Consider the following 101,922-nt stretch of genomic DNA (forward strand, 5'->3'; position numbering starts at 1 on the left):
TTTGAATGAACTAATTGTTGATTATTTACCCGTTGTATGATCTTGTGGTAAATGTCACTTGTTTTGTTTACATTATTCAGTTAAATGATTCTAATGTGTTCATATCCAACAGACCTAAACCACGAAATATAATGTTCAAACACTATTTCCCATTTCAATTCACAACAAGTAACAAAGATATCTAATTTATGTCTAATATCTGAATAATAGAGATTTTGATTGAGCACATTTCTCTATCAAATTATTATATTGCATTTTTATTCCGTTGCATCAATTGTTATACTATGTGTGTTGCTAAATGCTTATTCTTGTTGTTTGTTCAATCTTCATAAATTGTGGACTAGGATTGAACCACGCACCAATGAGCAATTTTCGAATTAGTAATGTTCTCGGATATTAAGAAAAGGGAAAAAAATAAAACAAATATCGCTATGAACGTTGATCATTTAACGAATACTAGGATTTAAATTGAACGAGAAGTTTCTTTCAATGTTTCATAGCTTATGTAGAGAAATGAAACGATGATGCTTGAAGCGATGCTAATTCAATTATCAGTAAATCCTTCGTTAATTACAACACATAATGTCTATCCTTTATTTGTACATATGTAATTCTGTGAACTGTCTTTGATTTCGAATTATAAGAGAACAAATTTCAACTAGAGGAAATCATTTTCGTGTTCGTTTACAAAAGTGAAACAACACAGAAAACAAACGGAAACAACTCTAGCATGCTAGCACACCAGTCGCGTACGCGTGCGCCGGCTGATATATGTACAAATTGCTTTATTACAAAAATGGCTCCTCCTAACGGTCGGCTGGTGTGAGGCATACTACGTCGAAAACGAAATGTACGCAGTCTGCACGTGCAGGAATGATTGTAACAGAATCAGACAGACCAGAACGAAACTACCCGTTTGGAAACCATGGTAGATCGCACCCCGAGCGCCTCCATTGTACGTCGCGTTACAGCACTGGGCGGCAAAGTTGATGACACTTGGGTAATAGTGGTTCCAGAACTTGACAGCGTCGAAGCTCATCGTCGTATGATCGCTCATGTTGAACGACCGATCGATGATCAGCACGCCCGGTTCGGTGACGGTGAACTTCTCCCACCGGATGTACACCCCAACTTGGGTCGGGTTGGTGAACTTGGCGAAGTTGGCCCACAACGTCATCACGATATCGGCCACCCGCTTGTCCGCGCTATCCCACTGCATCTGGTCGGCCAGGGCCAGCCAATACGGGAGGCCCCACAGGAAGATCAGCTCGAAGTTGTGTGGCACTCCGACCCATTCCGGCACATCTCTGAGAGCAGCAGTTGTCCGCGGCCGGATGTCAAACCGGTACACGAACGTGTCCGCTTGCTGGCTCATGTGCATGGCCAGTTCGATCGTAGGTGCGACGTATTTGCGCTCCGTCGCGAACTCGATGTACTTGCGACGCAGCACAATCGGATCGGTCGTCGGTGGATACGGCTTGTACTGGTACTGGATCGCCTCCATCACGATGTCCATGTTGCCACCGCATAGCGTCTCGTTGAAGTCCATCTCGGCTAAGTCACCCATCACGACGTCCCCGAGCAGTGTCTCGAACATCTCCGCTCCCAATCCGTGCTCCAGCATGTCACCCATCGTCAGCTCCAACACCTCCTCCATGTCCGTGTGGCCGATCAGCAGTGGCACTCTCCGTAGCTTGCCCTGGTGAACCAGCATATTCGGATGGTCCGGGATGAAGGGCGTAGTGATGTTGCTTAGCCCTTGGTCGATGACGGGACCCCAGTCGATCGGGGGTGAGTTTTCGGCCAGGATCTGCGCGTCAACCCGTCGTAAGCAATCCATCAGCTTTGTGGTCGGCCGGCGGAAACACCCGAAGGCGGTCGCTAGTTCGTCCAAAGAAGATGCATATTGCTTGGCGGAGCGGACGCTCGAGTCAAGCAGCAAGCTGCCGGACATCAGGATGGCCTTGTGGAACATGTCCTGCGTCCATTCGCCGGACGTGAGGTGAAGCCCCACGCAGATTGCGCCCGTACCGTGGCCCATGATCGTGACCGAATCCTCGTTCCCGTTAAATAGCCGGATGTTGCGCTTGACCCAGAGCAGAGCCGCAGACTGGTCCATCAGTCCAAAATTGCCTGGTGCCTCGCCGTCCATGCTAGTGAAGAAACCGAAGATGCCCAACCGGTACGCCACTGTTACGACGATGATCTTCTGCTTGAACACCATCTGGAATGGGTTTAGCGTGAATGGTGTGTCGCCATCGAAGTCTCCGGTGGGGAACGTGACCAGCACCGAGTAACCGTCCGATGGCATCGTTGCTACAACGGAAAGACAACCAAAGAGATAAGGGTGGCATGGAATGTTAGTTTGAAAGTTTGTGTGTTTGTGTACAGGCAAATTAGACTAGAGTCCTTAGGCTCGATCTATCCCCGATGACCGAGGTTACGTTCAAAATTGTACGAGTTAATGAAGTCCTCAATAGTCAAAACCATCCAGTGGTTCAAACGTTACCCTTAATGCTAGTCCCATTATAGTGCCTTTTCGCAAGGATAATGTTAAGCAATTCGATACGTTCACTTATCAATTCTCTGCCGTGTCATTGCGCAGTTGGATCGTTTGATTAATCGTCCATGCCTACTTCGATCGGAGAAAACATCCACGCGCCCTGTCCATTCACCGATATCGAGTTGAAACCCAAACAAACCAGAACCGAAGCCACCCTTAATTTTGTTCCACTTTTCCTTCCACAAAGGCCGCTGCAAATAAATTATGTGAACTAGCTCGACCTCGCTTTTCGCCCCACCGAAAGCGAAAAAGAACGCCCCGTTGACGGTCGTGAGTTTGCGAAATCATGCTAGCGCGTGCCGAGGGTCCTTCTTGGACGAGCGCTAACCCAGTGCCCGAATGGTGCCGGCGTCGGTTCGTTGAACTTCGCTCCGGCGGAAACGGCAGGTCCTGCAGGTCGGTAATTTGTGCCCGTGTGAAGGCTAAACCGTCGACAGAGGGTTCGTCTTGGACCAAGCGGTGGGGTTTCGCTGTTCGTGGTGTAACCGACACCGTCACGCTTTCTTGGAGAAACCCTTGGCTATTCTAGCGGCGCCATAGGCGTAGGGTCTTATCAGCGCGAGCCGATCTTGAAATATTGATGTAGGGTTTGCTTTTGACACTTCGAAGTAGCTGAGGTTCTACGCAACGAGGGCAGCTTGTTGAAGACGACCATCTCCTCCAAGGCGAGTACTCGACACATCGCATTCCCACGGCTGCATGCAAAAGTTTGGTCGCAAATGTCTACCAGCTGGAATTCTGCCTGTCTCGGCTGTTGATGCTGATGAAATTGCAGCGGGTGGAAACCTAATAGCCGGGGGATTTTTAGTAGTAAATTAAAAACCCATTAACCCATTGCGGGTGTACTGCGAAACCGTGCTCATATCCACTGCAGTGTTCATAGGGGACGTTCGAGTGTTCGCTACCTAGCATGTGGTGACACGAAGCATGGAACACCGCAGCCGAAGGAATTTGTCGTCTTGGTATAAATATTTGACAGCCAAAGCCGTACAGCCCACGCTCCAAGTTGAAGGGTCGCTGCCGTGGGTGTCCACAATTTTGGGACAATTTCCGTAACAGGGCGTAATTATACGCCACCGAGCGAGGGTCCTTATGAGGGTCCTTGCGAGCGTACGCTAATGGGTGGAATTTAAAATCCCAACCAGCACTGTCCGGTTGGGGCACGCGGCTCCCGTTGGGGAATTTGGAATTCGGTGTTCGCGTGTCGCCTGTGCGCCGAGGTTCCTCAGGAGGCAGGTCTGACATCGAGATATGTGAAGCATGTGGCAGTCTGGTGCGATATGGTGCGAGACGGTGAGGTGGCATCACATTTTATGGACTCGATAGCGGTGCTGCATGCAACAGCAAAGCTACGACAGGCTATTGGTTTATTTTGTCTAGCTTGTAACGAATATGTTAGACATTTTATTGTTATGGAAAAAATTATGTACTTTACTGTTAAACGCATGCAGTAATGATCATACTATATGTCTATAGTATATGTATAGTATTCTGAGCATTATACATGCTTCAAATGTAAGGTTTGTTAAGATTCCTTAGAACACCACCTATGTTGAAATAGAAAATGCTTTTTCAAAATACAGCCTCAAACCTCGTTACCCTTCAAGAGTGTGACTGATTTGATACAAACTCAAAATTTGACGAGTCGCGACACGAAATGTCTGGAACTGTTGCACGAATCGCTAGGTAACTAATGATGTTGCTAATAAAACTCCCAAAATAGCTAGCGAATTAGTGTTTGTTTTTGTTTAAGTAAAGTTCAAGGGTATTCCAAACCTCGATGGACATCCTGTCATGTACTGGATAAACGAAACATGCAAAACAAGCTCGAATAAAGATAAGGACCCGCGGGCTGATCTTAGACGCGACTGACCGCAAATTCTGCCCCCAGCGGACCCATAGCGAAAGCGAGTTCACGGGGTCATCAGGACACGCTGTCTTGCGAACTCCGTTGTTTCAGCTTCAGCCTTCTATCGAAGGCGTGCTCGAAGCGAGCTACTGGAGGCACAATTAACTTCGTCACGCAATCTAACGCTGGTAGAGCTCAGAATACGCCCGTCGACGACAACAGCCAAGGAAAGGTTCACATATTCGCACAACACCCGACTGCCGGGTGCAAGGTGCAGCAAACAAAAGAATAACGAACTGAGACGACGCTTATCAGAGATTGCAATTAGCTGTCATTTCTTAGTCAATTAGAAGGATCGTCCTCAAACCAGGTAAGCCTGGAAGTAATTGATCACACTTCATACGTCGGGTGGACGAGCCACAAGGTCGGTTAATGGATGAATTCCTATCCGTGCGCGATTTATCGGCTTTTACCTGTTCGAACTTGCCATTTGAATGCTGTTTGGTGCTGATAAATGGGCGAAGATAAAGCTATTAAAGCACGATAGTCATGCAAGCATAAATCCCAGGGAAGGTTTTAACATTGGACTTATATGTTTTTATTGTTATAGCAGAAACCTAGTGTAAGAACTTTACTTTGACTCTCTTGCTAACTGCTATTTGATGCAGCTTTTAGAGTAAATGTAACATGTGACATGTTAATTTATGTTTTTGCTATGAATAAGATTGAATACCAGATCCTTAAATTCCATTACATAATTGTTACGAGTCCACACGATAAGCTGATACGTTCACATTATTTCATTCCACTCTTCTTTGCTTGCTGCGGCCTTGTACACCACTTCTGAGAACCGTTAAACGTTGTAATCCTGCCGATTTGCATATCGATTTCGGGGTAAATTGTTCGTAGACTGGCGCCTCGCAGCGTAGTTCCGTTTCCCGTTTTTTAAGAGCTCGGACGACCTCAACGCGGGCGACGTCTTGCTCCTTCGGGGTAATCTTATTTTTATAGCCACAACTCTAGGTTACCCAGGCACGAAAACCGATGTGATTCATACACCGGGGAACTATAGAAACCCCTGCAGCTGAGGGGAGAAATGTCGTGGTGACCGGGATGGTATGATTTTAACTCCGGCACACACAGAACTATGCCTGAAGGTCCTACGTGATCGCACAACTGTCAGAACAAGCCCGTCATAAAGGCGTCCTCGAATAAGGTTGTGGGCATGAAATACTGCCCCGATTCGCAGGGTGGCCTCAGTTTGAGGCGGAACATTCCGGAAGCCAGAGTAACTTCGCGGTTTAGATATATGCAGTCTCTGTTCCGGCACGTCATATTTGAATTCTTTACCGAACGGCCTTGAAATTGCGCTGAAGTTTCAAGGCTCTGAGCCGCCGGCTATCTGTTTGTGAGTACACGAAACTGAAGCAATGGATTTTGAGGTGTGGTAAAATAAAGAAACTAACTCTCCCAGTCAAGATGTAAGAGTTCCGTTAATGTGGCTAACTTTTCACTTTACACTGATACCTGATCGAGCTGATGCGACGTTCATTTTTCCGGCAAAAACGAATGGAGAACAGCCCGCTCGCGAAAAGTTGCTCGTTCACGCACAAACAATTAGCTCCGCTAAACATCCGGGAGGAGAAGGGTCGGTTTTGATCGGAACTCAAATGAAATTAAAACTTTCTCACCAAACCGCAACCGATTACAATCAATTACAAGCACCCGGAAGAAGCCTCACGCATGAGGATATCCGTTACACGTGGCAGCTCAGTCGGGTGGATTCGAGGGGTGAAATCAACGATTTCGACGGCTGCTTGAGGGTCCACGATAAAGATTCAATTACAGGTGAACAGGGATGAAGGTGCGTGTTGGCGTTAAATGAACGATGTTCGATTGCAGCCCATCGAAGGGCACGCTGGAAAGTCGTTTCGATTTTGCACCTTGTTTAGGGGCCGATCGGGAAGTCAAAGTTTTCACCCCACTGTGACCTTCAAAACGGAAACCCAAAGGTTCGATCGATGGGGTTTTCCACTGCACGCCGGAGCGTATGGTACTGCGAGAATGGTTTTGTCGCCTTTTACACACCTATTAGGGGGCTTGCTGAGCGTTTTAAGCTCGAAATGGCTCCCAGTAATTGCAACCGTTCGTGTCGTAAATTCGGCGATCTTATTACCATTTTTATGATCCCTCCATCGCCATTCTGAAGCGATACAGCAATGGAGGGCTCGTTCGATTTTTCTTCATCCGTTTGTTGTTTGGACGGAGCAGAGAAAAATAGGCTGCAACGAGGGAAATGGTATGAGTGATTTTCACCACGTGCCGAATGAGTCAGCTCTCGGCATCTGCAGTCTCCAGGTGAGCGCCATCAGTAAGAACATAAGGCTGGTAGCGAAACCCGAGAAGCGAGCTGACCTGACGACCAGTTCATGGTCATGTCGTTGGTTATATAAGAGGCTCATAATTAAGGCGAGAAACGTTGATGAATGCTTCGATCAAGTGATACCGATTTCTATAAGCCGCCGTCCGTGATCTTCCATTCCGGCCACAACGGGGTTCAATGTCAACCTTTCTATACCTTTTTACTGCTGATTTTTTCTCGCAGCTCATGGTTACGATGTGTTGCATAATTTTCTAATTCCAACAAGCTTTATTAGTGACAAAAATATATGCGGATTTCATGAATACTATAGGTGAACTATTTTGAAGGTTGAAGGTATGTTAAAGGTAATTTTTAGGTAATTATATATGTATCAAAGGATTGTAATTCATTATATTCAAACTCAAATTTTTTAATTTTATTATTTTACTAAGGCTTGCCACTTGAAACCACGTGTGAGTTTTCCACAATCGCGAGCTGGTTTTTCGGTGCTGCAAAAAGAAAAATCCGCCTGCCACAGCGATGAAGAAAAACAATCCACGGAGCCACACGGAAATCGATTACCGCGCACAGCTCCCGTAGCAACGGCGTAGGGTTGCGAGCAAGGAGCAGGCCGTGGCTTTTCCAACACCCCACACGTGCGGACGAGTGTTTGCCCTTTCGCGCGGGGAAAAGCCTACTTTTATTGCCAAATGGCTCGTTTGCCACTGGCGCGAACAAGCGGGAAAGGACTCAGGGTAGGAAGCGCAACGAAGCGACATTTTTGACAGTTAAACAGAATAGAAGCCGCTCAAAACACTGCTCCTGGTTGGGTTTGTATTTATTCTAGCGCCGGTTAGACGATTCATTCGAAATGTAGGTTAGAAAGGAATTTGTCGTGCTGCTACCACTGCCGACGGGGTTCGAGTAAAATGGCGTTTTTGTTTTGTTTTCAATACGATATTACGTTTTCAGCGCGTTTTTGAGCTCTTGCTCACATATCTTTCTGTTTTCAATGGGCTTGCTCTTGTCACATGCTGTGGTAAATTATATTAAGATCCGCTTTTCAAACCCCCGAATTACCAGCACGCATAGAGCTCTGCTGAGAATAGGAAGCGCATGAGCGTAATTATTGCCTCCAAGTACCGTTTTCGAACAAGCTAAGGCGAAAGATAAAGATTAGAAAGACCTCTTATTTCTCGCTTAGGGGTAACCTATTTGTGGTTTACGTGTGACCCAAATGTAAGCGTTAGTTTTGCCGTAATATTTTACTAACGCTTCAATAAAGCGACTTGAAAGCAAAGCTAAGCTTAGCAAGGTTAGTAATTAAAATGAACCTACCAGATTTTGCTAAAAGACATCAACTATTCGCCCTAAGGAATTAAATTATGCCGGCTGATAAATGGTCCTCCATTTAGATAATACTGCTCGAGTAGAAAAAAATAATTGATACGTACATTGATGCAAGTGTGACTTAAGTAAAGGAAAAGAAAACCCTCCGACACAGGTAGGGATTCGAAATGGTACAACAAAAAGGGGAGCTGGTTCATGGACAGTGTTCCCCTTAGAAAATGGTTCGGTATATCTGCGTGATGATTAGCATTATGTTGATGTATTCCAACGATGAGGAAGGTAAGATAAACATTGGTGATCGCGATCAACTAGAATTAGTGCTAATTTACGTGGAAGAAAACGTGATGTAGCATTACTTCAAACAGCATACCTTTAGGCGTAGTGCCTTTAGCATGCAACTAACAAGAGTTAGGAAAATGCGATTAAAAGAACTCAAAGTAATAGACTCAAGCTAAGTATAGTATGAATATACAAAATGAACCACATGTTGGTAAATTGAACCCAACACACTACGAAGTAGAGTGACAACGTGAAAATAAATCGAATAACTTGTGAGGTTCACTTAAATGGAGGCGCCTGGTAGTTTGAAGCCTTCCGAAACATAGTTTCCAACAATCCATATTTTTAACCCGTTCCCTATTTACAAAAAAGTAATAGACTCAAGCAGAGGATAGTGTATATACACATAATAAACAACCTTGTTGTAAATTGAACCCAACACATTATGGAGTAGCATACCAACGTGAAAATAAATCAAATAACTTTTGAAGTTCACTCAAATGGAGACGCCTGGTAGTTTGAAGCCTTGCAAAACATAGTTTTCAACAATCTCTAATAACAAAAAAACCTGATAAACATTATCGATGACGCTCAGCTCCAACAAATGGCGCGTTTGATAAATCATATGCAACACTCATAACATATATTTGATGCAATTCGATTTATGATCCGCTATACAAGCAGCTTCAGCCTAGTAGTGGTTATTTAATGGCTAGTAAAAATGTATGCATTTTTCCATTATAGTTAACCTAAGCACGGTAACGGTGCACAGGAAACGTCAGCAGAGAAATGGATCAAAATATGTTTTCCCGACTCAGCAGCTAACCGAAACCGGCCTAAGGAAGCATTTGCAACTCTACATGCTGCCTTGTTTCTTCTATTTCACGTTCGCGGTAAAATATTCGAGTTTTTTCCCTCACAAAAAACCTCACGCATACACACACACATACAGATACATCCGCACACATGGTGTTTCTCGGGCCAGGACCCACAGGAAGTCAACGGCCATAAAATGAAAATTTGACTCCGTTCAAGGAAAAATGTCGCCCTCGCACTCGGTAGCGTGGCTGGTGCCTTGGCTACTTCCCCTCGGGAGCGTACGGACCAGCTTGGGGTGTTCGGTACGGTTCCTTTTGGCCCTGGTACGAGTCGGTTATGTCGTCGATGGTCGCACGTTGCGTCGCCCACGATGCCGACCGGATTTATGAGTTTTCCTTCGCACCGGTGGCATGTGGCATTTTTCCCGCTCGATTCATTTCCTTGCGAAGGAAGCCCCGGAGTTCAATGGAACGTAAGCCCCCGTGAGATCAACCCACTATGAAGCAAAAGAAAATCTTGTCAAATTGAATGCTTTTTGTGGTCTTTTTTGAGGTCACTAAGTTATTGTTAAACGTGACGATGAGCAACGTAAACAAAATGACAAAAGCACTACCGATGTCCTCAGTTTAACACACTTCTTACAACTGTTTGCTGAACACTTCTTACAACTGTTTTGTAGCCCACTTCGATTCTTGCATTCCTTTTTTTCACCATGGTCCGAGAACACTCATTTTCCTTCCACGTAACACCCACACCCGCGATTCGAGTTGACCACGCCGCAAAGTTCAAGGAACTCCCACCCGAAGCCGAAATTTGCTCCCTCCACCCTTTGACGTCGCAACCTACCGTCCGGTATGTAGATGTTCAAGAACAGGCAGTCCTCGTCGTACTGCCTCTCCCCGGCACCACCGCCACCGCCGCCGTCATCGCCCGATCGGATCAGCTCCATAAACAGCTGGTTGTGCCTCCGGTGAGTGTCCCGAGGCATGTGCCAGCAGTGCGGGGCCAGACTGGTAGCGTTTTTCACACCCTCCCAGCCCGGCAGATTGTCGACGACGGGTGGCGTGAAGCGCTTCTCGTTGACCGGTGCCTGCGCGTACGGGATGCCGAGGTACGCGATGACGCGCTGCGTCCGGAACATCTTCATGTACATGCCCATCACCGTGCCCTGATCCGGGATGGCGACGGTGGGCGGGTCGCGGCCATGGCCCCCGCGCCACACCAGGCTCAGCAGAAGCGCGAGCCGTGCGAGGGTGCGACCAGGATGCGGGGAGTCCACCAATACCGCCACCATGGCTCACAAGGGAGTTTCACTTTCTCGCGCCTTTGGATCGGTTTTGGACTCTGCGGTGGCCCAGAAACGCACGTTCTCGCAAAACTGAAGCTAGAATCTATGCCCAAATGCGGGCTGACACACAACCGGCACCACTACCAAACAAACTGGACCACCCTGGGGGTTGGGGCAACAACAAAACAGCGAACTGGTCGCTCCCGAGTTGCGATGCACCCGAAGATGAGGTCTGCTCTTGCGTTTGGCGAATTCTCGAACTACTGCTTTCGACTGCTGCGTGGATCACTGGCACTTCTGCCGGCCGCACACGTCGCTGGACACGAACTCCACACACGGCATGACCCGTCGACCCGGTCGAGGGTCCTGATCACCTTCACTCGCGCGATGTTCGCTCCTCGACGAGGTTCGCTTGAATGAGGCCCATGCGCTCGGTGGCGTCCGTCTTTAGGTCGCGGGGCTTTGGGTCGTTTTTTATAAGTTTTTCAGTTTTTGGATTTGCTTTCCGCGTTCGCACGCGACGGAACGCCACCCGTAGGGGTGAAAGTAAACGGGGACACGGCAAAACGTGCACAAATACAATCACAGTCTCGCCGGGGGGATTGAGTGTGCGCCCGCGAGCGTGAGGTCCTTGTGCGTGGCGTGGCGGACCGGAACTAGGTGAGTCGTGCGTGAGCTCGAAGATTGTGGTTTGGCTTGCCCCTTGCTGGGAGTGGCTTGACCGTTAGGTGGCCGGGAAATGGAGAATTTTCCAGGGACCCATTCATTTACGATTTTGGGTGCAGATTTGCGTGATGGGGCGAGCGGCGAAATTGAATCGAATTAATTTAATGCATCGATGCAGTGAAGGGTAGAAATCTTTTAGAATAATTGGATGTTCGTCACGGGTTTACCTGCTTACTTGTGATTTTTTTCTCTTGAAATAACATGCTACCGATGTATATATTAAAATTGAATTACTTACATCATTGTACTATTTCTCAAGCAAAGTAGAAAAGGATAAATTAAATTAGCGAAGCACAAGGACTCGCACATCTTGCTGTACAAACCTTGGTAGTCATGTTTTCAAACCAACGCTCACGGGGTTTTCCAAAGCACTCTTGCATCCGCGTTCAAATATTAGCCTGTGTTTGTGCGAACAGCGGCTACTGTGATGCAAATTGTTCGTTTCTGGAAAGGGTCCCTGAACGAGGGTACCACATTGCCCAAACTGAGAAAAGCGGGTGTCGTGGGAGACGCCAAGAGCATTTGTGTTTGTGATGGCAATATGCAAATCAAACGCTTCCTCCGAACACCGTTTCCTTCCCCGTGACTACGGTCGGATCGAAACAAAGAAAACCCGAACGGTCACATTTTAGCGCGTTCCTTCGCTCCGTCGACGATTACTCAAGGCACCCCAAAGGGTCCGTAGAGTTTTCCCCGAGAAATAGGCCACCCGAAGAGGGCCACGAAGGACTCGTAGTTAGAGCGCCCACGATCTAGAGGGTTTTCGTTTAGCTTGGTATCGTAAGCCGTGCTTCGTTCGTGCTTTGTTCGTGTGGTTTTCGTACCTCGGGTGGCTCGGGCGGGAAAATGCACCGGCGTTTTCCACAGCAAACGATTGTGCTGGATGCCCTAGATGACCGGGGCTAATTATTGCAAGCGGTTAAGAGAAATATAAACTCCAACTCCTTCGCACGTATGGAGCACTCAAATCTTAGCTCGAGTAGAGCGAGCAAACGAGAAATTAACACGACGTTTGTTTAGGAAACACCTTGGCGAATAGAGCCATATATGTAATGCTGTTGTTTGAGCCGTTCCTTTTTGCGTGTTATCGTTTGTTGCTATTAACGAGCGCAAAAGCTAAACAAACGACAACCCACATCCCGAAAAGGGACAGCCCAGAAGGGCGCGCTTGGACTTTCCTTGAGTTTTCCGTTCTCGTGACACCACGCCTGGACCTTAGGCAGTGGCCGAATAGACTGATTCCTCCCTTTACCACGCCCTGTTCCACCACAAAAAGCAGCCAAGGGAGAGAAAGTGTATGAGGTCATTGTGCTAATTGTAACCGACGGACGATGACGATGAGAGCTTCGCAAGAAAGAGCAGGAAAACTCACAAAAAAAACTACGTGTTACCGTACGAATGCAGAGGTAAAGGCACGAAAGGACAACATAATCGCGATGCGTGATAAAGCGTGTTTTTTGATGGTTTAATTAATTCGGCTTTCCCGAAGGGCTGAACCATAGTTTTCATTTTTGGTGGTAATTTTTTTAAAACTGTTTTTGCAATGTAAATTTACCAAAGCTGCTGTATAATGTCGTGATACGTCATGCAATACGGAAGACTCGTTGTTGGTCAACTAGAATTGTGTACCGAATTCACAGTGAGGTGTAATTTTTCGTGATGCAATTATTTTAATGAAATTAAGCCGTTTTTTCAACATGATCTAATCCAACTATCGCTGGTTGTTGTGAATAATAAAAAAAATGCATGCTTCGATGCGTGTTTTTATAAAATTAAACATTTAATGGGTGTGCCTTTCTGGTGTAATGTTTTTGCATCAGTTTCCTGTTACTGCCACTCCTAAAAGCTGGAAGTTAGTAATTAGATTATCAATACGAACCGACATCGTTACTGTAATTACTTTGAAAAAAAATTGACTCTATTAGACATGCTTCCACATAATAGCAATTAGAAATTATTGAGCTCAACACGATTTAGTTTACTATTTAGTTTATGATTAAGAAAAGATACAGCTGTTACCTAACATTAAATAAAATTTGTTCAAATCAAAGAACTAATAAAATGATTCCAAAGCAAGCTTGTTATCTTATGCCACGCTTTTAACAAGCGGGTTTTTCATCTTTTTCTAATTATTTCTTCTCTTTGATACACGAGTAGGCCGATTTTAAATTTTCCCTCAGCACGTGGCGGTGGCATCAGTTTTAAAATATGTTTCATTGTCATATTTACTCCTGATCAACGCGATAAGCGGTCATTCATATCAAAATGGGACGTCATTTTCGTTAGGAAATCAGCCCCAACAGTTAACCGTCTTTTTGAATTAGCCCCATGAAGCGCATGTCCCAGCTATGTCCTTGTGACAGCGTCAGCTCGATCCAAGGATGAACGTCTCCTGTGTTCACGCGTCCGTCAATGGCTGCCCCATGCACCTCATCAGCGATACCCATTCCCTGCTTCCAGGACTCGCCCATCCCGTCGCTACATGCGGGAAAACGTAAATCTCGCAACACTTCGCTCGATCCGCACGGGTTTTTGTTCGGTCCTCGCGCTTGGTCCGTGAACAACGTCGTTTGGTTCGTGTCCAATTTTCAAGATAGGATGTGAGCAAAATAGGAACATGTAGGCACACGCAAACGGGTCACAACACAAGGGATCAAGGAAACAAAACGCTAGCACAGCAGGGAGTGATGAAACAACGCTTCACGGGTGGTCGGTCGTGTTGATTTTGTTTAGTGCAGTGCATGTGTGGCTGTGTGTTGGTGCATGTGTAGGGTTTTACTGCTTCTCCTCTCAGAAGACTGTCGTTGCAGGAAAAATCGAACGAATTTTGTTATGTTTGAAAGAAGAATTGTGTTTGGTTCCACTCAATTAAGTGCTGCTTCTTCTTCGTGAACACGGAATCGAAAAAGACGTCGAGCCTAGCTGCCTTGATGTAGCGTGTAACAAAGAACTCCACGCCCCCCGAAACCCCCACAAACCAGACGCTGCATTAAGTTTAGGGGCAGCGTGCAACAAGCATACATTTAGGCGCATTCCGGCGGGACGCGGTCACGGTCGGTCGCAGGACGACCGTAGTCGCAAGGAGCAAAAAAGTGGAGTGCCAGTTGCCAGTCGCCATCATCGCCACCGCAACCGTCGGGCGTATGTGGGCAGTACTTCGCGACACGGCGGTCGGTCTGCTCGCCGAGATACACTCATTGCAGAATGAGGCAAAAATGTCAATTATAATAGCAATCGTCTTCATGGGCTTGCTAGAGTTAGGTAAGCTATCCTGAGGATAAACTGTAGTGAATAGTAGTTCCCTTACACAACTGTCAGTCCTCACGGATTGACCCATCTCGCTCTCCATCTCGCTCAATCTCGCTTGGAAACCCATTGAAAGCTTTCTCGCTTTAACATTAATCGCTTTCCTTTTCTCGTCCCTGGAACGCGCCACGACAGGACGGTCGCAGTACCTAACGAACACGGTACATAAGACACCAGCTGCAACGGAGAAGATTAACGATCTCTGGTGCTACTCGTGCAACGCCACCGACGATGGTGACGCGTGTATCGAGCTGTCGTCCGGAAATAATGCGTCCTACGTTAAAAAGTGTAACCCGGAAGAATTTATCTGCATGGTAAGTGCGGGATAACCACTGCATCCTCCTGGCCCTTCTTGGTATCCATCTGTGATGGATAGAGTGACAGCCATCATTCTCTTTCTCTTTCTGTCGCACTCTCCGAACGTGAGGATGCTTACTAGCGTGTCCTAAACCCAGAATATAGGGCAATGAGCAGCCGCGTGTAGTATGACACAGATCGAAACGCGAGAAACGGAAGGCGAAGGGCAGGATAATGGAAAAAGGAAGAGGCAAGGGTACACAATTTGACAAAACGGTATCATATAACCCGTGCGATAGTAAACAGTGCAGCATTGACTCAGGCAAACCGCTAGTGGTCGTTACTTTCGCGCTTCAAGCCGTCAAGCCTCCTGCTAGGATTTGGAGGAAAACTCGCCTACCAGGCGGAATGATGGTGGTTTTGAAGCGGGTTTACGGTTTCATTTTCGGGTATCCATGATGGGGGTGCCAAAAGGTCATATATTGGTATGTAGGTGTGTGCATTAATTTTTGCTTTATTTAATTTACAGTGAAGTAAACACTTATTTACTGTCCACTTCGTACATACGACACTTGGGTAGGCCTAGCGGGTTTGCCGTATTAGGCCCAACTCGAGCGATAAATTAATACGCATGTGATGATAGGCCTGACGAATCGATAACAGTCGTTGACTACGCGAACGCGGTGGCGGTGTTGCGTTACGCCGGAAGTGTCATATTTCGGTTAGCATTTAATTGACAAATGCGTTGCCTAAGGTTCTTCGTGACCTGCCTGGGGTCGCTTTGGCCGATGACGTCAGTGAAAATGGTTTAATGCGATTCGCAGATAATTGATTTAGGATTAGATATGGTATATACTAGCGTCATATTGCGACATCCCTTCAAGGTTTGTAGGTAACATGAAAGTTGTGAATTTCCGAGGAAAATTGTCTTGCAGGGAATATACTGCTCAGTTGAAACTCAGATCAAACATGTAGGCCATCATGTGATAGAGATTTATTTATTTCACAGAACAAGCACACTATTTCGTTTATTGACGGTTATCACTTTCGTATACGTTTACATTTCAGGTCAAACAATTTTCCTACACGACTAGCACGGAAAACTCCACCTCGACGCCGAAGCTGTGGTCGCTCGAGCGACGCTGCATCAGCAGCTGCGAAGCGGGTTGCATAATTATAGGTGAACGCACGAAGCTATACGCGTGCACTAGCTGCTGCGAGAAGTCGCTCTGTAACACCGGCAAGGCACACTCGACCAATCTGATCGCACACTTCCGGCGCCCTTCAACCACTCTCGCGATGGGCCTGTTGATATTTCTTAGCGTAGCGAAACCCATTCTACAAGTGATGCATTAGTTTAGGTATTTTGTAGAACCGTAATCGTAAGGCAGTCTTGGATCTTACTAAAGCACTACGTTTTCACCCGTCGGCAACACATCCTTGTTCCCATTCCCGCTTTATTTCCACCTAGTCATACCCTCCTCCGGGTGCATCCCTGGATGGAGGGTGGCAAGGACGCAAGGGTATGATCATATACCGACACCGAGACCAACGCTTCCAGGGACCCGTAAGCACTATCATAGTTGATGTTTAGCGCACATAACCAAACAAAAATTGGCTTGGTGAGCAACGGAAGCGAAGTGTGCGCCTTCACATTATCCCACAATCTATGATGATTCACACAAGTCTATGTCGTTCGTTCCATTTAGATAGAATTTGAAAGCAAAGAACAAAACAACAATACAAAAATGAACAAACGTTTACTCTATCGACTCAATTCGAGTTGATATCTCAGCGCACGATCACGAGACACGGTTGTTTCGGATATTAGAGTTTAAGGATCTTAACTTTTCAGTACCGCGAGTCGCAACATTGCCATACAGATCGAGCAGTAAGAGGCACATTCCACAGACCGGGAGCACAAAACAAACACACGCAATAACCCGAGCCTCCGAGTATCCGCAAGATGGTAGCGACATAGTACAAGTACGAAGTTATTTGAATAGTTTATAAGCCGAAAGCCATCGAAGCGAAAGCGGACAAAACCCTTAGCATAGGTAAACTACTAGACAGGGCAAGCATTTCTCGATCTAAGAATACAGTTTTAAACTAACCATCTGGAGCACACGTACATCCACTCGCTGGGAAAACTTTTGATGTCACAAATTTTCACACGCTGATTTGGAGGAAGGATTTTAAGTGTCGGCTTATTTTACTTACTAGCAGCGCGATGTGCATCAATTGTACGTTAGAAGTTTTTAGTTGTTTCCCTTTAGTGCAACATAATTTGCCAAAAAAAAATAGGATTCTAGGACACGCGAAAAGGCGTAACCAACATAGGAGTATCACTGCATAACCACATGAACAAACTTTGACAAATCGTCACGATGATGAAAACCGGAACCAGATGCCAATATAAAACGTCCCGAAATGGACGGCCAAATGAAAGTAATAGTAAGATGTAAGTAGCACAAATACCCGATTCCGACGCACGAATTACACTGCGAAATAGAACGCGACACGTGCGCTTGCAAAGCAAATCAAGTGACAAGGAATTTTATTTGCACTCTTTTCGTCTAGCCTAATGGAAGGGGTTTTATAGGCTTTCAATAAACCTACATACATTTGATGCAATAAAAATTTTAACGATACTAGTAATCAATAGGCTTTAGCATTATTTCGCGTTTTCTCTAGCAACATTTTGGAAATCTAATATATAAGAATAAATAAGAACCAAATGGCTCAAAGAAAGATTAGTTTAATATCGTTTCGATAGCTTTCGTTTACCAGTACCTGCGTAATGATTCGAAATAGTTGTTAGATTCCATCGTTCATTTGTTTTTGTAATTTTTACCTCATATTTTTGTTGATAGTACGCTTGTTACGCTTTTGTGGCGACCTTGAGAAGGTAGTGAGTAATCAATCGTCCCAAATACACGTCTTAATCATTGTTTAAGAGACACCTTTTCGTGGTGACGTCGAAAATTAGACCCTATCCGTCGTGGGATGCATGCGCAAAATATTAAATACATACGCCTCTATATTTTCACCCTCGGCGCGTTCAACAAACGCAGTGCAAGCGCAAACGCCATTACATCAACGCATCGAGCCGCCGAAGGCCACGACGTGCGACAAGACGCACAATGGTGCTGATGAGCTACGCCGTGTTGTGACCATCGACCGCAAAAACGTGCCCAACAGCAGGGAGAGATACGATTCCTAGGTATGCCGGAGGAAGAGGGTGATCACAATTGAGGCCACCATCGCACGCGTGCGAATCGTAATCGACGGGAATTCCGTCGACACAGAATTTCTTAACGCCGCATCCGAAGAATCAGTGCTCGAGAGGTCGCCATCCTTGGGGGAACGGCCCCAAGGAGATGGCGAAAACGGATCCAACAGCCAGGACCAAGGCCCTCGTGACTCAGAGACACCTTTTGGGTATTTCGTGGAACTCCTCCGAAAGCGGGCCGCTCTTATGGATTAGGCGATGGAGGGGGTTTAACAGACACGAGCCCACCTCGAGCCACTTCACCGGCCGTGGCTGAATTTATGAATGAACCGAGCAGATCCGTGTTATGCAATTGGCGTGCAACCCGTCGGTCGATGCCGCTCACGAAACAGTTTCTAGCGGGGAAATCCCAAAAAATCGAAACGTAAGTTACGCCGTACGAAGGCTTCTCGTGAACCAAAACAATCTGAACCGAGGCAGTGAGGTCGAACCGCACAGGGCGTGTAATCGAAAAGTGGAGGAAAAACCCAGGTTCATTGCGCGGTGTTACACCGTTGGTGCAATTGCCAAGCCGGTACAGGCAGCTCTGGCAACCTACGAGTGCACGTGAACAGTGGGTCGTCGAAAGAGGGAGTACGATTCTGGCCTCGAATCGATTTGTGTCCGGTTGTAGCTAAATTGTGGGATGGAGCGTATACATTTCGCTATAAGTCTTTATAAAAGAATATTGGAATAGTGGTTACTTAATTAAAAATAATTGTTTTGGCTACCAATACCTCAAGATCGTGAAAACACATAAAAATAATTACCAATTCATGTAGGAACTCTTTGTCTTGCTACAAGATTTATGGTTCGTTTTACGAGTTAAAAAACTCGTTTGCTTTTTCCTAGCTATGACCACATAATGTAGGCTGCCATGACGTCGTTGATGTACAGGAAACAAAAAAAAACTCAAAGCGCCTGTGGCGATCATGACGTCGTAGGTGAAAGAAACACGATCACAGAAAGGGCCTGCCTATACCGAGTACCTTCACAAGTCACGGCCAGACGGGCCGCATTCATCCAGACGCGCGAATAAACCTTTCCATGGCCGGCATCGGGTGGCCTTATTACCGGATTACATAACCCTGTGCCTGTGTCGCGACTGAATCCTTGTGCCATTCGTTGATCGGGCGTTCATTCGGCCGAGAAAGCTATGCTGCTCATGTGCGAAGCGCATGTGGGGTTGCGGACGCGACTCGAAAGAAATTGTGCAAAATTGGACCCACTGGCCCGTAGTCCCTTCGGTGGGTATGTGTTTTACAGCCGTATTTAAATTGCCCAACCGTAGCAGAAGGCGTGCATCAAACCCCAGCAACATCCGGGAGTCAAGATAATCGTTTGCCGAATGCGACGATGTTTGCGCTTGCTCGGATGTTTGCCAAGAGAACGTTTAGTTCATGTAATGTATCGTTTTCAATGTTTTACTAAATGATGAAATGAAATAAAAAAACTGAATAAACTGATGAACAAAAGCTGAATAAGCTGATGCAAAAAAATATATGAAGCATTTTCTCATCATACGTTTTTAGTTTGTACCATCTTTGAGCCCAATATTATCCCTTTTGTGATTATCTTTCCGGAGCAAATGACCAGAAGTACCGTTAGCTGAAAGGTAAGATTAATTTGATTGATCATAAAAAAACAATTCCCAAAACACGGCTATCAAGTAGCGACAACATTTTATCTATTACAGAGGCCGCGCGATTGTAATTAATAAAGCGACGTAAATGAGAAAGAACCGATTAGCTAGTAGAATTCGTTTATCTGAGATTATCCCTTTTGGAAAAAGAAGCATTAAATGGCATTTCCAACCGGCCGGAAAAGCTCGGAACCGGTCTGTAGGTCAGTTTCAACCGGTCATTTCGATCACGTACCAAAGACATCAACGCCGCCCAAAGCGACGAACCTTCCCCCACCGTTCAATCGCAGTTGAAGTCACCGGTTTCGTTCGTAGGTCCGAATTTCGGAAACGGTTTACTTTCCCTCTCCTCTCTCTAGATGCACGATTGATGATTCATCTTTTCCTCGGCACGGATCATGTAATCCTCGCGTGGTTCACCCGGTTAGCGGTTTCGATGCAGGCAGGGGCAGGCAGTGCGATCCGAAAGACAAAACAACAAATGTAGCGTAATACCGGCCTCGAACGCTTGTGTGGTGGTGGAGCATGATGTCAATAAACCCTGCACCCCTCCCAAGGACCTACCAGCCCGGCCCGGAAGGACAATTCCCGTGCCCGTGAGATGCGAAGAAGCCGGCCCGGCGTCACGGTGGCGTCATGGTAGTGAAAGAGAAAGTACTCTACCCAAACGGGTCGCCGGTACGGTTAACAAGATGCAGGCAGATTCGAAGCACGCTCTAGCTGGCGCGGATTGCCGAAAGACAAGACAAACACACACCATCGCAGCATGCCGTGCTAGTGGCGCTTCCAGCGCTTGTTGGGTCCTCTCCCCAAGACGATACCTTTGACGGTGCAACCAGCAGAAGTTTTTCTTTCAACCCTCTGCTATCCCCACTCCCTTGCGGGGACTAAGGGACCTCACATCTCCCACCACCAACCGACAGCGTCCCGCTTTCTTCGGTTACGGTAATTTTTTTCGTCGCGGTGCTCTTTTTTTCCCTTGCTGTGCCTTCTTTTCCACGCGTTTCGGCTTCAGATGCGGATCTTGTAACCGGGTCCCACCACGGCCTGTCTTGCCACAGAGCGCTGGAGCGAGACGTACGCCCCACACACCACGGTGGGAGTGGACGAAAGGTAAACAAACGAACCACCCCGAGGGCCGGGGATCCGGGGCCACCGGGCTCACGGAACGACCGCGGTGGGGTTCTATAAAACAATCCGGTTGCCGACCGGCGCAGTCAGTTCGAGTTGTGCAGTTTGGCCGGAATGGTAGCTCCCATTCGGCGGTGAAAGCATACAATCACACACAGAGTGCCAACGCTGGAAAAGGTGGTACCAAAAATTGCCAGCTTTCGATCGAGTGAAGGTGATTCGAATTAACCACGGCGTGAACGCGAGCCAAAAAGCGCGAGTGAGTGAGAGTTTTGTTTCTGCGTAAATCGACAGATACCGCGCAGCGCAACCGCAGTGCCAATTATTTCCGGAACAGAGTACTGCACCGGAACGCAGCGAGGGAAACTCCAGTGCAGAACCGAATCCAAAAGGTTAGTGACAATCGTTGTGCCACGAGTGTGATTCGTTTGAGTGGTGCTGCAGATGGTTCAAGACTCGCACGATCATCTTCGATGATCGCTCTTGTGGGCAGTCAAATTCCATCTCGTGAGGGATTATTTTTCGAAGAAATAACGGAAAACTGGGAAAGCGGATTATGAGTTAATGACACCGAGCTGAAAGGGAACTTAATGATCGTATGCTGAAGAATGCATTTAGGAACGGTGGATGAAAGGGAAAAAGATGTTTTTTTTTTATGTTGCCCTTTTATAGCAGGTCTAAACGTGGATCAAACAAAATTGGTCTTTAGGGATGAAAGTTCTTGATTCACTCTTCTCTAAGGTGGAGTCTTCTGATGAGGGTGCTTTGAACTAAGAAGAATTCCAATGAAAAGAAGCTGAACATAGTTAGGGAGGCAGTAGAATAAGCTTAAGTTGGATGAGCTTTTTTGCTGTAAAAAAAAACAAAAAAAAAATGTTATCTATGAATCTTATTTTTGCTTTGAACTCAAAGGAACAAATTGGTAAAGTAAACGAGAAAATTAAATTGTATGTTAATAACATGTTCCGTTACAATTACACTGCAGCTCGCCTCTATTCTCTTGCTAAGCATAACATTACATAACTCAATTGCCATATCGTGCTCTAACGAAAGAGCCCCCAAAAAAGCGGCCAAGATGGCTTCGTTAATCGCGTCGTGCCACTCCGAGAAAGTTTTATGACCCGCGGCACCACTCGCGAAAGATTCCGTCGGTGAGCTCATTGTATGCAAATCGGTGTTCCGACGACTCCACCAAGTCGTTTTAGCTGTTCTCTCGGAACGAGAAAAAAAAGCAGGGAAATAACAAACAAATCAACGATAAACGGAGTCACTTCATCTTGCACGTAACGTGTGCAACCCCACCATCGAAAGGGAGAGTTCATAAATTGCGGACAGCAACAAAACAAAAAAAAACTCTCACCTCACCGTAGATAGAAGACGTCGGCGGTGCTAAGTCTCGTTTGCGATCGCGTATTAAGCCGCGTTTCGTAATTATCCTGAGCGCTGGGTAAAAGTGCACCCACGCTTCCCCGTTGGCAAGTTGTCATGACCAAATCATCCCGAAACCGGGCGTGCGTAAGCAGATTGTTCAATTTCACTTTTCTTCTATGCGAAATCGATGCCGAACCCTTCCGCTGGTCGCTGGAGGTGATCAGGATGTGGGCGTAGGTGTTGGGATAAACACACGGCCCCCAGAGAGGTGCTAAAGTTGTTGAATTCGCACAACACCCATCTGAAGGCGTCGATGGTGCGTTGGCCGCGGATTATGCAACCATTTTTGCCTTCGCCCGAATGTGACACACGGACCCGCCGTGACCTCATTTTTCACCGATCACTCGCCATACCCCAATGCAATAGGCCCGTTGGGGCTACCTTCCGTGAGGTACCTTTCTTAAAAGAGCGAAGAAGACACACGCACGATTGCAAGATGAGTTTGGGGGACGTCGTTAAATTTGGCGAAATTCACAGTTTGATCATCGGTTGCTTAGTTTAAATTGACATATCCGGATTCCGGATGTGATCGCTCTGTTTCTTTGTTCACTTTTTTTATTTAACTTTTGAGTATTTAATTCAAGTAATCCCATTTACTGATCGTTTCTTCAATAGATTCTCACGTTCGTTCCCTCGTACTGCTTTATGACTAATAGTACTAAATTTTACAAACGCTTTCAACACCACGACAAAATTCATCTCCGTAGAAACACCTTCCTCTTTGTGTCATTTATCGTCAGCAAAAACAAGATGATCTTTCTGCAAACGGCGGTTCAACAACGGCGCTCTACTCGTACCAGTCCACAGCAAAGAAGCGAAAGTAAAAGTTGTACGTTGCGAGCGATTCTTCCCGCTTCCAACGATACATATCTCGCGTGGTTATGTTGCCCGTTTAACCACCCTCCGGGCCAGCTGATGGCAAGCCTCTCAGATGGTACGGAAGTGGGTTTCTTTCGAGGCCACCCTCCCTGTTCACTGGGGTGAATTTCGTAAGCCAAGCGCATCGAAACATGGGGTTAAGGGTGGCATGAAAAAGGTTATTGTCTCGCACTGAGCCACGAACAACGGAAACGGAACCCATCCCCAGTTTGGCGGGCGTTTCTTTGTGTTTCTTATGCAAAATCAGACCATTTCCTTTCGCTACAGCTACGAGTGCAGCAGGCAAGAGAAGAAAGCAATTTACGGCATCGTTTGGAGTGTGGCAGGGTCAAACAATCGTTTCATGCCCGCTAACATGCATTAACGGTGAATTAAACATTTCGCCCGCACGAAACGACGGATTCAGGCATAAATATGAGCCACTATTTGGAAAGCGCTTTTCTTTTTTCTCGAGTACGATCTGGGATTTTGGGAGTACAATAGGGAAATGGGGTTTTCACAGAGCCAGAGGCATTTCCCAGCTCACAGATCTCGAAAGAATCGCAATGTCAAGTTCATCAAACTTGGTGCTCGGGATAAACGATCTTCTATCGCTCTAGGTGGATAGATCGTAGTGCTTCCACCGTCTGATGACTATCTCTCGCCTTTCGAACGCTTGTTCAAACACCGATGGAAGCCGCTAATTTCCCGTGCACGTCGAAATTCGTGCCACTTCCGAGCCGCGGTCACTTTCGCCTTCTCATTTATCACGTTACCACAAGTCGCTTCCATCGGGCAGTCGGGCTGAACGAAAGCATCGCAGGAAGAGAAGGCTGCGTTATGAGATGTGAATATTACCGCACAACGCAGTAGCCGAGGGTTTTGGATGGGGGCCATTGGTTAGGTAATCGCGGTTGAGATCGGAAACCGCAATAACAGAGTCGCCATTGAAGTGCACCTTTACGAGCGACCTATGCCAACGTGTGTGGGGAGATTTCGATGGCGGTCAAGCTGGGTGTAGTGATTTCTTCCGCGATGATGTCCGCGAGCTTGTGTGCCACCGGAAGCAGTGGTGTTGTTTAATGGGTTTATTCATTTCATCTTTTGTTTCTCCTCTATTGCGGCTCGCTTTCCAGGTTGCATATATAGAGGCACATTCGCAGGAACCGTACCGGCAAGATGCGATTGCTTAGATCAGCAGCACTGCTGTTAGTGCTGTCAACCGTTGCCGTCATCGGAGCAGATGAATGGAGTTGGTTGCCATTGGAGGATGGCTTGCAGGGTGAGAACAAGGTGCGTGAGAAGCGTCAGGACGTCGGAGTGCTCCCAGGTTCCCAGCAGAACGTCACCGAGGTGGGCGATGAGGACATCCTGAACTTCATCCTTGACAGCGGTCGTCAGGGTCGTAGTCTCGAAGGATTCGACGAGGTGTACAGCGATCCGACGGTACAGGACGCTTTGCAGAACGGAGACGACGCACAAGCACGTAACATCATCAAGGAGAAGTTGTGTACACTTGGTTTGATGCAGTGTGACGGTTCTGACTCAATCGAGGGCAAACGACCGTACTATCCGATCTACGCCCAACAGCAACCTCCCCGACCGAGACCTCCCGTTCGAGGACCTCCACTACCTCCACAGCAGTATGCTCCACGACCACCACTACCTCCACCACCGCAGAACGCTCCACCAAGACCACAACATCAGGGCCCATATGGACCTCCGAAACCGATGCCATTACCGAACCAGGCGCAACATAAGGTCGGTTTCGCAGGATATCAGCAGAGACCGCCATTCGGTGGACCTCCGAATTCGTTCGCCGGACCGAGCTATGCGTCAGCCTACCCGGGAAAACCCCTCGGACCGATCTACGAAGGTGATGCTCCACCATTCGAGTTCGAACCGATCGGAGCAGGTGAGAAGATCTATGAGAGTCCTCTGGCCAAACCGGGCATCGTGCTGAACGACGGACCACTGGTTAAGCCAGTCGAACAACATATCCATCATCACTACCACCACATTGACGGTGCAGCTGACTCGAAGACGGTGGTCGTCAACAACCCGGTTCCGGTGGGCGCATCCGTGCTAAGTGGGTCCGTTGTCGGGGGTTCGTCCAGCTCGTCCGGAAGCTACAACACCGCTGGTTCAGGTCTTTACTCTGCTGGAGGTGTGTATGGATCTACGACGGGTCTATCGGCGGGTAATGGCTTTTCGCCTCTATCCGGAGCATCTGATTTCGACTACAAAGAGCTGAAGGGCGTGAACAGCAACAACGGCTTTGGACAGTCGGGAATATACGCCTCCCAGTCGAAGCCCGTCTTTGAGGGATCCTCGGTGACCTCGTTTGGTCAGGGAAGCGGTCAAGGATCAAGCGGTTTGTACAACCAAGGACCTGCGCAGTTCGGTGGCAATTCGCTGTACAGTGGTGAATCGTCCGGATCGTCTTACTTGGGTGGTAACGGAGGTGCTGGCTTTCACTCATCCAATCCGGGATTGTACAAAAAGGAGCTGAACGTAAAAGGACCGTCCGCTTCGAACGGATTAGGCACGTACGCGGGCAACAACTACAGCAAGTACAGCCAGTACAGCAACACAGGCGGTCAGTTCGGATCGAATGGAGGGCAATTTGGATCGAATGGAGGTCAGTTTGGATCGAACTCGGCCCAGTACAGCCAGTTCGGTAACGGTGGACTCAACAATGGCATCGAGGACTGCGTTTGTGTACCGTACGATCAGTGTCCGGCGCAGGACGTGATCGGACGCAAGGATGACCTGATTCTGCCGCTCGATCCTCGCAACCTGAAGACGGACATTGAAGCCGCAGCCGATGAAGTCGTGATTACGGACGGAAACGGCACGATGACGGTGGTACGTGTGCCAAAGAACGCGACCACTGAGCTGGATACGAAAACGAAGAAGATCAGCAAACGAGAGGCCGCCACGGATAAATCGAATGACGCCAAGGAGAAGGCCAACATCGAACCGGTAAGTTTGAAATGTGAAGCAAGTCTGCGCTGGTACTGCTAACCCGTGCTACTACTATGTGCCCAGAAATTCTGACCCCTTTAATCCCGTTCCGTTCGGCTTGCGATCATCCAAATTCAAACCTCGCCCCACATACACCACTAAAACTCCTAACTGGTTAACTTCCTAACAACCCGGTCGGATTCCGGAAATAGCAGCAGCGAACGAGTGTTTGTGGAGTAAAAAAACGAAGTCATCTACACTCTGACTTGAGAGGGTCCTATTTGTTGGAAGGAGGCACCTTAAAGCGAAGAAGTCCTGTGACTTGGCGCCTAAATTTAAAATACTACCCCACCAAAACGCTGATGCCATTTTGTGTGACTTGAGATCACCGTGTCTGGTGGATGGGCGGACAAGGACGCTCTCGGGCGATTCATAAAGTCCTCGGTTCAGGCCCACACACACATACGCACAGACACACCAAAAGGATCACATCTAAACGCCCATTTCTCTCCCACACACTCACAGACGCCGTGCGGCACGGGCTCTTAATGGGGAAACGCTTGCGCTTGCCTATTAACCGACCGACGGAACGGGCCATGTGTGTGTGTGTGTGAGTGAGTGGTGTATGTGTGTATGTGTGTGTGTGTGTGTAAGTGCGACACCGATTTCAAATGCCCTCCTCCATTTTCTCTATTCAATTGTTCTAGCGCCTGTTGGGGGGTGGTGGCGGTGGTGGTGGAGACAAGAAGGTGGTCCCCACCTTCGGCGTGTCCTTCGGACTGCCGTACCCGTCCGGCTACCCCCTCAACCCGTACGGGCCCCATCCAGCCCCAAATCCGTACTTCGGTTCGCTCAGCGCGAACGGATTAAACCTGGGGCTGGTGAACGTAAATCCGCTCCTGTCGCTGCAGGTCACAAAGGACGAGTACGGTGACAAGGTGTTGAAGCCGCTGGTCAACCTGCACGTCACTCCGACCGAGCACATCGTGCACAAGCTCGGTGGTTTACTGGCAGCCAAAAAGCAGAATATATACCACGTGTTCAATCAGCACGAACACTACCATAGCCACCATGGCGGTGGGTATCCGAGGCCCCCGCCTGTGTACCATCCACACCACCTGTCCGGTCCACCGCCTCCATACATCGATGGTCCGATCCTTGCGCGTCCTCCACCCTTCGCTGGTCACGGTGGCCATGTACCGGAGCTGATCTACACAAAGCCTCCAGGACCCGTTTATAATGGTCCTTCCGGATTTGGTCGGCCTCCGTATGGAGGTCCGCCGTTTGGAGGACCGGTTGGACCTGGTTTTGGAGCACCGGTTGGTCCTGGCTTTGGTCCTCGGCCACCTTTCTTCCGAGATGCATCCACGGTCGGAAAGGGACCCGATGAAGCGGGTTACTACGATCCCGTGGAGGTCGGTCGTAGCACAAACGTGACGTTCGCCGATGGGTCACCATCTAATGCGTACCGACCGGTCGGGAACTTCAAGTACCAATCCGTTTACCCACAAAACGCCCCAGATGCGGTTAACGCGAACCGGGCTCAATACGGGCGCCAATACGGGCAGCAGTACGGGCGACAGAACGTGCCAGATTACGCGACTAACTCCGTTCGACTTCCACCCTCCGTTCCGACGCAGAATGTGCCCACTCCGGCACCGGGATACGCCGAGGGAAGTCCCACCATTAGCTTCCCCAACAGCCGACGTCGTCGAGCTACGGACGTCAGCGTACCGGATACGCTAGAGCCCGCCTCCGAGCAGGTGGATTCACTCAAACAGGTCGAACCAGCGGCAACTCCGGCCGTGCAGGAAAAGTCTTTCTCCACCGAAAAGGTACGTCGGTGGCCGCTTCATTCATTCGCCATCTGAAATGCGAGCATGGGAATGTGAAATCCGAATCCGAACGGGATAGGGAACTAACCGGGCGTGACTAAACACTGCTGAGATTGAGGATCCTGCCAGGAGTTGTACGATAATGTGTTCATCTTTCGCTTCCACAGAGACAAGCTTACTATGGACCACGGCCAGGTCAACCACAGCAACAGCAACAGCAGTGCAGTGGCCGTCAGGTGTGCTGTCGTCGACCAGTGTACCGAAACCCGCCAAACCAGAACCTGGGTAAATGTGGCGTACGGAACGCTCAGGGCATTAACGGACGCATTAAGAACCCCGTGTACGTGGACGGTGACAGCGAGTTCGGCGAGTACCCGTGGCAGGTGGCCATCCTGAAGAAGGACCCCAAGGAATCGGTGTATGTGTGTGGAGGCACCCTGATCGACAACTTGTACATCATTACGGCGGCGCATTGCGTGAAGACGTACGTAGTAGAGCTTTTCCTTTTGGCCGCTTCTGGTGTCTTTCAACCACGTGCCTCTTTGCTTCTCCATACGACAGGTACAACGGATTTGATCTTCGCGTGCGGCTCGGCGAATGGGACGTGAATCACGATGTCGAGTTCTACCCGTACATCGAGCGGGATGTCATCTCGGTTCAGGTACATCCGGAGTACTATGCCGGCACGTTGGACAACGATTTGGCAATCCTGAAGATGGATCGCCCGGTGGATCTGACCAGTGCCCCGCACATTGCACCCGCCTGTCTACCCGACAAGCACACCGACTTCTCCGGTCAACGGTGTTGGACTACCGGCTGGGGTAAGGATGCGTTCGGCGACTATGGCAAATACCAGAACATCCTGAAGGAGGTGGACGTGCCCATCGTGAATCACTACCAGTGCCAGAATCAGCTGCGCCAGACACGACTCGGGTTCTCGTACAACCTGAACCAGGGCTTCCTTTGTGCCGGTGGAGAAGAGGGCAAGGATGCCTGCAAGGGCGATGGCGGCGGTCCACTGGTGTGCGAACGTAATGGCGTCTGGCAGGTGGTTGGCGTAGTGTCGTGGGGCATTGGTTGCGGTCAGGCCAACGTGCCTGGAGTGTACGTGAAGGTGGCTCACTATCTCGACTGGATCAACCAGGTCCGGGGCCGGTTCTAGGAGCTGTTTCAGCAATCTACCCCTTATTTATTGACACAGCTTAATTTCTTAGAGTGTAGAACGAGCGCGAGAAATATATCAGAATCAGAAACGGTTACTGTCTACTGCTTCAGCTGGGTTCAGCTCTTACGAGGCCCAGCTGGAGTTAAAGTGTACGATGCTATGTGCAAGCATTCGATGGTAGGTGCGAGCTTTTGTGAGATTTGTAATGTGTATGCTTAGTGATAACGGAAATCAACTCCCTTGCTGATCAGAGGAATAAATTATTTTATTTATTCTGCCGTTTTTTTGTAAACCAACAATTCTCTCAAGCGTCTTCCGTTTGCTTTACTGACTGAACATATCCGAAGATACTCCACTACGCTGAAAATGTCCTTGATCCTGTGAGTTTTCTTTACTCTTTCCTTTTTCAAATAAATCTTATATCCAGGCCGAACGCTCTAAAAAGGTCCTTTAACTCTTGCTTGACATCACTTGAACAAATTTGTCCCAAAGCTCCCACCTCTCCATGCTGTAAGTAACGGAAATATTTAAGGACACTACTCTCCCAAACAGGATGCCTTTCAGTAACTCTCGAACACGATAGTTTGAACGCACGCAAACGAATGGTGTATTTCCACTTTGACAGCTCCACAGGAAAGACGAACAACATAAACAATCTTTGCGTAATACATAAACATGGCCACGATAAAATACATCGGGCGGACGACGGATTTCCGCGGTAAAACATTATGGGAAATAGTGGGAAACCTTAAGAATTTTGGTGTGGGACGGATTGTAGTGCGGAGCATGTTTGAACGCTATCCGGAACCCAGTTTTATGAAGATAGTCAAAGTTGAAGCCTTGCCGAATGAGGTTGGTACATCGGCTATAGGAAAACAAACATATGTCCCTAATATGCTTTCATTATTGTACTTTTTTAAGGAACCCGAGCGAAAGGTGCGCGTTACCGTGGAAAAGACGTTTCGCGGCCAAAAGAGTCCCAACTTGGTGCAGATTGAAAGTGTCTCATACAAAGCCGACTACCGGTTACTATCAAAGCACGAAGAGGCTTCTTACTGCAAGTTCGCTGAGCGCCAGGAAAAAATTTTTCCGCGAGAAATTGAACTACCACCACTGTTGAAAGAATTTGTTCTACGCGAAACTGGCAAACCTGCGCCGAAAGTACCGATAACGCTAAAAGTAGGCCGTGAAAGCCGGTACCGCGTGGCGGAAGAAGGAGAGAAACCAACAATAGAAATTACGATGGGTATCGGTAAACCAGCGAGTCCCAGTTTATATGCCAATTGTGAATTGTAAACGGGGTAAATTAAAGTCGTAGTTGATTAAAGACATACTTAGCGGTATTTTATTAAAATTTTACTCGTCTCAATGACACTCAATCATCGCGCCATGTGACTTCCACCTCATCCGTACGAAAACGTTGCGTTATGGTCGCATCATTCCAGGACATTCGCGTTCCGCTGCGGAACATTTCCCAACCGGCATGTGCAATCATTACTCCATTGTCTATGCAGAAGCGCTCGTCTGTGGCAAACAGCTTTGCGCCACGTTCCTCACACATTATGCCCATCATTTCCTGCAAACGAATGTTACATCCGACTCCACCCACTATTAGCACCTCTTTCGAACCCGTATGCGCCATAGCACGTTCCGTCGTTTCTATCAGCATCGCAAACAACGTTTCTTGCAGCGAAAAACACAAATCCTCGTCAGTCCACGATTTTTCCTCCACATTCGATTTGTTTTTGGCCATCTTTCTGTTAGGACGAGCTTTCTGCTCCAAATACGACAGTATACCAGAGAAGCTCATGTCCATACCTTTCACCGAATACGGCAGCGAAATGTAATTCTTGCCCTTTTTTGCCATCTGCTCGATGTTATAGCCTGGACTAGGATCATTAGATAAGTGGATTATACGCGCAAACCGATCGAGACAGTTGCCGATGGCAATGTCGATAGTTTCGCCGAATATTCGGTACCTCTTACAGGCATACGAAATAATTTGGGTATTTCCACCGCTCACGTAAAGTACAGTTGGGTTTGCAGCCTTCGTTATCAACCGGCCCATCTCAATATGCCCAATGCAATGATTTACACCTAAAATAGGTTTGTTCCATATTTGTGCGACGGTCCTTGCGACTATGGCTACGGTCAGAAGAGGTGGTGCCATTCCTGGGCCTTTGGTATAACAAACAACATCGATATCTTTCGGTGTTATGCCCGACACGCTTAAGGCTCGTTTTAGAATATCCAACACCTTGGAACGATGGTGCTGTGCTGTTTCCTTTGGTAGAAATCCTGGAATTTACCAACAAAGTAATATATCCTGATCACTATGAGATGCTAGAGAATGTTCAGCTAAATACCAGTACCTTCCCCGGGTGGAGTGATGTACGTTTCTCGTTCGTTGGCCAGCACTTCTCCATCTTGGACGATTCCTACGCCGATTTTATTAGCACTACCCTCGAATCCAATCGAAACTACCATCCTATTCGTTCAAAATTGATTGTGACTAAAAGACTATGTTTTCAAAAACAATATAGTCTTGTACCACATTCTCTCCTGACATTTATTGAATTTTTATCACCACTTCTAGCGCCATCTAGCGGAAATGCGCGGAAGTACGATAAAACATTTTATATCAACTTTCAATTTAATTTTCATAATAATCTAACCAACGCTACTAACTAATAAACTAGGCAGACTACAGTCTCGTCAGACAAAATTCTCGTAGACTCGTCAGAAAAAATCCTTTTATACCGCACACGTGAACAGAGAAGGCCCAGATTGAGATGAAGTGAAAGAATTAATGCGTCCGTCCGAGCAGATTTTTAGAGCCGGATAAGTTTTTTTTATTCACAAAGCATATAAGATAATGTGTTTAGTTTTATATGGATTACATATTATGTTATAACGTTTTAAAAATGCCTTGAATTAGACATGCTTGCTTGGCATTGTAGCATTGACTATTACAGCCGTGGTAACTTTGTGCAAGGGGGTTTCAACAGGAGTTTCCGTGTTTGGTACATGAAACAGCCACAGCATAAAGCCTGCTGCTAGCGTAAAGTGAGCTAGTTCAATGGCTAGGACGATAAAGAGCGAAAACGTCGACTTTCTTACTGCAGGCATTAGAATTGTCAGCAGTGCAAAGCCAGAAAGAAACGTCCCTGTAATTACGAGCAGCCACTGGAACAATGATACCTATCAATGATACCAAACATTAAGTAAATATGTTAGTAAATGTATTAGCAGATACGTTTTTGCTAAAATGTGAGGCAATGTACGTACTTGCACAGTCCAGAGAACAGAAACCGGAATGTAAATAGCCAACGAGTAGCCATATATACAGATCAATGATATCAAGCTAGGTGAACTGGGCTCATCCTCCTCGATGTCCAGGTCATTCGGTCGAACGCTCCATTTTAAGAATCCCCATAAAGCAGTGGGCACTAACACCGTGTAGAGTATGATGATCGTGGCGGAATAGGATACGAGATGGAAATTATACCGCCATTTATGATCACCCAAATGCTGGAAATAACTTGCCATATTGCCCGATATCGCAATGGTAAATATCTGCAAATTAAAGTTTATTAACAGGTTGTCCAATTGTCTGCAGAAAACGCGTCATTACTGACCAGTGTTAATACAATCCAAATAGGTCCGTATAGATCAGGATTCGTTGCTATGTTAAGCTTCAAGTAGTTCGCTGGAGCACGCTTGGGAATCATCGAAGTTGCAATTCGATCCACCACGATCATGGTGTCAACGTCGAAGAACTTTTGATAGTATTCGAAGCTAAAAATTGATGCCGATTTTGCTGAGTTGTCGCCTGTCCCTATGAACGTACAAACAATACAAGTCGATTCATTAGGTGCGGTACTTCTTTCAGTGTACTTTTGAATACTCCTACCTTTTGGTGATGATTCATCTTGTTCCTCTCCACTGCCAAAACTTCGTTGCGGAGAATTTATATTTATTTGGGCGCTTTGACTCCCACTTGACTCGTTTATTAGTGGAAACTCCTTAAACGATAACAAATCATCAGCGGTTGCATCCATTTTTAAGGATTGTGTTTGTGGCTTTTTCTGCTGTCAAAACAATGCTACTGACACGTGATGCAGCAGTACGCTACACGCGTGCCATTTTATTCGTTTTTGAAAATAATGCCGAGAATGGAAAAAACTAGCCGAACATAAGCGGACGAAACAGAGAAAATTTTTCACAAAAGTAACAGGAGAGCATACCAGCTAAGAGGTTACATTTTTTCGGGTGAACGGCAAACGCAAACTGTGTTATACAAATTTAAATCGTATAACACATGATGAGTGCCGCTGTACAAAATATTTCAAATTTTCTCATAGATGGCGCTATCGAAATATTTCCACCGTTGAAACATTTCGAACAGTGAAACGCTTGAAAACCTGTTTCCGTAATTGAAATGTTCCAAATTTATAGGTAGCGCCATCTATGAGTGAGTTTTGTAAACCTTTTAAATTTTGAACCGGTTTTTGTTATACGATGTATAGGTTTGTAGCACAGTTTGTTAGCACAGTATGTTCTCCTGTTACTTTTGTGAAAAATTTCGCTATACTTTGCTCGCACGGTGCTCACTAATTTTCTTCAACGTCATTTTATCATTTTTGGAGGTTGCGCTATTGAGCATTCGCCTTTAATTTGCATGTTCTCTGCAATTATTCGTGCTTGTAAAACGGTATGTTTATCTCTTGTTTAAATAATTCGCTAGAGTTCGCTCCTTTGGCATGCTTTGCATTTTATTTTCACAACATGCTTAGATAAAAACACTATTTATTCGTGCTGCAAGCGTATAACAACACTTGTTTTGCCTAACATACAATTTCCACGTTTGTGTATCCAGTTTATCTGTTACCGTTTAAAACAAGCCTGGAATAATGAAATGCATTTACTAGCAGCTAGTAATTGAAATAGCTAGTCGAAATGTTCTTTTAATCTTAATGTAGCAATTAAATAGATTATTTATTTCTCTACCAAGATGGGATAGATTTACTAATGCTACCTGTGGAAGCTTTTCCTTTGTATCAATTTCACGATTGCGAGGACAAACACTTTCATCGTGGAGCCGTTTGTTTGCTGTATTTACGGTTTCAAGCTGATACGGTCTTTTTATACTAACACGTGTTTCAAACTTCGAACAACTGAACTGTGTGATTTCCTGCATTTTTGTGCGTTTCTTGCCGTTCGACGTGCCGGTACATAGTTGTTCAAATAATTTACTCAGTTGGAGAGCGAAATCACATACCGGATTCTTTTTTTGGTTGCTGTTTTGTTGCTTACTCGGTATATAGCTACTACCTAACTATCTCTTGGGGTCGTAACGAGGTCCTTAACGACTCTTGGATTCCGTATGTATTAATAAAGTGCAAACAACACCGTAGGTGATATTATGTCGTTCTGATGTTAACAAATGGTGATGTTTTAGGCAGGAATTCAGGAATGTACCAGTTAACTGTTATTCTTTATTGCTTTAACCAGATTTAAAGCATTCATTGATGCTTTCCATTGACGTTTTTCCTTTACAGTATTTGGACCATGCAACCCATGCACCAAAACCATGGCGCTTATGTATCAATTTGATGCACCTCATGTCGTCCGTGATATCGTCATCAAGAAGAGCTGCAGAAAGAAGTATGACACAAAAATCATTATAAAAAGACAATCTTGATGCATTAGGTGATTTTAGACAATTTAGTTTCTTACCAGTACAATCAACATTGCAATCATTTGCCCGGAACTTTGAGTTTTTGCACCAATATCTGTTATTGATTTGAAACAGTCCGTAATCAGATGAACCGTCAGCATTTTTTTTGTTAAGAGCACTCGTATCGAATCGGCTCTCTCTACCGACCAAACAGATCCCTGCAGTAACACGAAGAAGCAAATTAGTCACACTTCCCTTGTTGTTTCTTGCATGCATTTACTTACAGTCGGCAAGTTGCGATTTTGGGAATCCATTATTGAACAAAACACGTGCTAGCTCACACGCTCCAAACATTTTAGCGTTGGCCGTGCACAGGACGGCAACAAAGATACCGAGAGCAAACAATTTCATTGCGATACTTTTAACTTTCTGGCTACATCACATCCCATAGGATCCCCTTTTTATACTACAGTGTGAAATATGCTTCTTTCTTTCTTTACATTCACGTACGATTCTTGTTGTAGACGAGTACCAGTTTATACATACATAGGATTTTGAAAATATTTTTCCAACTCCAATTGATCAAATATGGATCTACGCCACCTGTACAATTGTTTATGTTGTATGTATTTCAGGACAAAAAATCAAATTAAATTATCCAATATCTCCCTCCAATAATATTAGTATCTATTGCAATATTATGATAGTATCCATTGCATATCATAGAAAAATGAAAGAGCAGAAAGCTTCATAGTAACTCAGGCTTGTTAATCTTTACATAGTTCTCAAATGCTACCTCTTCGAACCTTCCTCGATCCAATTGTTAGTGTTTACACAGACGTTGTTCATGTTTATCACCTTGAAACGAAAAACACCTTTACACAACGCTGTTATTTATTTCCGGAAAAGGTTTTCATTTATCTTTCCTAAAATGGGATGACCTACAGCAAGCAAGAAAGAGTGTCTAGTTGGATATTTCGTTAGTTTCAAATACTTTATTGGTAAAATTTGTATTTTGTAAATTCCTAATATATCATTCCAAAATTGCACATGTATAACATCATTGACGATAATCTCGATTGGCACAAAGTGGTTCAGAATGACATACAAAATCTCGAGGAGCTGAGCTTGAGAATGTTGGTAACGTTCTAAACGATATCCATCGTCAACGGAATCATAAGACAGTTGTTGAGCATTTTGCTGTTCGCCAGCGCGGGTAGATTGTCTACCTTTTTGTACCTAATGTAGAGCTTCAACATACGTATCTTCCAGTTATTGTTCTCCATCGGATCCCGCCGAAGACCGATCAGAGTTTCAAACTCTCCCAGGCACACGAACCGGTTTTCCGGTCCTGGTTGATTATTATAAACGACTCCACAGGAGAGCGCAAGCACACCAGAGTCCATGATGCGTCCCTGACATCCGTCGAACATAATATTAGGCACAAGTTGAAAGTTGTACTGGAACTTTAAGCTCAAAATCAGGTTGATGATGTCCTGTGGCCCACACACTTGCTCAGTGCCCTGCTGGGTTTCGCTTATTTCCAGCATCACGGTGCAATTGGCGTCGATCCAAAAAGCACTTTCATCTAACGAGTTGCGGTTCCACTTGAGAAAAAACCAAACCGTGTAGTCCAGTGCCAGTAGATTTACCGGATACTGTTCGAGGCCTGGCGGTTCCGTATCATCAATACCGGGTCCATTGGTATTTTCGCTGAAAAATACGCCCTGTGTAGATGCGGCGAGAGCATTATAGTTATCGATATGGTTTTGAAGAGTGCCACTAGAAGAGCTAGAGTCAGCCGACGTGGAAGGAAATGCATACGATGCCGACGATGGTCCCGGTAACTCTGACGAGGATGGCACGTACGAGACATCGGTAGAGTTTCCATACTTTCGTCTCCAGAGTTGCAAGCAGTGTTCAATGAGCATCACTTTAGGGCTTTCTGGCGGTAGATTTATGTTATAGCTTTGGAGATATTTGAAGAGGTACTCGGGTTTCACTATATTTTTTGCCAGCAACGTCCCAGCATCACGACAATGTTCCATCATAACGTTTAAAGATTCTGTGAAAAGGTGCAAATATTTGAATTTAGTTATATTTTTACCAAAACGATGTACAAGATTGTCGCAGGGCGGATAGTGAAATCATATCTCTTATCGTTGTAAATCATGAAAAGATTTTTCCAATCATTATTTACTCTCAAATACTTCCACCGTAAATCAAGCTGATTGGACGATTGCCTCATTCCACTATCCATGCAACACGATTGATAGATAAGCGGGATATCGTATCGGACGTGATGATGCATCCCTCTGCCTGATTATTTCGCCAATCTGTTATACATACTTTCCAACGTGATCTCTTTGATTGAATTCTTCGAGATGATATTTCCGATCGCTAACGTAACTTTGCGCACTTCTGGATCAACTTGCGTGAAAAAATCGGCTATGCCGTTGCGCTCATGCTCTGCCGATATTACCATGCTGTTTGGAAAATGTATGATATGCTTTCGCGCGATAGAACTGATAACTTCCGGTTTACGTTGAGTCTTTTCAAGCTGCTGCGCGAAGTAGCGAAATGGATTTTAACGTGATGACCAATAATACACATTAAATGGTTTTAGATGCTACTGTTTTTCCTTCAGCTTTGCCAACTTGTCTGACCTATCTAAGCTGTTAGCAAAGTGTTGTTATGATTGTATCATTTCACAAACTTTTTTTCATAATTCCTTTTTGTGTGCTCCTTCGTAACATATGACTGAAGAAACCACAGGAGAAGTGTTGCCAGAATGACAAAAATTTGAAAAATTTATCAAAACCCAACCAGACATCAGATTTTACTTTTATTTTTCCATTCCTATATCAAACACTTTACTACATATGACTTTTGTAAAGTAAGATAATATACGTTGTTGCGCATTGAACAACTGTTTCATTGTGGGCCACATTTAAAAAAATGTTCAATAAAGCTGATTGTAATTGTTAGTGACAGTTTCATTGATCACATTTCGCACTATGAATTTTTTTTCAAAATCAAAAAGAAAGCTTGTAATTTTTACGCACTATAATAGCACGATAAACAATATAGGCAAGTGTAACAAATTTTTATATTTGAATACTTGGCAACTCAGTCGGAATTTTTCATAGCAAACCGGCTGTCACTGGCATGTTATGACACACCAGTCAAACTGGCACGATTGTGTGTGAGAATTTTTTCATTATTATTTTTTCAACTTGCGTGAGAAACTTGTACACCGAATTTCGTCAACACGCATCGCTTGAAGGATTGCGAAGATTGTGTAATAAAGTGTATTATGATTTAGAGAACGATACCGGGGGTCGCGTAAGGTAGTGATAATTTGCATGAGTGTGCTATAGTGTTTAGGAACCAACGTACAGCTACAATGGCTTACCGTTTACTGACGACGGCCAAAAAACTTGAAACCGTTCTTGTCGGACTGAACAGATCACAGCGCACTGTAAATGGGCCGGATTGCGAACAGGTAATACCAACTCACCATACATTACTTCCCGTTTTATCTTAGTTGTTCTCTCTTTTATATTAGATCATCCGTAACCTAAGTTATCTTCAGCGAAGTAGCAATAGAACATGGAACGAATTCATCCACCGCATAAAAGTGTTCTGTGAAAAGCCCCCAAAAGGTTTCGAAAAATACTACAAACCTCACGGAGCCAGTACTTCTCAACAAAAACAAGCGTCTAAAGCCGAGCCAAGCAGTACTAACAAAGATGGGGGTCCATCGGAACAGTCTACCTCCTCCTCATCTGCTCAGTCCACGGCACCACCAGGGGCATCGCCACGGAAAAACGATTGGAATTTGGGCATGTTTTCTCCACAACCGGCTCGCGGTAAAGGCGGTTCAAGCGGTGGTGGCGGATCCGGTCGACCCATTGGTGGTGGTGAAGATGGTGATAAGGAAAAAATGCTGATATTTGGCGCGTTAGCCGGAGTGGCATTAATATCTGCCATTGCATTCTTTGAAATGGGATACAAAGAAATTGCGTGGAAAGAATTCGTAAACAAGTACGTTCAAATGCTTGCTTAAACAAAATCAGTGGAGGAATAACAGCTTAATATGTTTGTTTGAAACAATCCATTGTATATTTCTTATATTTATAGCTATCTCGCACGAGGAATCGTCGATAAATTGGAAGTGGTTAACAAAAAATGGGTCCGAGTTAAATTAACTCCCGGTAATGCTTCGGACTCTTCGGTAATGAACAATCCTAACACCTCGTTTTTAACTAATATTCATTATAGTAAATGTACTTCGTTATGCCTTTAGGGTGTTCTATGGTTCAATATCGGAAGTGTGGACTCATTCGAGCGTAATCTAGAGAATGTGCAAACCGATATGAACATAGAGCCGGTAAATTTTGTTCCGGTCATCTACCGAAGTGAACTAGAAGCGTCCAGCTTAACAGGGCTGTTACCGACACTGTTGATAATCGGATTCCTTGTGTATATGATGCGCCGTTCTTCAGAAATGATGGGTGGAGGCAGAGGAGGACGCCGCGGAGGTGGCCTTTTTGGGGGCGTGATGCAATCGACTGCCAAACTAATCAATGCTAATGAAATCAACGTCGGGTTCAAGTAAGTAGACATTTTTCACCAAATGTCGAAAGAAAAGGACGATGGATTGCAGTATACTGTAATCGTAAACGCGATAGCTGCTTGTGGCTAAAGTTGCTGTATGTGTTTTTTTTTGTGTTTCTTGTAGGGATGTCGCCGGCTGCGAAGAGGCAAAAATTGAAATTATGGAATTTGTTAACTTCCTTAAAAATCCCCAACAGTACATTGATCTTGGGGCGAAAATTCCCAAGGGCGCAATGTTGACAGGCCCTCCAGGTACGGGTAAAACGTTGCTTGCGAAAGCAACTGCCGGCGAGGCGAACGTGCCGTTTATCACAGTGTCCGGCTCGGAGTTTCTGGAAATGTTCGTCGGTGTAGGGCCGTCGCGAGTGCGCGACATGTTCGCGATGGCTCGCAAAAATGCCCCATGCATTCTGTTCATCGATGAAATCGATGCCGTAGGTAGGAAGCGCGGGGGAAAAAGTTTCGGAGGTCATTCGGAACAGGAAAATACGCTCAACCAGCTGCTGGTCGAGATGGATGGATTCAATACGACGACGAATGTGGTCGTGCTAGCCGCTACGAACCGTGTGGACATCCTTGACAAGGCGCTACTACGTCCAGGACGCTTCGATCGACAGATATACGTCCCAGCACCAGACATAAAGGGACGAGCGTCCATATTCAAAGTGCATTTGGGACCACTGAAGACAAACCTGGACAAGACGGATTTGGCTCGCAAAATGGCCGCCCTAACACCGGGCTTTACCGGTGCGGACATCGCGAATGTGTGCAACGAAGCAGCTCTGATCGCGGCTCGCGATCTACATGAATCGATCATTATGAAGCACTTTGAACAGGCAATCGAACGGGTGATTGCGGGTATGGAGAAAAAGACGAACGTTCTATCACCGGAGGAAAAGCGTACCGTTGCATACCACGAAGCAGGGCATGCCGTATCTGGTTGGTTCCTCGAACATTCGGATCCGCTGCTGAAGGTGTCGATTATCCCGCGTGGCAAAGGTCTTGGATACGCACAGTACCTCCCGAAGGATCAGTATTTGCTGACTACGGAGCAGTTGTACGATCGCATGTGTATGACGCTCGGTGGGCGCGTTTCGGAAGAGATTTTCTTCGAACGCATCACAACCGGTGCACAGGACGATCTTAAAAAGATCACCGACAGCGCGTACGCTCAGATCACGCGTTTTGGCATGAACAAGAAGGTTGGTAACGTTAGTTTCGATAGCTCGCAACCGGGCGATCCCATGTTCTCGAAACCGTACTCGGAGCAGACGGCACAGATTATCGACGAGGAAGTGCGTGCGCTGATCGATCGAGCATACGTTCGAACGACGGAACTGCTAACCAAGCACAAAGCCGACGTAGAAAAGGTTGCGGAGCGGTTGCTCAAGAACGAGATTCTCAGTCGAGACGATATGATCGAGCTGCTCGGCAAGCGCCCATTCCCGGAGAAGTCGACGTACGAGGAGTTCGTGGAAGGTACGGGCTCATTCGAAGAGGACACCACGTTGCCTGAAGGGCTTGCCAACTGGAATAAGGAGAAGGCTAGCAAAGAAGATGGCGCAAAAGAGGATGAAACTAAGGTGAAAGCTTAAATGAATGGTTTGTTATCTAGTGCATGAAGTGAAAAGTTTAATGAATGTGTCCTATACGAAGTGAGAAACAAAACACAAAATAAAGTCTCAGCGAGCAGCTGCTGGCGAAGGATTGTAGTCTAAAATCTGAGCTTATCTATTGTGATTCGTTTTTTAGGTACATAACTTATTTTCAGTTTAAATTTGGTGTGAGATGTGAGAAAATTTGTTTGATAGACATGATTGAACTACTAAAAAGTAAAATGAAATATAAATCATTAGCCAACCAAAAGATAATCGAAATTAGAACATCTCTCTCTCTGTTCGGAGTAGCATGATGATTTTGTACGTTTCCTTCACTGGCGGCAATTTCATTTTAAAAGGCTGCGTACATGCCATGCATGCGGAAGAATTCGAACTGGCCGTTGACATTATACTTCTATCATGGCTTTTCTCAACCAAGTGTGTCAAACCTGAATCTAATGGAAAGAAATAAATATGAAAATTGTCTGTATAACCTCTATATTTTTTCATATAATATAAATTTTACACGTGTTATAAAATTTGAATAATTCAATGTGTCAATAAGATAATGTGTCAAATAATAGTATTTAATGCATACAACACTACTATCAGAACAATTCGATCACAGCTCGTGCATTTGACGCCCATGGGTGCATATTTTTTTCTTCCGGTGTTACTACTGCTGCGTTTCTCCCAGTCAGTACCCAGAGATTTCAGTCTCGCGCGCGCGTTGCTGCGGCTAGCGGTCGAAATTTTGAGCGTACTACGAACGACAGTCGTCGAACCAAACAGGCTAGAATAATATTTATAAAATAGACGCAATTTCCTTTTCGGCAAAGAGCATTTGCGTCGAAGCTGATTTGTAATCTTAATTGCTAGTGCGTCGGTTTTAGAAGGTAAATGGTTGTTGCAAATTGTGTGTAATTGTGTGATATTTCGACGTAATAGAAAAATATATTATATGCTTATTTGGTCGGCTTCGAGAGCAACAGGATAACGCGTTTTTAAAAACGAATATATGAGCTGGAACACAAAAGTCGTTAGCCAAAACAGAACGTTATTCAAACAAACTGGCGGAGGAATGTATTTTGTGTAGATTCAAAAAGGGACATCTACGGCGCTTCGTCGACCGAAAGATTCATCTCACACCCAGCAAAATCACATAGCTGGATTCTGTTCGCGAGATGGGTGCGAATCTCACATAGCAAGCAGGTCCCGTGGATCAATAATTGTTCATGCGCATTGTCGCACTTCCGCCGTGCGCGCCATTGGCGCGTGTTGACCGCCGTACTGAACGCTAAGCACGTAGAAGCATCCAAAGCACCCTCAGAACTGAAGGAATGTCCGCAGTGCCATTCATTGGCTCGATTATGTGCCACACATCCTTCCCTTTCCTGAAGGAAAAGTAATATTCCAACCCTCGCGCCACAGGGTGCTCACGCAATCGTAAAACCATTTTTTAACTAAAAAAACACATAGCGAACCACCTTCGGAACTAGGGGCGATTCGAGGGTGACCGTTCCGTGGGGTTATCCGTGAAATGCGTTTTTCACCTAAACACGCTTTCGCGTGGAATGGAAAGAAACAACGTGACCACGCCTGGAAAGACCATGCGGTTCATTTGCTAGATTTGATTTTTTTAACGACACCTGGACAGAAGAGGGGACCTGAAAACTGCCCCTCTACTTCCGGTGATGCAAATGACGCTCGTTTTCCTTTCACTCGGTCCTCGTACGCAGCTAGTGTCCTTCGTGTCTTCGGCCAAGCCTTTTGTTTACGTTTAGCTGGCGAGGATTTGCGCCACCGCTGCTGCGCATGGAAAGGGAAAGTTCGCGCCAAGACGGTGGCAGGACGAGTGCTTCCGCAGGCCAGCCTAAAGGTCAGTGTTGGTAAATCGGTGGAAAACGCCGCCCTTCGATGACGGTTTATGCCGTTTTGTGCTTCACACAGACACACGCATCCTGTAGATCCTGAAATGCCTCTTTGTTTTGTAGGATTTTTACATATATCTCTCTCTCTCTCTTTTTTCTTTCCTCTCTATTACTTTGCTTCCAAGATGACTCATTGCTGTGGAGTTTATTTTTAGTCAAAGGATTCGTGAGCTTTCCTTTGCACAGTATATGAGGCGTGACTTTTATCAAATATCTAACGCGCTAAAAGGATTCGATCTCAAACGGTCTGCTTTGTGTTCACCAGTTTTTGAGGATTTCCCATCATAAGGTTGAAAGTGCCTTGAAAAAGCGGGATAAAACGTGATGCATTATGCTGGTGTCAAAATTAAATTAAACTGTAATTTAAAGTGCATGAATGGAGCCGTATCGGTGCTGATATCGACTAACCTCCATCAATCGCAAGTAAGCGAACCAAATAAAAAAACACTTTTCTTTGTACTCGTCACTTGACTCTTCAGCTATTGTTATCTTCCAATCATCATCTGGCGCGATCTTATCATTGTTTTATTAACCCCTTGTTGAACCTTCGCTAGTACGTTAGGGCGTCAACTAGAATTGGGACTTTTTTGTGTTGCTTTTATAGCCCCATGCCTTACGAATGACACCATCTATGCAGACTTTTTTTCGCAATAGTATCAGCTTTCATTCCATGACATCATTTCCGACATTGCTCAGCCCTGTATGCAGCTAATTTGACGCTTTCTCACTTGGCGCAATCCTGGCCTATTACTTTTTGGAGAGGTAGCGGTTCTGCCTTTAAAAACTATTAATCTTTACATTCATCCCATTAACCTACAACCGGCACTGGCCGTGTCCGTGTAGCTGTTCGCGCATAATTTACCATGACCGTGGCCAACAGCGGCATGAAGTAATATCTAAATTTATATTGTTTGCTTTGGTGACCGCCCCAAAGCGTGCTGCTTGGACGAACGCAGCGTGGCTAGGTTAGGTCGCCACGTGGAAGAGGGGCAGGTGTTTGGAGAGATACATCACCGTCATCCGAGGCAACATATCGCCCCTCTGGATTATCTGAACGGCGGGGAAAACGATGATGTAATGCTGTTTGGCGTAGTGAATGAGCTAGCACGTCCTGTGTTTCGTGGGACTAACGCATCCATCACAAATGGTGCTCATGTTATGTACATATTTCATCTGCATCTTTTGTTTGCATTTTTTTATTACTGACGGGGAGTTGTCTTCTTTATTACTCGAGAACCAGCTGAAGAGGCATACATCTCGAGATTAGATAAAAAAGCTCATCGTGTTGGTCGGAATTTAAGGCCATTTTACAAAGCATTTTGTGGTTAGATTTGAACGCAAAAATAGCGATTGTTCCATCCATCCAACTGAAGCGCGTCTTACTAACCGTGATTTTCTCACAAACAATGGAAGCGTCGCACTACCCATCAGCAGGTCAGTCTGATATCATCACCCGCTGGTACTCTGGAACCCTGGTGCCTGTGCAAACAGCTCTCACAAGTGGATCATCTTCGCTACATCAACCGCGCAAACGGTTTGCGTGCTCGCTAAACTGTTAAATTGAACATTAAACATGTGAAGCGATTAGCTAACCGGGAGTCAGCGCTGAACAGGGGTTCTCACAAATGGCGGGAATGCATGTCGACACGAATTTAAACATCGGTTACAAGGTTACTTTATATCGGTACTTTATATCCGTGCTAATTGACCACCATTGCGCGGTCGTCGCTGTAATGCTGCTTACCATATCCGCCACTCCGTGTCGTTGAAAAGGAAGTGAACGAGGTGTTTACTTGCTTACTTGTTGTATCATCATAAATATAATTTTGGAGAGTACCAGCTGCTATATGTGGAACGCCATAGGGTCACCTGTGGCTCGGGTGTCAGCTTACAAAATGCTGCATATAACGTTCACGTACTTTGGCGCGAAGATACGCATAATGATTACTTCCGGTGGCATTTGATTGCCCGGAAAGTGCTGCGTTTATGTAAACATAGAACCCCAGGACATTTGATTTTCCGAAATATGTAGAAAACCACATCAAGTACTTTTGTTAACTGCAAAAAACTTTAAGTTTGCTTTATTGAATCACTGTACATAAACGTGGCTTTATTTCTAAAAGGTTTGATCATACGTTGGGGGTTCGCAAAAGTACGCTAGCGGTATAGACGAGTACCATTTGCAATGCTGTTTGTTCACAATCAACGTTGGCGCTAGTGCTAATTAACCTTCCCGGCCGGTTATTTGTAATAGCGCGATAGGAAAGGTGGACAGTGCTTGCTCTACTGCTCGTAGCTTCGTACACGAGTAGCGAATTGTTTGTGAAATATTTGTATATTTTGAGTTTTTTTAGTTTTACTTACTATATTGGCAAAGAAAAAAACACTTCATCCAGGCATAAAAGATGTATACACATGTTGCTGTGCATCGGTTTGTAGCGGCAGATCGATTTATTATTCTAATCGAAGTGTATTTTAAAATTGTCCATTCCTTTTTTATGCAGATCTCACGTAATGGCGGACGAAGCACACCCTAATGGCACCGACGCCGTGGACAAAGTAACCGTTGAAGTCGCAGAAATGGCTATTGACGTGAAAGAGGCAGCCAAGGGTACAGAGGCGGCGGGCGAAACCGAGAATCCAGCTGAAGCAGCAGCGAACGGAGCCACCGCTAAACCCGTGTCCAGCGCAGCATTCCGGGAGCAGTTTAAGGCTTTTTCCAAGTTTGGAGACACCAAATCAGACGGCAAACATGTTACGCTCTCCCAGAGCGATAAGTGGATGAAGCAGGCTAAGGTAAGCAAAAAGGGAGTTTCTTTGTCACGAATGTACTCATCATCGGTTCCGAAAACTGCATTCATTGCAGGTTATCGACAAAAAGATAACGACGACCGATACTGGTATACACTTTAAGAAGTTGAAATCAATGAAACTGACTTTCGAAGATTACAACAAATTCCTCGATGATCTTGCCAAAACGAAAAAGGTCGAGCTGGAGGAGATCAAAAGCAAAATGGCAAATTGTGGCGCACCAGGAGTTCATAATGCTACGGTAAATAGTTTCCCAAATCATGTCGCCCGGTCGCCCCAAATAAATCCGGGTTTGGGAGTCAATATTAACATTCTTGTGTATAATTTACGGTTTGTAGCCAGGAAAAGCAGCTGAAACGGTAGCCCGCCTTACGGACACTTCAAAGTACACCGGTTCTCACAAGCAACGGTTCGATGAAACCGGCAAAGGTAAAGGAATCGCGGGTCGGAAGGACATGGTCGATCAGTCGGGATACGTGTCTGGATATGGACACAAAAACACGTATGACAAAACCCATTGAGCAGTACGTTAAATTTACGCTATATTTCTTCTACATGTGCTTCGTAACGGAATGTAACGTAGTGCAGCATTTTGCTAGAGAGACAGTTTTCCGATGTAGCACAAATATTTAATCGATCAAGAACGGTTCGATACAATGCCACATGGCATTCGGTAAGGCTTTCTTGCCGAAAAAGAGCCTTTATTTGAAACTCCCAGTGTAAAACATAATACAAAAAGAGAAACAATTGACAAAATCGAAATTAGTGCTTTTTACAAAACCCGCTTGTTGTTGATGTCTGTTTAAGTTACATTTTGTTATTTGCGTGGATTTTTTACTTTAACCATCCATGTTGTCTCTAGTCCTTAAAGATATGTTTTACGTATAGACTAAACTTTCGTGCATTTTTCTCGATCATATTGTTTTAAATCAGCAAATCGTTCAACAGATTTAGTAAGTTTCGTGCGTTTTCATTGGGGTGATGCGCCTTTGAGTCGAACTGAAAACACGTCACCAGATCAAACGAGATTCCAAACGGCCCCTATCACAAAGTAAAGTGGCCATTTTTACCGATGACGTGTTGTATCATTTGTACTACCCAAAACTCTTATAATATGTATTGGAAATGAATGATTAATATACAAATCGAAAACAATGCGTCTAATCTTTGCTGATAATGTATTTTTCCGACATACGAACATCGAGCAATAAGTCCCCTGCCAGTGTCATTCGTTTTCATTGCGCTACATTTAGCAGTCCAATGATTATACTGTTTTTTTTTTATAAAATCGTAAATAAATTGTTTTTAACACATGTCTTTACTACCAATGTCTGTCAATGGCACTATGTCTAGTCTTCGATACAGCAAAGAATGTTTATGCCGCTTCTGCCCAAGTTTATTCCCTCCAGAGAACTTTCGTGATGAGTTTTCATGTACATCAAAAACTGAATGATGACGTAAAATAGATTATTCCGATCCTGTAGTAAAATGAAAACTATTATTGCTACATCACCGGACCCATTTCGGTAGAAAATCAAACTTACGTAGGCACAACTATGGATTTTATCATCCGAAACAAAATTGAATTTTGGCTTTAGTGGATTCGAATAGAGAATCGCACATTTTGCCTTGTTTTTGTTCTTCACCTCGGCGAGCGTTTCCTTTGTTGTTTTCTTCTCACCAACCACAACGTAACGATTGTAGAAAGGGCGACCTCCAGGCTGAGGTAAAGGACGCAACTGACTGTCCAGATACGTGCAAAATAGGTGAAAAATTATCTGTAAAGGGAGAATCATTTTAAGTTAAACGTACAACAGTTAAACAAAACGTGTGCTAGGTTTGAAAAAACTCACTGCGGAATCCGTCGGCAGGTGCTCATCCCAACTAAGTCCTTTGTAGGACGAACCCGAATTCCAGCGATAGTCGGCGATGCAGCTACCTTTGGCAAGATCTTTAATACGCTGCACTAGATACTCCTGGTTTGTGGACATTTCCAGAAATGGAATCATCAATGGCAACCTCGGAATGTACAATGAAACAAGCTGTTGATTTTCAGCCGTTTTCTTCAACCGTTCTAATCCGATGCTTCCTATTTGAATGTCGGCGAATCCACGACTCTTGAAGGCCTGATCGGCTATGCTGATTTCCTCTTCGATGCGTTGGAGTACCGTGAGCGAAACCCACATTCGCAGGTTACCAACGTAGTTAGAAAGTTGGGTTGTGGATACTTTTTTCAACCCTTCCGGGCTACCATCTATAAAGGCGTTATAAGGGCCTGATTCTAGTTCCTTCGTCAGCTGTTTACTCGGCGTCACGGAAGACGAAAGCTGATATAGGGAAGTTTTAAGAAGTTGAGACATATCGTTAAAACGATACCGCCCAAAAGAAGAATTCATAGAGCCATCAGAAGTATTTATTTGCTCCTTGAAAGAGCGATTTCCTTTATCCATAGATGCCTCACTGAAAAAAGCATGAAATTTTGAATCAGAGAACAATAATACGGCATATGAAATAACACACTTACTTCATGACGTTATCTAGATATTTTTCATCCATTATCAAGTCTCCCGGATAGCCCAGCTTTCGAAGGGCAGGTGAAAATTTCACCGAACCAGTGCTAACGTTTGGCGAAGCTTCATAGGAACAGTTGTGATCATATGGGTGAATGGGTCGTGCCACATCCATCGGAGAGTTCCCTCGATTGAACACCCATCCCGGGGATGTAATAGTAAGACTCGAATCGTTAAAGGAGCGTAGCAAAGCGGTTGTAACGCTCATTGGAGTAACATCGGTGCTTTCTGATTTTTTGGCTTGTAGTGGTGTCGTTATGAATGAAGCATCGTTCGTATCAAACTTTAATATTCTTCGCTGCTGCTCGGTACCTCGAATAGGTTCCGCGCTGAACAGATAGTAAAAATAGCACCAATAGTAATACACCATGCTGCTGGCAAGTATGGTGGCTGCGACGTACTCAATATAGTACCAGTTCGAAAAAGAATACGGGCATTTGTTGGAGATGTCGAACAACAGCACCGATAGCAGCAGTATGTTAACCGTGCCCCATCTAAGACATTCTCTCGCCCGTTTCTTGTTCAAATTCAGTTCCAATGTTCGATTGACGATTGGACTCGGTTGTACCGGGGAGCCAGGGCTGTGCAAGATTAAAAAAAGACCAATAGTTTATGACATCAAAATATATCTGAAGAAGAAAACATTGTTCTCACATGCTTGACATGTCGAAGTAATCCGTAGATCCGTAGTATGTGCTGGAAAACAAAATTTAAAACTTTCTCTATGTGTTCTACAGTATACTTCTAGTAAGCAGAAACTATTGAATCGCTGGATAACATATTCTAAATCGTTCCGCCTTTTCAACTCGGTTAGAAACGGTGCCTATGTAATGTACACAAGCCAAGCCGTGCCAAATCCAGTGCTTGAAATTTTGTCAAACGGGTCACCTAACCTAAAAATGAAAACAAAGAAAATATATATTAAAAAATCACCATCAAACAGACACTTTAGTTGTATTTCAATCAAATGCGTCTGATCTCCATGTCAAAAGCAGCGAATCTGAGCGGAAGCAGAATAACTTGGGTTGCATAGCTCCATTCCAGAAGATCAACTAACAGTATCGGGCTTAGATAGCTTTGCTTGGAAGAGATTCGTATACGTTCGTAATGAAAGATTACTCTAATACACACCTTTGTGAATAATTCTCTTTATGATTATGACATTCTTTTACGATAGTTCTCTTTAGTATAAATAGGGTTTTATTTAAGTTTTAGTTAGTAAAGTTTTACAAGAAATACCGGGTCAAACATACCGCGCGCGCAGTCATACCAACAGATGCTCTTTTTGACACAACAAACATCAAATATTGTCATTAAGATTTCTGATTTAATTTAGATCAACAATATCAATAGTCACTATCAGAGAGCACACTCGCCAATGAAATCTAGTTCCAACGTATTATGCTAAATTATGCAACATGGTATACAAACTTAATAAAATTGATTTGAAATGTTTAGAATAAGATATTTTTGAAATTATAATCCCACTTTCCAGGTCAACGTATTTCGTATTACACTGAACGTCTTGGATCGTCAAATATCTGTCAGCTGTCAATTAGGAGGGATAGATGAAGAAGACGTACACACACGATTGATTCGTTCCTTCCTTTTTTGTGTGAATCTAAATTGCCTAAACTTGTGCTTAATAAATTATCCTTAAAAACTCATCTTCACCATGGGTACGAAAGTGGAATCAAAGGCCAAAGGCACATTTCAACCGGTAATATTACTTTGTAATACTCCGTATAAACGTGAGTGTAACACACCGCTCGTCGTGACCATTTTAGGACTCGGATGTTCACATCACATATGAAGACCAGATGAAGATAAACAAATTTGCTAACTTTAACGCCAAGGTAGAAGATCTCAAGGAAGAACTTAGAGTTAAACAGAACGAACTAAAAAACCTCGAGGAAGCAGGAGATGAAATTGAGCTACTCGACGACGACATTCAGATCCCTTTCTTGATGGGCGATGTGTTCCTTTCGCACGATCAAGCAAAAACCCTTGAACTTCTTGCTGAGGCGAAGGAGCGTAAGAAAACAGAAATAAGCGTGCTTCAGAAAAACAGCCGCGATTTGCAACAAAAGATGGGCGAACTTAAGGGATACTTGTACGGTCGGTTCGGAAGTAACATTCACTTGGAAAACGATGAATAAAGAAAACCGGTGAAGGAAAGAGAGTATTCGTATGTTTATTTCCTTACTGAAACAATGTTTCGAAACAAAAACAGAATCTCATCGACGCACTGAGACAGTCCTAACTGCTCCAGGGTAAGCTCTGACACTGGCGCCCGATGGTGCTCCCATCGCATCAATTCTTGCATTTTCAACGCATATTTAGTGTTTTTTTTGTTGTGCTTTTTCCCAACTCCTCTCATTTGAAATGGGCTGTCTGTCTCCTCGAGATGAAAAATTTCTTCCAGTGGATTTGCGCCTTCATTTTGCTGATCGTTAACCGGCGCTTTCCCTATTCCGGCACAGGGGCATTCTAGTAAACTGTGTGTCAGGCAATCATCCATGTGGTTTGGATGAATGATCGAGAAGAGATCCTTCAACTCGTCGTCAGAGAGCTTAAGATTGCTTAAGTTCTGTTTCTGGTCGACAACTGTTCCGCTTAGGGAAGTTTTAGAAATTTGCCGTTGAAAAATACGTTCCTCGATAGAGTATGCCGTCAGCAGCCGATAAATAAATACGGGTTTTCGCTGTCCATCTCGCCAGATACGAGACATCGCCTGGAGATCGTTAGCAGGATTCCAGTCGTTGTCATACAGTACTAACCTGGACGCTCCTACCAGATTTAATCCCGCACCGCCAGCTTTGGCACTAAGCAGCAGTATAAAAATATCGGACGCTGGATTGTTGAATATGCTCACAATTTTACCCCGATCATTAGTCACCGTAGAACCATCTAAACGGCTGAATTTGTAGCTACAGTGTTCACACAGTCCTGCGATCATGTCTAACGTTTTGTTGTAGTAGGAAACAATCACAATTTTCTCTTGCAATGTTTGTATGCTTTCTAGAAGGACTTCTACAATGCCTAGTTTTGCGGAATCCCCAGGTCCCATCTCTTGCCAAGCTGGCAACTGTTCTGACAAAAGATGAACCAGCGATTCTGGATCGCCTTTCTTAGTCATCGATACTAACGAAGGATGGTTGCAGATCTTTTTCAAAATCGTTATCATCTGCAGAGGTGAGATGCCATTAGACGATCCTTTTTCGTCTTCGTAAAACTGCAGTGCACTTCGTGTCAATTTTGTCTGTAATTCCGATGGTTGACAAAACACTACCAGCTCATGTTTATCAGGGAGATATTCGTTGATGACTTCTTGGGTACGTCTCAGCACAAATCGGCCTGTTATGTTGTTTAGTTCGTTTAAACGTTCAATCCCTAACTCGATGGACTGCGGTAAAACACCAGGACGCTGGGAGACTACGATCGGTGTTTCATACCGCGCCTTAAAGTCCTGATACGATCCGATTATACCCGGGTTAACAAAGTTGATCAGCGAAAAAAATTCCTGCAAATCGTTTTGTATGGGTGTGCCAGTTAAGAGCACACGTCGTTTGCATTCTATCTTATTCAACACAGCGAAGGCTTTCACATTGCTGTTTTTTAACCGGTGACCTTCGTCGCAGAAGATGAGATCAAATTTAACCGATTCCAGCTCTGATATTTGTTTCGAGAGCATCTCGTATGATATTATCAAGATTGGTATGTGCTGCGATTGTACGTACTGCTTTAACTTATTGTTTGGTCCCACTATAAACGTAAAAACTCGTTGGTTTTGCAACCACTTGGTGATCTCTCGGTCCCAATTGTCCACCAAACTACTCGGGGTAACGATCAAGATGCGTTTCGCTGAAGGTTTCCCGTACGGTCCGGTTTTCATTAGAGTGTACATTAATGCGATACATTGTAACGTTTTTCCTAGTCCCATTTCATCTGCCAGGATTGCTCCATTCCCAGATGGCTCAACCATCCTCATTCCAGTCACGCATTCATACAAGAAAGCTACTCCCTCTCGTTGGTGTGGCCGTAAATGCTGCGTTAGGCACAAGGGTACATGCACTTCAGCCACCGCGTCGTTGCTGGCGTTATTATGAAATTGGTGTTCAAAAGAAGGTTTTTTCATGATTAAAGGTTCTACGAGCTCCTGAGCAGTTTGCGGTTCTAACGTTGCAACGAATTTGAAATGGGTTGAACCGATATTCTCCTGCAGGCACGACTCATGTGGTAAGCTGGTTGCATTGTTTAACGGCACATGCTTCTGCTGTAGCATATATTTCTTAGTATTTTCACTACTTTGTGATTTTTGTTGAATTCGCTGCGGTGGCTTGAACCTTTCTCTTGTCAGTCCTACCAGGCAAACCCTTTTGCGATCGTTTTCGGTTGTTGTTTGATTTGTTAGATTAGACACGCGGTTTCCATCACATTTCTCCAAAACATCGACCTCTTTTGATCCAACAATCAACTGAATGCCCTCTGTTACTTCGTTTACTTTAAGTCCATTAGTGCTAGAGATGATTGTGCCCGTTTCGTCCTTTAGAACTGCGTTTCTACCGGACACTTCGAGCAGTCCATCGCCTTCCCATATTTTGTGTTTTCTGTTGCTAATTTTGGTCCACACAACTTTGAAGATGGTTTTCGATGCGTATTCAGATTTTAATTGTTCATCTGAAATTGAACTTTTTTTAATCGTATCAGTCGTTTTAGTTGATAATTGCGTTTCACTGAAATGAGGCATAGAATTTCTTGCAGTATTGTTCAAAACCGTCGACGGTTGCAATATCTGATTAGTTTTGAGCTCAACAGACCGCTTCATAGAAGGTGCACAACTTCTTCGCATCTTGCAACTAAACAACCAAAGCACACTGCTAACAAATAATTACAACCAATAAATGATATAGAACCAAAATCAAAACTTATATCGTAGGAAAACATTAGCTTATTGACAGAAAAATACCGCCTTTATTTGACAGTTTATTTTTAGGATCATGAATGACAGCATGTAGCATACAAATAGGAATGGAATCTGATTAAAATATGAACGAACAGAAATTAATTCTTATTGCCTCTATCGATGCATGTACTCTATCATAGAAATAATAATTAAATTAATTTTGTTTTGTTCTTTTCGTCCAAGATTTCAGAATTTAACAACGATCTCTTTGCGACGTATGGGCTTTATTCCAATATATCCGCATGTTATTCACCATCTATGTAGATGACTGATTTGATAGTTTAAATTCGCAGTGCTTGCTTCCGTTGACTAACCACCAGAGATATTGGCGGGTTTTGCCTCCTAAGCGGTCTTCAGCGGTTTCCACCTCACCAAATCTTTCTTCAGCACACTGAATATGAACGTATTCAATCTGCTCGTTCTACCTTTCACCCAAAAATCCTTCTAAGTTTTCTACCTTCAACAATTCGAGGAAGAAAAATGACAGCTTGTGGTGTTATTTCCCACTTAATAATATTTCCAATGGCCTTCGCCAGCTTCTTGAGTTTTAGCTTTGTGCTTTCGTTCGACCAAGAGGGTCAATGCTTCGGAGCGTACAGAGAGGGAGTCAATTTTTTCTACCAACTGCTGGTATGGCGAGAGCGGCTGCGTACCCATTACAACGTGACCCAATTTAGAATCAATCTTCGCGTCCAGCCGAGCGTTACGTATCAAATTTACAATCCAGCATTCTGCCTCGTCTGGTTTCATGTTCAATCTATCGGCCAGCATTCCGATCGTGATGCACTGATGAATTCTACAGAATGTTTCAAAGATCATCAAACGGGCGTTTTCTATAAACTCATCCAGGCATCCGATGATGAAGAAGTCGTTCATGATCACCGTCTGGCACTCGTGCAGTTTCTTCCGTGCTCCTTCGAAATCAAAGTTCACATACAGATGCTCAAGAAACTCCGTGATTGGATCTCGGTAAGTGTACGACTCCTGCTGGATCACCTTGATCACATCCTTCAATGCATTCCGACGTCCACGATTGATGATGACAGCCGTCGCAAGATAACGTAAAATGTGGGGACACATCGTTTGGATTGCATTTAAATACTGCGGTTTATAAAGGAACATATCAATGATCAGATCACGTCCTTTGCTATGGTTGAAAAACACTAGGACACCCCAGTGGATCAACCAGGTGCGCTGCTGCAGCACTTGAATTGGTGAGAAATTGTAGTTCTCGATGAAATCACGAAGCCTCGTTAAATCTTCGAGAGCAGTTTGCCAATTCAGAGTGAGAATCTCGACAGCTAGTTTGCCCCATAGCACGCCAAGATAGTTTTTATCGTTTGGTTCCATCACCAACATACAGATGTACAGATATGACAAGGAGTCATTATAGTTACCGCATTCGTACAGATACTTGGCCAGCTTCTGGGCGCTTTGGATAATATCGTACTAAAATAGAAAGCATTACAATCACTGGTTCAATTTAGTAGGGTACTTTTTGTTACTTACATCCAGCGTCTGCTGCAGCGCATGTATAACCGATTTAGAATCCTTCAACGTATCCGGATTTTTCAACTCCTCCATACATTTCATCAACGGGGCAACATCGGCCTGCAGTTCCTTCAGCGTTACCAGGACATTAGCACGAAGTAAACTCAGCTCTTCTGGAGCCATTATTTCCTCTGCCAACCGTTCACGAATGTCCCTCGTGTAATCGACCATATTGGTTTTCTTCACCGTTTCTAAGATAAATCTCAGTAACGATGTTGGATCGAAGACCTGTCGGATGGTACATAATGAAAAAAAAGTGAGGTTATAACGTCATACAAATCTAGTAGTTCTGGTTTTTCACAGTATAAACTTTCTCGTATGGACCATATGCATTTGATTGTGTTTTTGCACCTCTAAGCAGTATATTTTACTAGATAGCGTTTCAGCTAACAAACATCTTAAGAATTTCTTAAGTACTCATTGCACCTTCGTAAATATATAGCAAATATTCATCACAAACGCCAATCCACAACTTACATTTTTCGGGAGCAAAAATTCCAGCAAAGGGAATGTCAAATGGCGATCCAAGTACTGGCAATACTTTGCCGTGAGGTCGAATTTAGCCATTGTTGATGATTTCTGTTGAAACTATTTACTCTTCGTAGGTAATTTCACTGAATATCCACAAGCTAGTACGACATGTGGACAATTTGCACAGTAGGTACGACGGAAAGAAGCTACGCCACCAATACGAAATGTCAAGATGACTGTGCTGCCAGAATAGCCGGTTGTGATGACTACACTTAGCTATATTAACCACGTAGAATTGAATTCCGTATACAAAAATCACACTAAATTACTCAATTTATAACGTTTGGTTTTTGACATTTTGATTTTGTTCTCATGCTTTAATATAATAAATTTACTTTTAATTTTCCAATTCAGCTCAATAAGTTATGACAAAATACGCTACGCAGGTGTTGTCATTCGTGCTTCATTTGTCATGGGTACTTCAAACTGACAATAAACAAATCTATTTTTCCACGTACTATCGTTGGCAACCGAAACATTGTATTGAAATTTCATTCCGTATGTATAGTAATGTAATCAAAATAATGCTAATCATTTTCTACCAAGCTACATTACATTCCAAATTAGTTGAAGGTAGCAAAGTTTAAGCAAATTCAGCTGTTTATGCAATTACCTTGCGCACCGAAACAGGTATGTAATGGTGAACGTTATTGTACGTTTGTATGGCTAAAATCAACAACCGATCCACATTTTGTAGTGACGTGTACCTGGCGGCAAGTGAATAATTTCAATCAGCAGGCAAATGTCCAGTTTAGGCTAACACTACAACAAAACCAAATAATGTAAATACGTTTCTGGGATTTTATCTAAAAGCCTAAAAATACTTTCATCAGTGTGGGATTGCACAGTACACGTAAGACAAAATGAGCAACCGGCGGAAGAAAAATGAACGCCCTGATCACGAAATGCTCCTACCGCTGAGCGAAGAGGAGGATAAGCACGACAAAAGCGATTTACGTGGAGATTGGGGCAACATTGCCATACTATTTTTTCTGTATCTCCTGCAAGGCATTCCCATCGGGCTAGCTTCGGCGATACCGATGTTGTTGCAGAACCGAGGTGCAAGTTATAAGCAGCAGGTAAATTTGAATCACGTAGTGGCAATTCCACCGCGTGTGGCACAATTATCGTAGCAACCTTATCGTGATTGATTATGCGCCAACTACAATCACTTGCGATTCGTTGATAAGACCATTGAACGATTTATTCTATTTTCAGGCCGAGTTTAGTTTTGCCCATTGGCCGTTCAGCTTAAAATTACTATGGGCGCCGATAGTGGACTCGCTTTTCTGGAAACGGTTTGGTCGGCGAAAATCATGGCTTATTCCAACTCAATATCTGATAGGAGTATTTATGCTTATTCTATCACTCCACGTTAACCGCTGGCTTGGAACAGAAAGCAACGATCCCGATAGTCATTCCACTGTCGAAAGTAGCACGCTCAACATTCCTCTCCTGACAGGCATATTTTTCATGTTGAACTTTTTGGCTGCTACCCAAGACATCGCTGTTGACGGTTGGGCTTTGACGATGCTCAAACGCTGCAATGTGGGACATGCGTCAACGTGTAACAGTGTAGGCCAGACGGCGGGTTATTTCCTCGGATATGTTGCCTTTATGGCGCTGGAATCGGCAGAATTTTGCAACAGCTATTTACGCTCAGAACCTGCACCCCAAGGCATGGTCAATCTGTCTGGATATCTATGGTTCTGGGGATTAATTTTTATCGTGACAACGACGCTAGTAACTTTTGGCAAACGTGAACTGTCGCCTAGCCTTGACCGAGGCCACGAGGAACACTTGGAGCTGGACATAAAGCAAACATATCGGCTTCTGCTGGATATTATTAAGATGAAACCAATTCTAACGTTGGTGGTGATACTGTTAACGGCTAAGGCGGGTTTTGCCGCCTGTGATGCTGTCACTTCTCTAAAGCTAATCGACGCTGGCGTACCTAAGGACAAGCTGGCGCTTTTAGTGGTTCCATTAGTCCCGCTGCAAATCGTTTTACCGTTGGCAATCAGCAAATATACTGCCGGAACGCGCCCAATGGAAATTTACCTGAAGGCGATCCCATATCGGATAGGACTCACACTTGCTGCAGCCGGAATTGTGTGGCTAACTCCTACCATCATTCGCGATCATCATGTTCCGTATTACTACTACATACTTTTGCTGACCAACTACGGTCTCTATCAGATAGCTCTCTACAGCATGTTTGTCGCTGTGATGGCGTTCTTTGCCAGGATCAGCGATCCCGCCGTCGGGGGCACCTACATGACGTTATTGAACACTCTGAGCAACCTCGGTGGTAATTGGCCTACGACAGTCGTGCTATGGTTGGTTGATTATCTGACCTGGAAAAATTGTTCCAACGCTTCCGAAAATGACTGTTCCGATGAGATGCTGAAAGATGTAAGACGTATTGATGATTTTTGGTAAGATTTTTTCTAATCTCTGTTTCCTTTCTCCTCTGTCGGCAGGTATGTACTCGGGGCGGAGGCGAATGTGCGATTGCTATTGATGGGTATTATATAGAAATATTTGTTTGCCTTTTGTACGGGCTTGTTTGGTACCGATGGGGAACCAGTAAAATTCGTCAGCTACAGGAACTTCCGCTCAAAGCGTGGCGCGTAGCGCGAAAAGTTCCACGTATGCATAGCAGCTAGCAATCAATGCATTTTATATGACAATTTCATGTATCTGTATGATAAGAAAACAGAACAAACATGCTACAAAAACCGCAAACGATAATGAAGAACTACGAGTAAAAAATAGCGCTGCCAGATAAGACGTTACTTTTTATTATTTATACACAAAAGAGTACGCGTCAATTTGAACAATCTGAAATTGTTTTCGTATAAAATACAATAGCACAAATGGCTCCTTAAGATTTGGAAAGAGAAACGAAGAACAATAGTAATTTTTGTATAGTTTGTATTTTGTGGTTTTGTTAGTATTTTTTTTCATTTTTTCCTCGTTTGGGAAAGTTTCTTGCTGGCATAAGGATATAATGATTGAATATATCCATAGCGCAGGGAACTGCTAATTAATACGAGTTGTGATGTTTTAAACCATTGCATATTACAGTAGTAGCATTCAAATAAAAAAACGGTTATACAAACTCCATGTGCGAGAAGAAATAAACGGCAACTTTTGTTTGAACAATCAAATAACACTCTTGGAATATATATTTTCCGGAAACACGCTGCAATTTTTATTATAGGCCTTTTTTCATCACGAAACTTGTTATTGTCTCAGCTTTTAAAATTAACAAAACGATCTTCCCGGTACGATGCTTTGAGAAAAATTCGGTATACTTAAACGATGGTTACGAATTGTTGTTACATATGACAAAGAAATCGATTTAATGAACAGTAAAAAGTGATCAATTACCGTCTCATACATTTCGTACAGACTTTCTGGACGATACGCTTACACTTTTCGACTTCCATTAGTATGGCAGCTGCACCATCCATTTGTATTAAAACAAAGCTTTTGAAATAACAGTTATCCTGTTAGAAAGTCAATTGCACTGCGAAATCACTTAGGTGCTTAGCGATTTTTTTGCGCAGTTTTGATAAATTTTCATTTCATTTGCAAGCAGGTTGACCAAACCCTTGTGGCAATATGCATTGTTCTGTAAATTATATGATGTTTAGTAAAAAATATCACTGAAATGCTGTATTGTTTAAAAAGGTATAGTTGATCATGAACATATAAGCGCGTATGCTACGGCTTATTATTCAGTTAAATTACACTTTTCCCGCATTGCTTACAAAAAAATCGTTTTATAGATGAATTTATTTTGTAAATTATGAAATGGAACCACGTACAAAATAAATCTATGAATAATTAATATGAATCGAATTCATTGATTAGTATATAATCATATTAGTGCTTTGAACATAGCGCGTAAAACAAAAGAAAGACATCTTCCATGAACATGCAATCGGAACGCTTATGTTTCTACGATCAGAAAAGAAAACAAAACCATGCGGTTATTATTCACACATAACAAATATTTTAACACCCGTTCCTATTACGTACATTGAAATGAACTTTTTACTTCGTTTTGAGGAACTTCGAAAACTGCACTAACTTATATAATGAAGAGATTTTTTTACTCCTTGCGTGTGGAAGCAAATTGGAGGAGTTAATATAACCATAAACTCTATGAGCTTGAACTTCAGACGAAACACTCTCGGAAGGAAATTCTGAAAGACTGAGAATAATGGGTGTGCCAAACCGCGAATTGTTCAGATGAAGTCAGCTTTAAACCTTAAGCAATGCTAAACTATTCAAACCGAAGCACACATAAAAGCAGTACCCCAATTTGGAATATACAACACCCAGGTGTAGAAAAAAACGGAAAACAATATGATAAATGCAACATCAGAATCAACATTCAGATTTAAAGAATAGCGAATGGAATACCTATTTTGAGGACATTGATCCATCGAACACAGCATATTTCAAAATATTAATCGTTTTTCTAGTAGAGCCACTAGTGGTCTGGATGCAAGAGTGTCGCAATCGTAAACTATAGACGGACTGTTTTGCTTCTTTACAAGACTTCTTCACAGCAATTAAGCGGTAGTGTTGAAACGCAGCCTAATTTTTGCGTCAACGTTTTTCCTCTCGTTGAAATAAGTTTTCTTTTTGATAGGCGTAGATACTTTTCAATTGAACTCTATTCAGAGCATTGTAGAGAACGTACTATTTCTCTTCTTTTTTCCTAAAATATCCACAGTTTTTTAAGTGACTCTAATTCATTGTTGCATCTAATTCTCCTTTACTTGCTACCATCTCGTTTCATACACGTACTATGAAGCAGATATGGATTGATGTATGTTATGAACAATTTGCGCATGAAATGCGGCTTCGCTGATTTCTACTGTAGCATGAGTGTTTGGACGAAATTTGCAATTTCGGCATCACTGCGAATCACTTCGGTAAACTTATCCGGAAAGTCTTTGCTTATCTGCTTCACTAAATTGAATACCAGCTCGCGACTCTCTGGGTGTATAAGTCCGAGAAATAAAAAGAGAAGGGTGAAATATTATCAGAACATTGAAAATAAAACCCTTACAACAATGGATTGCATTTGCGATATCTCATTGTTATGCATAATGCAGCATAAGCACTTACCGTCAGAAGTATGTTCCTTCTTGTATAACACCTGCAAACCTACGACTAGCACGCGGCTCAGCAGCGGAATTAGATTTTCATCACCTTGCCGATAGAGCAGATCAAGGCACCGAAAAACAGCTAGATTTTCGGTAAAATCCTCGCGCAACGGTAGATATTCCACAAAGACGGGGAGAACCTAGAAGATACAAAAAATATATAATAGTAACAACTGTGTCGTATTTAAGAAACCAATACATGAGAATTTTGATACCTACGCCTTTTAATGGAACCAAACTGCAGTTGGTGGTTATGAGTCGCGCCAAGGCGCCGCATAGATTATCCAATGTCCCAGCATGCTGTTCTTTGGACACAAGTTGCGAGAGGGAAGCCATAATTTGTGGGTAATGACTAAAGGATATGATTCAGAGTAAAACAAAGAGACTTTTGTATTGATGATATGGTTGAAATTTTGGGTAGAATAATGACGTGGGACTCGATTAATCCTTTAGGGGTTAGTCGAAAGCGTTGCCATCCAGTACAAATACACGACGGTTTCGGATTCAAAATTCTACTGAACCGCTGTACTGACTATTCAGCTACGTGAAGATATCAGAACATAGAAAATTTCAAGAAGCCAGGCCTGGACCGCACAACGCTTATGACATCATTTCAAAAGAAGAAAAACCAAGTGAACTAATAATCAATCTACCGAAAAAGTGTCTTTCAATCTGATCCTAGAATACTTACCCAAAGGTGCAATCATTCCCATGCAATACCATCTCTCCCAGGCCATACACCGTGTTGCTGCGCACCTCGTTGTTACGATCTTGAACGCAAGACAAGAAAATGGGCAACAACGAATCGATCCAGTTTCGTGTGTATTCTTTCAATCCTTCAAAACATTCCGCCAGCACGCCGATCGCAAAGGCACGTTGCGAGTCAGTCGTCTCATCTTTCTGTTTCGATTTTTCCTGCAGTGCAAACAAAAGTAACGTCATTGAAAACATTAACAACAATTTCACAGTTATGTCGTACTTACTATTTTTTGAATGAAATATGGCCACACGCGGCCAAAGTAGACGGCAAATTCTTCGGCAGGAAGAGCACGGCCAAACTTTGGCAATATGTCTCCTGCCGACTCAAGGATGGCCTCATCGTATTCGCTTTCCTCTTGCTCTTCGTCCACCGGTTCATCAAACTGGCAGGCGATTTTACTGTTCAGCACGTCTACTATACAATTGAACACGGCATCCTTTTGGCCATCTGCCTGGAACGTTGCTGCCCCCACTTCATCCAGGATATCACTAAAGCCATCCAGCGCTGACATTACCACCGTGCGCTCCTCATCCGTTCGAATAATTTCACTCAACTTTGGTACCAAAATAAGTATCGTCTGATTAACACCATCCGTATTTCCCATTTGGTGCAGAGCGACTACGAACTGCTTTACTGCATCGATCGATGCCTTGCGAATATCCTCGTTCGGGTGATTCAACAGTTTGTAGATCTCTTCAAAAGCAGTCTGAATGAATGGCGCAAAAGCGGGGCCCGTGTGTTCGGCAAACTCCATCAATGCCAGGATAGCTTCCTCTTTTTCATCCATGTATGCGTTCTCGACGCTGTAGCCAGCAATTTCATCATCATCATCTTCCTCGTCGTCAACTGAGTTTTCAATGTCGAACTCCTCATCCTCATCGTCCCCATCACCGCCACCATTCGTCGACAAACCGTTAGGTAAAATAGCCAAATCATCTCCAGATGCATCCTTGAACGTCGGAACGATTCCTTCGGAACTGCGCACGCTCTCGAGCATAGCTTCGACAATTTTGTTCAGTGAACCGGCCATGTCTTCTTTTACCGAAGACGCCATGGAAGCGAATAGATTGTAGCAACTTCTGCGCAGATCCGGATCGTTCGATTCATCAAGCATCGTCAAACCCAAGTTCAGGGTGTCCACAGCCAACGGTAGGAAATTGTCTTTGCCGATAGTACGTACAAGCGCAGCAAACGTATCGATTGCCTGCGGTCGCAAGCTGCAAATATCTTCATCATCTGACTTAACCAGGTATACTTTTAGGCAGTCTATTAAGCGAGCAAAATATGGCAACATGTGCTCCTTGGCCGCATTCGCTGTCGCGGCGATCGTTGTCAAAGAAAGCTCTCGCAGGTGAACGCTGTTCCGAGTATCTAGTGACTCGAACAAACGGTCCATAAGCATGGGCAGATATGGTGTTACCTGCTCTTCGAGGTTTTCGCACGTTGTTTCGAGAGCGTAGAAGACACGATCGATATGCGGCGGTTCCTTGCCACCGGAACGAATTTGAAGGCACAACTGCTGCAGAAACTCGAACAGAATCGGTAAAATTTCGTCGGCATGCTGCGAAATTTCCGGTTGCAGATGTTCGGAGAACTGTCCGAGCGCGAACAGCGCCGCGTTACGGATCATAACATTTGGGTCAGTAATGCCACGTTTGATTACGTCTACTAGAACACGCAAATATTTACTGCATATGTGTTCGGAGCAGCCTTCTGCAATAACGGCGATCGAGAGATATGCAGCTTTTTTGGCCAACGGATTATCACCTGCCAAAGCTGGCTCAAGCAGAGCCATCAGTGGAGGGAAAAGCTGTTTCGGAGGAATGTGTAGCGCCATAACGTCCAGAGACTGAGTGGCGCAAGTGCTAGGAGTCGAAACTTCGTTACTACCAAAGTATTCTTCATCCTCATCTTCAACTTCGGGCGCAACGCTCATCAATGCAAATAATGCCACGACGATGGGTTCTACAAGTTTTTGCTTGATGATCATTTTCTTCTTCTGACGCACCAACCAACCGATGAAGGTGAGTGTTTTAACGCGCACCGAATCTTCTAGCTGGCTGTTGCTCGCCAACTGCAGACAAAAGTCGATCAAAAGGTTCATGTGGGGCGATAGCGTGCGCGAGGATCCATCAACAAGATTTTCCAAAATATCAAACGCCTGTGTAAACTTATCTGGATCATGTTCGGCGAAAGCGCTCAGTGCCTTTAGTACGTAGGGAATCGAATCTCTATAGGTTTGCTCCAAATCTTGCCGGCCAGCAATACAAGGTACCAAACGCGACATTCCAAGAAGAATGTTATAAATCACCGGGGTGGCCATATCTCCGTTCGCCTCCGTCGTTATAAGAGCCCCGGAAAATAGCTGGCAAACCATTTCGATATGAGGCATGAACTGATCTGACGCGTAATCGGCCAGCGTGGCGAACATGGACGATCCAAGTTCGCTCAGTTTTGGATCGCTCGAGGTAGTGTTATCATACATAAACTTCAAGACTTCGCTCATCCATCCGTCTTGCTTTTCAGCTTCGTGTCTGACTAACACCGCAACGAAGCCGGTAATAGCATTACGAACAGATTTTTCCGATTCATTCCCGATTGCTTCCAGCATACCTTTCTTGATTATGTCTTGCGTTTCGACCGGCACTTCTCGCCATGTACGCAACTTCCCCAGGTGTTTTTTCAACAACATCGCTGCGTATTGTCGCACTTGGGCATCGTTGTTTGAAACGCAGATCTCACATAATTGGGGAACTGTTTCCGGCTTTCCGAGAGCTGCTTTTAAGTCTTCCGAAGCCTTGAGAAAAGAAAAAAAACATTTATAAATTAAAACCACAAACCATTCAAAATTCAGGACTATCAATTTCTATGTACATAAGACGAATAATCGGACAAAAAATATCATAGTAACAATAAATTAAAACACTAGCAATTAACTGTATACGAATAGAATTCTACCAGCAAGGAAGATACAAGCAGAACACGTTTGTTCGGAAACGTGTCCAAGGGAAATGTATTTTAAATATTATTGAAAAAGCACAATCTTATACTCACTTGCCGTATTAGATCGTTGTCGGCGACTAAGAGATTTTTAATTATTTGTTCCATTTTGTGCGTGCTGACTATTATCCTCGCCCTGCAGAAGAGTATTTTGCTGTGAAGGCGGCCGTGAATCAATTCCAGCAAGAGAATTTACGGCCTACTCTGTACTTTAAGCGGTTTTGTAAAACAACTAGCAATCTAAACTTGAAAAATGCCTCAAATCGGGATGTTATCTATCTTTCAATGCCAGAAAAAAGTAGATCGTAAGTATTAATTTTGCTCTTCAAAGAACTGTGCAACCAGATCCGCACTTTTCACAAGTGATTTTTTCACTCTAACCTCAATTTTGCACATATCGGCTGGTAATGTCATACGTCGGTGGAGAAGCTGTTGAACTGTTTTGTTTACACCACGCCCGTATTACACCAAACGTCGCACTAAAGGTATAACAGATAAAGAGATTTAGTATGACTAGAATAGAATAACTTAAATGTGAGAGATAGTTTTTAAGGTATAACATGAAACAATTCAACATATATAAGTTTTAAAACTATCAGGTACATATATCAAAAGAAACAAATGAAGTGTACTACAAATGTGTTTTGAAATTTTAGCACACTATTCAGTTGTCATTTTTGGGATTTAGAACACACCGACTAGAATGTAAATAATTACACGTGCTTGCAAAACGACGGCACAATACAGTTGTGTGTCAAAAGAAGTTTATCAATGATGGAGTTATTTACCGTCATCCGGTAGTTTTACATAAATATTTTGATGTTTTTGGAATAATTCTAATTTGTTAAATATTCTTAAACGCTATCATTTAGCTATGACGAAACGAAGCTCACCGAGAATGACGAAAAGGCTCAGGAAGAATTGATATTGAAACAGTTGCAATCTCGCCAAGAAAAGAAAAAACGGCTCAGAACTGTGCAAGCTTATACTGAAAATTTTGAAATAACTGATCAATCATTGAAAACGCAAAATGGCATTGTGACTCTAATCGAATCACCGCACAAATTGTCCATTGAGGAAGCTTCAACTGATGCCCCTATAGAGCTAAATTCAGACGATCCGGCGGAAGAACGAAGTAATTCAACTACATTAAGTTTGGATCAAGGCGATGTCACTCCAAAATTGGTGGAAAAAAGTGTCGTTGGTGGTAAAACTTTGGGGGACTTTATTGTGCTTGGTGGTGAAAAACAACACCGTCTCCAAAAAACAGACCAAGTTTTAGCCCCTTGGTTGTCACATCCTACGATCATTGAACGAGATCTTTCTTTGAAAGGTGCTTCAGTAAAGAAGCAAGGATATCTAGACCAGACCATTAAGAACAATCTAAGAAGCATGGGATACAAACGTCTGTTTCCTGTACAGGAAAAAGTTATTCCGTGGATTATTGATGCTCATCAAAAACCCTCTCCATTCTGGCCAAGAGATGTGTGTATTTCGTCGCCCACCGGGAGTGGTAAAACGCTTGCATTTGCAGTTCCGATTGTTCAGCTGCTTTTGAAACGAATAGCGCCAGCAGTGAGAGCATTGGTGATTCTACCTGTCCAGGAGCTGGCAGAACAGGTTTATACAGTTTTTCGAAAACTATGCATAGGAACAAATATTTGTCCAGTTGTTCTGTCAAGGCGTTTGTTGTTTGAAAGCGAGCAGAAAAACCTTGTGAAATACTGCAACGGAGAATACATACCTAAAGTAGACATAGTAATTACTACAGCAGGTCGACTGGTCGAACACTTGCATTCTACCAAAGGATTTACCTTGAGTCAGCTCCGATTTCTAATTGTTGATGAAGCTGATCAAGTAATGAACCAAATTCAGAACGATTGGCTCTATAATCTTGACAAACACGTTAAACAGGAATCGGACGAGTATTTGTTAGGCCGAACCACCGATCTGTTTTCTCAAAGCGAGCTTTTCGATAAGGACCGTCAGCCACACAAGTTACTCTTTTCTGCCACATTTAAACGAGACACAGAAAAACTAAAGGCGCTCAAACTGTTTCATCCCAAACTGTTTACAACCGTTAACGATACTCTGGAAATAACGAACCAAGCGCAACATGTGGAACAACTCGAGCAGCAGCGAGGAAAATTCGCCGGCCAATATACGACACCACTGGAGTTGAAGGAACTTGTTTGCGTGACGCATCCCCGAGCCAAACCGCTCACGCTATATGCTCTTATTCGTGAGAATGATTATCGAAAATTTCTCGTCTTCACGAACGGAATCGACGCCTCGCATAGACTTTCGTTTGTTTTGCAGCGGCTGTTCGGTACGGATATAATTATTGAGGAATGGTCCTCATCGCTGAGCCCTGCCGAACGACAAAACGTGCTAAGCCGATTTAGTATGGGCAAAGTAAACGGAATTATCTGTACAGATGCGCTTGCCCGTGGTATCGATATCGAAAATATTGAGGTAGTCATTTCTTACGATATGCCTAGGCATATTGATACCTATATTCATCGTATCGGCCGTACGGCACGTGCTGGAAATCGCGGAACATCCATCACGATGCTATTGGAAAACGAAAAAAAAAAGTTTAACGTAATAATGAATGACTTTCTACTGTTGCTATTGGATAAATACAATTTACGATAACTGATTTTATTTGATTTTACAGACCCTTTTAAAAGAAGCCAACAAACAAGAGCTCCAAACGGTAGAAATCAAATCAACAACCGAAGAAGAATTTGCAGCAAAATATTCCAGTGCACTCAATGATTTGCGAGAAGCATTGGAACTAGAATCTGAAGTAATGAAGAAAATTCGAAACGGAATATCGATTGGCAGTATGGTAAGAACCCGCATTTTTTATTCGATTATGATATATTACAATAATATTATTTTTTTCATGAATTCATACATTTAGACAAAAGTTAATCTTCTCACTAAGCTAAAAAATCAGGTAGATATTGCATATTCTACTGAAATAATCAAGTCCCTCAAATATCTACCTAAAAGCTGGACAAATGAGGCAATAGAAATCAGAGCATTAGAGCAAGCGAAAAAAGAACGACAAAAATATAAGCCAGTAAAACCAGGGGATATTCCTGTTGCCGTAAGTTCAAATACATCTACCAACATTGATGCAGCTGGCGAGAGTAACAGCTGTAAAAAAATAGTAAAAGAAGGTTACGAACCTGGCAGTGATACAGTAGCGGATGGTTTTGATTCCGAAACAGCTTCTGGTACAAATGAAGTTACCACAATCGAAACCAATGGTAAAAAATTGAAAAAAATGAAACAAAGGAAACGAAAACTATCGGATGATCTTGCAAACTTGTCTAATGCACGCAATGATTCCACTATTGAGGATCATGGAATAGAGCCAAAAGTAAAACGTATTCAAAAAAAGACTCTGGCTAGCACATGCGATGGAAGTGACTTGAAAAAAGTGTCCGTAAAAGAAAAGAAACAACGCTGGAGAAAATTGAAACAAGTTCTGGACAACAAGGCTGTAGTATAAGTTGTAGTTTTACAAATATTGATGAATATATATCAGTTGATGTGAATCAATCAGAAGCATTTATCCTTAGAAGTATTTATCCTTAGGGTGCAGTTTTTTGTCTTACCTTCTAAAGTTACTCTTTTGGCATCTCTTTTATATATATTAACACGATTATTGCTGCTCACATATCTCTTTCTCAGAAAGATTTTATCGTGTAATCGGTTAGAAAATGAACTTCTAGAAATGAACTCGTCTATTCAAAATTATAGACATTGCAGCTACCATGCGCAAAACGGCGAGCCATTCAAGGCAGGTGCTGTGTCAAATCTAATTGCTTTCAAAACAAACCTGTAAATTGTTTACCAAACTAGCAACAAAGTTGTTAATTGTTCCAATTTTAGACTGTAATAATTTCTCAAGTTTAGAAACTGATTAGACAAAAGTTATATTGCCGTATTTGAGATATGTCTCTCAGTAGTCATTCGTTCTTACGTCCACTCCAAATACACCCGTTCTGGGAATTTTAATTATCAATATAGATCGTGTTACTACTTTTTTAGCAGTGAAAAAGAAGAATATTAAAACGACCAAATTACTAAAATTCTCAATTCCTTCAGTGGCGATATAGCGGCAATAATACACCGATCCATCTAGCCTTTAAATGTGCTATTCAAGACAAAAAAATAGCTTTGAGATGACGTCCAAATGCTATAAATAATAGAACCTCTCAACGATCTGGAATTGCCCCTCGTCGGTAGTATTGGTGCCGTTGCTTGTTACCTCGAATCGTGGCAAGATAAGGCAATGCCATTAAAAGGTTCCTTGAATTAGGAAGAGTAATCGCATTGTTTTAATTTGGGCTACATAGCAGGAATAATTTGTGAAGAATATCTGGGAGTACATGTGTTGCGTGTATCTGCGTATGCCTCCTGCCTCCTCCTGATGGGCGACGAGCTAGACATGAACTTTGGGGAACTGCGGGATAAAAATGAAATCATACGGAAATACGTGGACAACCTGAACCGGCTCCGCCGTCTGGCCGCCCAGCGCGGGCAAATCAGTGAGAGCGAGTTCAACAACTATCTTATCCGGCATTATTTCCACAACAACAACATTATCAACTACATCTTTGACAAACATACGAGCCGCACCCTGTTGAAAACGGTGATCGACCGCAAAAAAAAGATAATCAACTTCATCTTTCTGTTGCTGACACTATTTGTGATATTTTCGTATAAACACGAGGTGTCCACCATTGTGCTGCGCAACATCCAGAGCTTCATCTACCCAGGGATGCGTTTCTGGCGAAAGGCCACCGTACCCATCATCGCGTCCTATCCAGCTTTGACCGAGTATTACGACGAGAGTTGCTTGCTGACCAATCCGTATTTTCAGGTCGAGAACCTCAACTGTGATCCGTGCGCGGATGTAGCCAACGTTCTCGATTTTACTGCAATCCACGAGCCGCGCTCGTCGTTGGCCGCCGCTGGCGCTGTTCATTACCCGTACATATTCAAAACTCAAAAAGATCTGGTCGATATCGGTAGCCTACAGGCGCTGGTGCAACAGCATCGATCAGTGTTTACCAAAGACGCATACCGGGTTCAATCGACGGACGATGCCATTCGTAACCTGGACGATCTGTTTCGTGTTTTTGCTAATGTCAGCGGCCTGGGGGAATCTAGTCATGGTACCTCACCACCGGAGAGCCATAACATATGGCGCTGCAATCGCATGGAGCCGGCAAGGCTATTGCGACGATTATTCCCTAGACCGGGTCGTCTTCCTGCCACAGGTGTCAGTCTGGAGCGGTATCTACTGATTGACACGCCACAGGCTCCACTCTACAGCATCCCGGACGCCGAGTGTGCCAACATGTTCGTCATCCAGGGCAGCGGAAGCCGAACGTTCTTGTTACGACCGACACAGGAATGCAGACATCGCTGCCGAACCCTTTCCGTACGGTTGCCTCCGTATTACGGCTGTAAGTGTTGAAGGAGTGCTGGAGGAAACTTGTCCCAAATAATTTCCAAAATGTTTGCTTTCTTCTATAATACTATGCTTCTAGTGATGTACAATTGGTGGTACTGGAGGCCTGTATCGCTGCCTGAGTTTAGCGCCAAATCCCCATCGATTAGCTACGTAGGAAGCTATTGCTGAGAACAGAAAGAGCATATGCCGACAGAAAGAACGTGTAGGAGCTTCTGGAAACAACAAGTTGAATCGGATACAAGATGCCTTTATTATGAGTTGCGAGCTCTTATTTTTGTGTCATTATTCAATGCGCCAGTGTCGTAATAACCACATGTTAAACGAATGAACGCGCAAACCAATTCTCAATGAAAGGATACTGCAATCGGCGACGATAAAAGGGTCGTTAGTCCGTTCCATTCTGGTCACTTTTTCAAGCAGCAGACACTTTAGTTTGTTAAAAAAATGTTTTTTTTTTTAATTATCGCATTGGAAACTTTTGCAAAATTGTCAGTAACACTAGTTAGTGGGAATGTAAATAGAATGTGTGTATATTTAAAGATAAAGAACAAGATAACAGCTTATAACAGCACGCGTAAAACACAATACTTTAAGGAAAGGCACAAACAAAATCAACCGATTGCGTAATTATGGACAAGCGAAACAAAAATTGTATTTTTAGAGGAAAAAATATTTCACAAATATTACAACGATACCCATTCTCTTCAGAAATCGTGACAAAATACTACATTATGATAGTTGCATATAGTTAAGTAAAAAAACAGGTTTTAAACCAAAAATTTTGAGATTGATTCTATGCCATCTCTGGACGGGCAGGCCGTTTTTTATTTTTTAATTTTTTTTGCTACAGTTAAAGTATGTATTATTTAATGGATGTGAAATTTATTTATTAAAGTTATTAATTGAGATTATCAATATGCAAAATTAATGTTTCGATCTGATAAGTTTTAATAGTCCATTTCATGTCACTCTTAATTGGAAAGCAAACTTAATGGCATGAATCGTGTAAGCAATGTCATAATTTGAAAAAGGCCAAAGGAATCGTTCTTTAGTTCGTGAATAAAACAAAGATAGCACAAAGCAAACAAGAGGGGTCGCAATTACTTTTACAAGCCCTAGTAAAGTAGATATCCAGCCTAGAATCTGGTTTTCACAACGCGATCGCTTTCACGGCCATAAGTAAGATACGCAGCGACGCTGATGATTGCAGTCAATTTATGTATAGATGCACCGCTATTGGAAACGTAAGAAATCTTTCAAGCCGAACTTCGAAGCGCCAGCACCATAATAAGAAAATACAACCATACCACCGTTGCTCCTGGGATTAACTTCTGTATTAAGCGAAATAAATTCAAGAAAACCTATGCAGCAATTTGTTTCCCCAACTAGCTAGATCGACAGATAAACTCAAGTTTAAAAGGCTAAATATGTAAAAGTTTATTGAGCAAAAGAACCAAATGAAATCGAAACAATGAAACAAATATAAATCACGATGGAGCCAATGAACGTAAATGTAGGGTAAAATATTTGTTGTGATTTTTCGTAACTTCAAGTAATTATTTCATTCGTATCTACAAAAATTCTTATATTAGTTAAGCTCTTTCTTCTGTAAACCTTGTTCGTCCTGTTTTTGTGCTGAAGTTGCATCGGAGGTGACACCGTTCTGGTTTTGCCGAACCGCTGCCACTTTGGATAAGACCGCAGAGTTGAGCGTACAGCCGCAGTATGCACTGTTATCTAAGGCCTGCAGCAGAACGCGAGCCCAGATTTGATCCATGATCAGCAATTTAGGATTACCGACGATCACTAGGGCAACTTTAGCTCGGGACAAAGCCACGTTGATACGTTTCGGTTGCGAAATAAAGCCAAGCTGGGCGGTGCTGTCATGCGAAATTTGAGTTATCGACGAGCGCACCGTTGACACGATTATAACCTTGCGTTCCTGACCCTGAAATTCTTCCACTGATCCGATTTTGGGCGGCTCTAGCGAGGCTGCCTCAAAGATGCGTCGAATACTGCGCACTTGCATGATGTACGGTGTAATGATACCGATATCCGCCGGTCCGCAACGACCTCCCCGATACAGTCGCTCGACAATCTTGTGCACCATGCACGCCTCGGCCGGATTAAACCACGAGGGACTATCGGGAGATTGTTTGTTCGTGCCGTCGATGCCACAAAAGAAGAATCCATGCTCAGCGGCTGCGCCGATTTGGATTTCCTTGATGCCAAGAATATCGCGCCGTATGGTGGCGAGGAGTTGCACGTTCTCGTCGGATACCTCACAATTATATGGCTCCAGACAGGACCCGTAGAACATCTCGTTGTACAGGGTAAGCACCGAGGGGATCGAACGATAATTTATTCGTAGCATTGTCACAAGCCTCGGATCGTACCCACCCGTTTCGGGGGGAAATCGCATGCAATCCACGGAATAGGGACGCCGGTGGAGCAGTCGTTCTAGCAGTGGAACGTTGCTGTTCCAACGTGAGCTTTCTGTGAATTGCATGATTGGTCCGAGCTGCTTTGGATCGCCGACGAGTGTCACCGAACCAGTTAGGCGGCTAATCTGGCTGATGGCAATCAATGTATCGGCTTCGTGCGCTTGACCTGCCTCGTCGATGATGACGTGCGTAAAGTGGTTCGGCTCAAAACGCATCAACATGAGCGCTCCCATGCCGAGACAGGTACCGATCGTCACCCGATGACGCCCAATGTGCTTGGCCTGGAACTTCATGCGCAGACCCGATTCGGTTACCAGCACTTCGCCGGTCGAGTTTCGCTCATCGGACACGTCAACTGTGGCACAATACTGCGCCAGATGCTCTGGAACGGACTCTCGCTCGACTTGGCTCATGGCAACCAACCGTATGAAATCACCAGCCTGCAGTACACCGTCCCTGGCCAGTCGCTCCGTGATCAGATAGGCCGCACTGTTTGACGGAGTGACCACGATAAGTCGCGCCGATGGTACGTTCAAAACTAGCTGCTGAATAAGCTCAACAATGGTGATAGTTTTACCCGTGCCGGGTGGTCCAAATATTATGTGCGGCATGGGGCGTGCTTCTCCGCGCAGCACATTCACGATGGCCTGCTTTTGATAGCGGTTTAGTAAGGCGTTATGCCATGGCAGAATACGACCGCGGGCGCCCCCGTCCGTATCCATCTCGAGCACCATCTCGTTCCGCGCATTCAATCGAACGTTTAGAAGTGGATCTTGCAGCGTTATTTGCTCGGGAAAGAGGTAGGGAAATCCGTGCGTTAGATGCATGCGTTTGATAGCATGGTGCTGCTTACGAAAAACTCCCCGCCCGAAGGAAAACTGCAGGTGATAGCTCTCGCCGTTGTACCGTGAGTGGAAATTATTGTCGAACTTCACCAATATCTTACTGTGAAGCACCTTGTGGATCGTGCCCTGGTAGATGGTTGATTCGTTGGACCAGGGAGCAGATGCGCGCAATGTATCGCCAACCATAATGGAGGGTCTGGCTTCGGCAATGTTCGCGACTGCCAATGCCAGATAGCTGTCTTCCGGCGTGAAGTGACCACGTTCAATGTCATGTACACGGAATTCCATGCTTAGTCGGATCTCTTCTAAATATATAAAAGTGTTCATAATACGTTGATAATTCTGAGGTGAAAGTTCCTCATTCAAGCAGTAGGGATGGTTTTCGAGGGCATTGATAACCTCTGAGCGGCTTTTAGAAGACAAAATAAGATCAAACAACTCCGATGGAACGTTATACATAGGCAAAGGCTGTGCGACAAAGTTCATCCGTTTGCCAATCCCTCGAGCCGCTATTACTGCTCCTGTTGCGCGCTTCATATTCAACATAGACAATTGTTTTTTGCAATAAGACATCCTTCGATTAAACAGGGGCTCTTGCGATCCATTACTAGCTAGCATAGCATCGCCGCCGATTGTTATGCGGAACCAGCGACCAATCCGGAATGCGCCGCCGAAGCACCATACAAATGCCTCGTCGTTTCGTCCAAAAATACCTCCGCCGGCAATTTCAAACTCATACTCAACTTTTTCACCTGGAAAGAGGATTGTCTGCGTGTGCATAAACGGTGAGATCAGGCGTACCTGGTGAGATTCCATTTTTGGTCCCATCAACTTGATTATCTTATGCTCCCTGGTTGATTCGTTCTTTATAGTCACCGTTCGACGGGCGCGATCCTGTCCGTCCTGTAAGACCACATCGAAATCACCGCAAATCTGTATGCCGTTCTTGTCTTGCCATAAACTATTATCACGCGTAGTTTCAGCATTTCCTTTAACCATCGATTCGTTTTCCTTTGCGATTGGCATAACTCTGGTTACGGCTACATCAATCAGATTCACAGTTATGCAACGCATGCGAACGTGTTCATTTTCGATCGCCTTAAACGACACTCGATCTCCGTTCATCGGGCGGTAGCCATTCATTAGGACCTCAGTCTGGTAGATAAATGTGCCGTTGGCTGTGGTACGAATCTCACCGCCCTCCGGCTCAATCATGGTAACGACACCAGTGTCGGTGACGATACGCGACGGTTCAATGCCAACCACGTCAAGAACCTCGCCCTTGAAATCGACAAAATCTTGGTCCATCTGCACGATACAATCCAGCGTCACGTAATCACCCAATACCGGCACAAATGTTACGGGTGTTTTGTCTATATTCACGCATATCGGATCACCGGCATCAGTTTCTACAGTGACATTTTCGTTTTCCTTTGCAATAACCTTGCCTGGTTCGCGTCGCCGATTGTTTTTGTAGTACATTGTTGGATTCACGTTGGAAGGTTTATTCTGGAGGACGAATCCAATGGAACAACATTAAAAACATTATTTTTGTTTCGGTTTCACGGTTGTGGTACTCACCCAATCAGACTCGTCGTTCCAGAGACCATCAAGGATTCTTAGGATTTTGATAACCTTCGTAATTGTTTCGCCCGACGATGGATCCACTTTGTTGTAAGCAAGAAATTCCAGTCGTGCGTTTTCCTCAATGTGTTTGGCAATGGGATTATTTTTCAGCAGTGCCTTTGGTACAAAGTAGATACCATCGATAACAAAAAAGTCAGCTTTCATCTCGGTAATGGTTCCTGTAGAAGACAAGCACACGATTTGAACCAGAATTAAAAACTCGGCATGTCACTGCTTTATAAAACAAACCTGATTTTTTAAAACAATCCGTTGGTTCCATGATCTCTTGCACAGTTTGTGAACTCGAATGTGCGTTATCATCCTTCGATTCCTCGAGCTGCTGTTCCAAATATCGAATTTTTCGTTGTATCGCATCCGGATCAGTTTTCGGTTCCAGCACCTTATTTACGGCCCATTTTACAAGGTGGAGCATGTTGATCTGATTGACTTGTTTCTAGTATAGTTAAACTATGTTGAACTTTTTTTCCTTTCCTTGGAATATGTTTAAGTTAATAGTGGAATAATATTCCTATCTTAGGAAAACAATACCAAAGTTTGATTCATAAAGAAATGAACAAAAGAAATACTTGTAAAACTTAGGCGTTAAAAAACAAAATCAGCAAAACCTAGCCTAACCTAGCATCAATTTTGACCAAGAATTTTATCGATTGAATCGTATTGCCAATCGGTCTCTTTGACGTAGTTCAATTCTTTGCGAAGGCTTTGTAGGCGGTTAGCGTGGTTTTCAAGTTGTAGATTGTTTTCGCACATGTCTACAAAGATGTAAAACGTCACTCCGATAATACCATCTTTTGATGGAGACAGCTGCTGCTCGACCTTTGACTACAAAGAATCATTAGAATACAAAAAATTAGGTTGTTTTTTGAAAAGCGGGATTGTATGTAATAAAGCTCTTACTTGCACAAACATCATTTCCGCAGTGATAGGAATTTAACTTAATCAAACAGATACATACCTGTTTAACAATTTGTTAAGTCGTTATGCTGAAATCTTAATTTTTTTGTATTTGGACTAATTTTTTAAAGATTTGTATTGCGTACATGGTGAGGTAATTTTTGTTTCATAAACTGGTAATCGATCACGCCGTGTAATTGGCATCACGTCGTGTAATTGCAAACAAAACTTACCGATACCCTCTTAAGTAGCATAGCATTTTCATTTCGCAGTGCCATTATAAACTCGTCGTTGCGCCTTAGCATGCTGACCTCTAGCTTGAGATCTTTCACGTAGTCGACAGTTGCCTTAAGAATGGTTCCCTTATTCACCCGTCCATCTTTGCCATTCAGCTCGCTGCTCGACCCTTCCATGTTTTTAGGTAACAAAGTACCTAGCTCCTTGATCTTGTCATTTATGTTGAAACGACGACGCCGTTCAACTTGAACAAAACAAAGCATTGCTAAATCTTCGAGTATTTTTTTTAAATGGATCATGTCGTCGAACATCCGGTATTTAAAAGGACCTTATAATCGTTCACCAGCTATACTCGCTTTCAAATACTTTGATAACCAAATCCGATACACTAACGGATTCATCCAGAACTTAGCGCAAGATGCTAATCTATTTGTATAACTCTATCCTTACCGAAGCGATTATGTATCATACAAACCCACGCTGTTCCGGATCCTATCCAAGTTTGTGCCAAACATTTCTACAATAGGACGAAAGCGGAGGTAATCCTGCTGAGTGGCCTCTTACGATGATCAGCGATTAGCGCATCGTGCGGGCTTGTGTTGCTACACGGTAGTAGACGATAGAGGTTTTACATGAGCACTTAACCTCAAAATCATCGCTGCATCTTGCTAACCTAAGCGCCCTTGAGTAAGCAGAGCAATATCGCTTTACTGTACGGTGGATTTCATGATGAGAATGGTATTATGATGCTGCTCGACTGCAACAGCAATCGAAATTATTAGTATGATAAGCAGGTTCCCTTCAAACACTGCGGAACATGGCTGTTTGTGCATTTTTGATCGGGGTTACTTTAGCGTGGAACTGTGAGTTTGCCGCACATGTTAGATGGCTACTTACGATGGCTTCCTTAGAGTTAAGATCACTACTGGACATATTTTGATTTTGATGAAACCAGTACGGACCTGTGTGCCAGCGGATTGGGAAACAATAACCACACAGCCTATTGTTTGTCCAACCAGTGTCAGTGCCCGTAATCTACAACCTGTCACCAGTAAGGTTGATGTGCTGAGCTATGATATGCCGAATGCAGCGTTGTCAAGAACTGTCAGTCTTCGAAGATCATTTTCACACGTGCGATTGTGTACTACCGGTTAGTATGTAAACAAACCATTCCAACATCTAAACAATGTAATTCAAAGCGAATAAAAAGATCTGGTTGCTTGCATTAGGATTTGTTTTTAGAGATGGAGCAACCACTGTCGGACATGGCGTTGGATGAGGGTGTCTTCGATTTGCGTCAAGAGATAGCACGCAGTGCCTTTGCAGATATGTGCCATGATTGGGAACGGAATCAAAAGTATGACCAGGCACTAAGGATAACTATCACTCGTTTTCATGCTGCAGGCAAAAAGGCGCACGTACTCGACATTGGTACGGGTAGTGGGTTGCTATCGATGATGGCCGTTCGAGCAGGTGCTGATAGCGTTGTAGCTTGCGAAGCGTTCAGTCCAATGGCTGACTGTGCGGAAAAGATAATCGAGGCCAACGGAATGCAGAAGTCCATTCACCTAATAAAGAAGCGTTCAACTAAGCTAAAAGTTGGCCCTGGATTGGACATGGAACATCGAGCAAACATTCTTGTGACTGAGCTGTTTGACACCGAGCTGATCGGTGAGGGGGCCCTTGCAACCTATCGACATGCCTTAGAGCATTTGCTAACAAAGGATGTGGAGACGATACCACACAAAGCGACGATCTATGCGCAGCTAGTTGAGTGTCCACTAGCTCTTAGCTGGCAGCAGATAAAAACTCTCTCAAACGCTGATGGAGATATCTTGTTACGTGTACCACCGGAAGTAGCTGATTGCCGTGGGTCAAGCGCTGTTTTCGACATCCAACTAAGCCAGTTGCCCACAGGCAGCTTTAATACATTAACGGAACCGATACCGGTGTTCGAGTTTAACTGGGCCAAGCAAGATGAGTTACCGATGGATCGATGTAGGAAAAATGTTTGTCACGCACGCATATCCGCATTTCCACAAGCTGTGTTCATGTGGTGGGATTTAGTAATGGAAAAAGAAGATCAAGTAATGCTAAGTTGCGCTCCCTATTGGGCTCATCCGGACCATGCGCAACTGAAGCAGAAAAGCACCGACCAAGCTACAGAACGACGCATACCAGAAAGTAATCTTATTCCCTGGCGTGATCACTGGATGCAGGCAGTATACTTTCTGCCACCGACAAAAATACCCCTTAAGCAAGGACAGCAGTTTGTTCTGCAATCGTACCATGACGAGTATTCACTTTGGTTTGGCCTAGGAGAAGAAACATCGACGCCACTTAGTCCCCCATATTGCACGTGCGGCTGGCACATTGCGCAGTCGCGATCGCGTATAGGGCAGCTTAACGACAGCTTACGGAACAAACGGTACCTCAATTACTTTGAGCGAGTTTTTTCAAGCGATTCCGTTGTCCTAGTATTGAGTGAAGGCTCATTGCTTGGATTGGCCGCAGCTCGTATGGGCGTAAAGCAGGTGCTTTTGTACGAACCAAATACAATTTCCCGTCGGTGTATGGAAGCATTTATACAACACAACAATATACAAAATGTGCAGTTGATTCATTCTGCAGATGCACTCGAACCAGAAGGAGCAGGAACGGTAACGCACGTGTTTGCTGAACCGCACTTCCCATCAGCTATACTGCCCTGGGACAACTTGCACTACGGAGATATGCTGAAAAACGTTAAACCATTGCTGCCGGCCTCGGTGATGGTGATTCCCGGCTCCGGAACACTATATGCACTGCCAGTGGAATTTTTGGATCTACACAAAATATCTGCTCCGCTCGGTACTTGCGAATCATTCGATTTGTCCATGATGGATCGTTTGATTGAACAACACTCGGCGTACGCTGACTCCCCTATTGAAGCGCAACCACTTTGGGAGTACCCGGCATATCCTCTATCCGGTGCAATTCGCTTGATGGATATTGATATTGTAAAAGAATTTGGTCAAACAAAGCTGGAGAAGGGAGAAATATTTTTGGATAAACCTGAGCGGTTGAATGGAATTGCGATATGGATTGAATGGCATTTAGATGAAAGCCATAGCCCGAAAACAACCATCTCCTGCGGACCACAGATACCAGTAGAGGAGGCCTCTCGCGAGCCAGTACGATGGAATGTTAATTTTCGTCAGGGAGTTCATCTTTTACGGAAGCATCCGAATCATAAAGCAGTTATTCCTTGGGCAGTTAAATTTAACCCAATGTTGGGTAATGTATATTTTCAGTTTGATTATATGGATGAAGTTGAATAAATGCGAAGAAAAACTGCTGATAATTTTCATGAGTACATTTTTGATAAGAAATAAGAATAAATTAGCAAGCAATAATTTAATTGGAACAAAAAGTACCCAAATCAATTAACTATTTCTACCAACGATTGTTTTGTCTTAAACTATCTGCGAAGCGTTTGATAGCCACACAATATGTACAGTTAGTCTTACATTAGAAGATTTAATTTTCGATGTTCAAACATGCACCCTATTCAACTAACTCTTATTTCAATGATAAATCAATTGAATATTATTTGAATTTTATAAGTAAAAAAAACTGTAGTTATATTATGTCATGCACATCGTTTTGAAACGTTGTTTAGAGGTTATACTTAAGTATGCATAATTCATTCTACCGTCGAATTGTTACCATATTGTTCATAGCGGAAGTATAGCATTAGTTAAGCATTTCGTTTCGTTTTTTTTAAACGTCTAATGTTTGAAGTAATTTTTAAATGAAGCTGACCGGGTGCGTGCAGTAATTGTAGAAGGCCCTAGAACCGTTTCAATGACAGTTGCACATCATTGAACTTGGTCGTGTAAACGTTACGACTTTGCAAAAAGCAGTAGGTAACTCCATTTGTACCGAGTGGTAAGCTCTTTCGGAATCTAGATCGATTTCTAAAGATACTGGCTGAGTGTTTCTTTCTGGTCGCTATCCAGAAAACCGAAACGTGCGTGCGTGTTCTCGCTTCCATAGCGTGATATTGCAACATTTGCCTCGAACCTTGTTCAACTCTGCGAGCAAGCAAAGTAAGCAAAAAGACAGCAACACACTCATCTGCCCAGCTTTACAGGTTCTGATAGTCGTACTAACGTTGGCCGGGGTAGGGGGAGGGGTAAGACGAATTTTTATTTGTGGCGATTTCTCGGTTTAGGGAGGTGCGGAGTGTTTAGCCCCCTGAGTTTCCTGGTGACCACTGAGATGAAGCTTCTATGAACAAGGGTCGATATATTGCATTCAGAACGTTGTGTAGGCGAGAGGAAAAGCAGGGAATACGTTCAGTGACGGTTTGGTTTGAGGGTTAATGTGGCGAGTATTTGTCGTCATCGCCGGTAAGTTGTATTCGAAAGTATCATACCTTTCCGAACTGATCGTACTAGCCGACGTCGGAGAGGTTAGAAGAAGGACAATTGAAAACACACATGCCGCTACGTGAGCGAGTTTACCGTAACCGAAAGGTGGTTGTTCAACTGTCCAATGTGTTCCGGGCCTGTACAGTCGCTTCAGGAGCTGAAATCCAAAAATGGCCAGGACTTCTATTGAGGTGGCACGGCAGCGCTAGAGTTATAGAGTGCGTGCGCCGTATCGCGATGACGTTTCCCTTTTTACGCCCTGGCTGCGCGATATTGCACCGTTTCTAAATTACAACAGGCGCTTGATTTTTGCTTAAGTAATGTCCTAGGTCTTTAGTAATCAAGGCGCTCGCTGACAATTAGAAATTTTGCTAAAAGAACGACTGTTTTTCCCAAGGTATAATATCAATACATTCACAAACAAAATTCGCTGCTGCCGGTCACAGCACCTACACCGAAAGCATAAGAAAAAAGTACGCTCGTTACAGTGCAAGGACAGTAAAATTAGTTATGGATGTATATTCAGCATCCTTTCTAGTCATCCAACATCGTTGCAAGCTTCATTTGACACAAATCGAGGGCAGGCCTGGGTCTCCAATTTAAATGTGCAAAGATGACCCTTTAGATGCGAAGTGTTCTTTGTCGAATGCATCTTTTGGGCTTATGTGTTTTTTACCATTTTTTCTAATTTGTCAACATGCACTGAAGTAGCTGGAGCGTTTATATCTGCATAATTATCATTATTTCATTTTTAGTGATTTTTTATGAATATACTAATTAATTTTTGTGCGGGGGTTTTGTAGCATAAGGCAGTGGTTTGGCTTGGATCACACAGAAATTGACACGACCGGACTTGGTTTTCTTCATCGTTTAGTATTGTTTCATCATCTCCGGAATTAAACAGTTTCAGCTTTCGAGCAATACAGCGCATTTACTCGAAGATGGCTTCGTCAACTGGAGTTGGTAAGTACCTGTAAAGTTGCAGCATGTACAACGAGATGAGTTGAAGTTCTTAACGTATTGATATTTGCTTCGCAAGTTTTCAAAGCATATTGAAAAAACGTAAACAGTATGCACATGACGATTGTCAAAGTCCATAGTTGGTAGTGTAGGCTTTATTAAATTATCTCGTTTACATTTACCATGTCCACTGGAGAGCTCCGAATACTTTTCTGCAGACTTGCGCCCCTTGCTACAGATTTCGTTGGAAGCTACCAGGCTGGATTTATTGGAGGCAAATCCACCACCGACCAAATCTTTACTCTACGGCAGTTCCTCCAGAAATGCCGAGAGCACCAGATCCCTACGCACCACCTATTCATTGATTTCAAGGCGGCCTATGACACCATAGATCGGATGGAACTATGGAACACCATGCAGCAGTACGGATTGCCTGGGAAGCTGGTACGGCTGTTAAGGGCCACCTTGGATGGGGTGCAGTGCAAGGTGCGAGTGTCGAACATGCTTTCGGAACCGTACGACTCACACCGGGGTCTGAGGCAAGGGGACGGACTCTCCTGTTTACTGTTTAACATCGCTCTGGAAGGTGTCATGCGAAGCGCGGGCTTCGACATACGGGGCACGATTTTCTCCCGATCTCTCCAATTCCTGGGCTTCGCGGATGACATTGACATTGACGAGGCCGCTAGGATTGGTTTGAGGATCAATGCGTCGAAGACCAAGTACCTGCTTGCCGGTGGCTCTGATCGGGATAGAGCCTGACTTGGAAGCAGAGTAACTGTTGATGGTGACGATCTTGAGGTGGTAGAGGAGTTCCTTGGTAGAGCTACCTTGGTACGATCGTCACTTCGGACAATAATGTGACCAGCGAAATTCGAAGACGCATTGTTCAGGGAAATCGTGCCTACTATGGGCTCCATAAACTCCTGCGATCCAGAAGACTCCACCAACATACGAAATGCACGACATATCGCACACTGATACGCCTGGTAGTTCTCTATGGTCATGAGTCTTGGACGATACGGGCGGAGGACGCCAACGCTCTCGCCATTTTCGAGCGGCGGGTGCTACGGACTATCTTTGGCGGTATTTGTGAGCAGGGCATGTGGAGAAGGAGAATGAACCACGAACTAGCTGAGTTGTATGGCGGAGCAGACATTCTAACGATGGCCAAGGCCGGAAGAATACGATGGCTGGGGCACGTGATGAGGATGCCGGACTAATGCCCCGCCAGGAAGGTGCTCGCCAGCGACCCGTTCGGCACGAGGCGCAGAGGAGCGCAGCGAGTTCGGTGGCTGGATCAAGTCGAGCAGGACCTGTCGGAAATTGGGTGCAGCCGGGGGTGGAGGAGAGCAGTCCTGGACCGAGTTTCCTGGAAACGGATTGGTTACCTGGCCATGTCAGCACGACGTGCTCAACTATGAGCGGGCCAAGAAGAAGAAGACTGGAGAGCTCGTAGCTTTCTGCAAAAATTTTGAAGCAAAGTTTCAATAGCATTTACAAAAAGCTTTAATTCATGATATCCCATATTGAAGTTTCTGGTATTTTTCTTCATTATCTTTTGTTTCTTACTTTCACAGTCGTCCCACGAAACTTTCGTCTACTCGAAGAGCTCGAAGCGGGACAAAAAGGCGTCGGAGACGGAACAATATCCTGGGGACTTGATAATGACGATGACATGACCCTCACTCACTGGACTGGCATGATTATTGGTCCACCTAGAGTAAGTGTTGCTACAAGACATCATTGCTTTCGATCGAGCTTCGATATCAATTGAATAAATAATGTTTATTTTGTGTCCGATTCTACCATCCTAGACTCCTTATGAAAACAGAATGTACTCATTGAAGGTCGAATGCGGTGAGCGTTACCCAGATGAACCGCCAACAATGAAGTTTCTTTCTAAAATCAACATTAATTGCATCAACAGTCAGAACGGCGCGGTAAGTTCAAGCGGACAGCTTTCATCGCAAATTTAATCACATAACTGTCTCGTTCACTCTACTTTTCTGTTTCGATATTACCATTTTAGATTGATCACAGAATGGTGCCAGTGCTGAGTCGATGGAATCGAGATTATACGATAAAGACAATTTTACAAGAAATACGTAGGATTATGACTCTAAAGGAAAATTTAAAATTAACGCAGCCCCCAGAGGGCAGTTGCTTCTAGTGCTCTTAATTCAACTCTTAAATTCAATTTCGAAATTGCGAAGGAAGAAAGAACAGAAGGACAAAATGTCAAGCTGAGAGAGTTTGAGGTAATAAAAAGGCAAGAAGTAAGAAGCAACACACATGAGTGGTGTAACTTGATAAATTTTGCAAACACGAGTGGTGTAACACAGTAAGTTATAAAACATTATGATTATGATGATGGGACGGAAATCGCTGCGCTAAGCTGGTAGCGCAAATGTAGGCAAACCATCAACAAACGTTGGATGTAAGACATACACAAGGGTAACAACATAAAACTAAAGCACGCTAGAGTGGGAAGCAATCCTAAGCAACTGAATATAACACATTGCTCTACTGAATATGGATCAGCAATTAACGACATCAGATCATTATATGTAGCGAACAAATCCTGCTCGTTCCAACTTCTTGAGCGGTGAAAGGAAATAAACCATCCCCTGAAAAGGCAAAATAACTTATTCTCTTTTGCAACGTTCACAAGTCCGTTTGAACTCGTCGATTGCTCCACACACATCCGATTTTAGAATGTCCTTGTTGAAGGCTTCGCTGCTGACTCCGATGCTGATGCTTTGATAAACACGACACTGTGCCAGGGCTGTGCAACGTAGTTGAGGGACGAGGAATATGAATACTGAAGTCCAAAGTGAAAGACATGCTAATGGTAGAATTCACACGCTCTGGAATAATTCGGGTAATGATAAGGTTCTTCACTAAGGCATGGTTTGAAACATTTGAAATAGTTTCCGTTATGCTCGCAAATAGTAATCAAAGCATGGTGGCCATCATTCATTTTAAAATTAAGCAAAAACTATGTGTTTGAATTACAATACATTTGAATTTAATGAAAATATGTTGAAAATTGAGAAGATAATAAGACTAAAGATTTGAAATTAACACTGGAACATTCATTTACTGAGTCTATTGTCGAAGCAACTAACAGAAAAGCGTTTTTGAATTTAGTAAAGCTTTTATGATAATTAGACTGAAATAGACGCGAGAACAGCAAGTCCTAAATAACCGACGGATAGTCATTTTATTTCCGATTTTCATATGGACATGTTTGTAAAAGAAAAGTGAATACAACAATTTTGGGTTTTCATTGTTTGCGTCAACAGGAACGATATTTCAAGAGCGCTTTCGCACTCATTTGTATCAATGGAATGCTATCGATATCGTTTGGACTAACCAATTTTATATTAGCCGGTTGTAGATTCTAAACATAGCAAGTAGAAGTGTCGAAATCTAAACCTGATGCAACCTACGCTATGTAAATGTGGAGAATCTTCGATTCTATAACTTTTGATATAGTTGCTATCAAAATGAGGCGGGAAGCGATCTTAAGGGCATCCGATTCGAATCCAGTTTAACGAAAAACATAACTAGTAAAACAAAATCTTGAACAGAAATTGTAGCATCAATTTTATAAACCAGACTTTAAATGGAATCTTTCACTAAAATCAATTTTCAAGTAAAAAGCAACACAGCAGCATAATTTAGAGGACTCGGAAAGACAGATCAAACAGATGAATGAACAAATTGGAGGCTACGCTGTTCAGCAGTTTGAAGAGATGTAAAGAAAGCCTCGCAGCAGCAGTGAATGTAGGTGTATTGTTTTCTTGCGACGTCTTTAGGAAGACAGACCATATTGTTTCATTTGTTCTATTTACTGAATACCGTAAACGCTTTAAGAAACCTGCATGCCGAGTCGAGAAAATCGTGAAAAATGTGATGTAAACCGTAAAAAGGTAAATAAATTTATCTTTGCTTCAAACTCCGTATCTAGCATTACCTGTGGTCTAATCGTTTGATATATTCATTATAATGCGTAACTGGGGGTTGCTCTACGGTTCAGTCAATAAACGAACAACTACATCAACGATGTATTTGATCATTAGGTTTCACTTCGTATGGTTTTTGTATTCCACATAAAGCTTTTCTTTCCTTGTAGTGTCAATATGATAGTAGAAAATGGAAAAGGCAACACCAGAAAATAGTACGGGTTTAAATTAACAACGTGTTCGGTTTGTGGTTTATTTCGTTTTTTGCTATTTCCCCAACCGCGACCAGTAATTTCACAACCCCTGCAACATCCTGCATTATGCCACTGCGGCAAAACCGAAGCTTTCAAAGGACCATAGTCGTTTTGGAGCGAGTCCTGCGATCAGCAGAATTACCGACAAATTGTACATCCAAACACAACATCCATAGGATCATGGCAGGAGAGATGGTTTGCTAAAACTTCAAACCTCTTTAAGGATAGTATCGAAGCCATTCTAACGAGAGATATTTTCGGACAATCCATTCTAGGCGAGATGAAAAGTCTCAAAAGAACATGTGGTGTTGGTGGGTATTTTTTGTTTCTTGCTGTGCTTTTTAAACACGTACAATGGCAATTGAGCTATATATGACGAAAAAAAGAAGAAAAACTAGCAACAAATCGGCGCAAGAACGCAATTTGCAAGCGCGTTGATGTTGAAAGGGAAACAAAGGATGTACGATAGACAGGAAGAAATAGAGGATGAACTATATGGTCACTATTGTGACCGTGTGTCGCCAATTGGTGGCGCTTTTCTCCGAGATGTTTGCTATGCCAGTAACGAGGACAGATTTAGGTATCCTATATCTTTATAAAGTCGACTTCTCCCTTATCGCTTCCTTTCGTTCCTCTGACGCACATGCCTTCGATTTGCTCCCCCTTTCTAATTGCTTAACGATTGGGTTGGTCGATTCTGGATCGGCAGTTGATGGATAGTTCCCTCCACATCACATCTTATCTTGCTGCTGTTGCTACACTGTTGGCGCAAGCCGCTTACTTGCTCTTTGGGTGGAAAGAAATCTTTCGCGTCTTTAGCGCGGCCCACTTGTGTCGTTTGATGTAGTAGGTCAGCGCTGCGAGGATCATGATGATGCCGAGTGACTTGATACCCATGCGCTTGCGCTCGTCGTGGTACGGCTCGGCGGCCCACACCAGAAACGTGGAGACGTCCTTAGCCAGCTGGCTGGCAGTCGGAGGCGTACCGTCGGAATATTCAGCGGCCTAAACAAACATTTGTATAGCATTACGTTAGTATCAACATAGCATCCTGCAAACATCATTTGTTAGAGAATCGATTCCTTACCTCGTTGTACAGTGCCTGCGCCATGGAGATGGCACCACCAGGGAAGTATGGGTTATAATACTGACCCTCGCGCAGAACGACACCCGCTGGCGGATCACAATAGCCCGTCAGCAGTGCAAACAGATAATCCTCACCACCGTGACGTGCGAGCGCAATGTAGCTAAGATCTGGTGGATAGGCACCATTATTTGCGGCACGGGCAGCCTCCTCGTTAGGGTACGGGCTCGGGAAGTAGTCGGACAGCTTGCCAGGCCGCATGTAGTAGTTTCCAGCCTCGTCCGGACCGTCACGAACCTGAATCTCCTCAGCTTCGGCTTTGGCCTCGGCTTCGGTGTGCGACATGCCGACCAGATTGCGGTATGCGATGAAACGCATCGAGTGGCAGGCAGCGCACACTTGCTTGTAAACTTCGTATCCACGTCGAACAGACGCGTGGTCGAGCGAATCGAGCATTCCTTTATGATTCCATGGCAGCGCCGGCGGGTGTACTTCCGTGCCCGAGGCGGCCACCGATTGTTCGAGGGCGTAGAGGAGGGCTCCAGCACCACCGACTAAAACACCGGCGGCGGTAGCAACCTGGCGAGAACAAAGATTTTTTTTTGTTTTAACCAAAGTGCGACTAAATTCGAATGTCCTTGCCGTTGGTATACCTTTTGGCTCTTGGTCCATGCGCGAGACGTGGAGAAATTTTGTACCTGTCGCGAAAATAAGAGAAGCAGTAAAGAACAATTACTACCAACATGTAGTTGAAGGGCAGAATGATTTGGATCAACACTTCAAAAATGAAGGCTCGAACCGTTTCAGTCTGCACAACTCTGTAACAATTATATAATGGGAGCAAAAAAGAAAAACAATCGCATCAGTCCTTTGGCAACTGTCACGGATTTGATTTTTTTCTCCTCAAAATTGTCCCCATGATCGTATCATATGATTTTTTCACCCCATTCACTTCCATTTCAGCTGATTTCACATGCCTATACCAGGACCAATCAACAAACTTTTGGACAGATGAGACAGATCCTCACAATAGTATCGCATGGCACCTTAACTACATTCGGGAATGTTTCGCTTCGTTTTTTGCCAATTTACCGTTTAAAATGAGAATTTCACAATTATAACATTTAGAAAAGCATGCCATTGAGCCCAACATTCAGCGGGTTCTATCGTTCGGTAGCCGAATGGATCCGTACGTCCTATGATTACACAACATTTTCTCACTATTGAGTTCTTCACTGGGTTGAACTCCCCCTGCGCACGAAGGTCTATCGACCGCGGGGGAGAAGGGTGCCGTTTTGCACGAGCCTACTCGCGGACGGTTCTGACGGATGGACACTTAACGCACGGTCGAGAATTTTACAGGATAGGCTCCCTCGATTATTTCACTACTAGAATGCAACGAATTTACCGACCTTTTGCAAGGTAGCGCCACTTTTCGGGCTCAACAATCCGGATCCACAAATTCGTCCTACGAAAGCCGCCATGATTGGACTGCAACGGGGCAAGTGAAAGATTTCTCGCACACTCTGTTGTTGGGACTGGGTGAGGATTCGTCGTTGGTACTCTCGGTGCCGCTATCTCGTTCTACCCTTTGCAGAGATACCGGCAGTGACTATGTCACATTTGACAGATTGATCGGTTCATATTGTGACACTATAGCGGATGATCCAAAATTACTCGCATTGGTTTGTCATGCTGTTTGGAAATGATAATAACTGGAGATTAATTAGGATTCTTAGCACAAAGTACAAATAATAGCTTGGCAACGAGAACGTTTGTTTTGTAGTCGTGCATGTGATTAATAGCACCTACACTATACAACTAAAATTCACAAACGCTTAGGAGATTTGTTGCGCATAGTCGAGCTTCAAACATTTTCTTTTTGAAAAACGTAATTAAAGGAAGAAGCAATATGGCGAAATTATGGACATCATAGCAAAATACTCTACTACTCTTGAATTGTGAAAGGGAAATTCGTTTCTACAGAAAATTAATTAAGTTATATCGCAAAAATTATCACTCAACTGGATTATACGCTCTCGGAGCAAACATTATGATAAGGAGCGTTTGCACATCGCTAAGCGTTTCAGGTTTTAAAACTAGAAAACAATTAAGATCACACATAGCAATCAATTATTTTAATACCCTCTGGTTTCAGTGGAATGTTTTTTTATCATTGAAGATAATGTTAATACACAAAACTTCTTGTAAAGCAGCAATAAACATTATTTAATTATTTGATGGTTAAAGCGTTTGAAGAGAGTTGACGTTGCTGTCAAAATTTCCACAGCACGCAGGTTTTTGCCATGTGTGGCTACAGCCTTGCTCTTTTTCGAATGGCGGAAACGAAAGTGAGTGTGCGGAATATAGTGCGCTTCTGTCTACGGTATCTCGGCGTGTCGCGTTGAATTTCGCGCTTCGCTACACGATAACAAACGTGCAGTGTGGTGCTGTGTCCGCGGATTTGTCAATCCCGGACCATTCCAGTTGAGGTGGTGTGTAGTTTCTGCGCTTTCTTCCGGGCTTCTCCAAGGTTGGTTACCCTGCCACCGCAAGCCAACTACGGGCGGGTGACGTTCTGCGCCGTCAAGCGCTTGTCCATTTCCCCCGGTGGCGGCGGTTTTTTTTGCCGCGTGTGTGTCCCCGCTTGGATAGAACGTTTTCGGTTGTGTAGAAAAACTTCTTTGCTGTGTAAAGATATTAGCTGTGTAAAGATTTGCTGTTGTAACGTAAGCCCAATTTATCCATTGATTGCACATTTGTCCGTCCCGTTACATGAGGAGTTAGAGCGACTTGTCTTGTTAAGCATGGTTAGAGAGCTATGGTAGGGGAACAATTTTTGCGTCGTTCAACGCTTACGTATGCAAAATGTGATCTGGCGTTTTTACGGGATGGTGCAAGCGAAAAGAGCTTCCCGACGCAACCTTTTCGGGCGCATAATTGAATTGTTTTAAATGCTACGCCAGCTGCCGAAAGCTAGTACCTTGCTAGGGTTTGATCAGGGGGAAGCTCGTGGTGGCGGTGTCTCTTCTTGCAAGCGTTTTTCTCTTTTTTAGGTAATGTCTTCCCTCTCGTGGTCGCTATCTTTCGTCTCTCTCTCACTTTCCCAGCTGTCTGCAGAAAGCAGTGTGTTTGCAATATACTCGAGAGCGGAATGTACGCTGTTCGCATTACGACTCGCTCACTCGCTTTTGGCAGCGTGAATGAAAAAGAGAGCGCGCTCATTACTTTATGTGCCTGTGTTCGTTTCTCGAGCCGTCGGCCGCCCGGTACTAGTGTGTCGTCCATCTTTGAATTACTCTCGTCATCAGCATCGTCACGTCCGTTCAACTGCAGCCGCTTTCTGCTCTTTCGTCCTGCCTTTTTTCCGGCAGGAGCATCATCCTGCCATTTGCTTCCGTCGGCTGTCAGCAAGTGCCGGTCTTTAGCACGCGCTACGATCGATCCTAGTAGTGACGATTATTATTTTGCTTATGTTTATTCATTCCAGTGCGCTAATTAGGTAGAGATAGCTACAGGTCTTATCCTCGTACCCACGGCAGTTTCGTTGGTCTAGTGCATTAGTTCTTTGTTAGCCAGTAGCCACTATATCAGTCGCCATTGCTAACTTCTTGTTTCCGGGCGGGCGACAAAGGTGAAAGCCATCACATCAAGTCGACTAAAAAGTAGAAAGCTTAGGAAACCAAGGCGAGACCATACACCGGGCGAGTGTATTTCATGCATGTTTTCCAGTATTCAGTATCCAGTATCCAGTATGTAATTATTTGTAGTTAGTACTCGTTTATCTTTAGTCAATCCACCGATGTTGGATTGCTAACTTATAGCAAGTAGTAACAATCGGTAGTGTTTGCACGGAGAAGGATCTGTCTGTGGTCTGCTCGCACAAGTTCTAATGAGCATTGGTATCTATTTCATCACCGTATCTTTACAGCTTTTCCGAACCATTCCACGATCTGGCTGGGTAGTGATCATCAACGCCCTGGTGCAGAAGTGGTGTGTGCAACGGTGTGTTCTCAGTGTATGCAATATTACGGGAAATCGGAAAAAAGAGTAAAAGAAATTGTGCCGGAAAACAAAGTCCGCGAAATCGTAATTTCGCTGTCTAGCCGCGAAGCGGTGTAGAGTTGCTGAAAGGTAACAGCGGAAGAAATTGTGCTCGTGTCGGCCATTTCGTGCAACAAGCACTGGTGTAATAGTTTGTGGCGGAAGCAGATACTAAAAACTATAACGGCCTCAAGATGAGTTGCCCGATGCCGGAAATCGGTTCCTGCATCTCATTGATATCGAAGGCCGATATCCGTTACGAGGGTTTATTGTTCACCGTCGATCCTGAGCGTTGTACGATCGCTCTTGCGCGAGGTAAGTTTTTTAGAGGGAAAAGTTCAACCAACATTTCTGAGGATTAGACGAGTCCAAAAGTAATATCTTTTCTGATTAAAATCATTGTTTCGAAAAAAAAAATTGTATATATAGCTCAATGCTATTAACCAGAGAGCAAGTGCGATCATTACACGTGTTCGTTGATGCGTTCTCGCTAAGTATGCCATGGTTTGGCAAAAACATAGTGGACGGATGCTGAAATAATCAACACATTTTGTTCTATTCAAATGCTATTAAAAATATAAAGTATTGCTAAATCATTGTCAATTAATTGTTTCCATGTTGAAAAATTAGAAGTTTAACGAAGAGTTTTTTCGACACAAAATGTCTTCCCGTAAAAAAAGCAATGGAGTCCCGCCTACGGGAGCCATTTTTATGTGTTTGAACGGAACGGAACGGAAAAAGGATTTATTTTACTATGATGGTGAAAGCACTAGCAACAAAAAAGGATTCAATTAAACAGGAAGCTGATGAAAATGAATATTTCTTGAATTTTCAGAATGACCACGGTTGAGAACATAATGGCGTGTAATAATTTTCGTTTTTTCTTCATTTTCTCGTTTCCGGTACATCGTGTTGCCTCGGCGTTGCCTATACCGTTCGTTCGAAAACCAATAGTGAAGTCGTATGGCACGGAAGATCGCGAAACACAATTTCCAATCGCTCCGCAAAATCAATGTTACGACTACATCCTCTTCCGCGGGACGGATATTAAGGATATTCGCGTGATCAACAATAATCCGGTTCCGAATGATCCAGCCATCATGCAGATGCATCTGCCTCCGCAGCAAGCACCGCAGATGCCGATGCCGGGCAAGCTGGGGCAACCGAGCTACCAGTCACCGCAAGGTTTTATGATGCCGCAAATGGGTGGTCCGGCCGGCGGACAACCTGGTCCAATGGGTGGACCGCAGGTTTCCGGTGGACCAATGGGAGGTCCGCCTCCACCGGGACATGCTCCACAGATGGGAGGTGGTACCGGTGGACAACCGTATAATTCCTTTGGTGGAATGAACAATCTCGGAGGTATGCTTTCCAACGATCCGGGTGCGGGCGGTAATAAGATTATCGGTGGTGGTGGTCCGTTCATTGATGGTGGGGAAGGCGATGCGACGCCCGTTGGTTCAGGTCAGCAAAATCAACCTCAACAGCAGCAACAGCAGCAGCAACGAGAATCGGAAACTTTTGGTAAAGGATCAGCGCTGTCATCCGAATCCGGAGCAATTGCTTCAGCTTCGAATCTTCTTTCGGGGTTGTTGTCAGGCTCCGGAACCACCCAGCCACTGCAGGAATCATCCGTAGCATTTGCTTCGACAATTGGTTCGTCGTCTTCTTCCAATAGTCTAGTCGTTGGTGACCGAGGGACTACCGTGGTTCCAAGAATACTAGGCGGTGTTGTTGCTGACCAAAACGGGAAACAATACGCACAAAAACAGCAGCTAGAAAAGCAGCAAGGTGGGAAGAAAACAATGAAAAGACGCAATATTACATGCCACAATTTGCCCAAACTAAAAGAATCAAATGAAACATCCAACATATGTTCATGTTGGATGCTTTTTTGTTGTTTAGTTTACTTTGCGCATTCATTTCTACTGTTTAATTTGCCTTAAATTTTATGTACTTAATGCCAGTGGTGTATTTTGTTTTGCCACAATTTGTTTAATTTATTGCCTTTTTATGTTTGAATTTATCTATATTGAACATCGTTCCACTAGTATTTCATTGTATTTTTTCAGCATGAATGCAAAGGAAATATGGGTTTAACTTCTATTAATATTTTTTACTATCTGATGCTCTTGCGTTACAAAGAAATCATGAAAATTTGAAAGTTATTTTTATTTTATTCATTGTAAATCATGGCTTATTCATTTGCCTGTATACAAAGATCCTTTCAAATGATATACGAAAACATACTACTTAGAAGCAGCAGAATGCAGAGTTAATTGTTTACTTGGGGTCCCTTGCGTATTCGCATTAGCGATAACGATTTGTTTATACGATAACGTTTAGTATTTCCAACCCTTTTTCTATCATGTTCTTGTTTTATTTTTCTTGGTATGTATGAGTGTATGAGCTTGCGTTTCTTGCCTATCCGCCCTTTGTGCTCAGTTTTTTGTTTTTTTTTTTATTTTATACATTTTGCAACATACGCAGAAAATAGTTGATGCAATCTCCAAGGGCCGCTCCGAGTTTGGCTAAATTAATCTCATTAATCGTTTTCAACTGGAACGTTTGATTTTATTGTTCAGATTCTTTTCTTCATTCTACATGTCCTTTTTGCGCTTCAATAAGAGTATCATTCATTTGATTCATTCGTTTGTTTGCTCCTTGTGCATACCTATCGTTGCCTCTGATGGTTTTCTCCACATCATTCATGGTTCTCGAACCTCAAGGCTGCTAAAACCCATCATTCGTGAAAAATGCTTTGAAAGAGGTTGCTTTTTCATGTACGATGACGAAATCAGACGCCTGGCGTGCTGTCGCAAGGTTTTTTTTATGAACATTTTCACCCTGCAAAAGAGGTGTCTATCCATGCGAGTGTAGCTCGTAGATATTTTTTTCAAGCTAGTGGCATCGAAATGAAACCATAATCCAATTGATCTGCGCTGCTGCTGCTGCTGGTGCTGCTGTTGGCACTGTTATCGCATTCAATGTATTCCAATCGTTAATGACACCCTCTTCAATACCTCTCGTTGCGATCACAGTCGTATCAATTCATGTCATTCGCTGATTTGCTTGCTTGCTGAGCACAGTTTTGTTCATGTCGTTAGAAAAAAAGTGTTTTTGAGTTGATTTGCGTTCTAATTATTTTTAGTTCTTATTTTGTTGGCTTTAGTGTAAAAATAAGTTTGCTTTAGTTCATCCGTTATATTTAAAAAATGATACTTCATCCTGATTTGAGCGTCACCAGATGCTAGGCGGGCAGTGATAAATTTTAATTTCACCTTCTGTCTGAGTTCCACGAAGATTTTGACGGCAATTTTATCGTAATCTGTCAGGAAATGGATCGCGTGCGGGTACGCCGAGTAATATGCTGTCGCGTAAGAGCCCCACCGTTGACATCGCTGTTCAGACAAATCAACAGCAACAACAACATCAGCAACATCACTCGGGTCAGCAGCAGGCACAACTCTCGATGATGCAGCAGAACAACCGAGATGGTGGCAACAACAACCAACGTAATAAGAATAACAATCAACGGGGTAACCAACAGAACAATAATTTGCGAGAGAGGCGCGATTCTGGCAAACAGCAGCAGCAGCAACACCAGCAGCATGGTGTCGATAATCAAATGAAGGATAACTTCAAGGTGAGGCAAAACAGAAAAGCGTAAATCATTATACGGCAGCGTCTAAGCAACAATGCTTTTACAATTTTTGATTTTATAGCCAAGGCAGCAGCATCAGCAACAGCAGCAACAACAAGGTAATCAGAATCGCGGTGGATGGAATAACAATCGCAACAACCATCAGAACCAAAACAATGGCGGTAACATCGTTCGTCGTCCCCGTGGAAACATTGGTCAGCCGCAGCAACAACAGCAGGTATTTCCCTGGCTACGCTACAAAGATCGGACAAATATCATGTCTGTTGTTGTCCAATTTTACCGTAATGATCTACTTTCTTCTCTTTTTTTAGGGTGGTGCCGGTGGGGCTGGTGGGCAGCGTGCCAAGAATTTGCTAAAGTTTGAAAATGACTATGACTTCGAACAAGCCAATAACAAGTTTGAAGAGCTTCGATCGCAACTATCTAAACTTAAGGTGGGCGAAGATGTGAAGCCGGAGCAGGTATTTTCTTTTTTTAATTCGTTATTTTGTTTATTTATAATCATCTTGATCCTTCTGTTTCCCTCCTTCATCAAATCTCCGTATCCTCCAGTAATAATTCTTGTGCAAACGTGGAACTTCTTCTAGGAGTTCTTCTGTCCTCTTGACATTTTTATTTCGGAAGCGCCATGGCCGAAGATGATGATACTTACTATATTAATGTTTTTTTGCCTTAAATGTACTTTTTAAGTTTTATTAAAGCATATTTGAGCCATCAATTCTGATTGAAAAAATCTTTCAATTTATTTAAGAATTAATGCAAATTGACATGCAGAAATTTCTACCTTAAATTGCTTGTAGTGCTTTATAAATAATGTCATGTATTTTCGTATCATGATATTGTTTCCAAATCTTGATGTTTAGGTGTTAAGATGAAATAATTTCATTTACACACAAGTACATCAGATATGTCACCTCTGTGGAAATTAAGCTTGTATTTTTCAAATTGCTCTTCCGAAAAGTGCGTCTATTTTTTATAAATTCAAATTTGAACTTCATCGACCATTATAAGCAGTGATTCTTTTTAAAACTCATTAACAAATGAGGAGGGAGATATTTATCAAAATGTGAAACAAAATTACCTCATTCACTTACTATGCTATTTATTGCTCAGTTTTTTACATAATGTCGCTCATGCTATGCTTTTTCATATACACATCCTTGCAAAAAGTAACCAATGCCGAATAGGAACAAAATCGTATGCTGTTTGTATTTTCGTTTACATAGATAATATTCATTATTATTTTACACCATAGAACGAGGAACGCACTCGATTATCTCTAATTTTATGTTTTGTAAGTGTTACGTTCTTAAGATTTATGATATGCTTGAGCGAGTATACCGGTTAAAATATTAACGTATTATATTTGCTTTTGACTAAGAATTCATTTGGACTAATCTCTTTCAATTCCATTAATACGCATCGCGGATGCAATACTGACATAATTTTGTTGTACAATTAAAATGTTAATTCTAATATCATTTTCGATACTGAAATTTGAATTGTAAAGTGATAGCATGCAAAGTCGAGCAAATTGAAAGATGAAGGTGGCAAATTATGGATTAATTTGTTTGTCGTATTCGGCCATTTCTATTACACAAAGTTAAATGAAATTAGCAAATATTCTTGCCTTGTATGTCATATCATCAAGGAAAAATGGGTTTTTGAGCAAATTATAAACGAACGCAAAATTTAAAGAAATTTCAAAGTTTTCGCCTACCGTCTTCTTTCATTAATTCCCAAACAACAAAATATACCTGAAAATTTCATCGAACACTTCAAATCATAAGTAATGTTAGAGGATGATTTAAAAATGATTTGATGTGCCCAAAGAGAATCTTTAGTGTGTGCAAATTTCATTACAAATTTTATATTATTTACATTGTACCATTTTCTTACATCTTGTGGATCTTGTATGAATTGATCGTGGAAAGCAGATCACTAGCGAAACGTTGGATAAGAAAGACGACTCGGGCAACGAAACTGGCGCTGGCGAGCACGAACAGGAAGAGGAAGATGTTATTTGTTACGACAAGGCAAAGTCTTTCTTCGATACCATCTCTTGCGAAGCCGTCGAACGTGCAAAGGGCAAGCAACAGCGCACGGACTGGCGTCAGGAGCGTAAATTGAATACGGAAACATTTGGTGTCGGATCGACCAGGCGTGGCGGGTAAGCAATTATTGTGTTTTTTCATCTGAATTTTCCTCACTTTATTCACACTCAAAATTCAACAAAATCTAACCTGTCATTCTCAATTACGTACTTATTTGTAATTACCAGATACAACCGACGAGGTGGTTACTTCAACCGTGGTATAAACTACCATCGCGGTGGAAATAATTATCACCGTGGCGGAAATAACTATCGGGGACGCAGTACGAACCGTAACAATCAGCTGAACGGTGGTGGTATGTCCCGATCGGGAGGGCAACAGCAGAATGCGTCTGGCAACAACACTAATGTCGGTGGTCAGCCACAATCGAATCAACTATCCTCGACCACTTCAACTGGCCAGGAGCAGCCGCAACAGCAGCAGCAACAGCCTGCGGTTATAGAAGTGGCAGCAGGTATGCGTAAGCTCAATTAGAAACTTCAACGTGATCGTAAATCTGTGACTTATGCATTTCTTTTCATTATTGTGCCTTTATTGCAGGAAAATAATGTCACGGAAATCGAATCACTACGCAAAAACTATTACTTTTAGAAAGCTGACTAGTTGCATGTTGAAGTGAGTTGGCGATGAAACATAAATGAATTGCAAAGAGTAGTACAGCGAAGAGAAATAAGGTGCACACCCAAAACTAAATTTTTTAAAAGAATCAAAGGTATCTACTTTGCATATATGAACTGAAGAAACTATCGTATTATCATCTTACACAAACTGAAATCCACGACATCCTCCTGCATTGTGAGTACACAATACAAAATAGTATGAGGAAACGGTTTAAAAGAAAACGAAAAAAAGTATAATGCAGCAATTGATACATAATAATACAAAGAGGGAACATCAGTAAAATGGTGCATTCAACGCTACGTATTTTCATGCCGTGCGCCTATATGGGATAGAAGATTATGCAGAAGTGGAACCAGAATGTACGGAAGTAAAGCCATGTAGCGCGAATTAACGCGCGTTCTTGTGGTTGAGAATAAACTGGATGTTTGTGAACGGTAGCGGCAATTGCTGACTGCATGCAACGAGCTAAATAACAGAAGCAGCTATATCAACAACGTAAAACATGATTTTATATGAATCATAGAACAAGTTGCTTTTGAAAACACTGGAAATGGTTGCATATAAATGGTCCAACGCTAGAAAAAGGCAATCTGCCAGTTTTCATGTAGACTAATCAAATGCGCAATGTGAAGCATAAAATCCACATCGTTAAACTACATTCAGTAATTAATGTAATTCATCATCATAAGACCAAATGGTGTGTGCATTAGAAGGGAAATATAGCAAGTGTTCGAAGGGTCTGATAAAGAAAAATACGATCATGAACAAACATCGTATATGAGGATCTATTGTAAGAAGAAATGCTACAAACAGCTATTATAACTAGCGAGAACGGCATAATCGGTTACCTTTCCGATCAAATCTTAAATCTGACGTAAGGTGTGCTATATATATCATTTGTGGAGCAAATTATTTTACTAAAACCAATCGAATTAAGCAGTAGCACGTGCGTATAGTGATGGAAGAAACAATTGCATTGCCGCATGCAAGGGTCTTGTTTTGCTCTCCACATCCTCGTAATTCGTCCTCGTGCTGGATACGGAGGATACATTTCCGATAAAACATGTGTGGACATTTCCATTGGATGCATACTCGCAATATTTCACAACATTACAATTGGTCCAAGAGAAAAACTAGTAAATTCTCCTCAACCTCCTTGTCGCTATGTACGTTTTGACGATATTCAACCCACTGTTTAAAGTGGAATTCCGGGAATCGTCTTGATAGATGGCACTTGTACTAGAGGAAGAAATGCCCTTCTTCGCGCACACAGTGGTTCGATGGTTTAACAGATGTTGCACATTTATCATCGTCATGTTGTCGTGTTGGCAGTATAATGCCTTTCTAAAGCTTCTATCATTTTGCTGCGTGCACCATGGTACAGTTAGATTTAATTGTGTTAGAAATAATGAACGCTCGTCCTACTCATGTTGTACTTTACTCGTTACAGCAGAGTGATTGTAAAAGAATGCATATGAAGGATAACGACACTCAAAGGGTGATAGTGGGCTAAACGAGAGAGAGCGAGAGAGAGAGAGAGAGAGAGAGTGTGCAAGGGATCTAAATAGCCAATAGATGTCAGCTTCGTTTGAGTTTTATCGCAGCTTAGATGATGAAGAGCTACCACAAGCATACCACTTCCCCTATTCGATAATCCTTAGCGATTGTAGAAATTACAATACGGTCATATTACGCAACATCAAAAACAGTAGTGCGTCGAACACTCTTCGAGAAGAACCGTACTCCCGCGTGTTTTCGTCATAGCATATTAGTAAACTGAATGTAGGAATGTGTAATGACGGAACGATGGGATAGATATATGAAAAAAGTGACAAGCGGCTGAAATGAGTTCTAAAATGAGAAGAACTAATCGCAGGGTATAGTGCGTGGTTCTTGTGCATCTATTCATGCTGCTGATAAGCAAAAAATCTCCTCAACAAATTGCTATCCCACGAAAATCAACAAAAAAGATGTATTATAAAGGCAAAAACACTATAAATTCGGTAGGTGAGAAGCATAAAGATTTAAATGTACGCGGCGGATAGTTTAACCCCCGTCCATCGGTTCGGAATTAAGAGAAACAAACGTATGAAACTAAGCTGCAGTAAAACGTGACATCCGGTTTTCCCACAGATCGATTGGAATAGTTTATGGAACAGAGTGTCGATTTTCCTATGATATAGTTTCGTTGGTTTGAAATTGATTCGCTTATTTCGGGAGCGCGCGCGACCCATTAGTGTAGTCTTTAACACAAAAAAAAAATTCCTGCAAAACGAACGGTTGTAGTTGTTGAACTGTCGTATACGTTCCAGGAGATAATTCGACCAAAGTTGGACCTCACACACTCCGCGTTTTGGTAGCAACTATTGTACATTAAACAAATGCAAGACATTGATTGCAGCGCATCTTTGTCGCAATATTTTTGTTTTCTACTAAGATTTTCCAAGCTTGTAATTTTTTCTTCAAATTGTATTATTTCATACTGAATAACGTTTTGTATTCGTTTATCATACACATTCACTTGCTACTGCTGTTACGTGGTGTGTGCGTTCCTGCCTTTTTCTGGTGGAACTTGTTTACATCGTTATTATTGTTCGCCTAGCCTCTTTTGGTTCACTCGGGGTATAGACGCAAACGATTTATAAGAGATGAATGTATACAACGGACATGGCGGATGGTTGGTGTAGTCTTGCGCGACCATCATTCAAGACGACGATCGCAGACAATACATTCAGGCGACGAGGATACCCACGTCCCACGTAATTAGAATATCAATGCAGCCGTATGCTAGCAGTGTTGCAAAGCAATGTTACAGCAAAATATAAACCCGTAATCTCGCATAAAACGTTGCAATCGCGATCAAAACAAGTGAGATACATATATCGATGCGAAGCAGCGATGAGAGAGAGAGAGAATTGCGAACGTCGTACGTAATAACGGCCGCGAACAGGAAGTGAGGTGAGGAGGGTATAGCGCATCATAGAATTATTGGATAGAATTGGTTAATAACATGTTGAGTTTTAGAATCATATTTTGCTGGCACATGAAATTCGTGCTTGCGCGCCAAAACTATGTCCGTTCAGGGCTATCCTTTCAGGGCGTGATAAGATAAACAGTCAAGAATAACAAACCGACGTATCTGTAGGAAAGCTGTGTAAAGAGAACTGAAAGGGCGCGCGCACTGAGAACATTATCAGCTAAGTTTTGGATTAATTATATTTAAATTTGAAAATCGAAACCCGGAAGAATGAGAAGGAAATATAGCAAGGAAGAAAATAAGAAAATCTAATCTACAAACATAAAACATTCAAAACCACAATGATGTAGTAGACTATTAATTCGTAATCGGGTGGCATGCGTTCGCAACTGTTCCAAAAGAGCGGGCCACGGTCGAAACCGTTCGGTGTGGAATGTGTATTAACGTCAAACACTATACCGTCGTCCGTGCGAAGTATAGTAGCTTGGGAAGAGAATGGATGGGATGGGTTTGAAGCACACGATGTACCTTTTCGATCGGGAAAGACGGTGGAGAAATAAAAAACGTCGAAAATTGTTGGGCGAAAGTGATTTTTAAAATAATTTCCTAAACAGTAGCACCGGGTGAGAAAAAGGGCAGTGTAAATGTCCACCGTGCTCCATCCCTGGGACGGATTCGACCAGACACATCGAGCGCATATTCGAATGCTTGACGAAGAGGGTGGCAAACTCAAAGTGGGTCACTTTATCGGAACGGGAAGGAGAGAACACAACCAGCGAACGAAGAAATACGTGCAGCTGGGGTCAGGCAAACGGTTGGACATTTGGAAAGCAACGAGTTTGGAAGTGTGCGTGTGTATGTGTGGTCATTTTTATCATTTTCGCTATAGAAAACAACTTCCCTTAGTCGTTAAGCAGATAGAAAGCATAAAAAGAAGCACTTACATACGATGAAGGAACGCAATGCAGAATGCATGACTATAGAATACAGCTGGAACAGTTAAAAAAAACAACGGTCGTATTCCTGCTAACCTGAATAATAGACGTAGTAGAAAATCATTGCATTTGCGTTGGTATAGCAAATAAAAATGACACAGGGAAAAAGCGAGCCTAGAAAACGATGGTTAGCGTACTAATTCAGCAAGGAAAGCGATGTTGCAGTAATGCATTCGGAAAGTAAAGCAGCAGGTACAATGAAATGCATTACCAGATAAAAAAATATGTATATATATATATATATATATATATATATATATATATATATATATATATATATATATATATATATATATATATATATATATATATATATATATATATATATATATATATCTTATACCTAACTTTATAAAAACCCCGAGAAAAAAAGTAAGACACAATGAGCAAACAAAAATTAACAATGTCTAGTGATAACGTTTATTGTGAGAAAGAAACATCAACATTTACCATCGAAGATTAAACGGGGAAGAACGAAAATGAATGACTGAAAGGTGTTGTAAAGAGAGAAAGCGTTAGTGAGAGATTGAAAAGCGATGCGAAATTATCTTTATAGAACTACGTTGCGTACCAGAAGTAGGGAGTTCAGATAGGGAGCGCTACAATGCTTTTTGCAAGCGGAAGTAACTGTTTGAAGTCTAATATGGTAATGCACAATAGACGACAGGAGTAAATGTTCAAAGGCATTAATGAAACAAAAATAAAACCAATCACCAGTCGGGCCTTCGCCGTATACTGGAATGAAATTTAAATATTGCAACAAAATGTACGTGTTGCCAAAGAATCCGAATCCTATAACCAATAGCAGCGTTAACAAGAGGAACATTTTGTGTTCTTTTTTTATTCGTCCTAATAAACCGCAGAGTAGGGAAACTTATATTTTCCTGTCAAAAGAAGAAAAATGGCTGAT

At 43.5% G+C, this 101,922-nt stretch overlaps 24 protein-coding genes across 26 annotated transcripts; 12 read left to right on the forward strand and 12 right to left on the reverse strand.

Moving 5' to 3' along the window:
• Positions 1-832: 832 nt before the first annotated feature.
• On the reverse strand, positions 833-10,516 carry LOC128724924 (carboxylesterase 5A). Its single transcript, XM_053818646.1, has 2 exons — positions 10,069-10,516; positions 833-2,316 (listed from the first exon to the last, which is right to left on the reverse strand). Exons 1-2 carry the CDS (start codon positions 10,514-10,516, stop codon positions 833-835), a joined length of 1,932 nt encoding a protein of 643 aa, XP_053674621.1.
• Positions 10,517-14,236: 3,720 nt separating this feature from the next.
• LOC128724925 (uncharacterized) lies at positions 14,237-16,195 on the forward strand. Its single transcript, XM_053818647.1, has 3 exons — positions 14,237-14,497; positions 14,678-14,856; positions 15,908-16,195. Exons 1-3 carry the CDS (start codon positions 14,380-14,382, stop codon positions 16,193-16,195), a joined length of 585 nt encoding a protein of 194 aa, XP_053674622.1. The 5' UTR covers positions 14,237-14,379.
• Positions 16,196-24,351: 8,156 nt separating this feature from the next.
• Positions 24,352-29,432, forward strand: LOC128722800 (uncharacterized). Its single transcript, XM_053816481.1, has 4 exons — positions 24,352-26,157; positions 26,847-27,974; positions 28,142-28,458; positions 28,536-29,432. The coding sequence occupies exons 1-4, from the start codon at positions 24,352-24,354 to the stop codon at positions 29,134-29,136; spliced, it is 3,852 nt and encodes a 1,283-aa protein (XP_053672456.1). The 3' UTR covers positions 29,137-29,432.
• Positions 29,433-29,814: 382 nt separating this feature from the next.
• Positions 29,815-30,435, forward strand: LOC128726227 (uncharacterized). Its single transcript, XM_053820023.1, has 2 exons — positions 29,815-29,991; positions 30,061-30,435. The coding sequence occupies exons 1-2, from the start codon at positions 29,815-29,817 to the stop codon at positions 30,433-30,435; spliced, it is 552 nt and encodes a 183-aa protein (XP_053675998.1).
• A 47-nt stretch (positions 30,436-30,482) lies between these two features.
• Positions 30,483-31,626, reverse strand: LOC128723073 (tRNA N6-adenosine threonylcarbamoyltransferase). The gene is made up of 2 exons (XM_053816780.1): positions 31,512-31,626; positions 30,483-31,437 (listed from the first exon to the last, which is right to left on the reverse strand). Exons 1-2 carry the CDS (start codon positions 31,624-31,626, stop codon positions 30,515-30,517), a joined length of 1,038 nt encoding a protein of 345 aa, XP_053672755.1. The 3' UTR covers positions 30,483-30,514.
• A 447-nt stretch (positions 31,627-32,073) lies between these two features.
• LOC128724926 (protein YIPF1) lies at positions 32,074-33,200 on the reverse strand. Its single transcript, XM_053818648.1, has 4 exons — positions 33,053-33,200; positions 32,778-32,977; positions 32,428-32,715; positions 32,074-32,340 (listed from the first exon to the last, which is right to left on the reverse strand). The coding sequence occupies exons 1-4, from the start codon at positions 33,198-33,200 to the stop codon at positions 32,074-32,076; spliced, it is 903 nt and encodes a 300-aa protein (XP_053674623.1).
• A 1,445-nt stretch (positions 33,201-34,645) lies between these two features.
• Positions 34,646-35,230, reverse strand: LOC128724927 (lysozyme c-1-like). The gene is made up of 3 exons (XM_053818649.1): positions 35,104-35,230; positions 34,879-35,037; positions 34,646-34,794 (listed from the first exon to the last, which is right to left on the reverse strand). The coding sequence occupies exons 1-3, from the start codon at positions 35,228-35,230 to the stop codon at positions 34,646-34,648; spliced, it is 435 nt and encodes a 144-aa protein (XP_053674624.1).
• Positions 35,231-35,861: 631 nt separating this feature from the next.
• Positions 35,862-37,304, reverse strand: LOC128726321 (uncharacterized). The gene is made up of 2 exons (XM_053820123.1): positions 37,169-37,304; positions 35,862-36,884 (listed from the first exon to the last, which is right to left on the reverse strand). The coding sequence occupies exons 1-2, from the start codon at positions 37,302-37,304 to the stop codon at positions 35,968-35,970; spliced, it is 1,053 nt and encodes a 350-aa protein (XP_053676098.1). The 3' UTR covers positions 35,862-35,967.
• Positions 37,305-38,225: 921 nt separating this feature from the next.
• On the forward strand, positions 38,226-41,118 carry LOC128723138 (AFG3-like protein 2). Its single transcript, XM_053816850.1, has 5 exons — positions 38,226-38,324; positions 38,388-38,866; positions 38,963-39,056; positions 39,129-39,436; positions 39,564-41,118. The coding sequence occupies exons 1-5, from the start codon at positions 38,226-38,228 to the stop codon at positions 41,032-41,034; spliced, it is 2,451 nt and encodes an 816-aa protein (XP_053672825.1). The 3' UTR covers positions 41,035-41,118.
• A 4,255-nt stretch (positions 41,119-45,373) lies between these two features.
• On the forward strand, positions 45,374-47,179 carry LOC128727587 (tubulin polymerization-promoting protein homolog). 2 transcript variants are annotated; one of them, XM_053821516.1, is made up of 5 exons: positions 45,374-45,399; positions 45,473-45,764; positions 45,835-46,020; positions 46,118-46,303; positions 46,713-47,179. In XM_053821516.1, exons 1-4 carry the CDS (start codon positions 45,374-45,376, stop codon positions 46,298-46,300), a joined length of 687 nt encoding a protein of 228 aa, XP_053677491.1. In that variant the 3' UTR covers positions 46,301-46,303; positions 46,713-47,179. The 2 variants fall into 2 exon arrangements, with proteins under 2 accessions (XP_053677491.1, XP_053677490.1); XM_053821515.1 differs by having other exon boundaries at positions 46,118-47,179.
• LOC128727586 (transmembrane protein 209) lies at positions 47,045-49,130 on the reverse strand. Its single transcript, XM_053821514.1, has 5 exons — positions 49,004-49,130; positions 48,304-48,930; positions 47,633-48,239; positions 47,324-47,557; positions 47,045-47,257 (listed from the first exon to the last, which is right to left on the reverse strand). The coding sequence occupies exons 1-5, from the start codon at positions 49,012-49,014 to the stop codon at positions 47,129-47,131; spliced, it is 1,608 nt and encodes a 535-aa protein (XP_053677489.1). The 5' UTR covers positions 49,015-49,130; the 3' UTR covers positions 47,045-47,128.
• Positions 49,131-49,918: 788 nt separating this feature from the next.
• Positions 49,919-50,512, forward strand: LOC128725383 (probable prefoldin subunit 4). Its single transcript, XM_053819123.1, has 2 exons — positions 49,919-50,069; positions 50,137-50,512. The coding sequence occupies exons 1-2, from the start codon at positions 50,025-50,027 to the stop codon at positions 50,506-50,508; spliced, it is 417 nt and encodes a 138-aa protein (XP_053675098.1). The 5' UTR covers positions 49,919-50,024; the 3' UTR covers positions 50,509-50,512.
• Positions 50,513-50,543: 31 nt separating this feature from the next.
• LOC128724928 (DNA repair and recombination protein RAD54B-like) lies at positions 50,544-53,099 on the reverse strand. The gene has a single exon (XM_053818650.1). The coding sequence runs from the start codon at positions 53,097-53,099 to the stop codon at positions 50,544-50,546; it is 2,556 nt and encodes an 851-aa protein (XP_053674625.1).
• A 236-nt stretch (positions 53,100-53,335) lies between these two features.
• On the reverse strand, positions 53,336-55,521 carry LOC128727708 (eukaryotic translation initiation factor 3 subunit E). The gene is made up of 3 exons (XM_053821646.1): positions 55,344-55,521; positions 54,825-55,094; positions 53,336-54,764 (listed from the first exon to the last, which is right to left on the reverse strand). The coding sequence occupies exons 1-3, from the start codon at positions 55,431-55,433 to the stop codon at positions 53,823-53,825; spliced, it is 1,302 nt and encodes a 433-aa protein (XP_053677621.1). The 5' UTR covers positions 55,434-55,521; the 3' UTR covers positions 53,336-53,822.
• A 739-nt stretch (positions 55,522-56,260) lies between these two features.
• LOC128727488 (acetyl-coenzyme A transporter 1) lies at positions 56,261-58,495 on the forward strand. Its single transcript, XM_053821407.1, has 3 exons — positions 56,261-56,476; positions 56,616-57,812; positions 57,881-58,495. The coding sequence occupies exons 1-3, from the start codon at positions 56,261-56,263 to the stop codon at positions 58,064-58,066; spliced, it is 1,599 nt and encodes a 532-aa protein (XP_053677382.1). The 3' UTR covers positions 58,067-58,495.
• Positions 58,496-58,631: 136 nt separating this feature from the next.
• Positions 58,632-64,454, reverse strand: LOC128727487 (importin-4-like). Its single transcript, XM_053821406.1, has 6 exons — positions 64,401-64,454; positions 61,570-64,143; positions 61,278-61,501; positions 60,806-60,938; positions 60,549-60,726; positions 58,632-60,416 (listed from the first exon to the last, which is right to left on the reverse strand). The coding sequence occupies exons 1-6, from the start codon at positions 64,452-64,454 to the stop codon at positions 60,292-60,294; spliced, it is 3,288 nt and encodes a 1,095-aa protein (XP_053677381.1). The 3' UTR covers positions 58,632-60,291.
• A 2,495-nt stretch (positions 64,455-66,949) lies between these two features.
• LOC128724930 (uncharacterized) lies at positions 66,950-67,872 on the forward strand. The gene is made up of 2 exons (XM_053818651.1): positions 66,950-67,200; positions 67,276-67,872. The coding sequence occupies exons 1-2, from the start codon at positions 67,162-67,164 to the stop codon at positions 67,870-67,872; spliced, it is 636 nt and encodes a 211-aa protein (XP_053674626.1). The 5' UTR covers positions 66,950-67,161.
• A 924-nt stretch (positions 67,873-68,796) lies between these two features.
• LOC128726482 (uncharacterized) lies at positions 68,797-70,175 on the forward strand. Its single transcript, XM_053820294.1, has 2 exons — positions 68,797-69,838; positions 69,923-70,175. Exons 1-2 carry the CDS (start codon positions 68,797-68,799, stop codon positions 70,012-70,014), a joined length of 1,134 nt encoding a protein of 377 aa, XP_053676269.1. The 3' UTR covers positions 70,015-70,175.
• Positions 70,176-71,295: 1,120 nt separating this feature from the next.
• On the reverse strand, positions 71,296-75,194 carry LOC128724931 (probable RNA helicase armi). The gene is made up of 3 exons (XM_053818652.1): positions 75,011-75,194; positions 74,717-74,940; positions 71,296-74,644 (listed from the first exon to the last, which is right to left on the reverse strand). The coding sequence occupies exons 1-3, from the start codon at positions 75,192-75,194 to the stop codon at positions 71,435-71,437; spliced, it is 3,618 nt and encodes a 1,205-aa protein (XP_053674627.1). The 3' UTR covers positions 71,296-71,434.
• A 172-nt stretch (positions 75,195-75,366) lies between these two features.
• LOC128726852 (uncharacterized) lies at positions 75,367-76,872 on the reverse strand. Its single transcript, XM_053820691.1, has 2 exons — positions 76,811-76,872; positions 75,367-75,604 (listed from the first exon to the last, which is right to left on the reverse strand). Exons 1-2 carry the CDS (start codon positions 76,844-76,846, stop codon positions 75,404-75,406), a joined length of 237 nt encoding a protein of 78 aa, XP_053676666.1. The 5' UTR covers positions 76,847-76,872; the 3' UTR covers positions 75,367-75,403.
• A 285-nt stretch (positions 76,873-77,157) lies between these two features.
• Positions 77,158-79,233, forward strand: LOC128724932 (protein arginine N-methyltransferase 7). Its single transcript, XM_053818653.1, has one exon. It carries the CDS (start codon positions 77,158-77,160, stop codon positions 79,231-79,233), a length of 2,076 nt encoding a protein of 691 aa, XP_053674628.1.
• Positions 79,234-79,843: 610 nt separating this feature from the next.
• LOC128727623 (ubiquitin-conjugating enzyme E2 variant 2) lies at positions 79,844-85,258 on the forward strand. 2 transcript variants are annotated; one of them, XM_053821553.1, is made up of 5 exons: positions 79,844-80,004; positions 81,132-81,291; positions 82,869-83,011; positions 83,106-83,231; positions 83,321-85,258. In XM_053821553.1, the coding sequence occupies exons 2-5, from the start codon at positions 81,270-81,272 to the stop codon at positions 83,459-83,461; spliced, it is 432 nt and encodes a 143-aa protein (XP_053677528.1). In that variant the 5' UTR covers positions 79,844-80,004; positions 81,132-81,269; the 3' UTR covers positions 83,462-85,258. The 2 variants fall into 2 exon arrangements, with proteins under 2 accessions (XP_053677528.1, XP_053677527.1); XM_053821552.1 differs by lacking the exon at positions 79,844-80,004 and adding an exon at positions 80,172-80,307.
• Positions 85,259-85,482: 224 nt separating this feature from the next.
• On the reverse strand, positions 85,483-88,134 carry LOC128727132 (cytochrome c1, heme protein, mitochondrial). The gene is made up of 4 exons (XM_053821000.1): positions 88,010-88,134; positions 87,251-87,295; positions 86,601-87,176; positions 85,483-86,518 (listed from the first exon to the last, which is right to left on the reverse strand). The coding sequence occupies exons 1-4, from the start codon at positions 88,079-88,081 to the stop codon at positions 86,291-86,293; spliced, it is 921 nt and encodes a 306-aa protein (XP_053676975.1). The 5' UTR covers positions 88,082-88,134; the 3' UTR covers positions 85,483-86,290.
• A 2,701-nt stretch (positions 88,135-90,835) lies between these two features.
• Positions 90,836-96,893, forward strand: LOC128724933 (protein LSM14 homolog). Its single transcript, XM_053818655.1, has 7 exons — positions 90,836-90,956; positions 91,596-92,003; positions 93,977-94,287; positions 94,367-94,522; positions 94,617-94,766; positions 96,243-96,475; positions 96,587-96,893. The coding sequence occupies exons 1-7, from the start codon at positions 90,836-90,838 to the stop codon at positions 96,891-96,893; spliced, it is 1,686 nt and encodes a 561-aa protein (XP_053674630.1).
• The last annotated feature ends 5,029 nt before the right edge of the window (positions 96,894-101,922 follow it).

This window comes from Anopheles nili, chromosome 3, assembly GCF_943737925.1.
Source record: "Anopheles nili chromosome 3, idAnoNiliSN_F5_01, whole genome shotgun sequence".
Classification (NCBI taxonomy): domain Eukaryota; kingdom Metazoa; phylum Arthropoda; class Insecta; order Diptera; family Culicidae; genus Anopheles; species Anopheles nili.

Bases quoted from the DNA above. Each gene is read 5' to 3' on its own strand.
- LOC128724924 (XM_053818646.1), bottom strand. From the start codon at position 10,516: ATGGTGGCGGTATTGGTGGACTCCCCGCATCCTGGTCGCACCCTCGCA. The intron at 2,317-10,068 runs GTAGGTTGCGAC...TTTCCGTTGTAG, and splicing joins GAACATCTACATACCGGACG to CAACGATGCCATCGGACGGT.
- LOC128724925 (XM_053818647.1), top strand. From the start codon at position 14,380: ATGTGGGCAGTACTTCGCGACACGGCGGTCGGTCTGCTCGCCGAGATA. The intron at 14,498-14,677 runs GTAAGCTATCCT...GCGCCACGACAG, and splicing joins CATGGGCTTGCTAGAGTTAG to GACGGTCGCAGTACCTAACG. The intron at 14,857-15,907 runs GTAAGTGCGGGA...TTTACATTTCAG, and splicing joins CGGAAGAATTTATCTGCATG to GTCAAACAATTTTCCTACAC.
- LOC128722800 (XM_053816481.1), top strand. From the start codon at position 24,352: ATGCGATTGCTTAGATCAGCAGCACTGCTGTTAGTGCTGTCAACCGTT. The intron at 27,975-28,141 runs GTACGTCGGTGG...TCGCTTCCACAG, and splicing joins AGTCTTTCTCCACCGAAAAG to AGACAAGCTTACTATGGACC. The intron at 28,459-28,535 runs GTACGTAGTAGA...TCCATACGACAG, and splicing joins GCGGCGCATTGCGTGAAGAC to GTACAACGGATTTGATCTTC.
- LOC128726227 (XM_053820023.1), top strand. From the start codon at position 29,815: ATGGCCACGATAAAATACATCGGGCGGACGACGGATTTCCGCGGTAAA. The intron at 29,992-30,060 runs GTTGGTACATCG...TACTTTTTTAAG, and splicing joins TTGAAGCCTTGCCGAATGAG to GAACCCGAGCGAAAGGTGCG.
- LOC128723073 (XM_053816780.1), bottom strand. From the start codon at position 31,626: ATGGTAGTTTCGATTGGATTCGAGGGTAGTGCTAATAAAATCGGCGTA. The intron at 31,438-31,511 runs GTACTGGTATTT...GGTAAATTCCAG, and splicing joins CATCACTCCACCCGGGGAAG to GATTTCTACCAAAGGAAACA.
- LOC128724926 (XM_053818648.1), bottom strand. From the start codon at position 33,200: ATGGATGCAACCGCTGATGATTTGTTATCGTTTAAGGAGTTTCCACTA. The intron at 32,978-33,052 runs GTAGGAGTATTC...GTACGTTCATAG, and splicing joins AGATGAATCATCACCAAAAG to GGACAGGCGACAACTCAGCA. The intron at 32,716-32,777 runs GTCAGTAATGAC...TTTAATTTGCAG, and splicing joins TTTGGATTGTATTAACACTG to ATATTTACCATTGCGATATC.
- LOC128724927 (XM_053818649.1), bottom strand. From the start codon at position 35,230: ATGAAATTGTTTGCTCTCGGTATCTTTGTTGCCGTCCTGTGCACGGCC. The intron at 35,038-35,103 runs GTAAGTAAATGC...GTGTTACTGCAG, and splicing joins AAAATCGCAACTTGCCGACT to GGATCTGTTTGGTCGGTAGA. The intron at 34,795-34,878 runs GTAAGAAACTAA...TTCTTTCTGCAG, and splicing joins TTGCAATGTTGATTGTACTG to CTCTTCTTGATGACGATATC.
- LOC128726321 (XM_053820123.1), bottom strand. From the start codon at position 37,304: ATGGTAATATCGGCAGAGCATGAGCGCAACGGCATAGCCGATTTTTTC. The intron at 36,885-37,168 runs GTATGTATAACA...ACCTTTTCACAG, and splicing joins CAAAGAGATCACGTTGGAAA to AATCTTTAAACGTTATGATG.
- LOC128723138 (XM_053816850.1), top strand. From the start codon at position 38,226: ATGGCTTACCGTTTACTGACGACGGCCAAAAAACTTGAAACCGTTCTT. The intron at 38,867-38,962 runs GTACGTTCAAAT...TTATATTTATAG, and splicing joins TGGAAAGAATTCGTAAACAA to CTATCTCGCACGAGGAATCG. The intron at 39,057-39,128 runs GTAATGAACAAT...TTATGCCTTTAG, and splicing joins GTAATGCTTCGGACTCTTCG to GGTGTTCTATGGTTCAATAT.
- LOC128727587 (XM_053821515.1), top strand. From the start codon at position 45,374: ATGTATACACATGTTGCTGTGCATCG. The intron at 45,765-45,834 runs GTAAGCAAAAAG...CATTCATTGCAG, and splicing joins AGTGGATGAAGCAGGCTAAG to GTTATCGACAAAAAGATAAC. The intron at 46,021-46,117 runs GTAAATAGTTTC...TACGGTTTGTAG, and splicing joins CAGGAGTTCATAATGCTACG to CCAGGAAAAGCAGCTGAAAC.
- LOC128727586 (XM_053821514.1), bottom strand. The intron at 48,240-48,303 runs GTAAGTGTGTTA...TGCTTTTTTCAG, and splicing joins TATCTAGATAACGTCATGAA to TGAGGCATCTATGGATAAAG. The intron at 47,558-47,632 runs GTGAGTTTTTTC...CTCCCTTTACAG, and splicing joins ACCTGCCGACGGATTCCGCA to ATAATTTTTCACCTATTTTG.
- LOC128725383 (XM_053819123.1), top strand. From the start codon at position 50,025: ATGGGTACGAAAGTGGAATCAAAGGCCAAAGGCACATTTCAACCG. The intron at 50,070-50,136 runs GTAATATTACTT...TGACCATTTTAG, and splicing joins CCAAAGGCACATTTCAACCG to GACTCGGATGTTCACATCAC.
- LOC128724928 (XM_053818650.1), bottom strand. From the start codon at position 53,099: ATGCCTCATTTCAGTGAAACGCAATTATCAACTAAAACGACTGATACG.
- LOC128727708 (XM_053821646.1), bottom strand. From the start codon at position 55,433: ATGGCTAAATTCGACCTCACGGCAAAGTATTGCCAGTACTTGGATCGC. The intron at 55,095-55,343 runs GTAAGTTGTGGA...ACCATCCGACAG, and splicing joins AATTTTTGCTCCCGAAAAAT to GTCTTCGATCCAACATCGTT. The intron at 54,765-54,824 runs GTAAGTAACAAA...TTTCTATTTTAG, and splicing joins CGCTGCAGCAGACGCTGGAT to TACGATATTATCCAAAGCGC.
- LOC128727488 (XM_053821407.1), top strand. From the start codon at position 56,261: ATGAGCAACCGGCGGAAGAAAAATGAACGCCCTGATCACGAAATGCTC. The intron at 56,477-56,615 runs GTAAATTTGAAT...TTCTATTTTCAG, and splicing joins GTGCAAGTTATAAGCAGCAG to GCCGAGTTTAGTTTTGCCCA. The intron at 57,813-57,880 runs GTAAGACGTATT...CTCTGTCGGCAG, and splicing joins CCGATGAGATGCTGAAAGAT to GTATGTACTCGGGGCGGAGG.
- LOC128727487 (XM_053821406.1), bottom strand. From the start codon at position 64,454: ATGGAACAAATAATTAAAAATCTCTTAGTCGCCGACAACGATCTAATA. The intron at 61,502-61,569 runs GTAAGTACGACA...TTTGCACTGCAG, and splicing joins CATATTTCATTCAAAAAATA to GAAAAATCGAAACAGAAAGA. The intron at 60,939-61,277 runs GTAAGTATTCTA...CATATCCTTTAG, and splicing joins GGGAATGATTGCACCTTTGG to TCATTACCCACAAATTATGG.
- LOC128724930 (XM_053818651.1), top strand. From the start codon at position 67,162: ATGAAGAAAATTCGAAACGGAATATCGATTGGCAGTATG. The intron at 67,201-67,275 runs GTAAGAACCCGC...TCATACATTTAG, and splicing joins GAATATCGATTGGCAGTATG to ACAAAAGTTAATCTTCTCAC.
- LOC128726482 (XM_053820294.1), top strand. From the start codon at position 68,797: ATGGGCGACGAGCTAGACATGAACTTTGGGGAACTGCGGGATAAAAAT. The intron at 69,839-69,922 runs GTAAGTGTTGAA...CTATGCTTCTAG, and splicing joins GTTGCCTCCGTATTACGGCT to TGATGTACAATTGGTGGTAC.
- LOC128724931 (XM_053818652.1), bottom strand. From the start codon at position 75,194: ATGCTCCACCTTGTAAAATGGGCCGTAAATAAGGTGCTGGAACCGAAA. The intron at 74,941-75,010 runs GTTTGTTTTATA...TGTCTTCTACAG, and splicing joins GGATTGTTTTAAAAAATCAG to GAACCATTACCGAGATGAAA. The intron at 74,645-74,716 runs GTGAGTACCACA...TTCGTCCTCCAG, and splicing joins GGAACGACGAGTCTGATTGG to AATAAACCTTCCAACGTGAA.
- LOC128726852 (XM_053820691.1), bottom strand. From the start codon at position 76,846: ATGTCCAGTAGTGATCTTAACTCTAAGGAAGCCATC. The intron at 75,605-76,810 runs GTAAGTAGCCAT...GATTCTTTGTAG, and splicing joins TTAACTCTAAGGAAGCCATC to TCAAAGGTCGAGCAGCAGCT.
- LOC128724932 (XM_053818653.1), top strand. From the start codon at position 77,158: ATGGAGCAACCACTGTCGGACATGGCGTTGGATGAGGGTGTCTTCGAT.
- LOC128727623 (XM_053821553.1), top strand. From the start codon at position 81,270: ATGGCTTCGTCAACTGGAGTTG. The intron at 83,012-83,105 runs GTAAGTGTTGCT...CTACCATCCTAG, and splicing joins TGATTATTGGTCCACCTAGA to ACTCCTTATGAAAACAGAAT. The intron at 83,232-83,320 runs GTAAGTTCAAGC...TTACCATTTTAG, and splicing joins TCAACAGTCAGAACGGCGCG to ATTGATCACAGAATGGTGCC.
- LOC128727132 (XM_053821000.1), bottom strand. From the start codon at position 88,081: ATGGCGGCTTTCGTAGGACGAATTTGTGGATCCGGATTGTTGAGCCCG. The intron at 87,177-87,250 runs GTATACCAACGG...TGTTCTCGCCAG, and splicing joins CATGGACCAAGAGCCAAAAG to GTTGCTACCGCCGCCGGTGT. The intron at 86,519-86,600 runs GTAAGGAATCGA...ATGTTTGTTTAG, and splicing joins CGCAGGCACTGTACAACGAG to GCCGCTGAATATTCCGACGG.
- LOC128724933 (XM_053818655.1), top strand. From the start codon at position 90,836: ATGAGTTGCCCGATGCCGGAAATCGGTTCCTGCATCTCATTGATATCG. The intron at 94,288-94,366 runs GTGAGGCAAAAC...TTGATTTTATAG, and splicing joins AAATGAAGGATAACTTCAAG to CCAAGGCAGCAGCATCAGCA. The intron at 96,476-96,586 runs GTAAGCAATTAT...TGTAATTACCAG, and splicing joins GGATCGACCAGGCGTGGCGG to ATACAACCGACGAGGTGGTT.